The 138,691-nt window shown below is 33.6% G+C and overlaps 10 protein-coding genes, 1 long non-coding RNA gene and 7 pseudogenes across 16 annotated transcripts; 14 read left to right on the top strand and 4 right to left on the bottom strand.

Moving 5' to 3' along the window:
* The first annotated feature begins 5,637 nt into the window (after window positions 1–5,637).
* Window positions 5,638–7,870, top strand: LOC129884501 (protein DMR6-LIKE OXYGENASE 2-like). The gene is made up of 3 exons (XM_055958797.1): window positions 5,638–6,282; window positions 6,722–7,049; window positions 7,134–7,870. The coding sequence occupies exons 1-3, from the start codon at window positions 5,804–5,806 to the stop codon at window positions 7,386–7,388; spliced, it is 1,062 nt and encodes a 353-aa protein (XP_055814772.1). The 5' UTR covers window positions 5,638–5,803; the 3' UTR covers window positions 7,389–7,870.
* Window positions 7,871–8,851: 981 nt separating this feature from the next.
* LOC129884502 (methyl jasmonate esterase 1-like) lies at window positions 8,852–10,087 on the top strand (annotated as a pseudogene).
* Window positions 10,088–11,262: 1,175 nt separating this feature from the next.
* On the top strand, window positions 11,263–12,119 carry LOC129885506 (methyl jasmonate esterase 1-like; annotated as a pseudogene).
* A 1,373-nt stretch (window positions 12,120–13,492) lies between these two features.
* Window positions 13,493–20,126, top strand: LOC129885505 (protein DMR6-LIKE OXYGENASE 2-like). The gene is made up of 3 exons (XM_055959801.1): window positions 13,493–14,248; window positions 14,655–14,982; window positions 19,654–20,126. Exons 1-3 carry the CDS (start codon window positions 13,635–13,637, stop codon window positions 19,906–19,908), a joined length of 1,197 nt encoding a protein of 398 aa, XP_055815776.1. The 5' UTR covers window positions 13,493–13,634; the 3' UTR covers window positions 19,909–20,126.
* Window positions 20,127–22,697: 2,571 nt separating this feature from the next.
* LOC129887603 (receptor protein kinase TMK1-like) lies at window positions 22,698–24,074 on the top strand. The gene has a single exon (XM_055962767.1). The coding sequence runs from the start codon at window positions 22,698–22,700 to the stop codon at window positions 24,072–24,074; it is 1,377 nt and encodes a 458-aa protein (XP_055818742.1).
* A 13,273-nt stretch (window positions 24,075–37,347) lies between these two features.
* On the top strand, window positions 37,348–41,855 carry LOC129885507 (receptor protein kinase TMK1-like). The gene is made up of 2 exons (XM_055959802.1): window positions 37,348–39,878; window positions 41,041–41,855. Exons 1-2 carry the CDS (start codon window positions 37,568–37,570, stop codon window positions 41,565–41,567), a joined length of 2,838 nt encoding a protein of 945 aa, XP_055815777.1. The 5' UTR covers window positions 37,348–37,567; the 3' UTR covers window positions 41,568–41,855.
* A 5,281-nt stretch (window positions 41,856–47,136) lies between these two features.
* Window positions 47,137–48,564, top strand: LOC129884503 (methyl jasmonate esterase 1-like; annotated as a pseudogene).
* A 926-nt stretch (window positions 48,565–49,490) lies between these two features.
* LOC129885510 (uncharacterized) lies at window positions 49,491–56,520 on the bottom strand. 2 transcript variants are annotated; one of them, XR_008766085.1, is made up of 3 exons: window positions 56,319–56,520; window positions 50,492–50,718; window positions 49,491–50,313 (listed from the first exon to the last, which is right to left on the bottom strand). It is a non-coding gene; the product is annotated as an uncharacterized LOC129885510 (long non-coding RNA). The 2 variants fall into 2 exon arrangements; XR_008766084.1 differs by lacking the exon at window positions 50,492–50,718.
* Window positions 50,717–52,053, top strand: LOC129885508 (methyl jasmonate esterase 1-like). The gene is made up of 2 exons (XM_055959803.1): window positions 50,717–51,215; window positions 51,664–52,053. Exons 1-2 carry the CDS (start codon window positions 50,775–50,777, stop codon window positions 51,937–51,939), a joined length of 717 nt encoding a protein of 238 aa, XP_055815778.1. The 5' UTR covers window positions 50,717–50,774; the 3' UTR covers window positions 51,940–52,053.
* Window positions 56,521–62,338: 5,818 nt separating the features above from the next.
* Window positions 62,339–63,975, top strand: LOC129885511 (methyl jasmonate esterase 1-like). The gene is made up of 3 exons (XM_055959804.1): window positions 62,339–62,973; window positions 63,074–63,205; window positions 63,414–63,975. The coding sequence occupies exons 1-3, from the start codon at window positions 62,566–62,568 to the stop codon at window positions 63,696–63,698; spliced, it is 825 nt and encodes a 274-aa protein (XP_055815779.1). The 5' UTR covers window positions 62,339–62,565; the 3' UTR covers window positions 63,699–63,975.
* A 526-nt stretch (window positions 63,976–64,501) lies between these two features.
* Window positions 64,502–74,866, bottom strand: LOC129885513 (3-hydroxyisobutyryl-CoA hydrolase 1-like; annotated as a pseudogene).
* Window positions 74,867–77,735: 2,869 nt separating this feature from the next.
* On the bottom strand, window positions 77,736–95,424 carry LOC129885512 (3-hydroxyisobutyryl-CoA hydrolase 1-like). Of its 5 annotated transcripts, none has more exons than XM_055959805.1 (14): window positions 95,345–95,424; window positions 94,945–95,025; window positions 90,393–90,461; window positions 89,493–89,550; window positions 85,040–85,119; window positions 84,870–84,953; window positions 81,921–82,005; window positions 80,935–81,020; window positions 79,963–80,084; window positions 79,520–79,580; window positions 79,296–79,394; window positions 78,351–78,452; window positions 78,245–78,286; window positions 77,736–78,153 (listed from the first exon to the last, which is right to left on the bottom strand). In XM_055959805.1, exons 1-14 carry the CDS (start codon window positions 95,381–95,383, stop codon window positions 78,016–78,018), a joined length of 1,146 nt encoding a protein of 381 aa, XP_055815780.1. In that variant the 5' UTR covers window positions 95,384–95,424; the 3' UTR covers window positions 77,736–78,015. The 5 variants fall into 5 exon arrangements, 4 of the variants coding, with proteins under 4 accessions (XP_055815780.1, XP_055815782.1, XP_055815783.1 ...); XR_008766086.1 differs by having other exon boundaries at window positions 78,059–78,153; window positions 79,277–79,394; XM_055959807.1 differs by lacking the exon at window positions 79,296–79,394.
* Window positions 95,425–102,502: 7,078 nt separating this feature from the next.
* LOC129887654 (methyl jasmonate esterase 1-like) lies at window positions 102,503–103,705 on the top strand (annotated as a pseudogene).
* Window positions 103,706–104,582: 877 nt separating this feature from the next.
* Window positions 104,583–105,812, top strand: LOC129884505 (methyl jasmonate esterase 1-like). The gene is made up of 3 exons (XM_055958798.1): window positions 104,583–105,029; window positions 105,110–105,247; window positions 105,373–105,812. Exons 1-3 carry the CDS (start codon window positions 104,586–104,588, stop codon window positions 105,649–105,651), a joined length of 861 nt encoding a protein of 286 aa, XP_055814773.1. The 5' UTR covers window positions 104,583–104,585; the 3' UTR covers window positions 105,652–105,812.
* A 691-nt stretch (window positions 105,813–106,503) lies between these two features.
* LOC129885515 (methyl jasmonate esterase 1-like) lies at window positions 106,504–107,600 on the top strand (annotated as a pseudogene).
* Window positions 107,601–108,116: 516 nt separating this feature from the next.
* Window positions 108,117–109,530, top strand: LOC129885514 (methyl jasmonate esterase 1-like). The gene is made up of 3 exons (XM_055959810.1): window positions 108,117–108,563; window positions 108,646–108,777; window positions 109,160–109,530. The coding sequence occupies exons 1-3, from the start codon at window positions 108,117–108,119 to the stop codon at window positions 109,436–109,438; spliced, it is 858 nt and encodes a 285-aa protein (XP_055815785.1). The 3' UTR covers window positions 109,439–109,530.
* Window positions 109,531–111,825: 2,295 nt separating this feature from the next.
* LOC129885516 (methyl jasmonate esterase 1-like) lies at window positions 111,826–117,486 on the top strand (annotated as a pseudogene).
* A 10,481-nt stretch (window positions 117,487–127,967) lies between these two features.
* LOC129887686 (uncharacterized) lies at window positions 127,968–128,594 on the bottom strand. The gene has a single exon (XM_055962866.1). It carries the CDS (start codon window positions 128,592–128,594, stop codon window positions 127,968–127,970), a length of 627 nt encoding a protein of 208 aa, XP_055818841.1.
* Between the last annotated feature and the right edge of the window lie 10,097 nt (window positions 128,595–138,691).

Below are 138,691 nucleotides of genomic sequence, written 5' to 3' on the forward strand. Positions count from 1 at the left end.
TAGCATGATATGATATAATATTTAGTATTTAGTTAACATAGTTTGATATGATTATTATTTAATATTTAATTAATTATATATAATTTAGTTTTTAGAGTTTATGAAGGGACAATTTATTTCTTTTTTTAATGGTATTATTGAAGTAATTCAACTTTATAGGGTTATTTTGGTATTTCAACTTTCAACTTCTTTTGTTCCCATTTTTAGTAATACTAGTTTAGTAAACGTGCGTATCGTGATTAATAAACTTATATATAAGAAAATAAATTATTATGCATGTGTTATATTATTATAGTACAAAGCTTAAAAAAATATAATTACCTATAACAAATTAATACTAACATGAAGGATTATAGTAAAGAAAGATGACTAACTGAAAGTAGCTATAAAATTGCAATAATAGTATATTGTGATTCAACTTCGATCCACGTTTTTCTAAGCTAACTCTGGACTGACCATCCTCAATAATCTTAAGACAATAAGTTGTCAATAGTATTTGCATTACAATAAGCAACTTGCCAAGTTACAAATAATATATATTTTTATGTTGTAATTCCAAAAATATAATCTCAATTACACATAATTAATTAATTAATCGCATCTACATATGTATAATTCATATATAATCTTGAAAGCTATTAACTAAAATAAATAAAGAAACACATAAAACAGGAATGATGATAATGAATGAAAGAAGACGACTTGAATGTTGATTATCTAATCTTTAAAACGGTTAACTAAAACAAATAAAGAAAGATAGAAAGAATAGTGATAATGAATGCGATGACTTGAATCAAAATCGAAATAAGAGAAGAAAAAGAAGAAGTAGCATATGTTCTTGTAAATTTTGATCCAAAATATAATTAAATAGAATTACAAAATTTATTTTTATACAAGGTAAATTTAGAAGTGTCCCATAAACTTAAGAATTCAAGTGTTAGTAGAAAAAAATTGCCTATTTTTTGTAATTCCCCCCCCCCCCCCCCTTTTTTGGACGTATATTTTGGTCCCTTTTTACTTATTTTTTGGAAGATTTTTTAAAATTGTTTTTGCCTACTATTTTGAAAATTTGGACAATTTTTTGGGATCAAATCTATTTTAGTTGAAAAAATATTCTCCTTTAAAATTTAATCATAATAAGAAAATATTTTCTATTTAATTTTTATTATGTTTATTATACTCAATATCTAATATTATTAAAATAATGGTATAATAATTAAACTAAAATGGTAAAAATATGATTTTGTCTAAAGTGGAGCCTTTTAATGAAGAGCAAAAAGTTCACTCAAAATTTCTAAGGACAGTCATGCTTCTAATATAGAATATATTATATTATTAAAAAAATATTTTTAACATTTAATATTTATAAAGGCTAATTTGACCATAATTTTTTTTTGTTTTTAGTATTTGGTTCGTATTAGGTCTCAACTAATTTGACTTCTGACAATATTAAATTCATTAAAGAAGAAATCATTGTCTACTAATATATTGTTCACACTTAACATTCAAACTCAAAATGTCTTGACTCTTGATTAAGGATAAAAACATTTTATTCACCTAATTTTATATGTGTACTCATGAATCGTTTCATACGCTAGATGAAATAAGTAAGAACAATTTTCCATGAGATTATTAATCTATATCCTAACTTCTATATGAATATTCTGTTATTTTAGTATAAATAATAAAGGGCAGCCCGGTGCACTTAAGCTCCCGCTATGCGCAGGGTCCAGGGAAGGGCCCGACCACAAGGGTCTGTTGTACGCAGCCTTACCTTGCATTTCTGCCAGAGGCTGTTTCCAAGGCTTGAACCCGTGACCTCCTGGTCACATGGCAGCAACTTTACCAGTTACTCCAAGGCTCCCCTTCAGTATAATTAATGAGATAAAATAATTTTTAAATATGAGACTAAAGTTAATCCCAAATTTTAGAGAGAAATATTAAAAATATCTTTAAATTCGATGTGAATTATTAATTTTATCTTTGAATTATTGATAATCTTAAAATAAATAAGTAAAATAAATATCTATTTTTGATATATAAATCAAGTAAAATAAAATAAACAAAGCAAGTAATTAAAATAACAAAACCAATAAAGAAGTTAAAAAAAAATGGTTAAGTATTATGTGGGAAAAAGTGACAAATACACAAAAAGCGTCCAAAGTTAGCCTTTTCACTTCTATTCCTTTTTGGGAAATATCAGCAAGTGTTAAGAGAAAATTTTATATTTTAAATGTGTATTGTTTACTACAAACTGCTAGAATGTGTGTAATGAAAATATAGAATACAAGTAAAACGCATTTTATGAATGCACGTTTAAAAGTTAACTGAGCCATTAAGAGGGTTGGTAGAAGCATTGGGCTTCGTTTTGGAGCTAGATAAAATCAAAGGGTTCGAAAAAAATCCTTTTTAATTATTTATATATTGTTAAATTTTTTTAATATAATAGATGTTAAACTTCTTCCGTTTCTTTGTATGTTTATTTCTTCATATTTTGAATTTTTTAGTACAAATTCTGGCTCCGCTATTAAGATTGACTCAAAAAATTTGCAAATCTCATTTTGGGATGATTTATAATTTTTATCCCTTAAATGAGCGACCTTTAGATTTTTGTGCATTGCTCGTTTAAATATGATTCAATTGAAAGTTGAAAATACTCCTCCCTCCGTTACATATTAATTCACCCATGTCAATCTAACACACTCCTTAATTTTTTTTTTAACTTTGGGAACTTAAATTTTAACTTGAGTTGTATTTTACTAAATTGTCCTTATTAAAATATTTTAGAACTCTAAATTTGACTACTACTGATTTATATAATTATTTAATATAAATTTTTTAGAAATAATAATAATCTCTTTTAATTTGTTAAGATGAATAAGTAGAATAAAAATATCTATTTTTAATAAATAGGTATCAAGTAAAATAAAATGGAGAAAATAAGTAATTAATAGAAATGTCTCAATAAAGTAAAAAAATCCAATTAAAAAAATTATATCCTATGATATAGAGAGAACGGGACGGGATTAGGAATGAATCGATGGACTCCGGGAAGCTTCGTTCCTACATTCTGCTCTCACTCAAAGCCCAAAGGCATTCCTTTTTTTCTTCATTTTACGGGAAAACAATAAAGATAAAATGAAAGCATTTTGCAATTAATTTCACGTTCACCTTATTTGCCAAATGAATTCTAATTAATAATAGACTTCATGATTTCATCTCCTTTTGTTTTTAATTGGAAAAATTACTTGATTGAGTGCTTTTTAAAAATTAATTACTGATTTTAGCTATATTTTTTATTTATTATCATTTATAGCAATACATAGCAATACTATAATAAATCTACACTTATATTAAAAGTGAATTATGTATACAATATAAATGTATTATAAGTGTTTTAAAATATATATTATGTTTGTGTAGTAAGAAACTAACATAATGTATTATAAGTCGATTAAAGTATGTGATAAATGTATTATCCATCTATAAAACTTGTATTATATAAAAAATAAAGGGCAGTCCGGTGCACTAAAGCTCCCGCTATGCGCAGGGTCCGGGGAAAGGCCCGACCACAAGGGTCTATTGTACGCAGCCTTACCTTGCATTTCTGCCAGAGGCTGTTTCCAGGCTTGAACCCGTGATCTCCTGATCACATGGCAGCAACTTTATCAGTTACTCCAAGGCTCCCCTTCTAAAAAACTTGTATTATATATGTTTTATAAATAGTTCTCTGCAATATGTATTATAAATATATTATAAGTGTTTAGTGAATTTTTCTTTTATTGCCATAGATGATAAATATTTTCTTAATATTATATATTTATGTAAGTTTCCCTTTTTAATTTATGCCAATGTCCAACACATATTTCTATATTTTCATTACTTAAAACTACACTCTTCATTCACCATACAATAGATTTTGACTAAAAAAATCAAAGTATTTATTGACTATTTTTAACTGTATTGGACGTATGTATACATGAACTTTTTAAAAATAATTAAATTCACTTCCATTCTCCTTTTGGATATATTATTGAGTGTTCAATAAAAAAATTATATTTTAAAATGTGTATTTTGTTTACTACAAAATTTAAAGAATATGTAATTTTTTCGAAGATACAAAAGCAAGTAAAACATATTCTTTGGATATACGTTTGAAAGTTAACTAAGTTATTAAGAGGGTTGGTAGGGGCATTGGGCTCCGGATCGGAGCTAGGTAGAAGCAAAGGGATTTGGAAAAAAAATATTCTTCTTTTGCTGTTTATATATGATTATAATTTTTTTTATGTGTATATAATAGACACTAAACTTTTTCTGTTTCTTTGTATGTTTACTTTTTTCTATTTTGAATTTCTTAGTGCAAATCATGGCTCTACCACTGAGATTGGTTCAAATTGTTTTATGAGTTCTCACTTTGGGATGATTTTTAATTTTTGTCCCTTAAATTGGTGACCTTTAAATTTTTGTGCACTGCTCGTTAAATATTATGATTTGGTTGAAAGTTAAAAAATACTCCCTACTTTATATATTTTCACCTATGTCAATCTAATATACTCCTTAAGAAAATTTTAACTTGAGTTGTATTTTATAAAACTAATCTTATTAAAATATTTTGAAACATTAAATTTGACTACTATTATTTTATATAGTTATTTAATATAAAAGCTAATAGAAAATGGTAATATTTTTTTAATTTGTTAAAATTAATAAATAAAATTAAAATATCTATTTTTAATAGACAAAGATCAAGTAAAATAAAATGAAAGAATATAAATAATTAATATAATAAAACAAATAAAAAAAGTAAAAGAAATGGTTAAGTACAATGTGGGAAAAGGCGGGAAATACACAAAAAGCCTCCAAAGTTAGGTTTTCACTTCTATTTCCTCTGGAATATATCATTGAGTGTTAAAAGAAATTTTTATATTTTAAATGTGTATTGTTTACTACAGATTGCTAGAATGTGTGTAATATTTTTAGAAAATACAGAATACAAAGTAAAACGCAACCTTCAAATGCGATTTACGTGTAATATTTTTAAGTCTCATTTTTTGGAAGATTTTTTAAAATCTTTTTTGCTTATTATTTTGGAATTTTTTGACAATTTCTTTTGGATCAAGTTTATTTTAGTTGAAAAAAGATTCTCCTTATGGATTAAATTTAATCATAATAAGAAAATATTTTTCATTTAATTTTTATTATATTATTATAGTCAATATGTAATATTATTAAAATAATCATATAATAATTGAGTTAAAATGGTGAAAAGACAATTTTGCTTAAAGCGAAGTTGAAGGATAAAAAGTTTAATCAACATTTTGAAGGATCTTCATGCTTTTAATATGGTATAGCTAGTATACTCTCTCCGTTTTTATTTACTTGTCAAATATTTTCTAATTTACTCGTCAATTTTGACAAATCAAGAAAAGACAATATTTGTTTTTCTATTATATCCTCAATTTATTAATATTGAGTTAATGTCTTTGAAAAATGTATTAAATAAATATGTGGATTAATTATCTTTCTAACCCAAGTCATTATTCAGAATTACAAGTTAATGATGTGTGGATATAACAAGATACACCAGTGAAAGGTGCTAATTACCTACTATCGCATCAATAAATGTAGTAGGTAAGATATTCTATATATCAAGTTTTAGGCTTCAGTCGTCGTTACAACTATAAAACCTCAGCAACCTCAATCAATTGTATGACAAAGCATTTCCACTTTCCAAAACCTTTACACCTCTGTGAATTGTGATTGTGATCCTCTAAGAAGAACGTACCTACCAAATAATTCAGCAATGGGAGAAGTCGATTCAGCTTTCATCCAAGATGTCGAACACAGGCCAAAACTCACCATAACTGAAGCAGAGGGCATTCCAGTGATTGATCTTTCAACACTGAATTCTCCAGATACATCTACTGAGAAAAATTGCAAGGAGTTGGCAAGTCTAGTTGCTGAAGTAAAAAATGCATGCAAGAAATGGGGATTCTTCCAAGTGATCAATCATGGAGTGTCCTTAGAGTGCAGAGAAAAGATTGATTTGGCATCAAGAAAATTCTTTGCTCTATCTAAAGAGGAAAAGAGAAAAGTGAAGAGAGATGAGCTGAACTCAATGGGATATTATGATACTGAGCTCACCAAAAATGTTAGGGACTGGAAAGAAGTCTTTGATTTTACTGTGGAGAATCCAACTATGATCCCACTTACTCATGAACCTGATGACAAGGAGCTCAAGGAGTTGCACAATCAATGGCCTGAGTACCCTCCAGAATTAAGGTAATATTCTATTTTACACCCACAGATTAATATAGGAAAAAAAGTACAAAATCCTCCTCTATTATACAGAATATCTTATACTTTTGGGTCATTCATACTCTTGTCGTTAGTAGATCATGTCGCCTTTGCCCTTGACTTGAAGGAGTTCCAACCGAAGTATAATGGAGTGAAATTTTAAACTATAGTCCGTAGTAGAGAGGTAAAGTTGGACCTTTTTTCCAAAGTATTTTGACACGTCGAATCCACTTAGTCCATGTAGGAGCTTCATTAAAGCCATAGCCAAACACCAAATGATTTGTTAATGTCAAGGGTATGAATGATCTCAAAATATGACGGAAGGTAAAATTAAAATATTTTGCACGGTAGGTGAGTAAAATGGGACCATTCCCCTTTAATAAAACATGAAGTGACCAAGATTTATTTATAATTTTATTTTCAGGGAGGTGTGTGAAGAGTATGTTCAAGAAGTGCAAAAGTTGTCTTACAAGTTACTAGAACTGATCTCCCTCAGTTTAGGCTTGCCAGAAAAAAGGATGAATGGGTTCTTTAAAGACCAAACTAGTTTCGTAAGGCTGAATCATTATCCTCCTTGTCCTATCCCTCATCTGGCTTTAGGAGTTGGTAGACACAAAGATGCAGGTGGACTCACCATTTTGGCTCAAGATGATATCGGAGGGCTTGAAGTAAAGAGGAAAACTGATGGAGAATGGATTAGAGTTAAACCTACTCCCAATGCTTACATTGTAAATGTTGGTGACACTATCCAGGTACGCTTATCAAATAAATAGGTTGAAGAACAGAGAAATTTGTGTTGTTGATATAATTGGTAAATGATCACAATGCTTATTCAGGTTTGGAGCAATGACGAATATGATAGTGTGGAACATCGGGTGGTGGTGAACTCTGTAAGGGAAAGATTTTCAACTCCATTCTTCTTCAATCCATCGCACTATACTTGGATAGAACCCTTGGAGGAGCTGGTGAATGAGAAGAACACTGCAAAATATAAGGCCTATAACTGGGGAATGCTTTTCACTCATCGCAAAAACAGCAATTTCAAGAAGCGTGATGATGAAAACCTTCAAATTAATCATTTCAAGGCTTGAAACAGATCAATTTTATGTTATGTCTTCTTCAAGTACACATGTCATGTGATATAAATAAAAAACAAATGTATTTAATATCTATGATTGGGATAAATAATAAATTTCTGTCTAGTTGTAATGAAAACACTGAAGCTCCTGTAAGAGTAATCCCAGCAGAAAGTGATACTAGAACAAATGTTAGAAAGAGAGGATTGGAGTAAAGACAATGTAATTATTTTCATCTCATCTTATATTCCAATGGTTGTGTGTATATCATGTGCAGATGCACTTCTGCAGCCCCATCTTACCTTTGGCTTACCGAGATGCCACGCGAGAGAGAAGAATTGAACCAAAACACATTGTAGTCATTTTAATCACATTCTAGTCAATGACTCAATATCATCACATTACTTAAGCTGACACTTAGCTGCTTTAGCTCAATATTTTCCTTGGATTGTAAATCAACTGAAGACATTTATCAGTGAAAGAGGTTAACAATACCCTTTTCTAGTTCCCTTTTTTTTTCGCTGACATACTTATTTTCAATGTTATGAAGAAAGAATACCATATTGATGTTTTGTTCCCCTCCAGTTAACAATTTCCTTTTGTCGTTTGCAGGGGACAATGTCCTCTGCAGATAATTCTTACACTTCTTTTGATGGACCTAATAATCCTCCAAAATATTCATGTTTGGCCCTATTATTGTGGCATTTTAACATTTTATTAAATTGCAATTTTAGCAATTGTCCATTGATGGCATCTAATGTCATATTTATTCTATTTTGCATTAGTGCATATATTACTCAATCCATTATGTTTTTTAAACATAATTATCTCTAGTAAGTGGTGCACTAAATGATAAATTCTTTTAACATAATCATCACTAGTAAGTGGTGCACTAAATGATAATTTCTTTTAACCTAATTATCACTAGTAAGTGATGCACTAAATGATAATTGTGCACTAAATGTTAATGATGGCATTCCATTATTTTTTCATCTTTTGAATGCTTTCCTCTCCTATAAATAGAGAGGTCTTCTTTGCTTTGAAATGGAAGAAAACATTGAGTGTATTAAGTTTGTCAAAAAAAAAGTTCTTATTAGTTGAAGGGAGATGTTCTTTTTTGTGGAGCTTTAAACTCAACTCTAGTGCAGAGTTTGTTGAGTTACACTTTGTGATAAGACTGTTGTATCCTGGAGGGGACAAGTTAAGAGGATTACTACTGGACCGGTGAAAAGATTTGCTGCAGTGGACTTGAATCTCCTTAAAAAGAGGGAGATATCTGTGCCTCAGCCAAAAAGTGAATTTATTTTCTTCATTTTATTTTTCAATTGTAATTTGTAATCTTGTAATTTCACCAACAGGCCCAAAGTTCAAGTAGCCTATGTCTTCCACAAAATACATTTACAAAAATTACATGCCTCAAATAATAGTTAACGTGGCTTGCTTCTGCATGGACTGATTGAAGTAAATTAACAAAAGTCAAACTCCTCCAAAAATTGAATGTCTCAAAATAGCCAATGTGGAGTTGCTTCTGTATGGAAGTAAAATTCCCAAGTAAGTTAGTAGAAACCAAACTCCTCTTTTCATAAAGTTGCCATGTAATGGTTAATGTTATGTGCTCATTCTTCACAAGAAGGAAAAACGATATGGAGAAAATCAAGTTTCTAACGAGTCTAGTTTCTAACACTTTTGTTGCCATATGCAAATGCAATCCTGTCAGGTCATAAAGCTAAGAAGCACTTTGTGCTAGTTCATACGGCATGCCATGGAGCTTCCTGGTACAAGATTGTGGCATTGATGAGATCTTCAGGGTATAATGTCACAGCTATTGACTTGGCTGATTTAGAGATCAGCCCCAAGCAAGTCCGCAAAGTTCGAAATTTGTTTGATTACTTTAGTCCGCTAATGAACTTCATGGCTTCTTTCCTGCTCATGAAAATGTAGTTCTTGTAGGCCATGATCTTGGTGGCTTCGCCGTTTCTAAAGCCATGGAAAGCTTTGCAAAAATGATTTTAGTTGCTGTATTTGTCACTGCTCTAATGCCTGGTCCAACTCTCAATGCAACCACTGTATACACCGAGGTAACAATTTTCCATATTCCCAACATTAGTCATTATATTTGCTTACACTTTTACATAATTGGAACTAAATATACTTCGTTACAGGCATTTGCATCGACAGAAGCAGTATCTGCACTTAATAATCGTGTTACATACGTTAATGGACCTACCAATCTTCCAACCACCTTAATTTATGGTCCAAAGTACTTAGCAACTAATGTTTACCAGCTGAGCCCAATGCAGTAAGCAAAGCATGAGACAAATATATCTTTGATTATACTAATTTATCCCAATTATAGGTCCATTCGACTGCTTAACCTAATATTGACATGGAAATGACTTAACTCAGGTATTTTTCCTTCTTGGTGTTAGGATTTGGCACTGGCCACTACGCTAGTAAGGCTGATATACTTATACAATGTGGAATATGTTTAGAAAGAGACAGTTGTTTCAAGCAAAAGGTTTGGATCAGTCAGGTGAGTATTCATTGTTGCTGCTGAAGATAAACATATAAAGAAGGAATTACAAAAGTGGATGATTGAAAAGACTCCACCAGATGAAGTGGTAGAGATCAACGGCTCTGATCACATGACCATGATGTCTAAGCCCCTTCTACTTTTTACTAATCTTTTGAGCATTGTCAACAAATATAGCTAATAGCTATTAATTAAGAAGAATAAGTGGGACAACTGTAAGGCTGAGAACCAAACTTCAGGCAATTCACACATCTGATGCATTTACATGACAATCTCAGTTCTTTCATGGAAGTCCTATTACCGATCTAGTTAATTTGATGTTTTAACTATTGTCTTTCAGCTGCTGTTTCCTTTCATTGTTTAGAATTGACATTAATAAACGACCTTTATTTCCTGTAATGAATTAATTTTAGTTCAAGACCAAACAGTTGAATCTCATCAATGGGGAGGATGACATAAAGGTTGATACTGAAAAATTAGAACAATATGAATGAGGCACTTTCCACTTTCCACTTTCCAAAATCTATTTACATCTCTGTGATTGTGACCCTCAAAGAAGATTCAGTACCTACCAAGTAATTCAGCCACGGGAGAAGTCAATCCATTGGTGATATATAGTCTTGGTAGACTCACTTTTTTTTTTTTTGGGGTGGGGGGTGGGGGGGCGTCTTTTCTTGCTCTCATTTTATTTATTGAACCTACTTAGTTTCAATGTGACTATCAAAATATTTGTTCCCATCCAGTTAACATTTTCCTTTGGCAGTTTGGAGATAATTCCTACACTTCTTAGGATGGACCTAATAATCCTAACATCTTTGTTTGGTCCAAAGTTCAAGTAGACTATGTCCACCAGCTAAGCCCAGTCCAGGTAAGAGGACTCCATGTGGTTTTACCAAAATAGCCAAGCACAAAAACCATAGATTGGAGCAGAATAAAGAATCAGAAATTCAAGTTTAACTGTATGCCTTATTTGATCTTAGGACTTGAAGAAGCAATGATTAATAGAAATTGAAGGATCAGATTGCATGGTCATGATGTTAAGTCAGTTGAACTTTTTAATCATTTATTTTCTCCTCCTTTAGTTGATTGGTGAATTGATTAAACTTTCATAAAATACATTTATAAAAATCAAATGCCTCAAATTTTAGTCAATGTTCAGTTGCTTCTGCATGGAAGTTATGTTACCAGAAGTCAATCTCCATTAAAAATCAAATGCCTCAAAATAGTAGCCAACGTGGGGTTGCTTCTGCATGGAAGTAAGTTAGCAGAAACCAAACTCCTCAAATTATAGTATAAAGTTTCCCTGTATGGTTTCATACTATATATGTGCTCATTCTTCAAAAAGAAGGAAAAAAAGATATGGAGAAAAGCAAGTTCTTAGAAAGTCTCGTAGTTCTAATACTTTTGTTGCCATATGTAAATGCAACCTTGTCAGGGCCCAAACAGCCTAAAGCTAGCAAACACTTCGTGCTAGTTCATGGGGCTTACCATGGATCCTGGTTTTGTACAAGCTTGTGGCGTCATTAAAAACTTCAGGGCATAATGTAACAGCTCTTGACTTAGGTGCTTCAGGGATCAACCCAAAGCAGGTCCTCGAAGTCCCACATTTATTGGGTTACTTTAGTCCGCTAATGGAGTTCATGAATTCTCTTCCAGAGGGTGAGAAAGTGGTTCTTGCTTCCCAGAAAAGATTTCAATTGCTGTATTTGTCACTGCTCTAATGCCTGGTCCAACTCTCAATGCAACCGTCCTCTATACTGAGGTACTAATTGTCCATATTCCCAACTTTAGCCATGAGATATGATTTATTATGTTTGCTTATACTTTTTTACATGTTTGATACTAAATACACTTCGTTATAGTCATTCAGTGGAGTAGTATCTCAACTTCATAATCGTGTTACGTACGATAATGGTCCTAACAATCCTCCAACCACCTCCATCCTAGGTCCAAAGTACTTGGCAACTCATGTTTACCAGTTGTGCCCAATTCAGGTAAACACTGTTGGGTTTAATTGATAGGTTGAATGAGAAATTGAGGGAAAAAGAAGTGGAGAAGAAATTATATGTTCTTTCTTGCTTTATTAAATAAGCTTTGGTCCCACATAGGTGGTGGAAATGAAAAGTCTCCTATTTAAAAGTAGAAGCACTCCTTCATGTTGCTAAAGGGTCAAGAAGAGGGTCTCCCCTCGCGCCGTCGTCGTCGCTCGCTCTACTTTGGTGAGTAAATCGTTCTAGCCTCAGTGGGCTCGATTTTGTTCTTATAATAATTGTTCATATACTGTTATTATTTTTTGATTAATTCCAGATTCCGTCTTTATTATTTTCTGAAGAGTACGATACATCAGTGTATCTATGACTCAGTGTATCTATGACCTTGGTTTACTTGACCGAAAGGTGCAGTAGGACTTGAAGGAGAGGAATAAATACCCGTGAATCTCGGTATCTATTGAAAAGATAAAATTAATGAAGGAAAAGTAATAAATTTAATCATATTCAAAAAGAAAGAATCAAATCAATGAAGGAAAAAGGCATATTCAAAAAATCATGTACCAATATGTTTTTTTTCAACATTCCCAAAAAGTAATTGAGTAAACCATTGACAGTAATTCCACAAGTATTGAAATGGAAAAGTAAACCTCATGGATTTTTAAGTTTAACACTTGAACTATGATATGAAATAAGTCGATGAAACATAAATCTAGTTTCCAAAATTAAAAAGTCCTAGTGACTAATATTTAATAGCATATTAAATTCCGAACTTTTTATTAATGAATGTATATCATGCGTGGATACACTTTCGTTCTGAATCCGGAATTAGAACAACCTCTCCTTCCTAATATCCAAAGAAGGGCAGAGCGACTTAAACTTACGTTTAGAGCTTCCTGGGCTCTAGGCTTAAAAATAACATCTTTGACTTAGTGACATGTTGTCTGAAGATAAAAGGATTGAACCAACACAAGTTGTTACTATTTTCAACATCACAACTTACCTTTGACTTGCTGAAATGTCAAAATCTTCTTGGAGGAGATTCCAGTTGATTGTATTTTTACTGCAATGATGCTTCTGTCCATCTCTCGGTCGTTTGGTGGGTGAGGTGAGGGATACCAATTTTGGATACGATGCGGGATTATCTTATTCCCCGTTTGATTATGGGTATATATTAGTTAGTCGGGATTTTAATTTTGTACTAAAATGAAATGAGCTTATCCCATATAGGTGGACTAACGCAAGGTTGATTTGGGATCCAATCCCAGTTAGCAACTATTCAAATGGACCAACAGGCCTTACAAAAGCTCTCCCAGCAAAATACAAGGCTTACAACTGGGGAAAATTTAATACTACAAGAAACCTTAGTAATTTCAAGAAACTTAGTGTTGAGAACATTCAAATAATGACAAATGTAGTCTATAAGATGTCTTGTATTATTAAGCTGGAGGGAATAAAGTGGGGTAGTCTTTTCTTGTAAATGATTTGTGTATCTTTCTAACCTTAAATCATTATTGAGAAACTACAAAGTAAATGATCTAAGGATCAAACAAGATACATAGCTGTGAAAGGTACTAATTACCTAATTTCATTATTTATTCATCTGAAGTTATGGTCCTCATTTCTCCATCACTACAAAAGTACTAAAATTTGCATCAATAATGCAACAACATGAAAACAAAACCTCTCCAATGATTGTAATAACGAAATGTAGTAGGTATATAATATCTTGGCACGGGTATGCGCTTGAGTCATCTTTATGATTATAAAACTCCAGTAACCTCAATCAATTGTATGACAAATCACTTTCCAGTGTCCAAAATCTGTGATTGTGATCCTCTAAGAAGAACGTATACCAGTACGTACCTACCAAATAATTCAGCAATGGTAGAAGTCCATCCAGCTATCATCCAAGATGTTGAACACAGGCCAAAACTCACCAAAATTAAAGGAGAGGGCATTCCAGTGATTGATCTCTCAACACTGAATTCTGCAGATACATCCACTGATGCGGAGTTAGCAAGTCTAGTTGCTGAAATAAGAAATGCATGCAAGAAGTGGGGATTCTTCCAAGTGATCAATCATGGGGTGTCCTTAGAGTGCAGGGAAAAGATGGAGTTGGCATCAAGAAAGTTCTTTGCTTTACCTAAAGAGGAAAAGATAAAAGTGAAGAGAAATGAGCTGAACTTCATGGGATATTATGATACTGAGCTCACCAAAAAGATTAGGGACTGGAAAGAAGTCTTTGATTTTACTGTGGAGAAAACAACTACGGTCCCACTTTCTCAAGATCCTAATGACAAAGAGGTTAGGGAGTTTCACAATCAATGGCCTGAGTACCCTCCAGAATTAAGGTAATATTCTATTTTACATCCACAGATTGATTTAGGGAAAAAGGTCCCTTTACTTTTGGTCATTCATACTCTTGTCTTTAGTAAATCATGTCTCCTTTTCCCTTGACATGAAGGAGAGATCCAACTGAAGTATAATGGAGTGTAATTTTTTAAACCATAGTCAAAAGTAAAGAGGTAAAGTTAGACGTTTTTTCCAAAGAATTTTGACACGTTGAATTCATCCGGTCCATGATGGAGCTCAAGGGCAAAAACCAAAATGATTTTCTAACGTCAAGGGTACGATTGATCCCAAAGTATAACAAAAGATAAAATTAAGATATTGCGCATAGTATAGGGGGTAAATTAGAACTATTCCCCTTCAATAAAACATGAAGTGACCAAGATTTATTTATAATCATATTTTCAGGGAGGTGTGTGAAGAGTATATTCAAGAAGTGCACAAGTTGGCCTACAAGTTAGCAGAGCTGATCTCCCTCAGCTTAGGCTTGCCAGCAAAAAGGCTGAATGGGTTCTTTGAAGACCAAGTTATTTTTGCAAGGCTGAATCATTATCCTCCTTGTCCTATCCCTCATCTGGCTTTAGGAGTTGGTGGACACAAAGATGCAGGTTTATTCACCATTTTGGTTCAAGATGATACCGGAGGGCTTGAAATAAAGAGGAAAACTGATGGAGAATGGATAGGAGTTAAACCTACTCCCAATGCTTACATTGTAAATCTTGGTGATGCTACACAGGTACGTACGCTTATCAAAGAAATAGGTAGAAGAACAGAAAAAAAATGTATTGTTGATATATAATTGACCACTATGCTTATTCGGGTTGCAAGGTAGTCAAAAAAGGAACAAAACATGTTTTGAATGCGTAGTAAAAAAGGGAACAAAATGCGTTTTGAACGCGTAGTCAAAAAGGAAACAAAATGCGTTTTGAATGCATAGTAAAAAAGGGAGGTGCAATACACAGATTTTACGCGGATTTTACGTGTTTCTAGTTTTCTATAAATAGATGATCTCTTGCCCTCATTTAGATTATCCCACAAAATACAATCCAAAAGAGTAAGAACACAAAGAGAGCTATACACTAAAATAAATATTGTAGTCTTGAGTGTCTTCTTTAGTGAATTGTTCCTTTTACAAGATAGAAATATTAATCTAGAAGGGTGTGAAGCAAATAACAATGTCGAGTACAACAAAGTTTGACGTTGAAAAATTCAATGAGACTAATTTCTTATTGTGAAAAATGAAAATAAGAGCGATATTGAGAAAAGACAATTGCTTAGCTACAATTGAAGGCAGGCCCACAGACTTTACTGATGACAGCAAGTGGAACGACATAGACAGCAACGCAGTTGCTGATTTAAACTTGGCACTAGCTGATCAAGTGTTGTCTAGTGTGGCTGAAAAACGGACGGTGAAGAAAATATAGAATACTCTTATGGAATTGTATGAGGCCAAGTCTTTGCATAATAAAATCTTCTTAAAAAGAAGATTGTATACTCTTCGAATGACAGAGTTCATGTCAGTTACTGAACACATCAATACTTTGAATACTCTGTTTTCGCAACTTACAACAATGGGTTGCAAAATAGAGGGGACTGAGAGTGCAGAGCTTCTAGTTCAAAGTCTGCCTAACTCGTATGATCAACTAATCATCAACCTGACAAACAATATGGATAGTCTAGTTTTAGATGAAATTGCAGCCGCTGTCTTAGAAGAAGAAAATCGGCACAAAAATAAAAAAGACAGACAAGCAAATTCGCAGCAAGCTGAAGCTTTGATGATGGTGAGAGGAAGACCAACGAAACATGGCCCCAGTGGGAGTCACAATCATGGTAGATCTCAATCAAGAAGTAAGAAGAATATCAAGTGTTACAATTGTGGCAAGAAAGGGCACTTCAAGAAAGATTGTCGATTCAAAAAAAGTGAACACCCTAAGTCATCAAATGCTTAAGGAAATACTGCAAGTACATCCGATGATGGCGATATTTTATGTAGTAAAGCAATATCAAATAATGAAGGCAGAAAAAGTTTTACTGATGTCTGGATCATGGACACAGGAGCAACATGACATATGACTTCTCGGAGAGAATGGTTCCATCAATATAATCCTATCTCAGGAGGGTCTGTGTTCTTGAGAGATGATCATGCTTTGGATGTTATTGGTATTGGGTCCATCAAAATAAAGATGTATGATGGCACGGTACGCACCATCCAGGAGGTACGACATATAAACTTGAGGAAGAATATATTATCTTTGGGACGATTAGATAATAATGGATGTTCATATAATACTCATGGTGGAATCATGAAAGCGGAAAAACTTGTTACAAATCTATATGTACTTAAAGGTGAAACACAGCAAGAAGGAGAAGCATCAACCGCGTCAGCAAGTTCATTTGAAGAATCAACGATGAAGTGACATTATAAACTTGGCCATATGTCGAAATGAGGTTTGAAGATTCTTGCTGAGCAAAAGCTTCTTCCGGGGCTCAAAAAGGTTTCACTACCCTTTTGTTAGTATTGTGTTACCAGTAAGCAACATAGACTGAAGTTTAGCAGTTCCTCTGTTAAAAGCAAGGAAATATTAGATTTGGTCCACTTTGATGTCTGGCAAGCACCGGTGGAGTCCTTAGGAGGAGTAAAATATTTCGTGTCATTTATTGACAATTACTCTAGAAGAAGTTGGGTGTATCCAATCATAAGAAAGGAAGATGTTTTTTTGATTTTCAAAGATTTCAAAGTGCGGGTGGAACTTGAATTTGAGAAAAAGATCAAGTGTTTGAGGATAGATAATGGAGGATAATACACTGGTGATGAATTTGATAACTTCTGTAAATAAGAAGGTATTAAAAGACAGTTCACGGTGGCATATACTCCACAACAAAATGGAGTAGCAGAGCGGTTGAACATAACTTTGTTAGAACAGACAAGAGCTATGTTGGCAACTGCAGGGTTGGAAAAACCATCTGGGCAGAAGTAGTCAAAGCCGCTTGTTATGTGATCAATCGGTCACTCTCAATCGCAATTAATCTGAAAACGCCAATGGAGATATGGACAGGAAAACTAGTTGATAATTCTCGAAGTCCTACTTATGTTATGTACAATACCCAAGAAAAAATAAAGTTGGATCCGAAATCCAGGGAATGTATTTTCTTATGGTATGCTGATGGAGTCAAGAGGTATCGCTTGTGGGATTCCACTACCCGCAAGGTGGTAATCAGCAGGGATATTATGTTTGTTGAAAACAAGATACATGCAAAAGAAGGTAACACTTCAAAAGAAAAACCAGAGACTACAACAGTTGAAGTTGAAGAAATACAAGAAACTCCAGTTTCTTCTATGAAGGGTAATGTTGCATACTGTCTATTAATAAATGATGAAGAGCCTTCAACTTTTCACGAGGCTATGAAAGGCCATGAATCATCTCTGTGGATGACAGCAATGCAAGAAGAAATTGAAGCTCTTCATAAAAATAAAATATGGGATCTTGTTCAATTTCCATAAGAAAGGAAGACCATTAGAAATAAATGGTTCTACAAGATCAAACGCAATGGTAATGATCAAGTGGAGAAGTATCATGCAAGATTGATGGTGAAAGAATTCGCTTAGAAAGAAGGTATAGACTTCAATGAGATATTTTTTCCGGTGGTTTGACTCATAATAATTCGAGTGGTCCTGGTGATGTGTGCTTCATTTGACTTGTACTTGGAGTAGTTAGATGTCAAAACTGCATTTCTTCATGGAGAGCTTGAAGAAGAAATTTATATGCTCCAACCAGAAGGTTTTGAAGAACAGGGAAAAAAATCTTGGTTTGCAGGTTGAACAAATCTCTATAAGGTCTCAAACAGGCGCCGAGATATTGGTATAAGAGATTTGATTCCTTCATTATAAGCCTTGGATACAACAGATATAGTTCAGATCTTTGTATTTATTATAAGAGATTTGGTGATGATGATTTTGTTATTTTGCTGTTGTATGTTGATGACATGTTGGTAGCAGGCCCCAAAAAAGATCGTTTCACAAATTTAAAAGTCAGTCGGCTAGGGAGTTTGAAATGAAGGACTTGGGACCAACAAATAAGATTATAGGGATGCAAATTCACCGAGACAGAAATAATAAGAAGATTTGGCTTTCTCAAAAGAACTACTTAAAGAAAATCTTGCGAAGCTTCAAGATGCAAGACTGTAAGTCAATTTCTACCCCACTTCTTAGCAATGAAGCATAGAGGATGGAGATGTCTCGAGTATCGTATACATCAGCAGTAGGAAATTTAATGTTCGTTATGGTATTTATAAGACCTGATATTGCACAAGCAGTAGGAGTGGTTAGTCAATACATGGCTAATCCTGGTAAAGAGCATTGAAATACTGTTTAGAGGGTCCTGAGATATGTCAAGGGTACCTCAAATATTGCAATGTGTTATGAAGGATCAGACTTTACTGTTAAATGTTATGTTGATTCAGATTATGCAGGTGATCTTGATAAAAGCAAGTCCATCACAGGTTATGTGTTTACTCTTGTTGGAGGAGCTGTAAGCTGAGTTTCAAAACTGCAATTTATCGTGGCTATATCTATGACGGAAGCAGAATATGTAGCAGCTACACAAGGTAGCAAAGAGGCAATATGGATGTAGATATTACTGGAGGAGCTCAGGCACAAACAAGAGAAGGTTGCTCTGTTTTGTGACAGTCAGCACTTTGCATCTTGTAAAGAATCCGACATTTCATTCAAGGACAAAGCACATACGAGTTCAGTATCACTTTGTTCGTGAGAAGGTGGAAGAAGGTAGTATGGATATTCAGAAAATTCACACTAATGATAACCTAACAGATATGTCTACGAAGCCGATCAATAGTAACAAGTTTATATGGTGTTGATATTCTGTTGGCCTAGCAGAAACGTAATATTGCAGTAATTAGGTAGAAAGGATAGTGTGAAGATTTAATTGATTCATGTGGGAGAATGCAAGGTAGTCAAAAAGAGAGCAAAACGCATTTTGAACGCGTAGTCAAAAAGGGAACAAAATGCGTTTTGAATGCGTAGTCAAAAAAGGAGGTGCAATACGCGGATTTTACGCGTTTCTAGTTTCCTATAAATAGAGGAACTATTGCCCTCATTTAGATTATCCCACAAAATACAATCCAAAAGAGTAAGAACACAAAAAAAGTTATACACCAAGATAAATATTGTAGTCTTAAGTGTCCTCTTTAGTGAGTTATTCCTTTTACAAGAGAGAAATGTTAATTGTTGTTTTCTCCTTGTATTTGAGAGCAGTGTACTCCCATATTATCATTGTAAGATCCTTCTACCCCGTGGTTTTTATCCTCTATCTGTTTGAGGGATTTCCATGTAAAATTCTCGTGTCCAATTTATTTTCATTATTTATTATCATATCCTCCCCCAACCCAGGTCTATAGCAATGGTGAATATGAGAGTGTGGAACATCGGGTGGTGCTGAACACTGAAAGGGCTAGATTTTCAATTCCATTCTTCGTCAATCCATCACACTGTACTTGGATAGAACCTTTGGAGGAGATGGTCAATGAGAAGAACCCTGCAAAATATAAGGCCTATAACTGGGGAATGCTTTTCACTCATCGCAGAAGAAGCGATCCCAAGACACGTGATGAGGAAAACCTTCAACTTGATCATTTCAAGGTTTGAAACAAATCTATTTTATGTTATGTCTTCTTCAAGTAAAGGTGTCATGTGATATAAATAAAAAGATCTTTTTTTAGTGTCTATGATTGGGATAACTAATAAATTTCTGTCTAGTTGTAATGAAAACACTGAATCTCCTATGTGTGTAATCCCAGCAAAAAGTGATACTAGAATAAATGTGTCACTTCTGCAGTAAAGTCAATGTAATTGTTTTCTCCTCATCTTATATTCCAATGGTTGATGTGTATATCATCATGTGCAGATGCCCCATCTTATCTTTGGCTTAACATGAACCTCATGTAAATATGAAGATCAAATTATAACGAGCTTAATTGTCACAAAATGAAGATTCAGATATATTAAAATATCAGAACTGTTATTAGTTATATACTTTACCAACAGTAAATATGGATGAAAACTGAATCAACATGTGTAACACTTTAGAGAAATTTAACCTATGGTACAATTGGAGACGAGTTCAATAGTTGAAACCATCGATCACTGCGCATGATAAAGGTGAATACTGATGGAAGCTTTGACGAAGTAACATGAAAATCAGACATGGATGGTATTGTTAGAAATCACAATGAAAACATGCTAATGACATAATATCAATCCAGTGAGCAAGCAACAATCAGGCAGAAATATTAATAACTAACTATGGAGTAAGATGGCGCATTCGTAATGGTTTTACTAACTTTCAGGCATCTTTTTTTTGATGTACTGTATCTGAATTTGACAGCGTTTGCGAGGATTACCCGGAATCTCTAATTAAGCGGGGAAGAATCTCAATTATCCAGCTAAACTCATGTTGGTGCTGATACCCAGCCCCGCATTATTGTCATCTCTGAGAATTAATAGAAATCTATTTTACTAAATTAGTCTTATTAATTATGTTTTGAAAATTTAAGTTTGACTATTAATGCTTTATGTAGTTACTCAATGATAAGGATACTATTAAAAGAAAAATAATAAATCTTTTTTGATTTGCTAAAATTAGGGCCGGACATAAATATCGAAAAACCGAAATATCGGACCAAATAATTTTTTTTCGGTTTTCCGTTTTTCAGTTTCGGTATTTCAATTTTTGATTCGATTTTCAGTCCATATTTTTGTAACTTCGATTTTTCGGTAATACAATTATTGTATTTCGGTATTTTGGATTTAACCGAAATTTACGCGCTATTGTACATTGTAAAATATACTATACTACGCACTACTATACATTGTATAATATACATACTATATTAAGTCTAGACTATTAGTTATTAGATATTTTAATTATTAAATATCAGCATGGAAGATCACTTAATTAACTTGTGGGGACCAACTAATTAATACTGCATAATAAAATATAGTCAAAGTTAAATAATTTTAATTTTTAAGAGTTCTTTTTCATGATACGAACTACCTATATATATATATAATGTAGTAGCCATTGTACTTGTAAAAAAATATATAATATAAAATCTAAAAACGCCCATTAAGCAGGCCCATAATACAAAAAAACAAATTTAATAAACCGAATTACAAAAAATCGAACCAAACTGAGTTCAGTTCGATACAACAGATACATCAATCGAAAATCGAAAAAATTAAAATAAAAAAATCGAAGCCAAACTGAATTTCGAAAGCCCAGCCCTGGCTAAAATGAATAAGTAAAATTTTACGGTTAAAACAATGTCATTAAGGCTGGGAAAAACGCACCTCTAGTGTACCAGTTGTCTTGCCCACTATAAATGTTGGGTAGCCAAGTGCGGAACGGATAACTGCTGAAAGTATCCAAATAGTAAACACATCCCAAGACGAGTACTTTCATATTCCGACTTACCCACAAGCCGATAGCATAGTCAAGACTGCGACTGGCTCCTTGCTCCTGTGATGATGGAGCGACATAAGTTCTTTTGAGAATTCAAGAGAAAGTCACTGAGATGATCTGTTTATACTTACACTACGTGTACGTGGAAGTGCAATGATGTTAAAGTTAAATTTCAGGAAACACAATTTTGTAAAAATAAAATAAATTGTAAGCACGCGCGGTAGTGGAAAAAGGTTGTATATGAACTATGATGTTTAATATAGCCAATTTTTTAGTTTGAATTCATAAAGTTATAGAGCCCGTTTGGATGGGCTTTAAGTTGGTCAAAATCAACTTAAAGTCCTTTTTTAGCTTTTGGACGTATTTGTCTAATGTTAACTTTAAGCCATAAAGTTCTTAAAGTCAGTCAAAAATGAAAAGTTATGATTCCTAACTGTTTTTTTCTAAGTGCTTAAAGTCATTTTCTTTGACTATGAAAATTACTTTTATATCCCTTATATTTTAACTAAATTCCCAAACTATCATTTTTATTCTTTTAACCCTAAATTCACATCATTTTCCTCATTTAAGCACTTTTATCCAAACACTCAATTGCTTATTTATAAAAATAATTTTCAGCACTTCAAAGTTCTAAAAGCATTTCATATATAAAAGTTACTTTTTTTAAGCTCATCCAAACGGGCTCATAGTTTGTCAAAAGGTTTCTTGGCAACAATATCTTGCATAATTAATTTCTTCCTTAAAATTTTTAATATTTAATTTGACCAGATCCAATTATTAAATTATAGTCCAAAAATTGGGACAAAATAAGCACATTGTTTCTTCATGGGTTAAACTTACCATTTGGAACTCTCATCATTTTTCTATAAATTCATAGAAGAATTCATCCTGAAAGCAAACACAAATTCCACATTCCCCATCTGAGCCATTCTGCAGAATTTTCTTGAACTTGTTCCTTATTTTATTGAACACAATGAATTTGAAGAAACCCCATTTGGGTTTTGTGTGTATCTTGATACTCTTGTCCCATGTTGTTTCTGTATACTCTCAGGGTAGTGCTGCTACAGACGCTGCAGTGATGCAAGAATTGAAGAAGCTAATCAATCCACCGAGCTCACTGAGCTGGAATGACCCAGACCCCTGTATGTGGGGTAAAGTTCAGTGTACTAAGGATGGTCGCGTAACTAGAATTCAAGTAGGGGATCAAGGGCTAAAAGGTTCTCTCCCACCAAACATGAATAAACTCACAGAATTGCTAGTGTTTGAAGTTCAAAGAAATGCACTTACTGGGGCGCTCCCGAGTTTTGCTGGGTTGAACTCATTGCAGAGCATTCTTCTTAACGGTAATAAGTTCACTTCAATTCCTAGCGACTTTTTTGATGGTATGACTAATTTGCAATCTGTTTACTTAGATGCCAATCCCTTTTCGCTGTGGTCTGTACCAGAAAGTCTGAAAAGTGCTTCTTCTCTTCAAACATTCTCTGCTTATTCTGCTAATATTACTGGTAAAATACCTGATTTCTTTGGTGGAGATACCTTTTCTAGTTTAACAAATTTGCATTTGTCCTTTAATAATTTGGAGGGTCCTCTGCCCTCGAGCTTTTCGGGTTCTTCTATCCAATCGTTGTGGTTAAATGGTCTTAAAGGTAAGTTGAATGGCTCAATAGCTGTGGTACAGAACATGACCAGCTTAACCCAGCTCTGGTTGCATGGCAATGAGTTTACAGGCCCTTTGCCTGATTTTTCGGGATTGACTCAGTTGCAAGATTGTAGTTTGAGAGATAATAGTTTCACTGGTCCAGTGCCATACTCTTTGGTTAATCTTCCTTCGTTAAAGGTGGTTAATTTGACAAACAACTTTTTGCAAGGCCCTACGCCGAAATTTCCATCTTCAGTGCTAGTGGATATGTTGGATGATACAAATAGTTTTTGTTTGTCACAGCCTGGTCCTTGTGACTCACGGGTTAATACACTGTTGGCTGTGGCTAAGGATGTGGGGTACCCCAGGGAGTTTGCTGAGAATTGGAAGGGGAATGATCCTTGTTCGTCTTGGATGAGCATAACTTGTGATGGTGGAAACATTACAGTGCTGAATTTTCAGAAAAGAGGACTTACTGGGACAATCTCTCCCAACTACTCGTCCATTACATCAATACAGAAGTTGATCCTAGCAAACAATTTTCTTACAGGAACTATTCCAAGTGAGCTTGCATTGCTGCCAAACTTAAGGGAATTGGATGTTTCTAACAATCAACTTTATGGAAAAATCCCACCATTTAAGAGCACTGTAGTGGTTAAAACTGAAGGCAATGTCAATATTGGGAAAGATAAGCCACCTAGACCAATGTAATGTTCCATTATTATTTTTGCTTTGGATAACTATTCGATTATCTTTAGTTCCTTCTGTTTGTATTGATCCCCTTGAGTCCTAAGGGTCGGAAAAAAGTGAGAGGAATTGGAAAGAAACAGATTCGTTTTCCAAATGGCTGTTATGTTCCTTGTAGTGCGCCTTTTCTCCTTCTCTTTCTAGCATTTTCTTATAATGACTTGGTTCAAAGTGTACGATACATCAATATATCCGTAAGCTTGGTTTAATTGATCGAAAGGTGCAATAGAACTTGAAGGAGAGGAATAAATACCTCTTAATCTTGGTATCTATTGAAAAAATAACATCAATGAAGAAAAAGTGATAAATATACTCGTTCAAAAAAAAAAGAATCAAATCAATGAAGGAAACATATTAGACATAGGTATATTAAAAAAATCACGAACCAGTATGTTTTTTTTCAACATTCTCAAGAAGTAATTGAGTAAATCATTGACAGTAATTCCACAAGTATTGAAAAAGAAAAGTAAACCTCATTGATTTTTAACACCTAGACTATGATACTATGACATAAGTCGATAAAACATAAATCTAAATTCCAAAATTCAAAAGTCGTAATACGCAATATGTGATCATTATTTAATCACATATTAAATTCCAAAGTTTATATATATATTGTGCGTGGATACACTGGCCGTTCTGGTTCTAGAACTAGAACAACCTCTCCTTCCCGATATCCAAAGGAGGGCAGAGCGACTTGAACTTACCTTTAGAACTTTATGGACTCTAGGCTAAAAAAACCATCTTTGACTTAGCGAAATGTGGCCTGAGAGAGAAGGATTATTGAACAAATACAAGTTGTAAGTATTTTGATCAGATCATAGACTCTAAAGGTTAATGCATATGTATCATGTTTGGGCACATTTTAGCATCACAACTTACCTTTGACTTGCTGAAATGTCGAAAGCTTTTTGGAGGAGGTTCCAGTTGTTTGTATTTTTACTGCAATGGTGCCTTTGTAAAAATTTGGGATAAGATGCAGGACAACAATTAATACCTCTTTAATTTTATTTTTATTTTTTTGAGAAAACCGACGCAGTCTCTCGGTTTTTTTTGTTTTTTACAAAATCAATCGACAAGGTTGATTTTTGAAGTGAATATCACAATTGAAGGGTATAAATAAAAATTATGAAAATATTTCATTAAAAAGTATGTGTGGTGATTGGTAGAATTCTCCAAAGTCATAAAAAATACATGTGTTAGATTCCAAGTAGCTACATTTATAATATATATTTTTGAATAATCGATCCTGTCTGTTGGTTAAAAAACGACGAAACGGATCGACTGTCTCTCGATTTCAACTGACCCAGTCTGTCAGTTTCACGAAAGTGGTGAAGGCAAAACCAACGATGCAGATAGTCCGTCGGTTTTGACGTCAATTTTTCGACCTAGTTCGTCGATTTTGCCCCTTGATTTTGACTATTTTTTAGTAATGTGTATTTGTACTAAAATGATGGGATTAGCTATCTCATATAGGGGTGTACAAGTCAAACCGACAAAAAAAATGACTTGTGGTTTGGTTTGATTGGTTTGGCGTTGAAAAAAATAAATGGTTGATCATTGTGGGTTTGATTCGGTATTAATAGAAAAAAATTCAAATCAAATTCAAACCAAACCGACATAATAAATATATAATTTTATTTTTTATACACAAAAAATATTTATTATAATATGTTTTGTAGGTATTTTTTAAATTAGTTTAATTATAACTTTTAATATAACATAAATTATTTCATATTTGGGCTTGTAATATGACTAAAAAAATTGACATGTGTTGAGTCTTTTTGTGATGCCGTTGTACATCTTATTTTTTCAATTTCATTTATTCAAGTGTCTTTGAGATGTCATTAAACAATATAATTATACGATCAAGGGAACGACTTTTATTTGAGAACTTCAAGTGCGACATTAAATCACACGATCAATAAAACAACCTCTTTAATTTGATCTCTTTTTCGATCATAGTGTAATTGTAAAAAAAATAATCAAAAAACCAAAAAATTGAAAGAATCGACTAAAACTAAAACCAAAAAAATGAACGTTAGATTGATTTAATTTGGTTTATAAGTTTAACAAATGAATATAATTGATTTGGTTATTTTTTAATAAAAAGCCAAATCAGATCAATCTACGTACACCCCTAATCCCATATAGAAGATAAAATAGCTAATCCATGGGATATTTATGTCTGTCCCATCCTACTAACCGAACGATGCCTTAAAGGTTTTTGCTTGATTTCCAAAAGAGGTCAAAATTCCCTTTTTTTGTTTTTGTTCTATTTGTTGAACAAACTTGGTTTCTATTTTATGTAGAAAAGGACACGGAAATTGCAGTGATTAAATTTTATGTTTAGGTAACAGTTGACTTTGATAGTAATTGGTATCCATTCTTTTCAGTGAAACAGACAAATCCATTCTCTTCCTCTAGTTGAAATGATGAATCATCAAACGTCCAAATAAAATAAGTACCCATCACTAATGTACAAGGAAAACACACACATATATCCAATAAATAATGCCCAACAAATAATACTTGGCAGCAGGGAATTAAGTCAGAAGGCCAAACACCTCCAGTAACTATCAACTTGACGTTATAATGGACCTTACTATGTGCCCAAAATTAAATAGGAGTGCAGTTGGGACTTGGGTTGAGCTTAACATGCACAATATTTTTCAATATTTTAAACATATTTCACGTAAAAAAAATTGTGTTTATTATTTTTTTATTTTATTCTTTATCTAAAACATGCAAGTTTAACATGGTACAAATTTTAGTGTCTCCATTTATTTATTTTTCTTTCAAGCTTTAAAAACTTCTTCTCCAATTCCTTTAAATAAGTGAAATAATCACCACACAAAGCCACTTTTTCTTATTAAACAAAAAAAAATAAAAATTACTTTGCTCCGATTATCACAGATATCAATCTTACTGAATTTTGTTTAAAATGTGACGTGGCAGCCTCTAAATATTCTAAGATAATTTTTGAAATAATCAATCAAAATTAATGAACGTATTAGAATTAAATTGAAATTAAACCAATGGAAAAACAGGACAGCATATATATTTCACTTTGAATGAGGGTGGCACGTGATTTGTTTCCAGGAATATTTTTTTTAATCCAGTTAATTCATTTTCTATTTTTGATGTTAAAAAGATAATAGAATGACTGAATTATATCCTAATTACTTTGATCAATTTAGTATGAGCGTCCTTACAAATCAATTTTGTCAATTACATTATTGATGTATGTGATATTGATAGAAGATTCTCCAATTTAGGTGGATTTGGTGAACCTTCAAGAAAACTAGTTGAGATAAAGAAGAATTTTACTTATCTTTTTATATTCCATTTAGTGAGACTTGTTTTGCTTTTGTATGTTGCTATAGCAACCGTTGAGAAGCTTTCTCGACAATAAAGTATATCATCGAATAGATGATGAATTTTTAGACGATTGTATAATGCCTTAAGTAGAAAAAAAAAGTATTTCATACTATTTTTAATGAGTCTATTATAAAATAATTTAGGAAATGAAATCTGAGTACAATTATAATAATATATTTAAATTATGCTTTTAATAGTAGTTATTTCTTGTCTTCTTATGTTAGTTTTAAATTAACAATTGTTACTTCTATTTTTTTATATATATAATTTAGTTAAATATTGCTTAGTTTGATTTAATTGTTTTTGATACACTCAATTAGGGAGAAAATTCTTCTATATTTAAATACCCTTCGTGAAAATTTTAAATACGCTATTATATTCCAGTCTGTATATGATTGATATTTCTATGTTAAACAAATCAAAACAATTTTATCTCTCTGTCGTTACTTTAAGGGTCGTTTGATTTGAATATAAGTTATGTTACCCTTCATTTTTTTTAAAAAAAATATTTTCTTTACAAGCTTTAGTTATTCAATATTCATTCTTAAAATAAAACTTTCATCTTCTTTACCTTAAATATTTTTATGTGTGCATTTTCATGATGTCTGCGTGTATTTAAAAATAAAACTTTCTTCTTATTTAATTTTAAAATAGAATTTTCATTTTAAGTTTGTTATAGTAAAAAATAATTTATGAGAAATTAAAATATAAATAAATATAAAAAATAGTCAAATAAATTTATAAATAAAAAATATATTATATAGTGTAATTTTTTAATAGAAAAAATATAAAGAATTATCATAAAAATAAGGAGTGAATGTTGTTATATATGGTATTAAAAATAATATAAATGTGAAAAGTGAGGCATAAAAAATATTTAAAGAGATATATTTGTCATTTTCCTATTTTATTCCGGAATTAATATACCACCAAGAGGAGGGATAACTTATCCCGGTACTATTTATTAATTTTCTAAATAAATTATCTCAGACTTATCAACTAAATACCAATTTAAATGCTACTATAATTTAGTCCCAAAATTATTTGTATTATCCTTCACATTAAACGACCCCTTAATTTTGTTTTAATCCGTATTTTTCTGTCCCTTTTTTTTGGCTTGTCATTTTGGTGTTGTGTTCAAATTTTGTCCCCACACATTGAAAATGAGACTCAACAATTAGGACTGTACAAGGCAAATCGATAAACCGCATCAAATCAAATCAAATCGAAAAAAAAACCTGACTAGTGGTTTGGTGTTTGGAAAAAAAATCCGACCATTATAGGATTGATTTGGTTTTAACTAAAAAAGTCAAACCGAACCCAAACTGATCCGATTATAGATATACTACTTTTAAATTATGTTATAAACAAAATTATTTATTAAAATGTAATTTATAAATATTTTTTTAAAAAAATCATAATTTTTCTCTTTTTTTTTACATTTAGATTTGGACTTGAGAAGCTCATTTAAATAATATATAAAAAAGCTCATCTTATAAAGTTATATTATAAAGTTAAAACTTAAACAATGTTCTACCTCCATTTTATATTTTGATATTTTGTACTAGAACTCTTTTTTAAGAAGCACTGCTCTGTGCTTTTTATTAGATATTATGAAAATTTGAGAAACCCGAAAAAACCCAAAAAACTCGAAAAAAAAACGAAAAACCGAAAAACCCGAGAAAAATTGATATCGAAAAACCTGATTTTTATTGGTTTATATATTTAATAACCCGACACAAATGGTTTGATTTGGTTTGTAAAAAATTTGAACCAATCCGGTGCATGTACACCCCTACCAGCAATAATACACCCCCAGAAATAATTAGCAACTTCATCTTCAGTTGAAATTTCAAAACTTAGTCTTTTAATATTTTAAATCGTTAATTATTATAATTTATTAGAAAGCTTGGTCCTTGTGCCGTTCAAGTACCGATTTTCTGCTGAAGTTCTTTATTTTTCCGACGACTTATCGGTTTTGAGGATTTCTGGCATTCTTTGAAATTCGAAAACAGAGATTTTCGAAGCCTCTAGACAATTAGAGCTTGCACCAGCTTCTGTTCATTTCCAGTCTCCGTGACCGACCTGCTTGGTTTGAAGAGCTAAGAAAGAGACGAGTTGATGAACTGAAGCGAGAATTGGAGAAATCTCGAAGCACAATTGGTCTAAAGGAAGAAGAGTTCGCAGGAGATTGCACTTAAGATCCTCAAGATCTGTATAGATCTAGATCTAAATATCAAATTCCGGCGAAACTCCAACTTTTCCGGCGAAGATTTTTTTTTTTTTTCAGGTGTACAAATTTGTATTCCCTGTGACGAACACCCGCTGCAACGCAACTCCTAACACCGACGTGAACAGTATTTCGGCAGCAGTATTTTCCGGCGGCAATCAGGTTCATTTTTACCGGAGTTGGTACCTCCGGTTTCTATATCTTTATATATCTATCCTTTGTTCATACACTTGTAGTTATATTTTGTCGACTTTAGACCTCCGAATAATCTATTAGTTCATACGCGTTTCCGTGGCTTTGGATAGTAATGGTAGACTAAGGTCATGTTCTCGCTCTTGGACGGGGACGAGGGTAAGGAGGGGTAAGTGGGTTAAAGGAGCGTCTAGACTGAGAATAGGTTCTTGGAACATTGGAACGTTAACGGGTAAATCCATAGAACTGGTTAAGATTCTAAAGAAGAGGAAGATTAATATAGCCTGTGTCCAGGAGACAAAATGGGTAGGCTCTAAAACTAAGGAGGTAGACGGGTATAAACTTTGATTCTCTGGTAAATCGAAGTATAGGAATGGGGTAGGAATTTTAATAGACAGTGATTTAAGGGATCAGGTGGTGGAGGTTAGAAGAGTCAATGATAGGATGATGTCGATTAAAATGGTCGTTCAAGGGATCACGTTGAACATTATTAGTGCTTATGCGCCGCAAGTGGGCTTACGCGAGGAGGATAAGAGGCACTTTTGGGAGGATTTGGACGAGTTAGTGGGAGGCATACCACCTACTGAGAAGCTTTTCGTGGGAGGGGATTTCAATGGGCACATCGGATCTATTCCAGGAGGGTATGATGATGTGCATGGGGGCTTTGACTTCGGGGACAGAAATGGAGGAGGAATCTCACTTTTGGATTTCGCAAGAGCTTTCGGGTTGGTGATAGCTAACTCGAGTTTCCCAAAGAAGGAGGACCACTTGATAACCTTCCGTAGTTCAGTGGCTAAAACTCAGATAGACTTTTTACTCCTTAGGAAGGATGATAAAAGTTTGTGCAAAGACTGTAAGGTCATCCCGATCGACAACCTTACAACCCGACATAAGCTCTTAGTGATGGATTTAGGGATCAAGATGACGAGGACGAGGAGGGTCGAGGAAGAACGATCTAGGATCAGATGGGGGAGTTTGACAACGATTAGTGCCTTAGAGATGGGAGAGAAATTGAAGGATATGGGGTCCTGGGATAGTAGTGGGGATGCGAACGGTATGTGGGATAAGACAGCTAGTTGTATTAGGGCTGTAACAAGGAAAGTGTTAGGAGTCTCGACAGGTAGTCGTAGTCGACATCGCGGGGATTGGTGGTGGAATGGAGAAGTACAAGGGAAAGTGGAAGCAAAGAAGGTAGCGTATGCTAAGTTGATGGAGAGCAAGAATGAGGTGGAGAAGTGGACGAATGGGGAACTGTATAAGATAGCGAGGAAGGAGGCGAAGTCGGCAGTTGCAACGGCAAAAACGGCAGCTTTTGAACGCCTTTATGCTGAACTGGAAGAGAAAGGCGGGGATAGGAAATTATTCAAGTTAGCCAGGGCCCGGGAGAGAAGGGCACGAGATGTGGATCAAGTGAAGTGCATTAAAGACGAACACGGAAAAGTGTTGGTAGAGGAGACCCTTATCAGACAAAGATGGCAGTCATACTTCCATAAACTTTTGAATGACAAAGGGGACAGAGAAATTGTGTTGGGAGATCTGGAACATACAGGAAGTAGTCACGATATTGGAGGTTGTAGGAGTATTACGGGCGATGAGGTTAAAGAGGCCGTTCGTAGGATGCGCTGGGGAAGAGCGACCGGACCTGACGAGATCCCTAGAGAATTTTGGAAGAGTACGGGCTCGGTAGGTTTGGAATGGCTGACTAGGTTATTTAATGTCATCTTTACGACGGCAACGATGCCCATAGAATGGAGGTCGAGCATCATGATCCCTCTATACAAAAACAAGGGGGATAGCCAGAGTTGCGACAACTATAGAGGTATCAAGCTTCTAAGCCATACTATGAAAGTGTGGGAAAGAGTGGTGGAGATGAGGGTGAGGAGAGGCGTGTCTATTTCAGAGAATCAGTTTGGATTTATGCCGGGACGCTCAACTACGGAAGCCATCCATCTTATGAGGAGACTAATGGAGCAATATAGGGAGAGAAAGAGAGACTTACATATGGTATTCATCGACTTAGAAAAGGCCTACGATAAAGTCCCACGAGAGATACTATGGAGATGTTTGGAGGCTAAAGGTGCACCTGTAGCGTACATAAGGGTGATCAAGGACATGTACGAGGGTGCCAAAACCAGGGTAAGGACAGTAGGAGGGGATTCAGAACACTTTCCAGTTGTGATGGGGTTGCATCAAGGATCAGCTCTTAGTCCGTTTCTATTTGCCTTGGTGATGGATGTATTGACGCGACAAATTCAAGGTGAGGTGCCATGGTGTATGCTTTTTGCGGACGACATAGTCCTCATCGATGAGACTCATAGCGGAGTTAACGCTAGGCTGGAAGATTGGAGACGCACCTTAGAATCTAAAGGGTTTAAGTTGAGTAGGACCAAGACAGAGTACCTAAAGTGCCATTTCAGTGAGACTCCTCAAGAGGTTGGCGCGGAAGTTAGGCTCGGGGACCAAGCCATCCAAAAGAGAAGTAGTTTTAAGTACCTTGGTTCTATCATGCAAGGTAGCGGGGAGATCGACGAGGATGTCACACATCGTATTGGGGAAGGATGGATGAAATGGAGGCTCGCCTCCGGTGTGTTATGTGACAAGAAGGTGCCACCACGACTTAAGGGCAAGTTCTACAAAGTGGTGGTTAGACCAGCTATGTTATATGGGGCAGAGTGTTGGCCAGTTAAGGTCTCACACGTGCAAAAGATGAAAGTTTCCGAGATGAGAATGTTGAGATGGATGTGTGGGCATACCAGGAGCGACAGAATTAGAAATGAGGCTATTCGAGACAAGGTAGGAGTGCCCCCGGTGGAAGACAAGATGCGTGAAACGCGACTGAGATGGTTTGGGCATGTGAAGAGGAGAGTCCCAGAGGCACCAGTGCGAAGATGTGAGAGGTTGGCCATGGATGGTTTCAGAAGAGGTAGGGGTAGACCGAAGAAATATTGGGGAGAGGTGATCAGACAGGACATGGCGCATTTACGACTTACCGAGGACATGACCTTAGATAGGAGGGTGTGGAGGACACATATTAGGGTAGAAGGCTAGTACATAGGCGTATTAACGCACTGTGATTTCTTGTACTCTGATTTATGTTATTTATTTATGTATGCTGTGTTATCTTATGTTATTTATGGTATTTATGCTATTATTTGACGATATATACTGTTTTTTGGTGCTTTGATTATACTATTGTTTGGAACGCTTCCGTTATCTACTTTTCTACTTTTAATATTCTTGTCTGACCTTTTTTCTTATGTTTCTATTGAGCCGAGGGTCTTTCGGAAACAGCCGTCCTACATTGGTAGATTGGAGACGCACCTTGGAATCTAAAGGGTTTAAGTTGAGTAGGACCAAGACAGAGTACCTAAAGTGCCAGTTCAGTGAGACTCCTCAAGAGGTTGGCGCGGAAGTTAGGCTCGGGGACCAAGCCATCCAAAAGAGAAGTAGTTTTAAGTACCTTGGTTCTATCATGCAAGGTAGCGGGGAGATCGACGAGGATGTCACACATCGTATTGGGGCAGGATGGATGAAATGGAGGCTCGCCTCCGGTGTGTTATGTGACAAGAAGGTGCCACCACGACTTAAGGGCAAGTTCTACAAAGTGGTGGTTAGACCAGCTATGTTAAATGGGGCAGAGTGTTGGCCAGTTAAGGTCTCACACGTGCAAAAGATGAAAGTTTCCGAGATGAGAATGTTGAGATGGATGTGTGGGCATACCAGGAGCGACAGAATTAGAAATGAGGCTATTCGAGACAAGGTAGGAGTGCCCCCGGTGGAAGACAAGATGCGTGAAACGCGACTGAGATGGTTTGGGCATGTGAAGAGGAGAGTCCCAGAGGCACCAGTGCGAAGATGTGAGAGGTTGGCCATGGATGATTTCAGAAGAGGTAGGGGTAGACCGAAGAAATATTGGGGAGAGGTGATCAGACAGGACATGGCGCATTTACGACTTACCGAGGACATGACCTTAGATAGGAGGGTGTGGAGGACACATATTAGGGTAGAAGGCTAGTACATAGGCGTATTAACGCACTGTGATTTCTTGTACTCTGATTTATGTTATTTATTTATGTATGCTGTGTTATCTTATGTTATTTATGGTATTTATGCTATTATTTGACGATATATACTATTTTTTGGTGCTTTGATTATACTATTGTTTGGAACGCTTCCGTTATCTACTTTTCTACTTTTAATATTCTTGTCTGACCTTTTTTCTTATGTTTCTATTGAGCCGAGGGTCTTTCGGAAACAGCCGTCCTACATTGGTAGGAGTCAGATCTGCGTACACTTTACCCTCCCCAGACCCCACGATGTGGGATTACACTGGGTTGTTATTGTTGTTGTATTGTTGTTGTAATTATTATAATTTATAATATTTTTTATTTTTAATTATAATAAGATTTATTTTTAAAAATTTAATTTTTTTATAAATGAATTTACAATTAAAATTTAAAAATTTGAATCTTCAAATTTTAACCGTGCAACGTATATTGAAACGGAGGAAATACTATATAAATGTCTGATGACTTACGTATCCCAGTTCATTAGGGGTGAATATAATAAAGACATTACTATGTGATAATATTATACTTATATAAAATGTAAGAAATGATAGGTCAAATCAATTTAATGACAACGTTGGCTTCACTAAATATGAAAATCGGCGAGCTTCCTCAATACCAAAACGAAGCATTGAAAGCAAATTATGAAGTAATTAAGATGGGGCATTCATAATGATTTTACTAATTTTCAGATGGAGCTGGACTCCCAAATTATTGTTGATATGTTGAGGAAGAAATTAAGATGCTAGAAATCTTAGACAAAAGTGATTACATTTAGTGAAAACAACACCTTTTACTTCTCTCATCAACAGTTACCAAGAAAAGTGAAGGGATTGTTTCCGCTTGATAACAGTCAATTATTGGATTTTAAAGGTGTGAATGAAAAATGAAAAGTTGTGATATTTTTGAAATGTTGTGACTTTTTAAAGTGTTGTCACCATTATGAAAGGTTGTGACTTTTTCAAAAAAAAATTGTGACTTTTTTAAAGAGTTGAGACTTTTCTGAAAGGTTGTGATTTTTGTGAAGTATTATGACTTTTTCGATAAGCCATATAAGCGTTTGTTCATACTACCCTTTGTTGTCTATAAATAGAGGATTTTTCTCTCATTTTTAAACATTGAATTTCTTCCTCTTCTGCATATATTTTCTTACAAACAAAGTTGAGTTTTTTTGTGTGATTTTGTTGCTGGCTTTTGAGTTTGCTGAAATTATTGAAGTTTTAGGTACCGCTAATTCTTTAATAGTTTGTCCGTTTTATCTTGGGAGGAAATAATTCATAACCTCGGATATAGTGAGGGGATTAAATTCCTTAAGGACACACAATGAATTTTGTGGATTCGAATACTATTTTTTTTTTTTTTTATCTTTATAATTTCTGATTTACTAACCTTAATACAACAAGAATAACATCAATTTCCTAGAATAATATGATAAGCACTTTTTTGTTAGTTAAATATATGTCATATTGGTGTACCACATCATTCTTGTACCTTTGAGGTTAGGTCTTTACCTTCTTATTTCACCTATTTTTAGTATAAAAGAATGGGCAATCTTTTTTGCTCCTTGTGGTTGAAAATGAGAAATGCTTTATCATTGGAGTAATTCTCTTTTGTCTCACCCTTCTTTCATGCCTGAAGAAAGAGCTCATGCCCCACATAAATTGTAACTTGCTTCATATTTGTCCCGCGTTATTTTTATTTTATTTCTCATTTAATATTTGATATTCTTTTTGAGGTATGATTATATGTGAATTTGTGTTATTTTTTTTAAAAAGCTTTCTATCTAATGATCAATATCCGTATTAAATTCTAACTAAATTCATGTTCACGTACTGCATGATCCATTTGATATCAATGCTTTTAATATTTTTTTTTTATTTTCAAATGCTCAAATTCAAGACATTTAATTATGTACGGAGAAATCTTAATTATTCAGCATAACCCATGTTGATGCTAATATCCATCTCACATTATTGTCATCTCCCATTCGATATAAGGAGATTAATATTATATTAATAAGATTGATCTCCTTATAATAATTAGAATAGTTAGACAAGTTATACTTTCTTACGTTGATAAAAATAGGTTAAACATACTATTGAAAAAATAGAAGAAAAGAAAATAAAACATAATATTAAAATATTAATAACGCGGGGAAAGTTAGTGTTAAAACATAATATTAAAATAATAATAAGTAACGGGGGGAAAGTTAGTGTTGAGACGAAAATGTCTTTAAACTTATCCCAAATATTAATCGAGCATGTCCACATTAAGACCACGGTGGGGACCCACGCGCATGTCACAGCTGTGTTCATTTATTTTTTCTCTCACTTCATTACCCAGAACTCAACAGAACAAAACTTCTCCCTTTTATGGAAACCCCAACTCCCATAATTCTCATCCCTTTTACCTTATGCACCCTAATATATCCACTATTTTGCATTTTCTAACCCATTTTTTAAGAAACTTTTTTTTTTTTTTTGTGATATGGCTACATTTCACCTCAATTAAAATAAAAATATAAACATATACCTTCTCTGTCTCAATTACGTGATATTATTTGATTTGATATAAAATTTAAAAATAAATAATTTTTTAATTTATAATAAATTTTAGATATTTATTTGTCTGTAAATTATTAATAAGTATAAGTAAAAAAAAATTAAAATAAAATTATTTTTAATTATCTAAAGATAACGTTCTTTTCGTAATTAATTAAAAAAAATATGTCAAATAAATTGATACTAAAGGAGTGGTATCTAAATGAACCTTTTTCTTCTCTTCTTGTCTCTTGTTGAATTGACACTCTCCTTAATAAATTATGTAATATAAGTCTGTTTTATTTAAATTATTCTCATTAATTATATTTTAAAAATCTAAGTTTGATTATTAATACCTTACACCGTTACTTAATAATACAAATAATATACTTGTTCACTTGACAATTTTCTTGACATATTATTTATTAGGGACCTATTTTATTAAATTTTTATAATTAATCACATTTTGAAAATCTAAGTTTCACTATTAATACTCTATATAGCTACTCAATGATAAAAATAATATTAAAAATAAAATAATTAATCTTTCTTGATTTATTAAAATGAATAAGTAAAATCTTATGGTGTCATTAAGAGAAAACTTTAAATTAAAGTTATCTCATTATTAATATAAAATTGTATTATTTTTTTAGAACAAAAAATGTGACAAAATAGAATCGAGGAAATTGCAAATTTGTAAAATAAAATAAATTAACAGAACGGGGGTAAAGTGGAAAAAAGTTGTATATGTAGGTATCAAAAATGCAAAATATGTGGCTCCCACTCATACTCTCTTGATTTATTTTTTATTTACTCTATAAAGAAAGCAAACAAAAATTCCAAATTCCCAACCTTTTTCCTCCCCTTTCTTCCCACAGTCTCCGCCGTTCAATCTGCACACCTTTTTCATTGTCACAATCTCCGATTCTCCTTTATCCCCAACTTAAAGAAAACCCTAACCCCCTTTTCTTAAGGGTGGGAAAAAAAATCATTTTTGAGCCATTCTGCAGAATTTTCTTGAACTTGTTCTTTGTTTTCTTGAACACAATGAAGTTGAAGAAACCCCATTCGGGTTTTGTGTGTTTCTTGATACTCTTGTCTTATGTTGTCTCTGTATACTCTCAGGGTAGTGCTGCTACAGATGCTGCAGTGATGCAGGAATTGAAGAAGCGAATCAGCCCACCGAGTTCACTCAACTGGGACGGCCCAGACCCCTGTAAGTGGGGTAACGTTCGGTGTACTAAGGATGGTCGTGTAACTAGGATTCAAGTAGGGGATCAAGGGATGAAGGGTTCTCTTCCACCAAATATGAATAACCTGACGGAATTGATAGTGTTTGAAGTTCAAAGAAATGCACTTACTGGGGCGCTTCCGAGTTTTTCTGGGTTGAACTCGTTGCAGAGCATTCTTCTTAACAACAATGGTTTCACTTCAATTCCTAGCGACTTTTTTGATGGTATGACTAATTTGCAAAGTGTTTACTTGGATTACAATCCCTTTTCGCCATGGTCTGTACCAGAAAGTCTGAAAATTGCATCTTCTCTTCGAACTTTCTCTGCTATTTCTGCTAATATTACTGGTAAAATACCTGATTTCTTTGGTGGAGATACCTTTTCTAGTTTAACAGATTTGCATTTGTCCTTCAATAATTTGGAGGGTCCTCTGCCCTCGAGCTTTTCGGGTTCTTATATCCAAACGTTGTGGTTAAATGGTCTCCAAAGTAGGTTGAATGGCTCAATAGATGTGGTACAGAACATGACCGGATTAACCCAGCTCTGGTTGCATGGCAATGAGTTTACAGGCCCTTTGCCTGATTTTTCGGGATTGACTCAGTTGCAAGATTGTAGTTTGAGAGATAATAGTTTCACTGGTCCAGTGCCATACTCTTTGGTTAATCTTCCTTCGTTAAAGGTGGTTAATTTGACAAACAACTTTTTGCAAGGCCCTACGCCGAAATTTCCATCTTCAGTGCGAGTGGATATGTTGGATGATACAAATAGTTTTTGTTTGTCACAGCCTAGTCCTTGTGACTCACGGGTTAATACACTGTTAGCTGTGGCTAAGGACGTGGGGTACCCCAGGGAGTTTGCTGAGAATTGGAAGGGGAATGATCCTTGTTCGCCTTGGATGGGCATAACATGTGATGGTGGGAACATTGCAGTGCTGAATTTTCAGAAAATGGGACTTACTGGGACAATCTCTCCCAACTTCTCGTCCATTACATCATTACAGAGGTTGATCCTAGCAAACAATTTTCTTACAGGAACTATTCCAAATGAGCTTGCATTGCTGCCAAATTTAAGGGAATTGGATGTTTCTAACAATCAACTTTATGGAAAAATCCCACCATTTAAGAGCAATGTACTGGTTAAATTTGATGGCAATGTCAATATTGGGAAAGATAATCCACCTCCATCCGCACCTGGAACACCTTCCGGGAGCACTCCAAGTTCACCGGATGGGGGTGGAGGTGGACAAACTCATGGGAAGGGTGGTAAAAAATCTTCAACTGGAGTTGTTGTCGGCTCAGTGATAGGTGGTGTTTGTGGTGCCGTGGCGGTTGCTGGATTATTTGTGTTTTGTCTTCACAGGACTAAGCCCCAGCGGTCCAGTAGAGTTCAGAGTCCACACACAGTGGTTATTCATCCTCATCATTCAGGATCTGACCAAGATGCTGTTAAGATCACAGTTGCTGGTTCAAGTGTCAATGGAGGGACAACCGATACGTATAGTTGTGGAAGCAGTGCACCCGGGGACTTGCACATTGTTGAGGCTGGTAACATGGTGATTTCCATCCAAGTTTTGAGGAATGTCACTAACAACTTCAGCGAGGAGAATATATTGGGGAGAGGTGGATTTGGAACTGTTTACAAGGGGGAGTTACATGATGGAACTAAAATTGCTGTTAAGAGGATGGAATCTGGAGTTATGAGCGAGAAGGGGTTGGATGAGTTCAAGTCTGAGATTGCTGTGCTTACAAAGGTTCGCCACAGGCATTTGGTTGCACTGTTAGGATATTGCTTGGATGGAAATGAGCGGTTACTTGTATATGAATATATGCCACAAGGGACAGTCAGCAGGTATCTTTTCAACTGGAAGGAAGAAGGGATAAAGCCCCTCGAATGGACAAGGAGGCTAATTATTGCACTGGATGTTGCAAGGGGTGTTGAATATCTTCACGGCTTAGCTCAACAGAGCTTCATTCATAGAGATCTGAAGCCATCAAACATTCTTTTGGGAGATGATATGAGGGCAAAAGTTGCAGATTTTGGACTTGTTCGCCTTGCTCCTGAGGGAAAAACTTCATTGGTTACAAGGTTGGCTGGAACTTTTGGCTATCTTGCACCAGAGTATGCAGGTAAACTTCATCATGTAACCTGTTAATTTTCATTATATTATTGCATCTATTTGCTTACATAAATGGGCGTATGTTAGTGTATATAAGGGCGATAATATTAAGTTAATAGGCTTAAGAGGAGAGTGGAAGTGGGAACTGCTTCCTCTCTTGTTTTGGTCTGCATTAGTCTTCCCAAAGACCATCAGGGAAGCCTCTTCAAGCTGGATCTTTTGGAAAGTTGATATAGCTATCAAGAGGATCTAGAGATTCCAGCAGTATTTTTTGGGTGTGTCTGCAATGAAAGAAATCACAGATGTTTTGAAGGGGTCTCAACTTCGAATCACTCTCTAAAGTCTAGCTACCTAGTTATATGTTTAGCTGGATTTTTGTCTCCTTTAAATAGTGTTGACACTTTCTTTGGATTTTGTTAGCTCTTTGATTTTAGCTTAGGTCCTTGTACTAGAGCTAACTTTTTTGTAAACTTTTGCTATAGCTATTTACTTCATAAATAAAAGGACAGTGGAAGTAAAACCAATAGAGAGTTGGGAACATTACCTTTATCAAAAATAATAATAATTCAAATAGAGAGTTGGAGTTGGAGAAGTTTCTGTGGTGGGATTGCAGCAGATGAACTTAGCTATACCTTATATCTTTGAATGGTGGATTGCAAGTCTGAGAACATAAAAATAAGCAATATGCCTCAAATCAAGGCAAATTTAAATATTCTGAGAAATTAACGCTTGACAGTTTGCTTCACAGTTAAAACTTCAATCTACTTCTTTGATAAGATGTAGGAATTCCTGGTAACCTTTCTCTTATTTCCACAAGTTGGTTATGTTCTATCTGCAATCACTGTTGTACAAAAAGACTGATAACCCCCATTTAGGTGTTGTGCTCTTGTGTTGAATGTTGACTTTTTCGTATTACAGGAGAACACTTGCCTTTCTGATTGTATATTTTCTTCCTCGATGATAAAGGCCGTGTTGCTGCTGTTCATTTCCTTTAGGCTAAGATCAAATGTAGTTTATCTCCATTAGGCGTTGATTGGGTTCTTTCATTTGATTTCTTGTTTACATTTTATTCTCCCTATCCAACTTAAATTCAATTTAATAGCTATCATCTTGAGTTGCATCATTAGTATGAAAGAAACTGTTAAAACTGACTATTTTGTTTAATTGGACAGTTACGGGCCGAGTAACCACAAAGATTGATGTGTTTAGCTTTGGTGTAATTTTGATGGAGCTAATTACTGGAAGAAGAGCTCTGGATGAATCTCAGCCTGAGGAAAGCATGCATCTTGTCCCATGGTTCCGCAGAATGCATATAAATAAGGAGACATTCCGTAAGGCCATTGACCACACAATCGATCTTGATGAAGAAACTCTGGCCAGTGTCAGCACAGTTGCTGAGTTGGCTGGTCACTGCTGTGCTAGGGAACCCCATCAGAGACCAGACATGGGTCATGCTGTCAATGTGCTTTCATCCCTGGCTGAGCTTTGGAAACCAGCAGAAGTGGACGAGGATGAAATATATGGAATCGATTATGACATGACCCTACCTCAAGCAGTTAAGAAGTGGCAGGCTCTCGAGGGAATGAGTGGCATTGACGGCTCTTCTTCATACCTTGGCAGCAGTGAAAATACACAAACAAGTATACCCACTCGGCCATCTGGATTTGCTGATTCATTTACGTCAGTAGATGGACGATAAGTTGATCGTCCAACAATACTGGTGGAGCTTTTGGCCTTAATGTAATTGCCCTTTAGAGGGTTGGTTTGTTCATTCCTTGTACTCATCCCTTATATCTATCTTTCCCTTCTTTTTCTCCGTCTTGGTTCTGCAGGGTTTTGTTAAGATCCTAGTGACAATATGGTGTTGCTTTCATCTGATTCTTCTTGAACTTTGACAACCATGTGCCTTCTTTCTAGGAGTTATCCAATATGCAAATATTGTAAGGCAATTTCTGATTTCATATTAATTGGTTTGGATTCTTTCATATTTTCTGATCTCAATTTGAAAGTCTTTTCTGGGGTGTCTAGATTATAAGCCATCAAGACCCTAATATGGCAATGTCAACACTTGGCCTTGCAGATGTAGATTCTCTTGTAACCTTGTTAACTAGGGAGTTAGTTAGGAAAACAATCATGGTTAGTCAAGCTAACTAAGTTTGTTTGAAATTAGTTAGAGTTAGTTGGAAGAGTAACTTCCACATGTACTCTACAAGTACACATGTATTGAATGAATGAAGATGATCTAACTACTTTCTCTTCTTCCTTTCTTTCTTCAGTTTCTGTTTTTCACAAAGCTCCATCAATGGAGTTTATCATGGAATCAGAGCCATGGTAGTTCTCAGACCAAAAACGTCATTGTGCACTGCAGTGTAGTGTACTAAAGTGCTAAGATTCGAAGCTAAGAAGTAGTTGAATCACGAGTAAACATCTAAGTAGAAAATCAAGTCTCGAAGCTGTGTAACAATGACAATTACAGCAGAGTTTGAAGTTGGATCAATGGAAACCGACAACCTAAACTCAAACACAACAAATACTACCACTGGAGCAGTAAAATTTCAGTGCTCCAATTATAGATCACAATCATCCACTGTATCTTCAACCTAATGACACTCCAGGTAGTTCCTTAATCTTTTTGCAACTCACTGGATCAGAAAATTATGCAATCTGGAGTAGATCCATGCGTATTGGATTACTAAAAAAGAGTAAACTAGGCTTTGTTAATGGTAGATTTCCTAATCTAAATTTGGCCCTGAGTATTTTGATATTTGGGAGAAGTACAATGCTGTTGTTTTGTCCTGGATTATGAATGCTGTGAGGCCAGGTCTGCTTAGCAGTGTAGTGTATGGTGATGATGCTCACAAAGTGTGGTGTGATCTAAAAGAAAGGTTCTACAAGATCAATGGTGCACATGTGTTTCACCTCCATAAAGAGATTCACTGTCTCAGCCAGGAAACTTTGTCAGTAACAAATTACTATACTACACTCAAGAGTCTATGGAATGAGTTCGACTCCATCATGCCTTGTCCAGGGTGCTCCTGTGATGAGTCTAGGAAATTCAAAGAACATTATGAGTATCAAAGACTACTTCAGTTTTTAATGGGATTGAATGAATCCTACTCAGCTGCTAGAGGCCAAATTCTGCTACAGACTCCTACTCCTAATCTAAACAAAGCATTCTCACTCAATTATAGATCATGAAAGTCAGAGAAACCTGATTCATACAAGTTCAAATGTTTCTCTTCATAGAGCTATTGAAAGTACAACTCTATTTAGTTAGAAAACGTATACCCATGGGAATGGTAATTTTGGACATCAACAAGGAGGTGATGATGGTTATCCAAATAGAGGACATTATGACTCTCAATACAAGCCACAACCACAGAAGCCTCAGAAGGTTGTTGTTGTGTGTGAAGTGTGTGGATACAGGGGACACTCTAATGAGCAATGCTTTAAAGTTAAAAGGCTATCCTGTTGGCTGGAGATCAAAGAAGAAAGGTGGAAGCACCAGCTCCTATGCCAATCAAGTTGATACCTCTCAACCTGCTGGCAATGCTGCTACTAGTCTGAATCCTCCAGCTCTAGCAGCCTTCTTCACACAAGATCAGTATCAACAGATCATGCAAATATTGGCAAAAGGAAGTGAAAATGCAGGAGAGCACTCAGCTAAAGAAGCTACTGCAGGTAGTACCTTATCGGCTTTAGTCTCCAAATATGTGCCTATGGATTGGATAGTTGACACTGGAGCCACAAACCATATGACAACTAGACTTGATGTGATTGATACAGTTCAAACAGTGCCTAGTTCTGAGATGAGAGAAGTCCATCTGCTTACTGATAATGTAGTATCAGTCTCACATACTGGGAGAACAAAAGTATTTGGTGGCCAAAGTATTAATAATGTGCTGTTTGTTCCAGATTTTAAGTGTAACTTGCTATCTGTGTCACAACTTACCAAAGAACTTCATTGCATGACATCCTTTTTTCTTGATTTTTGTATTTTTCAGGATCTCTCCAATGGACTGGTTAGGGAGATTGGTAGAGAAGATCAAGGTCTCTACATGCTCAAGGAAGATCTCATCAACTTAGTTCCATATTCTTCTCATTCAGCACATTCAACCAATAGCTCTTCTTCTCCATCAAGTCAATCTGAGTCCATCTCTTTGTGGCATAGAAGATTAGGACATGCCCCCATAGTTATAATAAAGAGGTCTACTGGTCTTGATATTATACATATCACTGTGCATTTACCTTGTACTGTTTGCACCTTAGCTAAAAAAACTAAGTTGACTTTCCTGTTAGCTGTCATGCTTCTAAATCTGTGTTTGAACTAGTCCATTGTGATATATGGGGGCCTTACAGAGTACCAACTCATTCTGGAATGAAGTACTTTGTTACTATAGTATATGGTCACTCCAGATTTACTTGGTTATTTCTTATAACATCTAAAGCTGACACTATAGTGATGCTGAGAAAGTTCTTTTCACCATGTGCTTGAGGGAGAGTGTTAACTAGGGAGTTAGTTAGGCAAGCAATCATGGTTAGTCAAGCTAACTAAGTTTGTTAGAAATTAGTTAGAGTTAGTTGGAAAAGTAACTTCCACATGTACTCTATAAGTACACATGCTATACACATATATTAACACATGCTATACACATATATTGAATGAATGAAGATGATTTAACTACTTTCTCTTCTTCTGTTTTCTCAGTTTCTATTTTTCACAAAGCTCCATCAATGGAGTTTATCAAACCTTTTTTAATCAAATGTGTCGTCTTAATGGCTGAGAGAAATGATGATATTGTCCATTAGTTTGTGGCCACGTGGGGCTACCAAACCAAAATAAAGTGGGGCTGCAGATTTTGTTGTCATGATTTGCAGAGATTTAAGTCAATCATATCCATTAAAAATGCTGTGGAAAAAGACGTGGAGGAATTATTACTTTTTAATTAGTGTCATGTGATATACATAATAAAGTAATGCTAAGATCCATTTTGCCTATTTTCTATGATTGGGGTAACTTATGGATATTATTACCCTTTTTCCATCTGTCTATTTGTAATGGAACACTAAATCTCCTATCAGATCAGCCTTGTCGAGGTGAGAATTCCATATAAATAAGTACAAAACCTTAGAGTTGAGCAGAATAGAGAATTAAAAATTGAAGTTTATCACTGTCAACCACATTGTTATATTTAATCACTGTATTTGTACATGAATAAGACATTGCAAAGAAACTAACTTTGTCACAGCAGAATTGTGGATGGGTTACTCGAGTGTTTATTGTATCTGATGAAGATAAGTAGCCCCAATGGACTAAAAAGAATGTATGGCTGATAGATATTAGCCAGATCAAGTGGAAGAAGTTGATTAGATTACATGGTCAAGATGTTAAGACTGTTGGAACTTTTCAATTATTGTTTTTAAGTTAATATTATTATTTATTATGGTTCCATCAAATATATTTATTATGGTTCCATCGAGCGTAATGATCCCTCTATACAAAAACAAGGGGGATATCCAGAGCTGCAACAACTATAGAGGTATCAAGCTTCTAAGCCATACTATAAAAGTGTGGGAAAGAGTGTGGTGGAGATGAGGGTGAGGAGAGGCGTGTCTATTTCAGAGAACCAGTTTAGATTTATGCCGTGACGCTCAACTACAGAAGCCATCCATCTTATGAGGAGACTGGTGGAGCAGTATAGGGAGAGGAAGAGAGACTTGCATATGGTATTCATCGACCTAGAAAAGGCTTATGATAAAGTTCCACGAGAGATACTATGGAGATGTTTGGAGGCTAAAGGTGTACCTGTGGCGTATATTAGGGTGATCAAGGAAATGTATGAGGGTACCAAAACTAGGGTAAGGACAGTAGGAGGGGACTCAGATTACTTCCCAGTTGTGATGGGGTTGCATCAAGGATCAGTTCTTAGTCTATTTTTATTTGCCTTGGTAATGGATCCATTGACGCGACAAATTCAAGGTGAGGTGCCATGGTGTATGCTTTTCACGGACGACATAGTCCTGATCGATGAGACTCGTAGCGGAGTTAACGCTAGGATGGAAGATTGGAGACATACCTTGGAGTCTAAAGGGCTTAAGCTGAGTAGGACCAAGACAGAGTACTTAGAGTGCAAGTTCAGTGAGACACCTCAGGAGGTTGGTGCGGAAGTTAGGCTTGGTGACTAGGACATCCAAAATAAAAGTAGTTTAAAGTACTTTGGGTCTATCATGCAAGGCAGTGGGGAGATTGATGATGATGTCACACATCATATTGGGGCAGGGTGGATGAAATGAAGGCTCGCTTCTAGTGTGCTATGTGACAAGAAGGTGCCACCACAACTTAAGGGCAAATTCTACAAAGTGGTGGTTAGACCGACTATGTTATATGGGGCGGAGTGTTGGCCAGTTAAGGTCTCTTATGTTCAAAAGATGAAAGTTGCCGAGATGAGAATGTTGAAATGGATGTGTGGGTATACCAGGAGCGACATGATTAGAAATGAGGCTATTCGGGACAAGGTAGGAGTAGCCTCGGTGGAAGACAAGATATGGGAAATGCGACTGAGATGGTTTGGACATGTGAAGAGGAGAGACACAGATGCCCCAGTGCGGAGGTGTAAGAGGTTGGCCATGGATGGTTTCAGAAGAGATAGGGGTAGGCCGAAGAAATATTGCGGAGAGATGATTAGACAGGACATGACACAGTTATAACTTACCGAGGACATGACCTTAGATAGGAGGGTGTGGAGGACCCATATTAGGGTAGAAGACTAGTACATAGTCTCGTTATTTTTTCGTAGTAGTAGGCGCATTAGCGCACTATAATTTCTTGTGCTCTGATTTCTATTATTATCTATTACTTTTTGTACTTTGATTACTCTATTTTATTTATGTCGCTTTCATTATTTGCTTTCCCATATCGCTTTGAACTTCTTAGCCTTATCTGACCTCTTTTTATGCTTCTATTGAGTCGAGGGTCTCTCGGAAACAGCCGTCCTACCTTGGTAGGAGTAAGGTCTGCGTACACTTTATCCTCCCCAGACCCCACGTTGTGAGATTTCACTGGGTTGTTGTTGTTTTTGTTCCATCAAACACATCAAATGCAAAAAGTTTTCAAAATACTTTTTACAGGTTTTCTTATGAATCAATATGGACAACACATTAGCCTAAATCAGCCCAACTTTTAGATGAGTAGAAGTAATAGCCAGTGTGGGGTTGCAGAAACCAAACTACTCTAAAAATCAAATGCCTCAAATAATAGCCAACGTGGAGTTGCTTCTGCATAGAAGTTAGCAGAAACCTAACTCCTTGAATTATAAAGTTGCCTTATTATGGTTCATATTATGTGTTCTTTCTTCAAAAAAAAGGAAAAAAAAGTTATGGAGAAAAACAAGTCTCTAACAAGTCTAGTAGTTCTAATACTTGTGTTGCCATATGCAAATGCAACCTTGCCAGGGCCTAAAGCTAAGAAGCATTTTGTGCTAGTGCATACGGCAGCCCACGGAGCCTGGACCTGGTACAAGATTGTGGCATGGATGAGATCTTCAGGGCATAGTGTCTCAGCTCTGGACTTGCTTCAGGGATTAACCCAAAACAGGCCCTTGAAATCCCATATTTTTCTGATTACTTGACTCCGCTGATGGTGTTCATGGCTTCACTTCCTGCTGACAAAAAAGAAGTTCTTGTAGGCCATAGCTTTGGTGGACTCGCCATTTCTAAAGCCATGGACACCTTTCCAAAAAAGATTTCAGCTGCTGTTTTTCTCAGTTGTCTAATGCCTGGTCCAAATATCAACACAACCACCGTCTACTCTAAGGTGCCAATTTTTTATATTCCCAACTTTTGCAATGAGATGGTCTGTTATGCTTGTTTAAACTTTTACATGTTTGAAATTAAGTGTACTTCATTATAGGCGATCAATGCAGTAATAACACAACTTGATACTCTGTTACATACGATAATGGACCTGCAAATCCTCCAACCATTGTCATCCTAGGTCCGCAGTACTTGGCAGCTAATATTTATCAGCTGAGCCCAATTGAGGTAAGAAAATCATAAAACAAAATAAACTGTAATTGATATATATAGCTAACAAGTTCTGTTATTCTGGTCAGGAGAATGGCCCTAAAGTGACTTCTTTCGCCAAAAATTATTAATCGGCGTCACCTACTGGAGGATTTTAATAGTTGTTTTTCTTCTTGGTGTTAGGATTTGACGCTGGCCACTACACTAATAAGGCCATTTTATTTATACCGCGTGGAAGATGTTTCTAAGGAGATAGTTTTTTAAAGCAAAAGGTATGGATCAGTCAGGCGCGTGTTCATTCTTGCTGCCAAAAATAAAGCTTTTAAGAAGGAATTTTTACAGTTGCTGATTGAAAAGAATCCACCTGATGAAGTGAAAGAGATCGAGGGCTCTGACCATGTGACCATGATGTCTAAGCCCCAACAACTTTATACTACTCTTCTGAGCATTGCCAACAAGTATAACTAATAGCTGTTAGTTAAGAAGAATAAGTGGGACAAGTGTAAGACTGAGAATAAAATTTCAGACAATTCACATATCTGATGCATTTATATGACCCTCTCAGTTCTTCCATAGAAGTCCTAGTTAATTTGATATTTTAACCATTTTCTTTCAGTTGTTATTTCCTTCATTGTAATTTCAGTGATTGGAATTGACATTAATAAACAACCTCTATTTCCTCTAATTACTGAATTTTAGTTCAATTTGGTTAAATCTCATCAACTTGGTGATGCAAGATGGTAGTCCAATGAAGGCAATGATTGAGAAATCTGTTCATGATGTCTTCTGTTCTTGTGATAAACAGATTAAAGTGCAGCTAAATGTAGTTTAAAACTTTGATTTCAGTTCATTATTTCTCTAATAACTTAAACTTTTAGATCAAATGATCACAGAGTTAACACTACTTACCGAAGACGATAATAGCATTTAGTGGAGTGCCTGTAGTAGGATGTAATTTGGCAAACCAAGAAGTCACAAGCCTAGCCCTTCCAAATGGCTACCAATAGAGAGGCCACAGTCCCCAGGCTTGCACCAGCCCCTACTACGATTTCTTGTGCATGGAAGTAAGTTAGCAAAAGTCAAACTCCCCTAAAACTCAAATCCTTTCAATTATGGCTAAGCATGGAAGTAAGTTAGCAGAAACCAAACTCGTCTAATTATACAGCTGCCTCTATTATTCTGGTCATGAGAATGGTAGGCATTCTAAAATATATTTTCCTTTTGCAATTTTTTTCTGGAAGATTTTAATAGTTTATCCAAATTACAGGTCTATTCAAGTACTTAATCACAACATCAACTTGGAACTAATTAAATTGGGGTTTTCAATTCTTTGTGTTAGGATTTGGCGCTGGCCACTACACTAGTAATGTTATTTTGTTTATACCGTGTGGAAGATGTTTCTAAAGAGATAGTTCTTTCAAGCAAAAGATATGGATCAGTTAGGCGAGTGCTCATTGTTGCTCCTGAAAATAAAGCTCTGAAGAAGGAATTTTTACAGTTGATGATTGAAAAGAATCCACTAAATGAAGTGGAAGAGATCGAGGGCTCTGACCACGTGACCATGGTGTCTGTTGTGATTCTCTGATCATTATGAAGAATATTTAGGAGGAAAAACAGCTCTATTACACAAGAATAGAATTACAGAGAATTTACACCAAGAATTTCTCTCTACAAAAACCTCACCAAACACTCTTCTTCTCACAATCTCTTCCTGAATTGTATTTTTGTGTGTTCTACAAGTGAAACATAAGTCTCTAGTTATAGCGTAAAAAATGTGGTTGGTGGTTAAATTTTCCATTCAACAATAGAGGCCTCAACAATGGTGGATGATGGCTTCAACAATGGTGTGCTGCTTCTGGAATTGTGGGCTTCTAGAATGGCTGCTGAACATATCAATTCTCCTCCTTCAGCTGCATTCCAACACAGCTACTATTTGAAAGTTATTCCAACTATGTCTCTGCACAACTCTAGCTTTTCTTGAGTGACCACCTTTGTCAACATGTCTGCTGGATTCTCCTTCATGTGGATCTTCACTAGTTTCAAAAGTTGTTGATCCATCACCTCGCGTATCCAGTGACAGCAAATGTCGATATGCTTTGTCCGAGAATGATATATTGAGTTTTTGCTTAAATCAATAGCACTTTGACTATCACAATGTATTTTATACTATGTTTGATTCATCCCTAGTTCTTGGTGAAACCGCTTTAACCACGACATTTCTTTACCATCTTCCGCTACAGAAATATGCTCTGCTTCGATTGCGGATAGTGCAACACACTTTTGCAATCTTGATTGTCCGACCTCGTTCAGATTGATGAAATTGTTGATTATTGGCTTCAGGAGGTGTACCATCATTGTTCCCTGTGATGGTTCTATAGCTTTTGGAGGGGTTTGTGTCTCCCCCCGCCGAACATCCTCCTATTCTGCACGGGGGAGGATAGGACAAGGTAAATCATTTAAATTGAACAGAGACTCGAGATTAGAACAACTGTAGGACAAGGTAAGCCAAGTTCCTTACACTTTTTATTTATCACTGTTACCCATTTATAGCACACAAGATCATAACATATGAAACCGATTAGTGAACTGGTCAAAACTTACAGAAAAACTGAGTAGCATTTAGTGGAGTGCCTGTAGTAGGATGTAATTTGGCAAACCAAGAAGGCACCTTGCTGGGCCAAGCATGACTACTAATAGTGAGGCCACAATCCCCTAGCTTGCACCAGGTTCTACTACATTGCTTGCCCACTTCCTCAAATAATAGCCAACTTGAGGTTGCTTCTGTGTGGAAGTAAGTTAGAAGAAGCCAAACTCCTCGAACTATAAAGCTGCCATGTAATGTTTCATATTATGTGCTCATTTTTCAAAAGAAGGAAAAGAAGATATGGTGAAAAGCAAGTTTCTGACAAGTCTAGTAGTTCTAATACTCCTGTTGCCATATGCAAATGCAACCTTGCCAGGGCCTAAAGCTAAGAAGCACCTCGTGTTGGTTCATAGGGCATGCCATGGAGCCTGGTCCTGGTATAAGATTGTGGCATTGATGCGATCTTCAGGGTATAATGTCACAGCTATTGACTTGGCTGCTTCAGGTATCAACCCCAAGCAGGCTCTTGAAGTCCCACATTTGTCTGATTACTTTAATCCCCTAATGAAGTTCATGGATTCACTTCCTCAACATGAAAAAGTGGTTCTTGTAGGCCATGAATTTGGTGGCTTCGCCATTTCTAAAGCCATGGAAATCTTTCCGGAAAAGATTTCAGTTGCTGTATTTGTCACAGCTGTAATGCCTGGTCAAACTCTTAATGCAACTAGAATTTACACCGAGGTACCAATTTTCCATATTCCTAACTTTAGCCATGAGATGATCTGTTATATTTCGTTACACTTTCACATATTTGAAACAAAATATACTTTGTTACAGCTCTTGGCATTCACTGTGTATTATTTGCACTTGATAATGGACCTACCAATCCTCCAACATCCTTGAGTTATGGTCCGAAGTACTTGGCCACTATGTTTTACAATAAGAGCCCAATTCAGATAAGCAAAGCATAATAAAAATGTATAATTGAAATAACCAAGTTCTGTTATTCTGGTCAAGTGAATGGCCCTAAAGTGACTAATTAATCACTCGCCTTGCAACAACTATCAGTAAGGCATCACCTACTCGAAGATTTCAACTAGTTTATCCAAATTATTGATTTATTTGAGTACTTACCACAACATTGACACGAAACTGAATTAAGTCCGTTATTTTCCCTTCTTGGTGTTAGGATTTCGTGCTGGCCACTACAGTACTAAGGCCGATATACATATACAGTGTGGAAGATGTTTCCAAGGAGATAGTTGTTTCAAGCAGAAGGTATGGATCAGTTAGGCGAGTATTCATTGTTGCTGCTGAAGATAACCTTCTGAAGAAGGAATTTCAAAAGTGGACGATTGAAAAGAATCCACCCGATGACGTGGAAGAGATCCATGGCTCTAATCACATGACCATGATGTCTAAGCCCCTTCAACTTTCTACTAGCATTGCCAACAAGTATATATAAACACTGTTAACTAAGAACCATAAGAGGTACATTTGTAAAGCTGAGAATAAAACTTTAGTCATCTGATGCATTTATATTGCGATATCAATTCTTCCATGTAAGTCCTAATACTACTGAGCTAGTTAATTTTATTTCCTTTCATTGTAATTTCAGTATTTGGAATTGACATCAATAAACGACCTCTATGTCCTGTAACTACTGAATTTTAGTTCAAGACCAAACAGCTAAATCTCATCAATGGGGAGGAGGACATAAAAGTTGATACTGAAGATTAAACCCTCTTTCTCTTCAAGCTTCTACTTTTTTCAACAATTAAAATGGAACGTAAACTGAAGATTAACACAACTATATATAGGAAAAGGGTAAATCAAATTCCTTACACTTTTTATTTATATACTGTTACAAATTATAGAGCACAGAGATCATAATGTATGAAACCAATAAAGCAAACTGGTCTCTGCTGGTTTGCTCTTTTTTTTTTTACTACTTCTCGAACACATGCAACATTTCAAGTGATTTAGTACAAGATTTCGCAATACATGATTATTGGAACATGTAATCACAACATAAGTAATTATTTGTTTTTTTGGGGGGGAAAAATTATGTGCAACTAAGCAAAAATCGCAACTTATTTATAGAAAATAACCACAGTTTTAAAAAATTATTAAATACCACTATATTTTGATTTTATAGCAAATTTTATGTTTTTAATTATCTCCTAAAATTAATCCTATTTTGACTCCCCTTCATTCCCACTCTCTCTTTCTAAGCAAATTCCATTTCTCTCTCTTCTCAATATTCCCTTTCTCTTTCTCGCATATCTCTTAGTCACATTCTTTCTCTTCTTCTTTTTTTTTTCGCAAAATGGAAAGAGCCATGCAAAGGATTTCTCAGAATCCCACTAAATAAGGCGTCTACATTTATGGATATGTATTTTTTGAGATTTTTTGGGTATTTTATAGGTTTAATTTGTATCTTTTTGGATCTTTTAACTATTTTAATGTCTAGGTATTTGTATATTTCCGTTAATTACGATTTTTGTTTAGTGTTTGTTTTGTATTTCAATAATTTTTTGTATTTTCATAATTCAATTTATATTAAAAAAAATGAGTTGTATGAGAATTCGATTTTATATGTATCCCTCACAGTTTGTATTCAAGCTTATAAAATATATACAATTTGTATCCCTCACAAAAATGATTACATTGTATTCATAACATATTTGCTACCTAATACACAAAATTTGTATTTATAGAAAATTTGTTTTCTAGTCATCATATATTCTTAAGAAAATTGTATTCTAGCCATCATATATACAAACATATTGGTATTCTACTTCTTAACACGTATATATTTTTCAAATAAATTTGTATTCTAAATGGTCATATATAGACATTACCAAATTATTTCTACAATCCCAGAAAACATTCTATTCCATTTTTTTTAATTTCTGAAGTAGAAATTGTATCCTCAGGATTTGTACACACAAACTATCAATTATGTATTTCAAAAAATTAATTAATTCGTATCAACTAATTTGTATCAATATTCCAGTATCAACTAATTTGTATTCAATATACAATTATATTCTATATCCAGTATCATGTATACAGTTAATGACTATAAGTAATATATATATAAATTACCAACATTGTGTATAATATCCAAAATATATTACGGATCATACTAACTTGCATACAGCATACATTAGAGATCATAACAATTTAAAATTTTAAGCTAATTTGTATTCATACAAATTATCAAGTATTTATCCCAATCAATTATCTAATGCAATTAGTCAAACAACACTATCATATTATCAAATTTGTATCAAACAACAAAATTCTAAATTTAATCCATCAATTAATTCTTTGTAAATTCAATGAGTTTTTTGAGAAAATACTTGTTCGAATTCGGGTGGTGAACAATTGAGACTTTTTGATTCCAATAGTCTTCACGGATGCAACACCGTCTTGTATTATTCTTGAATGACGAGGATGAGCTGCTCCAAATCAATTAGCGATTTTAAATTTTCGCTAAAAAACAATTTGATCCGAAGGATTTTTTAGATTTAAGAAGTTTGAATGAAGGTAAATTGAATTTCAGAGTCCTGCGTGTAACTGCAATGATATGGGAGTGATTTCAGCATTTTTTACCACGTTGGATTAGTTTTGTTTCATCATTTACTTAAATTAATTATTTGTATTTGTATTTTTTGTATGTAATTGACGAAAGAATATAGAAATTTAATGGGTAGCAAATTAAAATATTGCTATTTTGCATAAATAGTGAAAGTATAGCTAAGGGGTACTATTTAAGGCTTAATGTTTGCTATTTGTAAAAATTTCCTTTTTTTTCCTACTAGGTGTCTGTGGGCCACATTGGAGCACCAATTAAATCTGGATCGTGCACTGTAGGCCCATTCGTGGGTGACACTCCCAACAAAATTTTCTCCATACTCAGGGCTCAAACTCGAGACCTATGTTTAAAGATAAAACAGTCCTATCACTACACCACAACTCATGTTGATAAAAAAAAATTAATTAGTCGTTTGGTTAAGTGTGTAACCAAAATATTACTTACTTGTGTGGTTACACACTGTGTCAATTTGTCACTCGAAACCTGAAAAACAAATAGACAAGTTTTTTTTCCCTTACATATAATTTTTTTTTTTCTCAAGTGAAATTTATATCCAAAAACCACTTCAACATTTACCTTTTTTCATTTTACCCAACTTTTCTCCAACTAATTAAAATGACAAAACTACATGGAAGATATCACAATACTTCAACATGAATTATAAACTTGAGAAACCATAGTATTGCTTTTAATTCAACATAATGATGAGAATGTAACTATAGTCTCTTTCATTATCTAAAAATTAATTTTATTTATACAAAATGTTTGAACTGAGAGCATTCAAGTACTACTGTATTGCTTCACTTCTAATTCATTCGATTCACTGCTAAATGCTATGTAATAAATAAAATTTATCTAATACCATGAATTCGGTCTTGTAATGAATTAATTTTTGCAACTTGTCAACTTTTTTGCATTTTGACCATAGTGAATTGGTGGTTTCTGACATAATATTTCCCAGAAGGCCCTGAATAGAAATTGTTTGACCTTTGTAAAACCTAACTTTTCATTGAACCCTTGATATATGTCTATGAGTCCGTTTGGATGGGCTTAAAAAAGTAACTTTTATGTATAAAGTGCTTTTAGAACTTTAAAGTACTGAAAATTATTTTTTATAAATAAGCAGTTGAGTGTTTGGATAAAAGTGCTTAAATGAGAAAAATTATGTAAATTTTAGGATTAAAAGAATAAAAAGAGTATTTTGGGAATTTAGTTAAAATATAAGGGATATAAAAGTAATTTCCATGGTCAAAGAAAATGACTTTAAGCACTTAGAAAAAAAAAGTTAGGAATCCTAACTTTTCATTTTTGACTGACTTTAAAAAAATTTCGGGTTAAAATTAGCATTAGACAAACACATCCAAAAGCTGAAAAGAGGTTTTAACCAACTTAAAGCCAATCCAAACGGATTCTATATATGACAACAAAACTGGATCATACCTTTTCCAAAAATGAGTCAATTTTTTTAATGTAGCTAAAGTGAGGTGTCAGCATTCACTTGCCCCAATAATTAAATAATAGGTCCAACTAGTCAACTATTCTTGAAGAAAGACACATTAAAGACAAAAGAAAGAGAAAAGGCCCTATCAGACATGAGCAACATAGCATAACCAAACAAAGGAATCTTTAGGTAAAGGGATAAGCACATTATAGACATAAAAGAAAGAGAAAAACCTCCTATTAGTTAGCAACATAACATAAACAAATGCCACGTATCTTTTGAAATATGGATAGACGTAGTGGGCAAGTAAAGAAACATAAATATCTGTAAGGGGATGTTTGGTTCATGCAATAAAAAAACCTTGAAACTTCGCCAAAAAAAAAAATAACATAAACAAATAACAGAATCTACCAAAGATAAGGGATAGGGAGCACATGCTATCAATATACATAAGAATATGTAATACAGTATCCAAAATTCAAAAACAAGGGGATCATTCAAATAAAATATTCATACCCAAAACCATAAATATATCTATTACACAAGTAGAAAAAAATCATGTAATAAAGAGAAAACGACAACGAATAAAAGCTGAAAGGAACAAAGTTGAGACAACAATATAAAAACCTAACTTGAGACACCAATATAGTACAATGTAATACCAGTATCACAATAAAAAATCACCATAACGAGCATAGAAAAAATGGAACATCAAAATAAGCTTAAATATACATTGAATCGAAAAATAAATAAAGCCCTAAACTCTAACTTAGAATATGAAGTACACAAAAGTACTTACTTGAGTTGAAGTCCAGATTCTGATAGAAAAATTACCCCTGCAATCAAATAGCTTCACCGATGAATGTATTTAGGTAGTATTTTTAGACATTATAGGCAAAGGTTATAAGTTCTTTCTGGAAGTTCTTTCGTTGAAGTGTGAGAATGAAAGTAGGTTTTGGTTTGTTTTGTCGGTTTTGGGTATTAGAATATTGGGGTGGGTTTAATCTATTGGGTCGTATTTTAATTAGTATGGACATGTTTTAATTAGTTATGGGTGGGTTTTAAAAAATTATTTAAGTAAATAAATTGTGACCAATGGTAGCTCGCCACGTAATTAAAAAAATATTTAAATTATTTTAATTTTAGTCCGTCAAATAAGTAGTCATTTTTGGACCCAAAGGTGGATGGTAGGGGTAATAGGAAATCAATAGATGGACGAGAGATATTTTTGTACCATTTTCAATACTTCAAAAGTATTGTAGGTCTTTTTCCAATATTATAAAGACATTTCAATACTATATTATCATTTCAATTTTGAGCTTCGGGCTTCACATACACTTATAAATGTTGGGAGGAGGAAGCACCACAACTAAAGTTTGATATGACAATAAATATGAAAATAAATTGAACACGAGAATTTTATGTGGAAACCCCTCTAACTGATAGAGGGAAAAAACCACGGGGTAGAAGGATCTCACTATTTAATATGGAGTACACAACTCTCAAATACAAGGAGAAAACAACAATTAACACTTATTTCTTGTAAAAGGAACAACTACTAAAGAGGACACTCAAAACTATAATATTTATCTTAGTGTATAACTCTCTTTGTATTTTTAGTTTCTTTTTCTAGGATTTTTGGATGATCTAAATGAGGGCAAGAGACCCTCTATTTATAGGAGAATGAAAACGCGTTTACGCGTTAATTTAAAGGAAGAGTTGGACGATATGCGTTTTCAACAAACGTGTTTCATGTTTCTTCCTTTTGCTTTTTCTACTTTTCCCAATTCTCTTTTTGACTTTTTCTTCCTCCTTTTTTTGACTTCTCTGCTTTCTTTCATTCTCCCACTTGAAGATTTAAATGAGAATCAATTAAGTCTTCACACCATCCTTTCTATTCAATTACTACAATGTTATGTTTCTGCTAGGCCAATAGAAGACCGACATCATATGAACTTGTTATTGTTGATCGGCTTTGTAAACATATTTGCCAGGTTGTCATTAGTGTGAATTTTCTGAATATCCACACTGCCTTCTTCCACTTTCTCACGAACATAGTGATACTGAACTCGTATGTGTTTTGTCCTTGAATGAAATACCGGATTCTTTGCAAGATGCAAAGCGCTCTGACTGTCACAAAATAGAGCAGTCTTCTCTTGTTTGTGCCCGAGCTCCTCCAGTAACATCTGCATCCATATTACCTATTTGCTAGCTTGTGTAGCTGCTACATATTCTACTTTCTTCATAGATGTTGCCACGATAGATTATAGTTTTAAAACCCAACTTACAGCTCCTCCAGCAAGAGTAAACATATAACTTGTGCTGGACTTGCTTTTATCAAAATCACCTGTATAATCTGAATCATCATAACCTTTAACAATAAAGTCTGATCCTCCATAACACATTCTAACATCTGAGGTACCCTTTATGTATCTCAGAATCCTCTTAACAGTATTTCAATGCTCTCTACCAGGATTAGCCATGTATCGACTAACCACTCCCACTGCTTGTGCAATGTCAGGTCTTGTACATACCATGGCGAACATTAAACTTTCCACTGCTGATGCATACGGTACTCGAGACATCTTCATCTTCTCTGCTTCATTGCTAGGACTCATACTTGAGGATAACTTGAAATTAATAGGAAGTGGGGTAGAAATTGACTTACAGTCTTGCATCTTGAAGTATCTCAAGATTTTCTTCAAGTAGTTCTTTTGAGAAAGCCAAATCTTCCTATTATTTCTGTCTCGGTGAATTTGCATCCCTAGAATCTTGTTTGCTGGTCCCAAGTCCTTCATTTCAAACTCCCTAGCCAACTGTGCCTTTAAATTTGTAAGACGATCATTGTTGGGGCCTGCTACCAACATGTCGTCAACATACAACAGCAAAATAACAAAATCTTCATCACCAAATCTCTTGTAATAAACATAAAAATCTGAACTATGTCTGTTGTATCCAAGGCTTATAATGAAGGAATCAAATCTCTTATACCAGCAACTCGGCGCCTGTTTGAGACCGTATAGAGATTTGTTCAACCTGCAAACCAAGTTCTCTTTTCCCTATTCTTCAAAACCTTCTGGTTGGAGCATATAAATTTCTTATTCAAGTTCTCCATGAAGAAATGCAGTTTTGACATCTAACTGCTTCAAGTACAAGTCAAATATAGCACACATCGCCAGGACCACTCGAATTGTTGTGAGTCAAAATACCGGAGAAAATATCTCATTAAAGTCTATACCTTCTTTCTGAGCGAATCCTTTCACCACCAATCTTGCATGATACTTCTCCACTTGATCATTACCATTGCGTTTGATCTTGTAGACCCATTTGTTTCCAATGGCCTTTCTTCCTTGTGGTAATTGAACAAGATCTCATGTTTTATTTTTATGAAGAACTTCAATTTCTTCTTGCATTGCTGCCACCCACAGATATAATTCTTGGCCTCTCATAGCCTCGTGAAAAGTTGAAGGCTCTCCATCTTCTGTTAATAGACAGTATGCAACATTGCTCTCCATAGAATAATCTGAGTGCCAAGATGATTCTCTTCTCTCCCTAGTTGACCTTTGAACTTGTGGAGTTTCGATCTCAGTTTTCTCTTGTTCTTCGTGCTCTGGTGCTGGTTCAGAAAAAACTGGAATTTCTTCTATTTCTTCAACTTCAACTGTAGTAGTCTCTGATTTTTCTTTTGAAGTACTACCTTCTTTTGCTTGTATCTTATTTTCAACAAATACAATATCCCTACTGATTACCACCTTGCGGGTTGTGGGATCCCACAAGCGATACCCCTTGACTCTATCAGCATACCCTAAGAAAATGCATTCCCTGGATTTTGGATCCAATTTCAATTTTTCTTGGGTGTTGTACATAACATAAGCAGGACCTCTGAATATATGTAAGTGAGACTAATCAGTTGGTTTTCCTGTCCACATATCCATTGACGTTTTAGATCAATTGCGGTTGATGGTGACCGATTGATCACATAACAGGCGGTTTTGACTGCTTCTGCCCAGAATGGTTTTTTCAACCCTGCAGTTGCCAACATAGCTCTTGTCTGTTCCAACAAGGTTCTGTTCATCCGCTCTGCTACTCCCTTTTGTTGTAGAGTATATGCCACCGTGAACTTCCGTTTAATACCTTCTTGTTTACAGAAGTTATTAAATTCATCACTAGTGTATTCTCCTCCATTATCTGTCCTCAAACACTTGATCTTTTTCTTAGATTCAAGTTCCACCCGCGATTTGAATTCTTTGAAAACTAGAAAAACATCTGCCTTTCTTTTGATTGGATACACCCAACTTCTGTGGAGTAATTGTTGATGAATGACACGAAATATTTTGCTCCTCTTAGAGACTCCACCGGTGCTTGCCAGACATCAGAATGGACCAGATCTAGTATTCCTTGCTTTTAGCAGAGGAACTGCTAAACTTCAGTCTATTTTGCTTACTAGTAACACAATGCTCACAAAAGGGTAGTGAAACCTTTTTGAGCCCTGGAAGAAGCTTTTGCTCAACAAGAATTTTCATACCTCATTTCGACATATGGCTAAGTTTACGATGCTATATCATCGTTGATTCTTCAAATGAACTTGTTGATGCGGTTGGTGCTTCTCATTCTTGGTGTGTTTTACCTTTAAGCACATATAGATTTGCAGCAAGTTTTTCTGCTTTCATCACTACAAGCGCTCTTTTGGATATTTTCATGACTCTACCATGAGTCTTGTATGAACATCTATTATCATCTAATTATCCCAAAGACAATAGATTCTTCCTCAAGTCTTTTACATGTCGTACCTCTTGAATGGTGCGTATCGTGCCATCATATATTTTTATTTTGATGGACCCAATACCAATAACATCCAAAGCATGATCGTCTCCCATGAACACAGACCCTCCTAAGATAGGATTATATTGATGAAACCATTCTCTTTGGGAAGTCATGTGCCATGTTGCTCCTGCGTCCATGATCCAGACATCAGTAAAACGTTTTCTACCTTCATTATTTGATATTGCTTCACTACATAAAATATCTCCATCATCCGAGGTACATGCAACATTCCCTTGAGCATTTGATGGCTCAGGGTGTTCACTCTTCTTCTTTAATCGACAATCTTTCTTGAAGTGCCTTTTTTTGCCACAATTGTAGCACTTGATAATCTTCTTACTTTTTGATTGAGATCTACCATGATTGTGACTCCCACTGGGGCCACGCTCCGTTGGTCTTCCTCTCACCATCATCAAAGCTTCAGTTTGGTGAGAACTTGTTTGTTTGTCTTTCTTGTTTTTACGCTGATTTTCTTCTTCCAAGACAGCAGCTGCAATTTCGTCAAATTAATGATGAGTTGATCATACGAGTTAGGAAGACTTTGAAGTAGAAGCTCCGCACATTCAGTCCCCTCTATTTTGCAACCCATTATTGTAAGTTGCGAAAATAGAGTATTCAAAGTATTGATGTGTTCAGTAACTGACATGGACTCTGCCATTCGAAGAGTATACAATCTTCTTTTTAAGAAGATTTTATTATGTAAAGACTTGACCTCATACAACCCCGTAAGAGTATCCTATATTTCCTTCGCCGTCCACTTTTCCTCCACACTAGACAACACTTGATCAGCTAGTGTCAAGTGTATATCAGCAACTGCGTTGCTGTCTATGTCATTCCACTTGCTGTCATCAGCAAAGTCTGCGGGGCTGCCTTCAATTGCAGCTAAGCAATTGTCTTTTCTCAATATCGCTTTTATTTTTATTTTCCACAATGAGAAATTAGTCCCATTGATTTTTTTCAACATCAAACTTTGTTGTACTCGACATTGTTATTTGCTTCACACCCTTCTAGACCGTTTCTGAATATTTTTGCGAACAATCGTGACAAACTGTATCGTCACCAAAATTTACTATTCACATGAATAATACTATTCACTGAATTTACTATTCACGAATAGTGCCTTTGCATAAAACAGACAGAATAACCGAGGGCTCTGATACCACTGTTTGGGGGAGGAAGCACCATAACTTAAGTTTGATGTGACAATAAACATGAAAATAAATTGAACACGAGAATTTTATGTGGAAACCCCTCTAACTAATAGAGGGAAAAAAACCACGGGGTAGAAGGATCTCACTATTTAATATGGAGTACACAACTCTCAAATACAAGGAGAAAACAACAATTAATACTTCTCTCTTGTAAAAAGAACAACAACTAAAGATGACACTCAAAACTACAATATTTATCTTGGTGTATAACTCTCTTTGTATTTTTACTCTCTCTTTCTAGGATTTTTGGATGATCTAAATGAGGGCAAGAGGCCCTTTATTTATAGGGAAATGAAAACGTACGCGTTAATTTAAAGAAAGAGTTGGACGGTACGCGTTTTCAACAAAAGTGTTTCCTGTTTCTTCCTTTTGCCTTTTCTACTTTTCCCTTTTCTCTTTTTGATTTTTTCTTTTCTTACTTTTTCTTCCTCCTTTTTTTTGCCTTCTCTGCTTTCTTTCAATAAATAGTATTGTGTGATGACTAACAAATTGACAAGTTTTCAATCAATGTGAACTACACATATTTAGCCCAAATTGACATGCCATGAATATTTTTTTTCCGAGAAAAGTTGCTTTATATGTACACTCCCTACACATAAGATCATAATTTCATAAGCTAATTTTATTATCTGCCCATCCATGTTAAGAAATTCACTAAAAAATATACAAATAATTATTAATATGGAACCCGGGACATACCCCCGATTTGTTCTTTCGTCGATGGGGCCTTAAAACAAAATGAAAAATAGGAAAAATCCTCCCCCTCCTCCCCTTGTGAATTTATAGACAATGCCACAAATAATAGCCAACGCGGGTTGCCTTTGCATGGAAATAAGTTATCCAAAAGTCAAGCTTCTCTAAAAAATTTCAAATGCCTCAAATAATAGCCAACGTGGGTTGCTTCTGCATTGAAGTAAGTTAGCACGCCGACAACTCCTCAAATTATATATAGAGTTCAATTCCTTGTATGGTTTCATACCATGTGCTCTTTTTTAATTAAAAAGGGAAAAAGATATGGAGAAAGGCAAGTCGCAACATGCAGATGCTACTGTGTTAGAGCCTAAAGCTAAGAAGCACTTTGTGCTTATTCATACGATAGGTCATGGAGCCTGGTCCTGGTACAAGATTGTAGCATTGATGAGATCTTCTGGACATAATGTTACAGCTCTTGATTTGGGTGCTTCAGGAATCAACCCGAAACAGGCCCTCCAAATCCCATTTTTTTCTGATTACTTGAGTCCGCTAATGGATTTCATGACTTCACTTCCTGCTGATGAAAAAGTAGTTCTTGTAGGCCATAGCCTAAATGGAATCGTCATTTCTAAAGCCATGGAAACCTTCCCAGAAAAGATTTCAGTTGCTGTATTTCTCAGTGGTGTAATGCCTGGTCCAAATATCAATGCATCCACCCTCTACACTCAGGTACCCATTTTCCATATTCCCAAATTTAGCCGTGAGATGATCTGTTATGTTTGTTTAAACTTTTACATATATATTTGAAACTAAATATACTTCATTATAGACACTCAATGCAGTAATAACTCATCTGGATAATCGCGTTACATACGATCATGGACCTACGAATCCTCCAACCTCCCTCATCCTAGGTCCGAAGTACTTGGCAACTAATATTTACCATTTGAGCCCAATTGAGGTAATTGAAATTAATAAGCAATAAGTTATGTTATATATTTTGGTCATTATCAGAATGGCCCTAATAATGTGACTTCTTTTTGTCTGGAAGATTTAACTTAATAGTTTAATTTATCCAAATTACAGATCTATTCAAGTATCAATTAATCACAAGATCAACTTGAAATTTGGAATTGATATAAATTAGGGTTTTCATTTCTTGGTGTTAGGATTTGGCGTTGGCCACTACACTAGTTAGGCCATTCTATTTATACCATGTGGAAGACGTTGCTAAGGAGATAGTTCTTTCAAGGGAAAGGTATGGATCAGTTAGACGAGTGTTCATTCTGGTTGCTGAAAATAAAGGTCTGAAGAAGGACTTTCAACAGTTGATGATTGAAAAGAATCCACCAGATGAAGTTAAAGAGATCCAGGGCTCTGACCACGTGACCATGATGTCTAAGCCCCAACAACTTTTTTCTACTCTTCTGAGGATTGCCAACAAGTATAGCTAATTAAGAGCTGTTGATTAAGAAGAGTAAGTGTAAGCTGAGGCTGGGAACACAACTTCAGTCAATTCACATAGCTGATGCATTTTATATGGCCATATTAGTTCTTTCAGTCATTTTCTTTCGATTGTTATTTTCTTTCGTTGTAATTTCAGTGTTTGGAATCAGCATCAATAAACAACCTCTATTTCCTGAAATTACTGAATTTTAGTTGAGGTGGGCTGATAAATCTCTTCCTCTATTGAAATGATGAATGATGAAACGTCCAAAACAGTATTCAATATACCAAAAAAAAAAAAGAACATATTCGTTAGGGTGCCCGATCTATCCTGCCATGGCCTGAAAATAGCCAAAGAGGGCAAACTGAGCTCAGAGATGAGAGCGCTTGGGACAGGTTCTATTTAGCATAACGGCTCTTTTAATTGTTTAGATCTCCATGTGTATAATACATAATGTATTCAAATGTTGTTCAAATATTTTATTTCAATTTATTATTTCACCGATAACTTAAACTTTTAGATCATATAATTTAACACTACTTACCTAAAACGATAAATAATAGCCAACGTGAGGTTGCTTCGAGCATTGCAAACAATAAGGGGGATGTGTCAGGCTGAGAATGAAACTCCAGTTAATTCATACATCTGATTATTATTTTTATTGACTAGAGAATTAGTTCAACTGCCATCAGTCAAAATCAAGGATAAAAACTCAATTAAGTCATGCTGCTTGTGTTTGAAGACAGGATGTAAGCACATTTGCTTGTAAATCAGATAGTTCAGAGCAATACTAGTACACAGGTTCTCATGTGGCAATAAATTAAGATGGATACATTATCTCTGAATACAGAAATTATTTGGCAAGTATTATTTAGTATTGCACAGTCTACCCTTGTGCTTGAGGTTTGACATCTCAATTCAATGGAATGATGTCCGTATCTGTATACACAACTATCTGGCAAGTATCGTGTAGTAATTTATCTTTCCTTTGACTTGATTTTCGACATTTCATACAAAGGAATGATGTGCATTTATTTGGTGTACCACTTTGCAATAACATTAATACTGTTTTAATAATCATTGACACTTTATAATGAACTAGTGAACAGACGGCACATGTTGTAGAGTATTGCATAATCTTCAGAAGTCAATTTTAAAGCTTGGCAATTGCATATGGAGGCAAGTTTGATCTTGGAGGGAGCTTTAGGTCTTCCAAATCTTCAGCATCTATCTTGGAGAAGTAACGATCAACATCATCACCTCTAATTAGGTCCAGTCTGGAGGGCTCCCACTGAAAATATGCGAAAAGACAAGTACAAGAATGAAAGAAGCTCTCGAAATCTAAGTTCAGGATTATCCATAATCAAATGAATATACTGTACCTTAGGGTTTCTATCCTTGTCGATGAGTATGGATCTGCATCCCTGCAGTAAAAATCAAGTGTCAGTCTTGTAAAGCAGTAAAATGGCTGAAAGATGCATATTCTACCTCAAGAATATCCTTGCTAAATTCCCCCTTCAACACATGACAAATCATCCTATACTCACGGACAAGGCATCTACCAACATCTTGCAGCCTCCCTTCTCTTATCTGGAACAGAAAAAGTTTAGTATGAAAAATCTGCAGATACTCGAGAACTCTTTAAGGATAATGTTGGCCAAATCAAGGCATTAGGACCGTGTAGAAAGAGATTCAAGATGTGGTTGTTTAGCTAGACATCATCATAGTTTTTATTTGAAGAACTTGCGTCACAGCAATACTAGTCTAATATCATATTCAAAAATCCAAAATAAATAATCTTAATCCAAGCATAAAATCCAAATGGTCTTTCTGATGCAGCATTTTAAAAAAAAAAATTGACGCCCAGTGGTCACCATTTTTCACAAGTTAGCGATGTTAGCTTGGTCTAAGAAAGGAAAATATTTGTTCATATTTCAAAGGTTTTTCATTCAACTGAATTCCTCAGGGATAGGCCAAAGCCAACAGAGGTGAATATGAAAAGGTTGAACCAGGAAAAGAGTGGACATATATTGTGGTCCACCAATGTCGTTAATATGGCACCATCTCATAAGACTGCAAATATGTATGGATATGATTATATGAATAAGATATATGATTTGGGTATTCATCTTCCAACTCTTTACATTATGCACAAAAATTCAACAGCAGTGCACATAAGTACCCACAGTTCCCAGGATTATGTTGAATTTTAACATTAAAGAAACCTGTTATCCATATTGGCTTAAGACTGGCATAAAAGAACTGCATTAAAACCTTATCCTTCAGGGTTAATTATATGGATTAATGTCCCCAATATCCAACCAAGCTAAATATCTTTCCTCAATTATCAACCAGAGATATGAAGAAAGAAGGATACAGAAGTTCAGGTAACAAAGTAATGGTCTCACAAGGTAGCGATTGACTTACTGACCTCAAGGAAATTTTAAGACTTGTAGGGGATGCTTTCTTCAGCGTTTGAATGGTTGAAGAGATCCAGTCATCCTTCTTGTCCAAAGCCTCACTTTCCTATTAAAAATTCATGCAAAGCTCTTACACAGTATTTAGCAACTTATATATCAGAATTTTACCAAGTAATTTCAACACAGAAAAAAAGAGAACACATCAAACGACCATCCATCTCCCAAACTTACAAGAGTAGATATGATTTCTTCAATTGTCCTTCGAGAGAAACAGTGATTAATAATCTTCATCCTAATGCATAAAATTGCAGAAAGTAAAACTGGTGCACCGTTGAGAAAGAGGTCATGAAAATCCAAAGACTACAGGTTTGTTTTAACTGAACAATATTTTCCCTAGAGACAACGGAAATTTTGGAATGCTATCCATCATCTTAAGCTTCTAATGGTGATATCAAGTAGAGGGAAAATAGTCTTACAACAACAGGAAGAAAAAATAACACGATAGCAAAATAAAAATAAAGAGCATAGACGATGATTTCTGTGATATGCCATCAAAATTACGTTCTTTAATAAGTTCAAACAATCACCTCAAGGCACTGGGACTGTGTTTAGAAGGTAACTTCCAAAAATCAGTAAGAAAACAAATATCATAATAGAGATACTAAATACACTCACTTGTTATAAGGACTTTCTTCTTTCAACATTGGTATGTGGGAGAAGCGACTTATGATAGCAGATATAGCATCTGGATCACTCGTATTGACTTTAACTAGTGCTTGTTCTAAACATGGCAATTTCTGTCAACAGAACGAAGAGACAAAGGATTCAAATTAGATTAGAGATAGGAGGAACGAACAAATATTATGCAATTTGATGTTAATAGAGATCAATGAACCAAATTTTAGATGTGCCAATACAACTCAGGAAAGGCCTTCTAACACCCCCCAAGTGTAAATTATAGCTCAGAAGTTTAGTAGTGGCTAAATGAAGATTCCACAAATCCATCTAACAACCATTTCAAGCATGGCTGACAAAATCCAAATTCCAACAAGCATGTTTAGCTTGGAACTGCAGGGAAAGGTAATTTAAAAATGGCATAGTGTTGAATTAGATTTTAGTTACTGCAGTAGTTTTTTTTAGGTTGTTTTAAATTTCAAATTATGCAGATTATGTGTGCACATTGATTATTTAAAGCCCTTCAATGCTTAGAAAAATCATTGAAAGTCATTTCAATCCATTGAGAGACATTTTGAATTCATTTTTGCTGCCCCGTCTTTTAAAAAACCAACACATAGATTTTTCTCCAAGTACTTTGAATTCATATTTGTTGGCATCCAATTACTGTAAAAATAATAATCAATGTGCACACTGTACTCTTCATGATACATTTATAAAGCTCTAATAATTAATTAAATTACCATTTAGAAAACAAACACAGAAGATTAATTATTACATGCATGAAACTACTGAACTTGCTGCTGCCACAACCAAACTAAGTAGAACAATTTGCAGCTAACAGCATAGTCAACTGGAGGTTTAGGCACATACCTTATCTAGAAGACATTGGCTAAAGTGCACACTCAAAATTAAGAATCAGGGTCCCAATTAGATGAGATGAAACATCTTAAGAGAACGTAACTAAAAAGATTTATAAGACCTATATGACAAACGGAAGATAAGATTACCGTCTTAGGCACCATAAGCCTGTCATCTTCAGACAGACAGTGGATTGGGAATTTAGTTATCACATGTAAAGGGGGCAACATCAGTGTTGCGACTACGATAAATACTGATCAGTTTACACATATTAGTAACAGAAACCTAATTGATTTCCTATAGAAGCAATTGTAAATGGGAAGAACATGCTGAAAATTGAGGTAGTATACATCTGATGATACAAAGTGGGTTGCAAGACCACAAGCAAGCATTTCAGCTCCATCCAACCTAGAACCAGTAAGACCAGCATATTCCCCTGCCAATGGGTATAAGAAATTAGCTAAGGGAAAACACGACATAATATTTGCACATACAAATTCTCTGGGGATCATTAACAACATAGGAAATGGTCCTCCGTAACAATAGCAACATAATCAGAATAATAAATTCAGGGAAGAAAAGGAAGGATCATATTTCTAAATAAAATTGGGTATAACTGATTAAAACATGTCAACGATTTTACTAAAACACCCAATTTCCAAATATCCTTGTAGAGAAGATTCTATACATGCCTTCAAAGGATATTTTACATTTGTAATGTTCTAAAGAAATTCAGGAATCACCATGAAAATTTGAAAACTAAGGCTGATTTCTATAATAACCAGAACTTAAAAATTCAGCATAACTGTGAAAACTAGGTTCACATCCAGCTAACAGTCCAAAAGTATCTGTAGGGAAAGAGTTTTATAGACACTTCTATGTGAAAAAGATTGATCCTAGTTTCTGTAATAAGTGCAAAATTACTTTTAAATGAGAAAACATGATCAATGAATGGAAAATGGTGAAAAACAGAGAAAAATGTCCAGAAAACTCAGAATATAAGAGAAGATCCACCAAAAAGCACATAGTTGCTGCTGCTTTAATCCATGGGTCATGTGCTGCAAGCTTTTGAACAGCTTCTGCAGGAGCAAAGGACCCATCTTCTGCTTTTGATTTTAAGGATATCGTGGACGAAGCAGCAGCAATAAATGCAAAGTAGCTGAGATAACCATTTCTCTTAAGATATATAGCCTCAACTAGTGGAGCTCGAGGAACAATGTAGTGACTTAAATTTCAAACAATGAAAAACAGCAGATAACTCCACAATGACACTTGCATGAACTACATCAATAGCAGTAATTTTCTTTATAAATATGAACAGTGTGGCTAGTGAAATTACCAAAGAATCCTGGAAGTCTTGGTAAAAAGTAAGAGGCACCTACATCAGGAAAGAGTCCCATAACTGTTTCAGGCATAGCAAATACCTACAAAGAAACATACATAAAAATACATTGGACATGAAGTTTCTGGTATCCAACTACACATAGAAACCAGCACCAAATATGAATAAGGTACATATTACTTACTTAAAAAAAACCTTAATGCAAATCCAAGGTACAAACTAAAGCTCATGAAGATTTAAGTTTGTAAGGTTTTCCTCTAACTTTGCTCTAGTTATGCTAGAGCTTTTTTTATGAAAAAGGTAAATTTTATTTATAAAGGTTCTGAGACAGAGTACAAAAAGTTCTGCTGGATATGAATCCTTCAATTCAGAACTGTAAGATTCCAATCTATTTTGCTACAGCTACTCCACATGAACATTCATATATTGTCTTCCTCCCTAAAGAGAAGATATAAAGAGACTATTTTGAAGCAAACCACAAAGAATGTGGCAAAAAAGGGTAATAACTCATTCACAGTATTCGGAACATTATTCGTGTAGTTTCTGTGGAGGTCGGACATAACTTCAAAGAATAAGAAAAAAGTATGGAGATAAAGTATTTGTTCTCAATCAGATTCGCAAAAAATAAGATAATCATCCGCATAGAGTAGATGTGTCGGATGCAAGTTCCTCTGATTTCTCACACTAGGATTAAAACCTTTAATCTAGTCGTGAATCTTTTGTTGGAACACAGGCATAAGCAGCGGAAACAAATAGCCAAGATCACTTGCATGTAATATAGACAACATATTATCACAGATTTAATCAAAGATAAAATCCATACTTATCTCTTGAAGTGTGACCGTGACCACAACCGCAAACACATGTAGAAATATGTATCCTCCTTAATGGAATAAGACCCTATATATAGCTACAAGTTTTAGGGTTTAAAACCTTTTCTCAAAGAAATTGGATCCATTTATTCCTAATTATTCAGACACAAAAAGGACCACAGAACTTCCTATCATGGAATTAATTCAAAATATCTGAATTAATCTGCAACACCTCCCAAGTTTAGTTCATGTTTGTGTAGCCTTGCATGTCCTTTTGAGCTTAAAAATTGAGTCATTTGGCCTTTAGAATGATTGGAAATCATTCAGGAAGTGCTCCGGTACTTAGATGGGAGAGTTCGACGTAAGAAGTGGCTCGTGCACCACATTTTAGGATCCCCGCATTGAGGTCCGTGCCACAATTGTCACCGAACTTCAGTGGACCCAAAAACCAGAAGACCTGTGCGAATAGGGGTGTGAAGCAGACCGCCCTGTGGGCGATGGGGGTGCGACGCGGAACCCCTTTCCAGGCGTGAAATTTGTTTCCTATGTTATTAAATAAGTTGTTCCTTTCCTTGTACAATATTAAGTCCCTTATGGCGTAATATAATCAGATTACATCGACCATTCCCTCATTCAATCTCTGCAACTTGGCACTGTCCTCCTTGTTGCATATGTTAATGACATTGTCATCACAGGAAGTGATTATGCGATGATCTCCTCCCTTAACTCTTTCCTGCATACTAGGTTTCATATGAAGGACTTAGGCCAGTTGAAATACTTGTTGGGAGTTGAAGTAAATAGAAGCAAGAAGGAAATTTTACTGTCTCAGAGAAAGTTTAAGAAACTAGAAAGTTGTCAGCTAAACCTTGTAGTACTCCAATGGTTCTCAATGTGTATTTTATGAAAGATGCTGGAAATCCTTTTGATGATCCAGAGAGATATAAGAGGATGGTTGGGAAGTTAAACTACATTGTTGTGACTCGTCCAGATTTTGCTTTTGCGGTAAGTGTTGTTAGTCAGTTCATGTCCATGCCAACAGTCAAACATTGGGCAGCCTTGGAACAGATTTTATGTTACTTGAAAGGTGTTCCTCGACTTGGCATATTGTATAACAATCACAACCATACTCGTATTAAGTGTTTTGCATATGCTTACTGGGTTGGATCCAAGTTTGATAGAAGATCTATTACAGGCTATTGTGTCTTTGTTGGAGGGAACCTGGTAGCATGGAGGAAGAAGTAGCAATGTAGGGTCCTAGTCAAAGCTATGTCACAGTCTACGTGTGATATTATGTGGATACACCATGTTTTAACTGAAATTGGGTTAAAGCATCATACACCAAAAAAACTTTGGTGTGAATTGTGAAAATCAAGTTGCTCATTGAATCGCCTCAAATCCAATATATCATGAAAGAACGAAACACAATGAAGGTGACTGCCCTTTTATTCATGAGAATATTCAGGAAGGATCTGATTTCTATTGGTTATGTGAAGACAGGAGAGCAATTGACTGATTTGTTCACAAAAGTGTTGAGTGGAATTCGAGTTGATTATCTTTGCAACAAGCTGGACATGATCAATACTTGTGCTCCAGCTTGAGGGGGAGTGCTAAAGAATGAATGTAGTCATGCTCTTTGTAATATAGACAGCATAATTATATGGATTATAACAGATTTATAGGATTTCCTTTCTTGATTCTTTCCATAGGATTCTATGTACATGTATGTATACCATTTCATAGAATAAGATACCAAATCATTTTGGCTTACCTCTGTTACAGTTATGATAGCTGTCATTGAGATGCAGTAGTACGCATCCTTCAATGTATCAACAGTAGTTCGGGTCATGAATTTTTATACAATACAAATGTAGGTAGTTTTGGGTTTCCAACCGATATAGTCTATATCCAGTGCACGCACCTTGAAGTGCACCTCGACTATTTCATTAGGTACCTGCTATCTTCCACCAACACAGGTACATACTCGATAACTCTGCCCACCAAGGTTTAGACAGATGGGAGTGCCAAGGCTTAGACAAATGGAAACAAATCACCTACTATTTTTTGCCTCTGCTTGGACTTGAATCCAAGACCTCATTATTCTCCTCTCACTTTATTGACCACTAGGTCACAGCCTTGAGTGCACATTTACTAGTACTATGTGTTGATTGCTAAAAACCTAATATCTCAGGAAAGTGGGAAACAAGATGGACTTGCCAAGTTAAGAGAAAAACTAGTACAAAGATATGGACTTGGATAACATCTGAGCTAATGTGATTGAAAGAAATTACTTGAGTTAAACTTCAGGTTATGGATCTAATTTAAACACCATCAATAGATTGTATTTGACAAGATATTACCAACTTAGCAAATACGTACCCTGGCGAATGTCACGATACAAAAACAAGACATCACCACCAGCACAAAAAGCCCTTCCGTGTCCCTGGAAAATATTGATACAAAAGAAGTAACATTTCTTGACTGCCATTGAAATATCTCTGCATTTACATTTGTACTACATTCAGGGGAATTAATACAACTTCGCAGCATACAACCAGAGCTTGTGACTAAAACTACAAAACATAAAACTACATAAAGGAAAGTAAGCCGATACTTTCCCTTTCATACGAACTACTTATTTGATGAAGGTATCCAGATAAGCTTCTTTATACTTATTTTGGATCTTACTTCACTCCAGTAAGTTACAGAGTCTTACAGGCAAGAATAACTGCTTAATACTTTCTAACAGACTCTCTTGATTATATTTCAACAATAACATTTTGGTGAACAGTTTTTTGATAATAGGGGTTGGTCTGATTGCCAAGAGACATAAGCCTAATGTATGCCGAGGAGAGAGATAGGTGGGATCAAACACTAGATTTGTCAGAACCAGTGAGATACCAAAGAGAGGTAGCTGATTGGCCAACTTTATCCTTACAGGGAAAATGTAGCCAACGCTATGAAGAGAAGAACTTTCTTCCCAGTGTCAAAAGATGAGACAGGGAACAAACTGAAGTTCTTCAATAAAGAAACAAAATAAAGAAATAAGATTTGAATAAAGCAACTCAAAATCAATGCAACTCGGCCTGCATGTATTTTAATTTCTAAATATTTTTGTAGGCAAAATCCAGCATCAAGTTCCCCTCATGTTAAGCTATGACAGGAAATTTAATTATCACAGATCCTCCTACTACTGAAAATACCTTTAATATTATGATCTTCACATTAGAATCTTCTTCATTGGCATAGAAAAGTTCCATAAGTCGAGATATCTGGACAAACAAATAAGTTTGAGGGAATAGTTATCACTTGTAACATGTCATCATACATCAAATCAATTTCATTAGGAAACAAGAAATTTACTCAAATATAACGGGGATTGTATGACTAAAAAGCTCACATGTTCACCAAGTAAATATAATAAGATTAACCTATGCCAAATAATTGTTGGGCATATAAGTAAGTAGGTCTTTCATACCAGCGACGCGTTTTAAAAACCGTGCGGGTCTAAGCGTAGAGAGGACAATATCACTAGCGAGTTGGGCCGTTACAACAACAAATTTATGTTAATCTAGCTTAGGAACTTTTGTTATACAAGCAAATCAAATACACTCATAGCTCAATACCTGCAAGCATCCTCAATTATGTTATGTTTTATACAAAACATAAACCCAGACACACCCTGAGCTTAACCGAGAAGCACTAGTTTTGAGAAGAAATATTTGTCGGAAGAGCTTTACAGTCACGTGAGTCCCACATGGAGTGTGAGATCTGTAGTTTTTTAACAGAGTTTAGCAGATGAATGAAACTTGCCAAGTTTTGGAATTTTTTAAGGAAGTTTTTTACTCAGTATACCTCAAAGAGAGGTGTAAGCTTTGACACGTGAGGCATAAGTCCTTGGAACTTTGTTTTTATATGTATTATCAACGACGACGTGATATTTTTAGATTGAACGGGTGGTGAAAACTAAAATGACATCATTTAAGAAACTTCAATTTTTTTAATCTGTGAAGTAGTAATAAGACATTTTAAAGAAGATACAGTTCGTTTCAGGGAACAAATTGTATCTATCTTAAAAAATTCTACCGTAGCAATGGCAAAATTCTCAAGCTAAAAACGAGTATGACCATCTGTCTGCACTTCCTTTTTCTTTTTCAAGACAGAGGACCTTTATTTCACGACAAAAAAGACTGCAATCTCTAGTAACGAAATTTTGAGTAAAGTCGACTTCTTTTATGGGTGTGTTTGGTACGGAGAAAAACATCAATATTTCCATGTTAAGTTGGCCAAAACTTTAGGACATTTTTCCTTGGAAAACAAATTCCTTAAAATGAGAAAAACTTGCTTCCCTATTGGAAATAGAAAAACCAAGTTCCAGAAGTGGCATTTCACATTCACATTGATGGTGTCCTCTCCACCTTCGAACACACCTTCAAATAAATAAAAAATCTACTTATTTTCCTAGAAAATATTTTTTTAATATCTTCTTCATACCGAAGAGCGAACACACACGGTATCTCTGCTTTGATGAGAAACTGGAAAATAATGATCACGTAAGAAACCAACTCAAATCTTAATTTTGTGATCCCTAAGAAAATGAAAGAGCAGCTTTTAGCTTTTAGTGATTTCCTTAAGTCATTACAAAAAAATATTAGGTGATTTCTTTTTATTTGTCCAAGTTTTTGTATACAGATTTTACACGGTATTTGAGGTGCGTGCTAGACAGTTGTAACGACATTGATAGGAATAGGCAATAGCCAGGCGGAGTAATTTTAGGTAGGAATTAGGATTGCTTACATAAAAATCGCCGCCGTCGTGATGCCATTGATCGGAACCCTAGATCCGAATTACGACCCGGATGATGAAGACAGCAACATATTTGAATCCTTACCCGAACCCATATACAGGTTCATTTTCGGATTCGGATTCGGATTCTACTAGTGGTCAAAAGGGTCTCTCTTTGGTACTTGCTCAGTTACCCGACTACCAAAGTTTTTACTGTTTAGTCTTCCATTTTAATTTCGGAAAAAAGAAAAGTCCTTTCATTTTAATTTGTTTTTGGATGGAAAATGGGGAACACAATGTTAGAGAAAAGATTCCGACTTTTATAAAAGGGCATCAAGCAAAAAAGTAGGAACAAAGAAAGCAGTAAAAAATACTATATAAGTTACCTTTTTGAAGTTGTGACTTTTAAAATTTAAATTACGTCATTTATTATTATTGTAATATTTTGGACTTTAAAATTAATTAAAGATATAATTATCAAATATTTATTTATTTATAATAAGTAAGATATTTAATACTTTAAAATTTATTAAAATTTTGCTTCTTAAATATTTTCTTGTTTGAACTATATTAAAAACCATAAAATTCAAGACTCTAACATCAATATTTTTACCCTATGTAAATTTTATAGTAAACAAAATAAATAAATAAATAAAAGAATTTAAAAAAATTAAAGAAAGAGTTTACATTTTTAAAATAACTTTTTAACCTTCCTATATGAAATTTTTATCATTTAGATAGATATAAAATTTATTTTAACATCAATTACTATTTTTTGATAATTTCATTTTTCTTGTTTTTTTTATTGAGACACATGTGCAAAATATGTACACTAACTAGTTACTTCTAAACCATGAAAATCCATTAAAATGTTGATTGAATTATTTTTTCTTAATTAAAAGACTTTACAATTGATAAAATTGTCATTTGTTATTTTCCTTAAATTATTAATTATCTTTATAAGGAAAAGGTAAGGATTTTTAAATCTATATTATGGTTATATTATACCTAATGTGTTTTCTTTTACCGTTATTTAATTTTTAACCCGCATGAATTAATTACCGTTACCGTATGAAACTTTCAAACCCAAAATATATGGTAAGAAATTAGATGTATATTTTTGTTATTAGGAGAATAATTAATTTTTCTTTTAAGTAAATAATTCTTTTTCGGGTAGAATTCGTTTCTCCCAATTATTTCTTTTAACAGTCGCTTAGAATGTTGTTGTTTTTTTTTTGACAATTGGTGTTCTAATATTCTCACATTTGCAAGTGTTTTTTGGTTTTAAAAAGTGAAAATACTATTTATTTTAAAACAGAAAAGTATCATATTTGTCGTACCATTTGTAAAGAAAGTGCATTCAACTGCTTTGGCCTATTTAATATGAATATTCTAACACTTCCAATCTCTTCCACCAAAACCTGACAACCCAAAATAACAGTTTAAAAGGGTTTTTGTAATGTATTTGGTTGTTTCGACTAAAATAATTTCATTCACCAGCTAATATACACTAATAACCAGGGGCGGAACTACAGGGGTGCGAGGGGTGGCGACCGAACCCCCTTCGTCGGAAAATTGCACTATATATATACTGCGAATTTTTTTATTCATGTACAAATATTATTTTTGCATCCCTTTAACAAATGGAAATTGTGGATTAGTGGATAAGGCGCCTGTGATTGAGCCTGTGGTCGTGGGTTCGATTCTCGGCAATGACACATTTGTTTACATTTTTCATCCAGTCCCTTATTTTTTAATTTTCTTGAACCCCCTTATCAAATATTCTGGTTCCGCCCCTGCTAATAACTATATATGTTTATCGACTAGTATTTTAACAATTTGGTGGGTGATACAAGGTAAAAAATCCTAATATAAAAGCAGAAAAGTTGCATAGAAGATATCCACGAAGAAACAGAGATCATCTAAACAAAATATTATTTACTTCCTACTGAAAAGGTTGCAATTTGAGTAATGAATAATAACGAGTGGAAGACTAAAAGTTGAGTGATGAGAGCACAATAAGATTGCACCTGATCGGTTCCGCCATTGTTAGAAGAGGTTTGAGCCATGATGGTTTTCAGCTGGAGGAAAATGAATGAGAAGACAATTCAAGTGTTGAATTTAAGAAAAAAGGGATAAGTGGTAGAATATTGAATTTGAACACAGAGAGTTCAAAATGTGGATCCACCTACAAATATAAAATTCAAATACCAAAAAATAATAGCCAGTGTGGGGTTGCTTCTGCATGGAAGTAAGTTAGCACAAACCAAACTCCTTGAAGGCTTGGATTATATATAAAGTTTTCTTGTATGGTTTCGTATATTCCCTTATCAATAGGTACACACTTTCTAAAATCATATAAATATGCATTTTTGTGAGGCTTAAAAATACACACTTTCTAAAATCATATAAATATGCATTTTTGTGAGGCTTAAAAAAATTATGTAGTTTAAAAAGTGAAAATCTCAGTCAGCATAATATGAACTAAAGATTAAAATACTGTGTCATCACAGTTTGTAAAAATATATGTACTATTTCGATTACATTTTACAATTGAGATTAATGATTACATTTTAAAACAATGTGATGATTTGGTGATGAAATGATTTTCCTTTTAAAGAAAACTATCCATCCTATATGGAAATAAGTACATATCATTTTAAATAACAGCTACAGATTTGCATCAAATTGCATTAATAGATTAATATATCTCATATTCTGGTAACATTATATTCCATTATTCTTCAAGTCCATGTATAATGTAATATATCAAGCTCATAAAACGAGGGAAGAAATAAACAATGCTCTATTAGTTTGGTGCAACCAAAGACAAAGGCAATGTGAGATGAGTTCCTGTTCTGTGAAATGAAAAACAAATCAGTTGACCATAACAATATGAGTATCCAAAAAGTTTGATACAAGGAAAAAAAATGAAAACAAGATCAACTATCTTGAGATTATGTTCAGTATCAATCTTGCCTGAGCTTCATTACTGCTGGAACTCCAAAGACATAACGTGCCAAAATATTTGGTGATTCCCCACCTTATTTTTTATTTTATTTTAAAAATAAAAAATCTCCCAAGTCATAATAACCTCAGAAAATTTTCACTAGCTGATGTTGATCACAACATCTATGCTGGTAGATTTCAGAAAAGGCAAGACTGAATATTTTTATTGCTATAGAGAATTAGCTCAACTGCCATCAGTCAAGATCAAGGATAAACTCCCACAAGTTCAAACATAATTAAGTCATGCTGCTTGTGTTTCAAGACAGGATGCACATTTGCTTGTATACAAAGGAGTGATGTGCGTTTATTTGGTGTACCACTTTGCAATAATATTAATAATGTTTTAATAATCATTGACTCCCTCATAATGATCTAGTGAACCCAACATGCTGTAGAGTATTGAATGATCTTCAGAAGTCAATTTTAAAGCTTCGCAATTGCATATGGATGCATGTTTGATCTTGGAGGCAACTTTAGGTCTTCCCAATCTTCAGCATCTATCTTGGAGAAGTAACGATCAACATCATCATCACTTATTAGTTCCAGTCTGGAGGGCTCCCACTGAAAATATGTGAAAAGATGAGCACAAGAATGAAAGAAGCTCTCAATATCTAAGTTAAGGATTATCCATGATCAAATGAATATAACGCACCTTAGGATTTCTATCCTTGTCAATGAATATGGCTCTATATCCCTGCAATAAAAGTGTCAGTCTTGTAATGCAGTAAAAGGGATGGCTGAAAGATGGCATATTCTACCTCAACAACATCCTTGCTAAATTCTCCCCTCAACAAATGGCAAGCCATCCTATACTCACGGACAAGGCAACAACTAATATCTTGCAGCCTCCCTTCTCTTATCTGGAACAGAAAAAGGAAACTAATGTGAACAATCTGCAGATACTCAAGAACTCTCCAAAGAAAATGTTGGCCAAATCAAGGGATTAGGACTTTGTAGAAAGAGATTCAAGATGTGGTTGTTGAGCCAGACATCATCATATTTTTATTTGAAGAACTTGCATCACAGCAATACTAGTCTAGTATCAAATTTAAAAATCCAAAATAAATATTCATAATCCAAGCACAAAATCCAAATGATCTTTCTGAAGCAGCTGTTAAAAAAAATAATTGAGTCCCAGGGGTCACCAATTTTCACATGTTAGCCAAGTTAGCTTCAATTTTCACCAGTTAGCCAGCTGTTAAGAAAGGAAACTTTTTTTTGTTCATAATTCAAAGGTTTTAATTCAACTGAATTCCTCAGGGATAGCCACAAAGCCAACAGAGGTGAATATGAAAAGGTTGAGTCAGGAAAAGAGTGGACATATATTGTGGTCTACCAATGTCATTATTATGGTACCATCTCATAAGACTGCAAAATCTTTCCATTATGCACAAAAATTCAACAGCAGTGCACATAAGTACCCACAGTTCCCAGGATTATGTTGAAAAGAAGCCTGCTATCCTTATTGGCTTAATGATAGCATAAAAGAACTGCATTAAAACCTTATCCTTCAGGGTCAATAATATGCATTAGCCTCCCCAATATCCAACCAAGCTAAGAATCTTTCCTTAATTATCAACCAGAGATATGACGTTTACCGTCTTTCTTCCTACATGACCAATTTCTGATCAACCTGAAGAAAGAATGGTACAGAAGTTCAGGTAACAAAGTATAATTGTATCACAAGGTAGCGATTGACTTACTGATCTCAAGGAAATTTTAAGACTTGTAGGGGATGCTTTCTTCAGCGTTTGAATGGTTGAAGAGATCCAGTCATCCTTCTTGTCCAAAGCCTCACTTTCCTATTAAAAATTCATGCAAAGTTCTTACACAGTATTTAGCAACTTATATATCAGAATTTTACCAAGTAATTTCAACACAGAAAAAAAGAGAACACATCAAACGACCATCCATCTCCCAAACTTACAAGAGTAGATATGATTTCTTCAATTGTCCTTCGAGAGAAACAGTGATTAATAATCTTCATCCTACATGCATAAAATTGCAGAAAGTAAAACTGGTGCACCGTTGAGAAAGAGGTCATGAAAATCCAAAGACTACAGGTTTGTTTTAATTGAACAATATTTTCCTAGAGACAATGGAAACTTTCGAATGCTATCATCAGCTTAAGCTTCTAATGGTGATATAAAGTAGAGGAAAAATAGTCTAACAACAACAGGAAGAAAAATAAAATGAGAGCAAAAGAAAAATAAAGAGCATAGACGATGACTTCTGTGATATGCCATCAAAATTATGCTATTAATAAGTTCAAACAATCACCTCTAGGCACTGGAACTGTGTTTAGAAGGTAAGCTTCCAATAAATCCGCAAGAAAACAAACGTCATAATAGCGATACTAAATGAACTCACTTGTGATAAGGACTTTCTTCTTTCAATTTTGGCATGTTGGAGAAGCAACTTATGATAGCAGATATAGCATCTGGATTACTCGTATTGACTTTAACTAGTGCTTGTTCTAAAAGTGGCAATTTCTGTGAACAGAAGGAAGAGACAAAGGATTCAAATTAGACCAGAGACAGGAGGAAATACAACTCAGGAAAGGCCTTCTACTCCACCAAATGTAAATTATAGCTCAAAAGTCTACTAGTGGCTAAATGAAGATTCCACAAATCCATCTAACAACCATTTCAAGCATGGCTGACAAAATCCATATTCCAACAAGCATGTTTAGCTTGGAACTGCAGGGAAAGGTAATTTAGAAATCACAGATAATTTTTCTCCAAGTACTTTGAATTCTAAAATTTGTTGGTACCCAATTACCATTAAAAAAAAAAGGTCAATGTGCACATTGTATTCTTCATGATACATCTATAAAGATCTATTAATTAATTTAATTACTATTTAGGAAAAGAAACAGCAGAAGATAAATTATTACAGGCATGGAACTACTGAACTTGCTGCTGCCGCAACCAAATTAAGTAGAACATTTTGCAGATAACAGCATAGTCAACTGGAAGTTTAACATCGAGCACATAGGCACATACCTTATCTAGAATACATTGGCTAAAGTGCAACTCAAAATTAAGAATCATGGTCTCAATTAGATCAGATGAAATATCTTAAGAGAACATAACTAAAAAGATTTATAAGACCCGTATAGCAGATGGCAGATAAGATTACCGTCTCAAAACCATAAGCCTGACATCTTCAGATAGACAACAGATTGGCAAATTAGTTCTTACATGTAAAGGGGGCAACATCAGTGTTGACGTTATGGTAACATACTGACCAGTTTACACATAATAGTAACAGAAACCTAATTGATTTCCTACAGATGCAATTGTAAATGGGCATAACATGCTGAAGATTGAGGTAGTATACATCCGATGATACAAAGTGGGTTGCAAGACCACAAGCAAGCATTTCAGCTCCATCCAACCTAGAACCAGTAAGACCAGCATATTCCCCTATCAAAGAGTATAAGAAATTAGCAAATGGAAAACAAGACATAATATTTGTATGTACAAATTCTCTAGGTATCATTGACAACGTTGGAAATGGTCTTCCGCAATAATAGCAACATAATCAGAATAAATAAATTCAGGGAAGAAAAGGAAGGATCATATTTCTATATAAAATCAGTATAATTCATTCAAACATGTCAGCAGTTTTATTAAAAACCCCAATTTTCAAATATCCTTGTAGAGAAGATTCTATACAAGTTTTCAAAGGATATTTTACATTTGTAATGATTTAGAGAAATCACCCTGAAAAGTGGAAAACTAAGGATGATTTCTATAATAACTATAACTTCAAAATTCAACATAACTGTGAAAACTAAGGCTCACATCCTGCTAACAGTCCAAATGTATCTGTAAGGAAAAAGTTTTATAGACACTTCAATGTGAAAAGGATTGACCTTGGTTTGTGTAATGAGTGCAAAATTAATTTTAAATGGGGAAACATGATCAATGAATGGAAAATGGTGAAAAGTAGATAAAAATGTCCAAAGCTCGAATATAAGAGAAAATGCATCAGAAGGCACATAATTGCTGCTGCTTTAATCCATGGGGCATGTGCAGCAAGCTTTTGAACACCTTCAATAGGAACAAAGGACCTATCTTCTGCTTTTAAATCTTTTTACTAATTTTGATTTTAATGATATCGTGGACGAAGCAGCAGTAATATGCAAAGTAGCTGAGCTAACATTTCTCTTAAGATATCCTCAACTAGTGGAGCTCGAGGAACCAGGTAGTGACTTAAATTTCAAACAATAGATAACTCCACAGTGAAACATGAGTGTATTACAGCAATAGCAGTAATTTTCTTTATAAATATGAACAATATAATATGGCTAGTAAAATTACCAAAGAAACCTGGGAGTCTTGATAAAAAATAAGAGGCACCTACATCAGGAAAGTGTCCCAAATCTGTTTCAGGCATGGCAAATACCTACAGAGAAACATACATAAAAAATACATTGGACATGAAGTTTCTGGCATCCGATTACACATAGCAACCGCCAACCAGTATGAATAAGGTACATTTTGCAAGAAAGTCAAAAGGGGAGGTGCACATGCACCGTTCAAGAAGAAAACGCGTATTTTACACGTTTCAAAAGTTGTTGCCTCCTTTAGCAACTTTTGACAAAAAAACACGTATTATACACGAAAACGCGTATTTTACGCATTTCCATGCCTCTTTGCCCTCATTTAGATCATCCCACAAATCCAAAAGAGTAAGAACACAAAGAGAGTTATACACCAAGATAAATATTGTAGTCTTGAGTGTCCTCTTTAGTGAGTTATTCCTTTTACAAGAGAGAAGTGTTTATTGTTGTTTTCTCCCTGTATTTGAGAGCAGTGTACTCTCATATTATCATAGTAAAATCCTTCTACCCTGTGGTTTTTCCCCTCTATCTATTTGAAGGGTTTTCACATAAAATTCTCATGTCCAATTTATTTTCATTATTTGTTATCATATCAAACTTTAGTTGTGGTGCTTCCTCCCCCTAACACATATTACTGCCTAAGAAAAATAAACCCTCATTGCAAATCCAAGGTACAAACTAAAGTTCATGAAGATTTACAGTTTGTACGGTTTTCCTCTAACTTTGCTCTAGTTACGCTAGAGCCTTTTTTAATGAAGAAAGCTAAAAAAATAACTATAAAGGCTCTGAGACATAGTGTAACAACCCAAAAAGAATCCTAACGTAGACCAAATCAGGAAGTCCAAGAAGAAAGATAGAAAAAATCCTTAGAATTGTGAACCACGAGCATCATCGACGAACCGCAGAAGGAGCTACAGATAGTAGGTGGTGCTCGTAGTTCACTACCAGACTTAGGAAAATTTGGCTAATCTCTCAACTTTCCTACAGATGGCTTCTACCGCCGTAGGAGTTCTTAGGGACCATAGGTGGGGCCCATAGGAGAAGTTCAGAGACTCGAAACTGCAAGTGTGCAAAATGAAGGGCTTCTACAGCCCATAGAAAGGTCTACAGACCGTGTCCCATAGACCAAAGTCCTGATACCCACCCTTAGATCCTTTTTTCACGAGGAGGGCCTATGACCCGTAGAAGGGTCTGTAGACCTAACACCTCAGTGACCCCTGTACTTCAGTGACCTTCCTATGGTCAGTCTTCTACGGTCCGTAGAAGGTTCTATAGTTCGTAGGTCGACCCGTAACTAGTCTAGTCAGCTTTTAATGAAGGGTATTTCTATCCCTTCCCACCCTTTTCTCAGTTCAAGCCTTGACGTTTTGGGACCAAGAACCTTAATAGTACCATTCGACACTTTCCTCCTCATAATCACTCTCAAGACTTAGAGCAAGATTTCAAGAGGAGAAAATCTAGGGTTTCAAGTGTTGGGAAAACGTGGACTAGCACAAAAAATATATATGGTCAAAATAGTAGAAATAAAATGGAAAAAATAACGACACTAAGAATTTTACGTGGAATCCAAATAAGGGAAAAAATCACGGGCCAAAAGGAGCAACTGATATCACTATAGTAAAGAATTTTACATTGGATAGTACTGAGTACAATACTCAAAAAATGACTACCACACACTCAAAAGGAATAACACTTTGTTGATCTTCCACCTTACTAAAAATATCGCTCACACTATTTTTCTTCACATACCATTTTCTTATAGTCTATAGAATCCTCACAACTCTCTAAATATTTTTCTCTTTGTGAATTGGTGTGTTAAATGAGGAGCTGAAGAGCTCCTTTTTATAGGAGAAAAATTGCTCAAACTTCAACATTGGCTGCGTTTATTTTTTGACAATTGTTGGCTGCACTTGAAAAAGTGTAGCAACCATTGTTGACTACAATTTGCTGCAATTGAAAAAATTGTAGCAACCAATGTTGACAATTGCATGGGGTGGACCCCACAAATCTGGCTATGAGGGCAAGACGTTTTATCATCACGAGAAACTCCCCAATAAAGTAAAGTTATCTTATTGTAAATGTTTTACTTCTATTGCATATTTTATTGTACAACTTTAATGGTTTTATTTCATGTTTATGTCTACTTCAGTTGAGTTTTGACCAGATCAGTTATCTATTTTATTCAGCCAAATTACATACCGTACATTCCATTTACTGACATTATTCGGCGCTGCATCTTTTCATGATGCAGATACAAGTGTCCAGAATCATCAACAGGCGTTTCGTTGAGATCACTCACCCATCAGCTTTAGTGAAACCTCCTTGCTTTCGGAGGACTCTTTTCATTTATTATGCTCATGTCAGTATTAGTACACATTAGCATTTTGAGGTAGCCGGAGGACTTGTTCCGACACTGACCACCAATTTAGTAGAGGTTTCACGGACACAATTAGAGTGTCAATTTAACATTTCCTTTTAGATGTTTTGAAAACACTTTCAGTACTTATATGGATTATTTTCAGACATTAATTGTTGCAAATTTTCTTTAGATGCTTTACATGCTCATCTATTTAAGCTTCCGCAAGTCGTATTGAATTATTTGTTCTATAGTTAGCCAAGTCAAGGGTTCGCTTGGGACCATCAATGATCTTCGAGTGCCGATCACGTCTAGGGTATAGGCTCGGGGTGTGACACACAGTACAAAAAGTTCTTCTGGATAGGAATCCTTCAATTCCAAACTGCAAGATTTCCAAGAGCTATTTTGCTATAGCTAATCCACAAGAACATTTGTTTATTGGTTTACTCCCTAAAAGAGAAGATATAAATAGACAAATTTGAAGAAAATCACAAAGAATGTGGCAAAGATCAAATACAAAAGGGTAAACAAGACAACGAGATTAATCTACTACTCAAGTAGAGGCAATACCGATTTTTCTGTTGCAACTCGAAATCTACCGTGTATAGAAGCACCAGCTCCGCCTCCCATGACAATTCCATTAAGGATGGAAACCTTCAATGGGCAGTCCAAACAAGATTAAGGAAAATCTCAAAGAAAGTTACATCACAGAACTAAAATTAGACATAATTTAATTTAACCTGTGTTTTGCTATACGTTGCCATCACATAGTTCAAGGTGTACTGCTTTTGGAGAAAATTAGCACCGATTTTCCAGTTACCTGATAAGCATGAGTAAATAAATATGTCCAAGAAGATATCAAAACTTGTGTGGATAATGGCTACCTCTCTAGCCTTCCCTATTTGAATACCAAAGGCTTTTGTTTGAAGCAAAGGTTTGAATCTGTGACATGCGCTTAACCCACACGACATGTGTTGTGCACTTAGCACTAGACTGAAGTCTTGGGAGCCATTTGTAGTGATATTTTAAAGTTCTCTTTGATTTTGGGATACTTGTTAAAGAAAGGGCACTTCATGTCATGTGATGGCTTCTTGCTGAAGTCTTGTGTCCAAGTCTCCATGACACATTGAAACTTGTCTTATGATTAGCCTTCTTATTGGCCTATAAATAGGCATTTCATCCTTGATGAAAATCACCAGAAAAATACAGCCAATTCGCTCTCCTTTCTCTCTTTCTCCTCATGTTCTTCTTCTTGTCTTTTGCCTTATATTTATTTAATGGTTTATTTTATCTTTTATTTCACTAATTTAACTTGTTGGTATTAATTAGTTTTGTTGATTCATGTATCTCTAATTTATTAGAGAAGGTTGGTTTAATCCTGAAAAAATATTTCTTTTGCCAAAATTTTTGCATATCTAATTTCCTGCTCAAATATATTCTTCTATGTTGAGTGTATTTATACTGGGTTGTGAAGATGAGAGTATGGATATGCCATTTATTGCAACATTACAATACTATTGAAACGTCTCATTATAGAGGAGTTAGGAAGACTCAAAAGTATTCCATTAGCACATAAGATGGAAAACGTATTTTAATTAACTATGCATTTATTTTTTAGTTTAATTAGCTACTAAATATAGTAGTAGCCTTTCTCAATTCCTTGATCAAGTAGTAAAAGAGTACACAATTAAGAAAATGAAGAGACTCCACACCATTATGATAGTGATTAACTTTTAGAGTACTATTTATTATAAATACCTTCATTTTTTAATTTATTTATTAAAATGGAAGCTTACATTTTGTACACAAACATTATATAGGAATAGTCTTTCACTTAAGGGTTAGAAGGTCCATCAACTTTTGACGGACGTTTTAGTAATTCAACTTTTGATTTGGAGTCTTCCCACTATATATATATACGGAAAAAGGCCTAAAATATCTTCGAACTATTGAAAATGGTACAAAAATGTCTCTCATCCATCTATTGGACCTAAAATGCCCTTGACATCGACCTTTAGGTCCAAAATGACCTTTTTTGTACCATTTTCAATAGTTTGAAGGCATTTTAGGCCCTTTTAACAGAATTTTAATTAAATAATTTGAATAATTTTTTTAAACACGTGGTGGTCATCTATTGGATACAATTTAATTATTTAAAATTAATTATAAATCAAAATTTATTTAACAAAATTTTAATTAAATAATTTTAAAAAAAATTTAGACATATGGCGGTCATCTATTGGATACAATTTAATTATTTAAAATTAATTATAAATTAAAATTTATTTAACAGAATTATAATTAAATAATTTTTCTAAACACGTGGCGGTCATCTATTGGTTACAGTTTAATTATTTAAAATTAATTATAAATTAAAATTTATGTAACAGAATTTTAATTAAGTAATTTGAATAATTTTTTTAAACGCGTGGTGGCCATCTATTGGTTACAATTTAATTATTTAAAATTAATAATAAATTAAAATTTATTTAACAAAATTTTAATCACGGAAAAGGGCCTAAAATGCCCTCGAACTATTGGAAATAAAAGTGCCCATCATCCATCTATTGGGCCTAAAATACCCTTTTTCGTTAAAGAAAAGGTAATTTTTGGATCTAAAAGTGGATGTAAAGGGCATTGTAGGCCCAATAGATGGATGAAGGGCATTTTTGTACCATTTTCAATAGTTCGAGAGCATTTTGGTTCCTTTTCCGATATATATATATATATTATATAGTATTTCACTTGAGGGTAAGAAGGTGCATCAATTTTTGATGGTCGTTTTAGTAATTCAACTTTTAACTTGGAGTCTTCCCACTTTTAGAATATGTATGATAATGATATGATATGATACGATGATGATGATATGATTTATGGATTGATTTACAGTGGTACATTTTCTCCACTACGATTGCATATGTGAGACACTTCCTATCAGTGCCACCATGAAACATTGGGCTTCTTATTAGTGCCATCATGAAACATTGCCCTCCTTATTAGTTTAACATCAAGAATGTATTTTCTATGACGAGATGAAAGAGGAGGCTTATATATATAGAACAAATTTTTCACCGCTTTCCGATCTAGTGTGTCAATGTTGTCAGTTTCACTATGGTTTAAAACAACCTTTATTTTGTAGTTCATCAGTTTGCATTAGCTTGTTGTGAGTTGCATTATTTTGTTTTCCATCAACACTTTACGTGAAGTCAATCTATCTATCTTGCTATACATGTGGATGACCTTTTTTATCACTGGTGACTGACAATCCAAGAGGAATGAGTGTTCAAGTTGTTATGAATGCAAATGAACTACCAGAGTGTGTTGTTGTGCCCAATAGGTTCATGTTCTAATTCCACAAAAGGGTAAATGATATCCAAACAGAGACGGTGATAGCCACTTTAGGCACCAGTGGGTGACCTTTTATATATACTCGGTTCCAAACTAATTTGGACGATTTTAAATACTTTTTTGTTTATAGGTTGCTCGGTCTGGTTTGGTTGCAGCCATCCAAAAGAAGAAACATGCTCTAGTTCTCCTGGAAGAAGTTAGTATTATTGACATTAGAATCTATAGCTGAGTCGGTTTAGCGGTCAATGGTACTTTTCACCTGCAATATTTACTTTCGGATCTATATATAAGTGAGTCAATTGGTTTGACGATCAGTGTGTCTTATCTAAAACTTGATTGATCATCAAATCAATTAACTCAACAATAGATCCAAACGCCAAATTATTTCCAAGGGGGTTACCATAACAAATCCAAGCCATTATAGCAGATTGTTTGGTGAGTTGAATTATCTGATCATGACTGTTCAAATATTTCATTATTGTTGAGTCTATTAGTTTTGCACAATCGTTATGATAGTCATTCAGATGCAGTAGTGCCCATCCTTCAATATATCAACAGTAATTCAGGTTATGAATTCTTATACAACACAAAATGTACGTTGGTATGGGTTTCCAACCGATATATTGCCTATATCCCCTCGACTATTCCACTGGGTACCTGCTATCTGCCTATTACACTGAGTAATTGCTACCTCCCACCAACATAGGCACGTACTCGGTAACTCTGTCCTCCAATGCTTAGACAGATGAGAAGAAATCATCTACTATTTTTTGCCTCCCCTTTGGACTTGAACCCGAGACCTCATTATTTTCCTCTCACTTCACTAACCACTGCTGTCACATCCTTGAGTGCACGTTAACTGTTACTATATATTGATTGGTAAAAACCTAATCTCCCGGGTAAGTGAGAAACAAGATGGGAGTTGTCAGGTTAAGAGAATAACTAGTACAAAGATATGGACTTGGATAACATCTGAGCTTATGAGGTTGAAAGAAATTACTGTTGGGTTTTGGTCTTTTTCCCTTCCTATGTGGATAAATAAAAGTCAAATTTGGACTAGCCCACTCTTGCCCATAAGCCCAATTCTTATGGTGCATATGTAAGATTTGAAAGTTTTATTTTCAGCACACACACAACACACAAGAGAAAGTGCAGCAGCCAAAAAGAGAAGTGAGAAAATAGGGCAGATTTTCACATCGATTTTTCAGCCTGGGAGTCAATCTTCAAATCGCGATTCCCGCTTCGTTTCTAGTCCGATTGAGCTGAATTTTGGACAGATTATTCCTCTCAACTTAATCTTTGATTGGGAATTGACAGAGGTGGATTTGGAGCCCTTTAGCTCCAGATTTTTGGTCGTGAATAGTAATTGCATTTTTGGTGATTTTACTCCTTTCTTCTCTAGTTCTTTGGTGTTATCTTGTAGTTGTTGTTGCTCATTGTTTGGCACTTTTTTGGTGTCCATTTTGGAGAACATTTGTAACTCTTGTTGATTATAGTGAAGCTTTGGCCTTGTGGTTTTTACTCTTCACACCGAAGAGGTTTTCCACGTAAATTTGGTGTCTCATATTATTGATTTATTCTTGCTTTGACTTGTTTGGTTTGGTTGATATACTTGCTGCCCAAATATTATTTATGCTTGAATTGATTTGCCTCCTCTTGATTCAAATAGAAGGGAAAGTTCAGATTTGGGTTGTCTTCCACTATTGCCCTGTCGTGCACCTTTGTTTGTGCTAGCTTTTCCCAACAATTACTTGAGGAGTTAAACTTCATATCACATGGATCCAATTTTAAATACAATCTATAGATTGTGTTTGACAAGATACTACCAATTTAGCCAATACTTACCAGGATTCTGAAAAAAAATTGAAACATCACCACCAGCACAAAAAGCCCTTCTGTGTCCCTGGAAAATATTGATACAAGAAAACTAGCAACAAGAAAAGCACTATATACAGGGGCATTATTAGAACTTTGAAGCATACAATCAGAGCTTGTGACTAAAACCCTAAACCATAAAACTGTATACACTACTAAAATCACTGTTTTCCCATTGAAGTTCCCCACTGAAAAATGCTCAGTGGTTATTCCAACAAGATATTTGATTAAATCGACGAGAAAAGAAAAAATTGAAGTTTTTTCATGGAAAAATTAGGAAGCTTTCCAATAATTCAGTGAAAATCTGTTTTTCACCATACATTTTCCCAGTGAACTGATTCAGTGCTATAACACATATTTACCATTGATTCATAGTGGGAAAAACCTTTGTTTATAGCTGTGAAAAAAGTAAGATACATAGTCTTATAGGTAATAACAACTATTTAATACAATTTCTAACGGACTCTCTTGATTTTATTTCAACAAAATCGAAAGCGGATTGTTCCAATTGCCAAGAAACATAAGCCTAATGTATGCCGAGGATAAAACCAAAAACTAGATTAGTCAGAACCAGTGATATACCAAAGTGAGGTAGCTGATTGGCCAGCTTTATCCTTACTCGCCAAAGCTATGAGGAGAAGAACTTTCTTCCCAATGTCAAAAGACAAGACGGGGAATTAACAAGCTGAAGTTCTTCAATAAGAAATAAGATTTGAATAAGGCAACTCAAAATCAATGCAACTCTGACTGCATGTAGTGTCAAAATATTTTTGTAGGCAAAATCCACCATCAGGTTACCAAGTTCCCCTCATGTTAAACTATGACAGAAAACTTAATTATCACAGAAGATCCTCCTACTACTGAAAATACCTTTAATATTATCATCTTCACATTCGGATCTTCTTCACTGGCATAGAAAAGTTCCGTAAGCCGGGATATCTGGACAAACAAATAAGTTTGAGGGAACAGTTATCACTTATAACTTATAACATGTCGTCATATGTCAAATCAATTTAATTAGGAAACCAGAAATTTACTCAAATAGCCTGTGACACGAGGATTGTATGACTAAAAAGCTCACATGTTCACCAAGTAAATATAATAAGAGGGGAAAAAGCTCAAATATATCATGGAACTTTGAGAAAAGACTCATTTATGCCATCGGTTAAAAGTTTGGCTCATTTATGCCATTTTCATTTGATAAAAAATTCATTCATGCCATTGTTTGTTAACTGAAATGGCATAGATGAGCCAACTTTTAACGAATGGCATAGATGAGCCTTTTCTCAAAATTCGATGGCATATTTGAACCTTTTTCATTTTAAAAAATAATTTAGTTAATGACGTGGCCAAATCATAATTGACCACGTGTACAAAATATTTTTGCAAAACGGAAAATATTTTTAGTTTACAAATAATGCATGGATGAACCTTTTCTCAAACGGAAATGGCATAAATGAGCCAAACTTTTAACGAATGGCATAGATGGGCCTTTTCTCAAAGTTCGATGACATATTTGAGCATTTTCCATAATAAGAATAATCCATTCCATATAATTGCATGAGAATACAAAACACGAATCCAATATCAAATTAACATTCTAGCTATCATTATCATGAGCAAGCAATAGTTTCATGCTTGCTTTTCAAGTTCCACAATGATTCAATGTCATTAAGTATCCTTTTTCTTTCTTTTAATAATAGAAATATGGTTTATAGGCAAACCAAAAAGCAAAACAACATTAGACCAACTTAATGAAGATTATATAACAAAGTTGCATGTCACTATATCCTTTAAACTTGTACAATGAACAAAAAACATCCTAAGTATTTAAAATTTAGCAAGTTCCATTCTTTTGTCAAACTCTGTTAGAAAACTAACAACCCACATCATGTGCAAGTCTTGTGAGTCCAAAAGCTCCAGTCCCCCAAATTGGTCCACCCATTGTTTTCTTTTTTTTTCTACTCCCTCCATTTTAATTTATGTGTCTTGACTAGAAACAAAATTTTAAAAAGTGAAACTTTTAAATATTATGATCTTAAACTAAAGATATGTATAACATCCCAAAATGCCCTTTAATCTTGTTGTTTTGAACATGTCACGGGATGTTTAAATTAAAGAGTTGTCAAATTAGGGAAGAGGGTTATCTTTTAAACAGATTAAAAATGAAAGTAATGAAAATAAATCTAAACAAAAGGCGTTCTAAGATAAATATTTTTAAAATAATATTTTTTTATTACATTGGGGTGCAACCTAGAACAACTATCAACTAGTAGTTTGAAAAGTTCTTTCATTTAGTAATGGAAGGCATCCGCAGTCGGTTTCTAAGGGAATGATAGAAAGGCTTGAGAAGGTGGATAATCAGTCAGTGAAGACTAACGAGAGGCTGAATTCAAACACACCCAAATTCCACAAGAATTGAGCGTAGCAAGAAACCTTGGCTTCAGCTCTCGTCACCTTACTCAATCCTACCATCGGAAAAAAAAACAAGAAAATATTTTCAAGAGAACATCTTCCTTGTAAAGAACACACACTATATCTCTGCTTTGATGAGAAACTGGAAAAAATGATCATATAAGAAACCAACTCAAATTATGTAATAGCCAGACAGTTGGGCAATTTTTTTAAAAAAATACTCAACTGGCAAATTTTCCTAAATTCACAATTTCAAAAGCAATGGAGAGAGTTACGACGACATCGATAGGAATAGGCAATAGCCAGGCGGATTAATTTTAGGTTAGGAAGTAGGATTGCTTACATAGAAATCGCCGCTCGTGATGCCATTGATCGGAACCCTAGATCCGGATTTACGAGCCGGAAAATTAAACACAACATATTGAATCCTAACCCGAACCCATCTGCAGATACGGATTCGGATTCGGATTCTACTGGTGGTCAAAAGGGTCTCTTTTTGGTACTTGCTCAGTTACCCGACTACGAAACTTTTTTTACCGTTTAAAAAATACTTTTATTTTAAACTTTTTCGAATTATAGGATAAACGTTTTTTAATTTAAAATAAAGTTATCATTAGGAAAAGAATGTATTTAGACGAAAGAAAAAATATTTAAAAAATAGCATTTTTGATCCATTAAATAATAATAAAGGCATATTTGGACCAAACTATTGAAGGTAAGTGCATTTTTGGAGAGTAAATTTCTTAAATAGTCACTCATGGAAATTTGTCTTATAATATCACTTATATTTTTTTGGACCACAATATCATCCAACTATTTCTATTTTCCTCAAAATATATTCCTCTCACCTAATGGGATGTCATGTCACATTATTTTATTTTATTTAACAATATGATTAAAGTTTGTTTAATGTTTCTATAAGCAACTTCTATCACTTACCTCATTCTTGAATTTTATAAAAGGTAATTAAATTTTGAATTAAAATTAAATATATTTATTATTTATCTGTCAATATTTTAAAAAAAATTATAAGAAAATAAAATTCACAGACTAACTAGTCGCAGATAAATTTACTAAGAAAATTATAAAAAATGATAATTCGTATTGAAATTGAACTATAGGTTCTATCCTGTAAGAGTCATAATACGTAGTTTTTATTTAAAAGAGTCCTATTTTTATATATTCTTCCAACTATATCAATCTGCTCTAAGCCTCTAACTTGAATATAAAGATAAACTTTTTTTTTTCTTGGTTTAATTGTGGATGTGCAGGTACATCCCTGATCAGTCGACAACACTGGAACCACCCAACCAGCTGTTCAAGTCAGGGCTGCACCACATACAAAATGCATGTTACACATACTCTGTCCCTCAGCTTCCTTAACTACAACCCCAAGAAAGCTGGCTGCTATGGCTCCATTTATTTCCTATCATTTCACCCCCCTTAGCTGCTATTGTTGTTGCTGCATAACTCCTTGGACCTACTTGGTACGATATGACTAAAAAGGGCAAAGATGAAAAGAATTTCCTCAACTCATGCGAGATAGAAGGTTCGTATACTTGTTCTTCTCAATGTAGCTATGCCTGAGTCGTAGTATAATTGAATAGGACTAGTGTAAGTTACTTTCTTGTATTCTCATGGAAGGGGAGAGTCTCCCTCATTTATGCTTTCTTAGTCGATTTGTATCAGGAGGAGTCCTCTCATAGGTTTACTGCTTTCTAGTTATAGTTAGCCCTTTTTGTATCGGGGATGAGTTAGCCGACCTTAGTAGGTTAGCCGGCTTATGTACCAACATAGGATCGGAGGTAAGGCTTTATGTCCCCCTCCTTGTATTTTTCTGTTTTAATTTTATGTTAAGGCTTGGGGGTGATGCTCAACCCCTGACTGTGCACGAGAGGTGGGAGCCTCGTGTAGGGTCTGTTCCCCAAAAAAAAAAAAAAAAAAAAAAGATAAACTTTTTTGAATTAACATAAAATTTGAATTATTAAATTAAAACGAAAAAACATATCTGATTTATGAATCAATATATTTGTCCTTATGGACTTTTACAATATCCACGCATGCGCGGGTACAAAATGCATAGATTAATCATGCATTAAATTTATATGTCCATGTTTATATTTTATAGTAATTTATTTATTACTTTTTCCATTTTAATTTATTTTTTCTATTTTAATTTGGCACAAAATTTAAGGAAAAAAAATCTTGTGATTTTAAATCAAACATATGTCAAATATACTAAAATATCTTTTTATTTTGTATCTTAAACATGTCATGTAGAAAATTAAAATTAAAAAGTGATTAAAAATTTAAAAAAATGAACTGAAATTTTTGTTAGGACAAATAAGTTGAAACAAATGAAGTATTTGATTTTTGTCCAAGTTGGCACCAACTTTCACAAATGAAGTATATGATATATATATGTCACGTGTCTTTATTTAATTTGCTATTTTTGACAAGTCAGGCGAGTGCATTACACACACTTAATATATTTTGGTGATTATCAAAAAAGTGTCAAAATGACACATCGGAGCCTTACTTGAGGTGTCTAAAATGAACAAAGCCTAATTGAGATATTTAAGTGAAAGTTGGTGTCAACTTTAGGGAATTACCGATGGATTTCGCCTATTTATTATTAAATGATGCGTATACATATGAAAAACACTACATTAAATTTATATTAAGTGAATTTTGGGGATTGACACACCTCTTAAAAAAAACTCAAGGACATAAATTAAAAGTTACATTCCACTATTATCCTTTTGATTATTTCTAAACTATTTTACTAGAAAATGTAAAAAAATTAAGAACCTCATTAAATGAAGGACAAATATAAAAAAAAATTCCAACAATATTCTTGAACTTTGAATAATTCACTTTAATATTTTTGATTATGTGGAACTTTATTTATTTAATTAAAGATTAAATTGAAAGAACATCACTAATATCTTTTTAATCATGTAAAATTCCAATTATTTTAAACAGGAAAGTATCATGTTTGTCATACCATTCGAAAAGAAAGTGCATTCAACTGGTTTGGCCTATTTAATATGAATGTTCTAACACTTCCGGTCTCCTCCACCAAAACCTGAAAATCAAGTTAAAAAGGGGGTTTTAATGCATTTGGCCTTTCGGACTAAAATAATTCCATTTGCTAGTCAATATACACTAATTATAGATAAAATATGTATATTATCTTATCAACTATTATTTTAATAGTTTGGTGCGTGTAAAATTTTCTAATATAAAAGGAAAAAGGTTTGCATAAATGATATCCATGAAGAAATAGAAACCACATAAACCAAATATTATTTACTTCCTATTGGGAAAGCTTGCAATTTTGAGTGATGAATAATAACAAAGTGGAAGACTAAAAGTTGAGTGATGAGAGCACAATAGAATTGCACCTGATCGGTTCCACCATTGTTAGAAGAGCATTGAGCCATAATGGTTTACAGCTTCTTTGAGAATTTGAGAATGATTAACGGGAGGAAAATGAGTGAGAAGGCCATTCAAGTGTTGAATTTAAAAATAAAAAAAAAAGATACATGGTCCTGATTTGATGACTTGTTTGTTTAGCATAATATAATTACAAGTGTCAAGTGTAATTAAAAAATTAAATTAAATTTTAAAATAAAAAAGAATTTTAAAAAAATTAGAAGTTTATATTTTACAAATAAGTGCATTTATAAAGAATGGAGTATTAAATTAGGTATTTAAGATACCTATTATTTCTTGAAAATATTAATAAATAAAAATATATTTGTAATTAATATTGTAAAAGATAAATGACATGCAATATGAAATAACATGTCAATATTAATAAAAAAATAAATTGGAACAAAAAATTATAACATATATTCAAAATTCAAAAAAATAAATTAACATAATACTCATCAAACTCCAACCTAACATAAAATAAGTTTTACCATAACTTAAGTAAATCTTAACCTATAGGCGTGATTTCTACCTAAAGTAACATTCTGAAAATATTCATTACATCCTAATAACATGCTAAAATTTAACAACGTGTTCTTCTCATTATGGATAAGCCAATTGGGAAAGGAATTTGGGCTAGAAAACTTCTGAGTAGTAACTTCAAAATTTTGAGACTAGGCCAGACTTGGATAAAATCTGAGTCAAGAGAGGTGTAGGGTAATCCGGTAATGGATGGATAATTTAATTATGAATTCGATCATTTGAGTTGATAGGCAAGACATTATGGAGCATGTACGGCTTTACGGAATCGAATTCGAACAAATAGAACTTCCGTAATTGATCTTAGCGTGAAGGGTTAATTTTAGAACGTCATAATTTGAGAGTGTGTCGTGAAATGGGATTTGGGATGTGAGTTATGAGTTTCTGTCTTCATGCAACCCACCATGGCGGGATAACTGGCGCCGTGGCAGGACAGTCGCGAATTTAAGTCAAAAAAGTCCCAAAATTATTTTTATTTCTTCGATTTCGTACTTGAGAGACTAGAAGAGACCTAGGACGATTTTCCAATTGTTTCTTTGTGAAAGATAAGTTAATCATTTCTTTAACTGGTAATTTGATTCCTAGACCTTAGAATCTATGGGAATTCTCTTAGGGGAAGGATTTGGCCTGAAATTAATGGTGGAAATGTTCTAGTTAGGGGAGATGATCATGAAAGTGGCCAAGAGTCAGGATTTTGATATAATCCGGATATTGTAGGCCATTGTTCATTGATTCTGTGTATTTTTTGTTTGTTTCTTAGAACAAGAACGAGCCAAGACTTTGGATAAAGAAAAAGCTCTAGTTCTTTAGAGTTTCCAAGGCTTGTTTCGAGTTAGGTGATGATTTATTTCCCGTCTGTGTTATATGTATCTGTTAATTACAATTGATAGTTTTGCGTGCATGTATATGACTAGAAAAAGATGTAATGAACTTAATAAAATGACTATTGTGATCAATTTCATGCAATGAACCAGATACTTGATTATGCAAGTTTGTGAACTATTCATTGTTGATTGTGATTGTGGTTGTTGGATCGAGTACCACACCGGTACATATTGAATTGAGTATCATGCTGGCACATAATTGGATTGGGTACCAAACTAGTACATATTGGATTGGGTGTGAGCCAACACATAATGGATCTAGTACCACACCGGTACAAACTAACAGTCTGATTATGAGTTCCATGAGAGAATTATTGTTGACTATTGCATTTGAAATTGACATTGTGAAACTTTTTATTGGTCCTGGAATGATAATTAGTTATGTTTTCTATAGATGTTTGTCTTTACTATATTGTGGTTACTTGTGTATATTGCACTTACAGGACTGACCGCGTGATTCTACTAGTACACCATTGTTATGTATACTGATACTGCACTTGCTCTTTCTTTGTTGAGTACAGGGCATTTTCTTGCGACTGCTGACAAGCCTCAGTTAGATGACCAATGATTGCAAAATTCAAGAGTGAGTCAGCTCTTTCAGGCTACCGTGAGTTCTTCTCTTTCTTAGTCCTATTCTTTCAGACTTAGGCCTTTCAGACTTTAGTTTATATTATTGTTTTTGAGGTTACACCCCCTTACTCTTAGACTTGTTACTTAGTAGAGTTTTTGTACAATGATTTTCAGGTTCTAAGGGTTAACTTCCACATTTGTTATTGTTTGATTAACTTTCCTGAATTTATGAGAACTCAACTTATAACTTTTATTAAAACTTGTTTCCATATCTGTAAATGCATATTTCTGTGTTAGGATGCCAGTTTGGAGTATAATTTTGATTCTCCCACCAGAAGATTAGTGTGAGTGTCACTCACGGCTCGATTTGGATCGTGACAATTCAATAATGAAGTTCTATTTTAATTCAACACTAGAATAATAATGTAGTCATGCTAAATGAAAAAAATATAAAAATACGAGCAATTAGATTGAATCATTTGGGAAATGAGAAGAAAGGAAATGTAAAATGAAAAAATAAAAGTAAAAAAATTCAAAAAGTAAAAATAAAAAAGAATTTAAAACAATAAAAACAAAAACTATAGCAGTAAAAGAAATTAAAATAAAAACAATAAATAAATAAATTAAAAAGTAACTTTGTAAAATTACATCCAATTCTCTACTGGCTTGAAAATCGGAAGTGTAATTACGCCCTCTCGATTACATCCAATTTCCTTTGACTTAGTAATTACTTGATCAAACAAATATATCAATCTATTTTTAGTTTTAGTTACTTGTGTCCCTCTAAACACGAGTTGACTACTTACTACGAAATCATTTTTCAAACTCATTCGTGACGCAAATAAGATTGTGTGCAAAGCGCTCCAGTTGTAATAGTGCCAAGGGAGCCCTGAGGTGCATGGGTGATACAAGGATCATAATTTTGTGAAAGATGTGCTTTGAATTGTAGTGTCCAATTTTGACAGTGTCCTTCAATGGAAACATTGCTCTTCGAAACAAGTTATTTCAGGATTAATTATCTTGAATTAGTTATCTTGGGATAAAGTGGAATAATTTATCTCACCATGTATATGTGATAACCCATCACTACAGTATAAATGGTGGGATAAGTTATCTCAAACTTGTCAACCAAACAAGATACCAAAAGTTTAGCCCTTGACACCCCTCAAGTGTATTGGGCTCCGCCACTGATTTATCCCTTACACCAAACGATATATTCTTCATTCTCCTGTGGGGTAGAAAAGAAGGCCGATTTACCTTTGAAATAAGTATTTTCTGATTACAAGATTTTTTATTTTATTTTCTTTCTCCTTTTAGGGTGCATTATATTTGACATGATGATAAATATTTTCATGTTTTTTTAGAAAATATTTTTTAGGAAAATGAATGGTCCTGAGTTGAAGTTGGGAGGTCACAATTTGAGTTTTGGTTCAAGATCGAGGTTGAAAGTTGGATCACAAGTCTAGACCTGTTTCAGGTGGTGAGGTTTAAGGAAAATTTTGATTCTTTTTCTTACTTTATGTCTGAAAGCCGTTTATTCTTAAATTAGAGAAAAATAAGTTTATTTGAAAAATATTTTTAAAAAATATTTAATCCAACCAAACATTAAAAAATTAAAAAATATTTATTTATCTTTTAAAAAAAATTCTTTATACCAAATATAGTCTTAATAAGTCTCCATTTAGAGGTTCTTATACCTTTACATACTTTAAGAGAACTGCAATTGATGTATACTCCTGATTTATCCATGTTTTATGAAGAATAATATGAGTTGATTTATATTTAATCCGCTTTTAAATGATTGATAATCAACCCATTTAAAATGAATTGAATGAAACAAATAACCATAAATTTTACCACCCCTAATCACATAATTTAACACTACGTACTCACCCAAAATGTGTCTCTATCTCCATGAGATAGCGATAAGGTCTGCGTACATCCTACTCCCCTCATATACCACTTGTGGGATTTCACTGGGTATGTTATTGTTACTCACCCAAGATGATAATATCATTTGGTGGAGTGCCTATAGTAGGATATGCTTTGCCAAACCTGGAAGGCACCATACTGGGTTAAGCGTGGCTATTAATAGTGAGGCCACAATCCCCAGGCTTGCACCAGCCTCTACTACATTGCTTCCTCACTTATTTAAATATTAGCCAACGTGGGATTGCTTCTTCATGGAGGTAAGTTAGCAGAATTCAAACTCCTTTAGAAATCAAATGCCTCAAATAATAGCTGTTAATTAAGAAGAACAAGGCAGACATGTGTAAGGCTGGGTAATAAAACTTCACATATTTGATGCAATTATATTGCGATCTCTCTACTTTCATGGAAGTCCTTATTATCGAGCTAGTCAATTTGATATATTCATTTTTTCCGTTCTTATTTCCTTTCATTATAATTTTAGTGTTTGGAATTAACATCAATAAACAACCTCTATGTCATGTAATTACGTAATTTAGGTTCAAGACCAAACAGTTAAATCTCATCAATGTGATATAAATAACAAACGGGTAAAAATCAATTACAGCCCCCAATTTTGCTTTAAAAATTAAAAACTAGCAAAATAGTATTCCTTTCTATTCTGGGAGAAATTAATTCAAACCTTGGCTAATTGTGAAAAAATCAAATTCCTTAAGGAGACACAATTTTCTATTGGGCTTGGAATCTAGTTAATCTAACCTTTTTTTTTTCTCATTCCAGATGCTATTTTGAAGTTTGAACCCAGTAATACCAATCTTAGGAACGTAACGGAATTATTCTATTATAATGGTGGATAGAGTGAAAAGACAGTGTTGAAAGCGATCAGAATATCATTAACTTGACAAATGAGAACCATTTTGGACTCAATGTCTGCTTTGGTTCCTAAGAATTCTGTCTACATGATAAAATTCTAATCAGAACCACATATATTGTGCATGAAATCCCAATAAAAAACACCAATTCCAAAAGAACGAAATACTAAATTCATTCAAATCTAATAATTAAATTAAATGAGTTCTGATAGAATATTGAACTTGCACATATAAATTCAAAACTTGGATCCGCCTACAAATATAAAAGTCAAATGCCTCAAATAATAGCCCGAGATGGTGTTGCTTCTACATGGAAGTATGTTAGCACGAACCAAACTCCTAGAATAATAAAGCTGCCTAGTAATGGTTCACTTTATGTTACCGTAGCATTTGTTAGCAATAAATTCTGTCATTTTGGTCATGCGAATGACCTTAAAGTGATTGACTTCTTTTGCCAAAAGTTATTAGTTAGCATCACCTATTGGATGATTTAATAGTTTATCCACAGATGTATTCAAGTACTTAACTGCAACATCAACTAGGAACTGATTTTAATTTATTTATTTTTCTTCTTCGTGTTAGGATTTGGCGCTGGCCACTACACTAGTAACGCCATTTTATTTATACATTGCGGAAGATGTTGCTAAGGAGATAGTTCTTTCTAGCAAAAGGTATGGATCTGTTAGGCGAGTGTTCATTGTTGCTGTTGAAAATAATGTCGTGACGAAGGAATTTTCACAGTTGATGATTGAAAAGAATCCACCTGATGAAGTGGAAGAGATCGAGGGCTCTGACCACGTGACCATGATGTCTAAGCCCCAACAACTATTTACTACTCTTTTGAGTATTGCCAACAAGTATACCTAAGAGCTGTTAGTTAAGAAGAATAAGGGGGACAGGCTTAAGGCTGAGAATAAAACTTCAGTCAATTCACATATTTGACGCATTTATATGACGATCTCATGAGTTTTTCCATAGAAGTCATGGTTAATTTGATAATTTCAATCATTTTCTTTCTGTTATTATTTCCTTTATTGTAATTTCATCCCTCTTCTCCCTTCTATCCTTTATTACCATTTCTCTGTTATCTTTAGGCTTCCCCTTGTATAGTTAGTTTGAACATTCAATCAGAGGAATTAGTTCTCTGTTGTTGTTGAGCATTTAAGTGTTCACTACATATTCAATATAATATACGTACCGAAAAATAAAACATATTCGTTATAAAATGGCCAATATATAACACTTGGCCGTCCTAAATGACATAAAGCTAGCGCGAGCACGTCCTGCTAGTTTATGGTTCGTGTCCTAGAGCCTAGTCTTGGTGGCAATAAGATCGTGCTATTTCTATGCTATGATCAATAGAATGATCATGCTTGAGATAATCCAGACAAGTGCCATAAGTTACATATATGACATTTCAATCTTCCTTCAGGGGAATTTCAAACTTTAGAAGAGCAAACATCAATGTTTAATTGGTAAGAACAATGCATTTTAGAGAGCAACCCATGGGCTAGCCAATGGCCCGCGTAGGATTGGGTTGAGATAACATTTTGAAGACGAGTTGGTCTGAATCGGGCAAGAGCAGCCCTTTTTAAAAGCTTTTCAGTGAAGACATTTTCAGTGAAGACATTTTTAAATATCATTTCGTCTTGTATCTAATTATTTCGTGTACTAATTTACTTCCCCTGTTCCATTTTTAACTATTGCACCAGGTATTTCCATGTTCATTAAAAAGTTTGGTTTAATAATTTATTACTATAACATAAAAGTAGATTGTTTGAATAATCATTTAAATTGTGTGCCTTCTTCATAGTGAAAAATAATTATAATTTTAAATTACATATTTATAATGATGGAAATTAAACAAAATTAATAAAAATATTAATTTAGGACAAAAGTAGTATACTTGTCAATAATATATTTTAGATGTTATATTACGTTAGAATAATTACAAAGTTGAAAGGCTGTGCTCCTTATCCTAAAATAAATTAAACGGTGTCCATTTGGGAATTTGTTAGGAAGGGAATAAAAGCTGCTACGTCCTTTTGGTTATATTGCATAGGAATGGCATCACTCGAGTGACAGTTAAAAGGAAGGAAGTTGAGATCATACTCGTTGTTTTGGGAATTGGGGCCCGCATTTTGTTAACGGAATTTGTGAAGATAACAGGAAGATGAATTTTGTAAGGGAAAAGAGTCCGGCCACTCACCTTTGTGACTTAGAGATAATATAAGAAATTTTAATTATTATTCTTTCTTGGTGAATAATTGAACTTCCAGAAACGTAGCACATTCAAGATAAATATAAATGGCCCATATATGTAGTACCTAACATGGGGTTACTTCCGCATGAAAGTACGTAATTAATTAACAAATGTCAAACTCCTGGAATTATATAATTGCCTTGTAATGGTTCATACAATGTGCTCATTATTCAAAAGAAGAAGAAAAAGATACAGAGAAAAGCAAGTTTCTAACAAGTCTAGTAGTTGTAATACTTCTGTTGTCATATGTAAATGCAACCATGTCAGAGTCCAAAGCTCTCAAGCACTTCGTGCTAGTTCATGGGGCTTGCCATGGAGCCTGGTCTTGGTACAAGATTATGGCGTCGATTAAAACTTCAGGGCGTAATGTAACAGCTCTGGACTTGGGTGGTTCAGGGGTCAACCCGAAACAGGTCCTTGAAATCTCACATTATTCTGATTCCTTGAGTCCGCTAATGGAGTTCATGGTTTCTCTTCCACCAGATGAAAAAGTGATTCTTGTTGGACATAGCCTTGGCGGATTCGCCATATCTAAAGCCATGGAAAGTTTTCCTGAGAAGATTTCAGTTGCTATATTTGTCGCTGCTCTATATTTTCAAATTTAGCCATGAGATGATATTCTTTATGATAGCGCTTACACTTCTTCATGTTTGAAATTTTATACTTTACAACAGTCATCCAAGGAAGCAATATGCAAACTTGATAATCGTCTTACATTCGATAATGGACTTGCCAATCCTCCAACAACCGAAGTACTTGTCGAGTTATCTTTATCCATTGAGCCGAATTCAAGTAAGCAAAGCATAGTAAATATATAAATTGAAATAGCTGAGTACTCTTACTCTTGATAATGAGAATCACGGTGATAAACTCTTTTTTTCCTTCTTAATGTAATTAGGACTGGGCACTGGCTACTACCGTAGTAAGGCCAATTTATTTCTACAGTTTGGATGAAATATCAAAGGAGATTGTTCTTTCAAACAAAAAGTATGGATCAGTTAGGCGAGCGTACATTGTGGCAGCTGAAGATAAGGCTCTAAAGAAGGAATTTCAACAGTTAATGATTGAAAAGAATCCTCCAGATCAAGTGGAAGAGATTTCAGGATCTGATCACATGCCCATGATGTCTAAGCCCCTTCAACTTTTTACTCTTCTTATGCGTATTGCCAACAAATGACAAGCTATCTTATTAGCTTAAATAAGTTTGTGATTACATATTCATGAATAATGTATAATTGAAATAAAATTAGATTACTCTTCTTCCCACACATGAAAATGTTGAATCGATCTTTTGTTCATTGTATAAAGATTCCCTGTTGCAGTTCCCCATGGGAATCATCTAGGCAATGTTCTACATAAGCAAGTTGTTAATTTTTGGGCTTATCACTTGGCGTCGGGGATTTTGTGAAATGGTACCTTTCTAATTACATCTCCAGTACATGAGGATTGACAAAAAAATATATCTTCCAAGAAATTCCATCATATCATGTGATAGAGAAGGATCTAAGTAATACATGTTGTAATACGTTCATCAGAAAAGTCAATGTACATGTTATGTTTGGGCGTACAACTCTAGCCCCAACTTACCTTTGACTTACTGAAATGTCGAAGGAACAACATCAACCTAAATAATCATGCACTCAAGATTTTCACTCTACTCGATTTTTCAGTGAAGCTTTTTAGAAAAGATTTCAGTTGCTGTTTTTGTTACTGCAATGATGCCTGGTCCAACTCTGAATGTTTCTACCCTCACGAAAGAGTTCAAATTTCCCTTTCTTATTTTCATTCTATTTATTTTATGCAAAGAAGGATACTAAAATTGCAGTGATTTCTTGAGATTCAAGCACTGTACGTGTGCTTATTTTGAGATTCCGGTGTCAGCAGTTGACTTTGATATTTGTTATCCATTTTTATGTCAGTGAAATTGACAATCAAACTGTTTTATGCAACTTTAGCCTGAATAATCTAATAATCTATTCTCTTCCTCTAGTTGACTTGGTGAATGATAAAATTCCCAACAAATAATACTTGACGTGGGGTTGCTTCAGCAGGGAAGTAAGTTACAAGGTCAAACACCTTGAGTCTCTATGATGATTGCCTTATAATGGTTTTATACTATGTGCTCGTAGTTCAAACGAAGAGAAAAAAAATTATGAAGAAAATCAAGTTTCTGATAAGTTTACTGATAATTTTGTTGCCATATGTAAATTCAACAACATCAGGACCTAAATGGCCTAAAACTATCAAGCACTTTGTCCTAGTTCATGGGGCAGGTCACGGAGCCTGGTCTTGGTACAAGATTGTGGCACTGATAAGATCTTCAGGGCATAATGTCACATCTCTTGACTTAGGTGCTTCAGGGATCAACAAGAAACAGGTCCTCGAAATCCCACATTTATCTGATTACTTTAGTCCGCTAATGGAGTTCATGGCTTCTCTTCCTGCACATGAGAAAGTGATTCTTGTAGGCCATAGCTATGGTGGATTGGCCATATCTAAAGCCATGGAAAGCTTTCCGGAAAAGATTTCAGTTGCTGTATTTGTTACTGCTCATATGCCTGGTCCAACTCTAAATGTGACATCTCTCTTTAACAAGGTATATATATAATTCACCAACTTTGCCTTTGCTATGATCTCTTCAGTCAGCTAACATTTTTTCATAGTTGAAACTACTAGTTAAATTATTTCAGTAGAAGGGTATCTCAACTTGATAATCGTGTAACGTACGATAATGGACCAACCAATCCTCCAACAACCTTCATCTTTGGTACAAAGTACTTGGCAAGAAAAACTTATCAGCTGAGCCCAATTCAGGTAAGCAAAGCATAATGTTCATGAGGATGGCTCTAATGTTGCATGTTTTCGCCTGTTGATTCGAGTAGAACACTAACATCATGGAACTAATTAAGTTTCCTCTTATTTTCCCCTTCTGTTGTTAGGATTGGGCGCTGGCTACAACATTAACAAGGCCGTTATATATATACAGTGAGGAAGACATGTCAAAGGAGATGGTACTTTCAAGCAAAAGGAACGGAGCAGTTAAGCGAGTATTCATTGTGGCGGTTGAAGATAAAACTCTACCAAAGGAATTTCAACGTTGGATGATTGAAAAAAATCCACCTGATGAAGTGAAAGAGATCTCAGGCTCTGATCACATGACCATGATGTCCAAGCCCCAACAACTTTTTACTCTTCTTCTACGTATTGCTCACAAGTGACAAGCTTATTGATCTGTGATTTCATGTTCAGTAATAAAGTATATTGAAATAAATATTAAAAATCGCACTTCAACTTTCCCCTATATTTTGATACTACTAGTTTTTGGCGCACGTGCACCCTAGAATATAGATCAATTGAGTATACAGTCTTTCAATCCCGATTTATGGCACTGTTGGAATTTCGAGAGTTCAATTTTATGTGGCACAGTTAAAATTTCGATGGTAGATTATTTTTATTTTTTACCGGGATTTTTTATATGTCTTTTTAAATATTTTTAAGTTGTTAATTATTATGATTTATAGTATTGTTTACATAGTTTCCAAATATATAGATTTTATTTTAAAAAATCAAAACTTTTATATCCGAATTCATGATCAAAATTTATAAAGTTGAATCTCGAAATTTCAAATTATATCAAGGGCCAGGAGAGTATTAATTAATGGAGAGGAGCTGCTTCCGCTTTGTAGGGGGGGGGGGGGCGATAGGGTTACAGGGTGTGGGGTGAACATGAAGTGTGTTGGAAGGCAGGAAGACACAATCAATATAGAATGTTACTTGTGAAAGGAAAGTCATTTTTTTTTCATTTTTAAGGTACTTGATTTCTTCGAGAAAATATTTTTCAATTTTTTGACCAACCGAAGATGGAAGAATTGGAAAACATTCCTACCAAACACACCCTTAATCTTGACGGTAGCCATACACATAATACTGATAGGGTTGTCAAGATGTCTTTGTTATCTGTTTATTTTCTGAGAAACAGACAAATCTATTTCCTAAAAATTTATTCAATTTGATAGTTAGGTGGGGGTTGATTCTGCAGGCAAGTAAATAAATAGCAAAGGTCAAACCTTATGTATGTTCTCATTGTTCAAAGAAGGGAAAAAGATATGGAGGAAAGCAAGTTCATGCCATATGTAAATGCAACATCATCAGGGCCAAAAGCTAGCAAACACTTTGTGCTAGTTCATGGGGCATCCCATGGAGCCTGGACCTGGTACAAGATTGTAGCATTGATGAGATCTTCAGGGCATAACGTCACAGCTCTTGACTTGGGTGCTTCAGGGATCAACCCAAAGCAGGTCCTCGAAATCCCACATTTATCTGATTACTTCAGTCCGCTAATGGATTTCATGGCTTCTCTTCCTGCAAATGACAAAGTGGTTCTTGTAGGTCACAGCCTTGGTGGATTCGCGATATCTAGAGCCATGGATGCTTTCCAGAAAAGATTTCAGTTGCTGTATTTGTCACAGCTGGAATGCCTGGTCCAACTCTTAATGCAACCACTATCTCTAGCAAGGTAACTTTTTGCTAACTTCAGCCATGAGATCGATATATGGTGATGATCTCTTATGTTAGCTAACATTTTCTTTTCACTTATTAAGACTCTGATTCTTTGAATTCATCCAGGGTAATGCACTAGTAGCATCTCAACTTGATAATCGTGTTACATATGACAACGGACCTAACAATCCTCCAACAACCTTCAACCTTGGTCCAAAGTACTTGGAAAGTAATATCTATCAGTTGAGCCCAATTCAGGTAAGCAAACATCACCAAGATCTAAGAGTGAAATAGTTGAGTTCTGAATTATTCAAATTAGACACAATCAAAATAGAACTCGCTAAATTATGTGTGTGGATGTGTTCTTTTTTCCTTTTTTGTGGTGTTAGGATTTGGAGTTGGCTACTATGCTAGTTAGGCCAGGATATTTATAGAGTCTGGAGGAGATATCAGAAGAGATGGTTCTTTCAAGCAAAAGGTATAATCAGTAAGACGAGTGTTTATTGTAGCTGCTGAAGATAAACAACTAAAGAAGGAATTCCAACAATGGATGATTGAAAGGAACCCCCCTGATGAAGTGGAAGAGATACCGGGTGCTGGTCACATGGTCATGATGTCTAGGCCCTTTCAACTTTTCACTCTTCTTCTGCACATTGTTCACGAGTGACAAGCTATGATTAGCTTATACACCTTGTCATTCTATATGCAAGAATAAAACAGAATCGATAATAACTTGTAAAAAATTCTTTCCTCATTCACATGATAGTGCTGGATGATCTTTCACCTATTGTTTAATTTTGAGAGTTAAAAGTGTGCTGTCAAAGTCCTCTGCTAGATAACCGCTACACTTATTATAAAATTCTCATGTCTTTGGTTTATTCTGTATAGGATATGTTACATTCTCTAAAATACTATAGCAGCAATCAGCAGAAATCCATCTGGCTACAATCTCTAGCCTCAATAATTCAGTTAATTATATGATCTTCCTCTAGTTGACTTTGTGGATGCTTGATCTGCCAAGAAACAACTTTCAATTAAAAAAATAAAACCCAATACCTGATTACCATGTGGGGTTTCTTCATCGAGGAATTTAATAAAAGTCAACTCCTCTAAATAAATGATCCTTTAGAATGTTTATCCCATGTACACAACTCTCATAGTTCAAAAGAAATTTGAAAAAACTATGGAGAAAAGCAAAAACCTGATAAGTTTCCTTCTGATACTTCTTTTGCCATATGGAAATGCAACGCTGTCCAAGCCTAAATGGCCTAAAGCTAGCAAACACTTTGTGCTAGTTCACGGGGCATGCCATGGAGCCTGGTCTTGGTACAAGATTGTAGCATTGATGAGATCTTCAGGGCATAATGTCACAGCTCTTGACTTGGGTGCTTCAGGGATCAACCCGAAGCAGGCCATTGAAATCCCTCATTTATCTGATTACTTCAGTCCGCTAACAAAATTCATGGCTTCTCTTCCTGCAAATGAAAAAGTGGTTCTTGTAGGCCATAGCTTAGGTGGATTGGCCATATCTAAAGCCATGGAAAGCTTTCCTGAAAAGATTCCAGTTGCTGTATTTGTCACTGCTCTAATGCCTGGTCCAAATCTCAATGCAACCACACTATTCACTGAGGTATCATTTCATGACCAGCTTTAGCATTAAGACAATTTCTTCTGATAATATAACACTTTTCATGTTTTATATTTCATTACAGTCTTCCAGTGGAATACTATCTCAACTCGATAATATTCTTACATATGACAATGGACCTAACAGTCCTCCAACAACCCTCAACTTGGGTCCGAAATACTTGGCAAGTTATCTTTATCAATTGAGCCCCATTCAGGTAAGCAAAGCATAATCAAGCTCCAAATGTGAAATAGCTATGATTTATTGATTGTGCGAATGTCCCAGATGTGAATTGTTTTCACAAATATTGTCCGTCATTATTTCAATCAATCAATCATCTATGCCTCAATCCCAAATGATGGGAGTTAGTTATAAGAATCATCACATCAATTAGTCAATCAACTACATCTCAATCCCTGAGTCAGCTATATGAATCACATCAAATAATCAACCAATTATGTCTCTATCATGCATTTCTCTTTACTCTAGATGAACCTACTCGAAAATTTCACTAGCTTATTTAAGTACAAATCCATTTAAGGCACAACATCATAAGGAACTTACCAGATTGTGTTCTCTTTTCCCCTGTTTGGTGATAGGATTTGGCACTGGCAACTACATTAGTAAGGCCAATATACTTGTACAGTCCGGAAGACATATCAAAGGAGATGGTTCTTTCAAGCAAAAGGTATGGATCAGTTAGGCGAGTGTTCGTCGTGGCTCCTGAAGATAAAGGTCTGACTAAGAAATTCCAGCTGAGTATGATTGAAAAGAATGCACCAGATGAAGTGAAAGAGATCTCAGGCTCTGATCACATGATCATGATGTCTAAGCCCCTTCAACTTTTTACTACTCTTCTGCACATCGCCAACCAGTGAGAAGCTATCTTGATAGCATAACCGAACTTGTGATCACATGATATCAAGAATAAAAGCATACTTGAAATAATAAAACCATTATACCTCTATATACAAACAAATTGGCTTTCTTCTTTTTTGAAAAAAAATTAAATTTTGCGAGTTTTGTGCAGCAAAGTTTTAAAATTTGCTCTTGCCCATATTGTTATTTTGTTGTTGTAGATTGTTATCAATTATGTTATAAGATTTTTTTCAACGAAACATGTTCATTATAAAATGATAATACAAACTTATAGATATTTTCAATAATTTTTAGAACTTACAGGTACAAAATAATATTTTTTGAATCTATCAAATATTCTTGAGAAAATTTGTGGCTAAACACGTGGTGAAACTTCACCAAAACTTTATCCAAGAATAACTTGCCAAAAATATTTGAAAATTTAGGACCAAACGCTTGCTTACAGATGTGGAGTTGGCGATTATCAATCCTAAGTTCATACCTAAATGTCTTGAAATCGAACACTTGGCTCGGCAAGTCCCCAATTTCAAACTCTATATTAATTTTCAACTTCAGTCCAATAAATCTGAATAGTTGATCCTGAAACGGCTAAAATATAAATATTTTGTAATTTTTGACTTGAATAACGGTCTCCAATCGGCTAATTGCGTACTTGCCCTGCTCAAAGACAATTTGAAAGCATAACGCAACTTTGCCTCAAGATAACTAAATGCACAAGCAAAAGACTTAAATCATTTTCATTTCATCTTATTGATGTGTACATGTGAGACCAAAAATAGGCGTTTTTCGTTATTATTTACCTTATATTTAGTATTTTTATTTATTTTTTAAGCATAAATTTTATGAATTGTACTAAATTGTGTATTTTATTTGTAGGATTAAATTAACGCGAAAATGAAAAAATTTGGAGTCAAAACAAATTAAATATGAAGGATTAAAGAAGGAAATCAAGCAGACAACTTAATGGAAGGATTAAAATAGAAAATTAATATTTATATGGTAAAATTACGCTGATTGACAAACATTACTACTGTATTTATGCAATAAGGATATAGTTTCAATTAATTATACAAATTGGCTATAGTTTAAATTTGTTATTATACAAATCGGGGGGTTAATATATAAATCTGTAAGCAAATATACAAATCTCTAAAGTAAATCTGGAAGTAATTGTATACAATCTCTTTAAAAGTCCAATTTGTATAATGCAGCGAAATATACAAACGGGAAAACTCAATTTATATAATGCATCAAGATATACAAACGTTAATGACTATATCAAACATAAATATAGCTATGAAGGATAATTACAAAAATTATACTCATAAAAAATTATTAAACTTAATATATTTGTCATTTCTAAAAATTTTCCTATTTATATATATATGTTCAAATTAAAGCAACAAAGGATGAATTTGAATAGAAACAGGCAATGTCAAAAATTGAAGACCCTCATAATTATTGAAGCGGCGCAGCACTGTGCAATTCACGCGAATTCCATTTCATTCGGGGGTTTGAGTTTTTCAATTAATTTTGAAATCAGTTATTTTATTTAGAGTTTTTAAATTTTCTATAACTAAAAATATTTCATAAAATTAATTTTCAGAATTAATTTTTGACCTAGTGTTCTTTTTTTTTTCCTTCTTTTCTTAGACATTAATAGTTAAAGACCATTGTTCTAGGGCTGCGGCTACGAATGATTGTTGAACATTAATTTTATGAATGAAGTTATTTATCGTGTAAATTACTCTTGCATTCTAATTTTACTTTTTTAATGTCTGACCAACATTAGGATATATCTATTGTCCGCCTTGAATTCAGAAGACGAATAACGGGATAGAACAAGAAATGTGGGGAACGTATTCGTTCTAGGGCAAGAAACTTATAATGATTCGTATATAGGATACTTGTGACATATACCTATATGTCGTGTTTGGTTAATAAACAAGAAGATAGCTTAGTGCACCTTTGTTGATTAGAGGTCGGAAGATCATGATCATATAATTAACCTTGCAAATCAGTAATTTGATAACCTTCTGAAATCCATGAAAGAGATGTGAAGCATGAATTCTTAGTACGCTACAGCCTTGGAATTTTCCTAATCATTATAAGCTAATATTTTTATTCATATTTGATTCTTGCAATTCTTAGTATAAAAATATTACTAATATTTTTTTAGCTTGCTTAAATAAATAATTAAACCTAATATAATTTAGTAAAATATTAATCGACAAATTCCTATATCCAACTCTTAAAAAGAGTCACTTTATTATTTGCACAACAACACACACTTGCGTGTGCGTTTGGACAAAACATATGTCATCCCTAGACAAACTTCTGCAACCCCACGTAAACCTTGACCTAGTGAAATGTTCAATTCAAAGGGAGAAAAATAAAAAAAAATCACTCAAATAATCACGTGGCCAAGGTTAGTTATCACTTTATAAGATTCCTTATACTATGTGTTCATAATTCAACACTAAAAAAGAGGGGAATTATGAAGAAAATCAAGTTTCTAATAAGTTTGGTGCTGCTAATTTTGCTGCCATATGTAAATTCAACAACATCAGGGCCTAAATCTAACAAGCACTTTGTGCTAGTCCATGGCGCGTGTCACGGAGCCTGGTCTTGGTACAAGATTGTAGCACTGATGAGATCTTCAGGGCATAATGTCACGGCTATTGATTTGGGTGCTTCAGGGATCAACCCGAAGCGGGTCCTCGAAATCCCAAGTTTATCTGATTACTTGAGCCCGCTAATGGAGTTCATGGCTTCTCTTCCTGCACATGAAAAAGTGGTTCTTGTTGGCCATAGCCTTGGTGGACTCGCGATATCTTAAGCCATGGAAAGCTTTCCGGAAAAGATTTCAGTTGCTGTTTTTTTGGCTGCTCAAATGCCTGGTCCAATTCTCAACGCCACTACACTATACTTCAAGGTATTACTATTATTTTGCCACAGCTATTTCTTGTTACAAACTACCATCAGTATTTTTGTTACAGGTTAGAAGCGGAGTAGTATTTCAAATTGACAATCGTGTTACATACGACAATGGACACAACAATCCTCCAACAACCCTCAACTTTGGTCCAAACTACTTGGCAAGTTATCTTTATCAGCTCAGCCTGATTCTGGTAAGCTAAACCCCAAGTGGTTTTTGGGCAATTCTCATCTCTAGTTTTTGCGATTGAGTTAGGTTCAAACACAAATATTCCTCTGCACAAATATACAAATCTTCAACTACACTATAGAAGACTCCTGAAATTACCTAGCTTCACGAAAATTTTAATAGCTTATCTTAGAACAAATCCATTTTTAGACACCAACAACATAAGGAACATATCAAATTGTGTTTAATTATCCCCTGTTTGGTGATAGGATTTGGCGCTGGCTACGATGTTAGTAAGGCCATTATACTTGCACAGTCCGGAAGTCATATCAAAAGAGATGGTTCTTTCGAGCAAAAAGTATGGATCAGTTAGGCGAGTGTTCATCTGGGCTGCTGAAGATAAAATTCTAACCAAGGAATTAAAACAGTATATGATTGAAAAAAAACCACCAGACGAAGTGGAAGAGATTTCAGGCTCTGATCACATGGTCATGATGTCTAACCCTCAACAACTTTTTACTCTTCTCCTGCGCATTGCCAAAAAGTATTAATTATATCATATATCACATCATATATAATAATAATAATCTATATTATTATAAAAGCACGAATATAAATGTTGATTGACCAAAATATTCATTAAAAGTCAATTTACTTATTTTTCTTATTAAGTTAAAATTTCCTCTATCTAAAAAATTACTCATGGTATAAATGTAATTTTGTACTAGAACTAAACAAAACATATTTCTATTAAGACTAAATTTATTGTAGGATACATATTATCCTATTAATATTAGGAGCTTAACATTAAATTTATTTCAAGCAAATTATGAGTAGAGAATTTCTACACGTTTAATAATATTGGTTGATCAAAATATTCATTAAATATTAAACGACTTTTATATTCTTAACGAGTAAATATTAATGGTTATCACTTTGATTAATTTCAAAGTCCTACATATTTACATAATAATTAAATAACAATTATTTAAAGAAAATAGTAAATGACAATTTTGTTTATGGTAGAAAAATAGTAAATGATAATTTTATCTATTGTAGAGTCTTTCAATAAAGGCAATATTCAATCTACAATTCAATGACATACAACCTTTCATCATTAACCTTTTTTTCCTAAATTCAAGATGATTCGCGACCCAACTCCTGAATTTTGGGTCGGATCTCAATTTAAGTGTCAAATCTTGAGCCAGAAATCTAGAAAAGATTTCGGGGAGTCAGGGTTGGGTCCCGAGTTAGGTGTTAGGGTGGGATTTCGTGTTGGGTGTCAGAGTCAGGTTTCAGATGGAGAGTCGAGGTCGGGCCCCAAATCAAGTATCGAAATGGGTCCTTAATCGATCGTTGGGATCAAGTATCGGGATCAAATCCCAATTCAAAAGTCGAATCTCGTGGTCGAGTTCCGAATCAAAAGTTGAAGTCAAGTCTTATGTCGGAAGTCGAAATTGGGTCCTAGGTTAGATTCGGGGTCAAATTTTGTCTCGCAAGTCAAATTCATGGTCTGAAGTCGGAGTCGGATCTCGAGTCAGAGGACTAGGTCAGGAATTGGAAGTCGAGCTTGTCTCATGTCGGATGTTAGGGTCGGTTGGGGTCAAATCCCGATTTAAAAATAGAGTGTACGGTTGAATCTCAGGTCGGAAGTCGGATCCCAATTTAAAATTTAGATCGGATCCTAGGTCGGGAGTTGGTGTCGAAAGTGCGATTCTAAAGTGTCGGGTGTTAGGTGTCTAGGTCGAATGTCGGAATCGAGTTTTGAGTCGGGTCTAGAGTCGAATATCGAGATCGGATCTCGAATCAGAAGTCGCATCTCGGGCCGAGTCCTGGAATAAGTGTTGGATCGGAAAATGGGTTAGGAGTCAAGGTCGAGTCTTGGTGCGAAAGTAGAGTGTCGATTTAGGTGTCGTGTGTTAGGTGTCGAGGTAGGATGTCGAAGTCGAGTCCAGAGTCGGCTATCGGGATGAGACTACGAATTAGTCATCAGAGTTCTTTTTTGTATGATAATTAATAGAAAATAATGTGCAAAGCACGTTCATAGACACTAGTATATTATTAAAAGTGGGAAGATCCAAAGTACAAAGTTGGATTACCATTTTTCCCCTGTACTAAATTACATAAAATAGAAGTCATAATTAAACAGACTTTAGAGCAATTCTTCAAAAATCAAGGACAAGATAAACACATTATTAGCAAAGACAGTCCAAGTCCAAGTAATGATAGATTAGCTCCAAATTCAGACGAAGAAGTTAATAGTCCAGTTAAAACTCCAAGTTCATAAGAAGGTAAATATGGAAGCAATAATTATCAAGATGCTCAATACCCATATGAGGATGATGGCTCAGGAATGAGTTTTGATTCTATCGCCTTACATAATTTAGACACTTACACCAGAAGATAATACCGAAGGAGAAGAGGATGATGATAGAAAGATAAGATGCTGATAAGAGGATAAGAAATATGTGGAAGAAGCAATCCCGCCAGATTTGATGTAAAAGAGTAATGTATATTAGTGTGCCATGTGGGTATGCCCACAATGTAAAGAGTGCTTTCACTTTATCACTACTCTCCAAAAGAGGAAAAAATTGTTGAAAAGTACGCGTCTGTCAAAAGATATTAATAATGCATGTAACGATGGGGCCCACAGAGCACCCGACGCGCATTATTAAGAATCTTATCTTAAGTTTGTCGGTCATCAATATTTTAGGCCACGTAGTTTGTTTTAAAACCTTTCGTTTCTTATCTCTTATTTCATTAGAATGTTATGCTTGTGAGAACATTTAGCAAATATATGTCCCAAACGAAATAACAGTAGAACTAGAAATTCTCAATTAGTAGAAGAATTTCAAGAAACCTTACTAAATGTAGATGAATACATGTCAGACACTGAAAGCATATACTCTATTATAAGTATTGATGTAGAAGAAAAGACCTAATCAGAATCATCTGATTCAGAAGAAGATAATCTAATTAATTAAATAGGATTAGAAACAAATGAATTAAACCTAGAAAATTTACAAATAAGTACAATGATGAATATTATTCAAGAATGTAATCATAAATTTGAAAGACAAAAAGGAATAGATAGTAATCAATGTAGCATATGTAAATGGTACTCTAGTAAAACAAATCGAGTTAAATATCAAAAATGCTATATGGAAGTCTGTATTAGCTGCATAGAAAATAAATTAAAAATAAAAATCATTAAACAACAAGAATAGACCCAAGTAAAAGACACAGCCACGAATCTATGATTAATAACATTAGAAACACGGGTAAACGAATTAGAACAGAGACTAATTTCTCTAGAAAAGGGAAAAGAAAAAAAAAATAGCTGACACACCCACTCAAGGGACAATACACCTAGACTAAAGTCTCAACAAGTAAAAGTAGATAGAAATATTCAATATCTAAATACAAAGTTCAATCTAGAAAAAATACCTACAAAAAAGAAAATAGAAAAGTTAGTAAGAACAATAATAGAAAATCCTAAAGAACTAGAAATCAAAAATACTCAAGTAGTAACAAAAATTATAGAACAAGTAGAAATAATAACTACTGAGATAAGCGACTTAAAAGAAATAATTAAAACACTGAAAAAGATTCCGCTTTCATGAGCGAAGAAGACATAAATTATAAAAAAACCTTAGAAAATATAACGAAGTATCAACCAGAGCCAGTAGGTGTCTTTGCATATATCCCGTCAAGCCAGTCAGATAAGGTAATACTAAAACAAAATAACACAATAATCTCATTATTAATAGAATTAAACTTAAAGAAGACAAATTAATAAAAGAAAAACAACTTGAAGTCCAACCATCCAAAAATATGGAAATAGACGAATTAATTACTCAATTAAAAAAAGTTGAGAGAACCCCACAACACGATAAATAAAAAATAATTAAAAAACCGCAAAAATGAACTTCTTTCAAATAGAACAAAAAGGACCATCGAAGAAGACTGACCAAGAGTAAGTTTCTCAGACAACAGTATTGGAAATAATTTTATCTCTAGAATATTAGCAAGAAGACCCGCTACTGAAGAACAAGAGCATGAATTAAATGAAATAACAAATGTAGACAGAGACTTACAAATTTGCCAACAGAATCAATTAAAATTATTAAGATTTTGGGAACCTCTAATGTCCAGATTCGGTAAATTATTTGTTTTTTCTTTAATACTTCATTACTTTAAATTATTTTCACGTCTTTTTTTCTCTTTGGCTTTCCATTTTCTAGTATGCTTTTAAATATGTAATGTAATTTTTCACTTATAAATAGAGTGCATTTTAAAGTCGCGTCCTCCGGTGATAATAATCTTTTATATTTATTTTTCTAGAAAGAAAATGCATCATATATACATTATTTCTAAAAAGAAAGCAATTTAGATGATAGAACGGAAAGGAATGTGGTCGATAATTAAGACCAAATTCAATATTAATGTTTGGGGGGAAAAAAAGACGAAGGGAAATAAAATATTAAAAATTATTTTTGCGTGAGGATTATATATTTTATATTTAGAAATGCGGCAATTTCTGATAGGCTGGCAATGCAGAAAATAGATTATCATGATATGAAATGGAAAAAGTCAGAAAACATGCTGATCGCATGTTTAAGAAATAAAAAAAAAAGTGCTAATCATGTCAATTTATCTATAATTTTGTGTTGCAACTACTAGTTGCACTATATAATTAATTAATATTGAAAAATCTGAAAATGTAATCAGAATTATCTCCTCCTTGAATAAGGGAAAGACGAATCCAGATGATGTTTGCCATTTGCATTTTTTATTTTTCCAATATCTTTTGAACATTATTGAGCAACATTATATTACCATTTTCCTCCAAAGACTTGTTCAATTCGTAGAAATTAAGGGCTAATGTATCATGTTTAGTCCCTTAATTACTGTTATAATCTGAATTTAGTTTTTATGATATTTCACTAAGCGTATTTAATCTTCAATTGCTTGAAATGTATACTTTTTATCTCTTTCCTGATGAATAATCACAAATTTCCTAAAATATAAACTAATTGTTTTATCATTTAATCACCATGCATTATGTTAAACTTGTGTATCTTTGCTCCATATTTGAGGGTGATGTAGTTTAAAAAGTAATATAAATAGAGCATACTCCCTACATAAAATGGACCAAGAGAATACATTTTAATTAATTGAAGATTAAATGTGTTGGATCATATAACACAAAGACTAAAATTGAAATTTATCCACTATTGAACGACCAAAAATGTTATTATTCCTTGATTTTATTATTTTCGTTTCAAGGGAATTTCGAAAAAATAAAATAATTTTACTATCTCTATTATTTTAGACACATGTAATATGTATGGGTTCCTGTAGTTGCTCTTTCACCAACTATCTATATACAGATAACAGACATTAGGTTTCATAGAGGACCCGATAAATTATTTTATTTAGAATATCCAAAAATTAGTTAACCAAATTAAATGCTTCAAATGCCAACTCATTATGTTTGCTACACCATATATAATTTTGACAATATGTAACATTACAGTAAATCTTTTCATCTGTTTGTCTTTTCATTCATAAATGTGATCGATTAGATATTAAAAATTTAGACGATTATCTTGCCTAGATATGTATCCACCAACCCTCCCAAAATATATTTTACAAACTTTTTTCTTGTTTGAACTATTGAATAAATTTTAAAAATATTTTCAAACACATGTTATATTAAGTCCCCAAAAATAAAAATAAGTCCAAGTCATAAATTAAAAATCCTATCGTATGAACTTTGATTATAAGCTAGAAGTCCATATATCAAAACAGACTTATTAGTTATTACTAAGTTTTTTTGTTTTTGTTTTTTGCTGAGTTCCTTCACTTTCATGAAAGGAAAACTTTTTGTACAATTGTCAATTTCTTATTTGTTTATGCAGGGGATAAGAATGGCTAGACATATATCCACCAACAATCTTTAATCATCAATTGGTCGACTAGTTAACTATTTAAATGATAGGAATATTATCAAAGAATATAACAATAATTAGATTCGACAAAACATTTTATCCAGATATTTTGAGAACGTTAAAACACATTGCAATTTTTCTTTGAATTCTAATTTTAGGAAGTTATTTGCTATTACAACTCATGCTATACCGTAAATATATTCTTTACCCCACTCTACTTTTTCTCATCATACTCCCCCTCCCCCCTCCCCCTTTTCCAATTTTTTTGTTATATTTTTATTTTTTAAATTTCTTTTATAAAAAATTTTTAAAAAAATTCTTACTTCATCTTCCTACCTACCCACCCCCTCAAATAATAATTTATATATTATTTTTATATTTTTTTAGAAAAAAATTTTACCCCCTCCCCCAACCCTTTGCTTCCAATTTTTTTTTCTCATTTTGTGTTAGTTACGTACACATGATTTTAGTAAAGTATTTTTTACTTGTCGCATGAATTTTTTTAAAATAAGATTTTTTTCTATTATATTTGGTACGCAAATAGAAAAAATATTTTCCTATGAACATATCTAACACAGAATGAAAAAAATGAAAACAAAATAATAAATAAATTAAGAGTGAAGGATTAGATGGATGGATATAATTTTATTTTTAAAAAAATTAAAAATAATAACTTTTTTAGGAAGGAGTTGGGGAGGGGTGAAGTGTGATTTTTTTTTTAAAATATTTTATATAAGAAATTTAAAATAAAAAATAAAAGGATGGGTATTGTCGGGGGTGGACGTGGGGGAGTGAGTGAGAAAAATATTTTAACTTTTTTTTAAAAAAAACTTTTTTGAGATAGAAATACTTTAGTTTTAACTTTCAACTAATATTAATATTTTATTTAATTTTTTGTCAATATAGAATATTTTATCCATGTGGAATGTAATGTAGTAAGATTTTTTCAAAAATTAGAGAGAGTGTATTACACACACCACTGAGGTGTGTTTCTCAAATTAATAAGTGATAGTTTAGATATGAAACTCACACTTTCAATAGGTTAGGTATGAAACTCAGAAAAAGAAATAGTTTAGGCGTGTTTTTGACATTTATTTTTTTTATCTTTCTCATTTAATTTTTCTTCTAGTGAATTAATTGGATAAATCCATCAAGCTTCTTTAAAGTTGCTTAAGGAATTCTAAAACAAGAAATTAAGCTTGTGAGGATTATATATAAAAATCTCAAAGCTCGTACTAATATAAATATATAAGCTCACAACAAACTATTACATTGAATAATAGTAATTAACCAAAAAAAAAAAGCAATGAATTGAAACTATAAACTCTAACACCTAATCTCTCCCAAGGAAGCTCTTCTGAATCTGATTTTACAATTTACAAAGGCTTCTTCTCTGAGTGAGAGAAAAAATAAAGTAAAAGTGTAGTAAATCTTGACTTTTATGGAAGAAGGGCGATGTAGGGCACTGCAGTGACATAATTCCTATCGGCCGGAGATGAATCATTTTGTGAGATAACAGTACCAATTGCTTCTACAATCACAACAAAGAACTCAAACATCAATTTCACCATTCCTATGCACATTTCCAACCTTTGAATCACCATAAATATAATTATTGTCGTCGAATGTATGTTTTCTTCTCTCCTCTTTCAATTTTCCGCGTTTTCTCTTTCTCTTTGGTTCAATAATATAAGTACCTGTTCTATTTATAGTTTCCAAGATACACTCATGATTATATTTGTAGAAGATATTAGAAAAATATGGCTTTTGGAAAAACCCAAGAGTCGGGAATATAAAATTAATTAAATAGTAATACATGTAGCAATTATGATGACATGGAACAACAATCGATTTTGTTTCTCTCTTCTCTCACACACAAATTTTTCACTTTTAGTTCCTCAAATAATTAAGAAATTTTGTTTTTGGTCCTTATAGTTTTTGGTTAAGCGTATGTGTACTTTTCATTCATGTCTACTGCATCTTCACAAATTTAATTAACTTTTAAGCGCTAAACCATGGAATTACTGATGTATTATGCTAATTTTGTACTGTTACTCAGATTTGAAGATAATATAAAATTCTAAAAATAGTTTAAATACACATTCTTCAATCATGGGACCAAAAATTATACATTTTAGTAAGTTAGGGGGGTTAAATCTGCTTTGTCCAATTAATATTATAAAGATCAATATCATAATATATTCAATAGTTAAGCCATAAAAGGTGCTATTCTTATATATTATTTGGATTCGTTTGGTACAAAGGATAAGGAATAATTAATCTTGAAATGAATTTTAGAATGAGTTTATCTCCATATTTAGTTGAGATAAAATCGCGAGATAACTTATCCTGGATTTTATTAGTTATATATCCTAGGATTGTAATATTATTTTTACCCCATATTAAAGATGGAATAACAATTCTAAAATAAATAATTCAAAAATAATTAATCTCGAAATAACTTGTTCTCCCACTGCCAAACGAGCAAGGGATCAAAGTGCAATTATTCTAATACATATACATAGATTGAGTGATGAGGTGTGAATGGTTTCAACTTGCAGATGTGAATGAGATTGAGACCCTTTTCTATTATTATTTTTATACATTGACAACTTTATCCATGTATCATGTTGGCATTGAAATAACGATATATAATTATAAATCAACTATTTGTATTAAACTTTTTTATATTAGAAGAAAAAAAACAGTCGTATATAGTTGTCTACGTTAAGTAATGAAATTGATTGTTGGTTTTAAGTTTGGACAATGAAATGTTGTCACAGATGCTTGTCCGTAGGGCCGTCTCCCACTCCCATCTCGGGGCACTAAAAAGCTTATATAAAAATTAATTCAAGAATTAAATTTGAAAACTTAAATATTTTTATCCTTATTGGTGAACTAGTTGAAGTTGCACAATTATATATGTACATGAATTTACAATTTGCTATTATTAATTTATTTAGTGATTGTTCACGTGTATATATTTATGATTTGTATATAAATATTGTATTCAATTGAATCGTTTGAAACAAAAGTAACATTTACCTCTGAACCATTGGATTAGTAGAAGATTCTGAATGATTGAGTTAGGTAGTTGACAAGCATATTAATTAATTTTCAGCCAATCTGAGCTTTTAGAATTAAGTAGCTACATGTTGGCATTAGTTCAAGTTACTTTTTTTGTGAAGAGGCATTTCGTTCTGGAAATACTATGTCTCTTCAAAGGTTGCAAGTGCTTTGAAGCTATTTTTAAGAACATTTTATTTGTTCCTTAGAATCTTTTTAGATTAGTACTGCTTATTGATTAAGATTAATGAAAGGGAAAAAGGAGATTAATATAATACTTTATGTCCTTGCACACCAAGCTTGGATGTTCAAGAGAAATCCAAATTAATTGCGCCTCAGGACTCTCCATTAATTAAATTTAGAGAAGCCAACCGATAATTGGTTAGCTTACTTGTATCTTTTTACTATAATACGGAATTAATAAGAACACAATATTTTTTATGTGGGTTATACCCCGCTTACTAGGGTGAATAACTATGACCTATATCTCTACGGAATTTTTCTCAAATCACTAAAATAAGTGAAGCTCGAATTTAGATTACAAAAATTGCAACCTAGAAACTAATCTAGACCCTCAAATAATAACCTAACAGATTATTATGTCCCTTTCAAATTACCCTTAACTTGAAATTAAATTTCTACGCTATTTATTCCTAAGAATCGCTTCTAAGAAAGCTGAAATAGTTACAACTAGGTCAATCTCCTAGTACAAAATTCTAGACCTGAGACCGTAAAACATCTAAGCATGAAACAAATTCTTCAATCTGGTTCTTTGTCTTTTATTTGCTCACAGTGTGTGTGTGTGTGTAAACTATAACCTTCTTCTATAAAATTTGCACATTTATACTTGGACATGATGAAAGGTCAATTGATCACATACACCTTACAAGGTAGAACTTAACTTATTTTAAGCAGTTTATAAGCTCTTTTAGATAAACTAAGCCAAACAAACTCAATTATTTTTTTGGATTTATTTTAAGCACAAAATAACTTTAAATAGGACAGTTAAACACTAAAAAAAACTGAAAACAACTTATCAGCAACTTATAAGTCAATCAAAAAGCACTCTTATAATAGTATTTGAGATAAAGACAACTTGGGATTATATTATTTTTCCGACACAATGTGCATTCTGAGGTACGTTCCTTATTCCTAAGCTAGGGCCACTGTCTTTTGCTTTGCAGCACATGAGTACTTCGTTTGTGAATTCACCATAAACAATTTAAATATATATATATAATTTATTATTTCATCGCTAAATTATCGTATCTAACAAGATTTTATGATAATTTATCGTGAATTCATCACTAAATATCATTAGTAATGAATTTATTCTTTAGCCATGAAATTTATTCATCGTTAATTTCTATTTTTTTTAAATAGTGATTATTGGTAAATGAATATGATTTTTGTGGCAGTAAGTGTTTTGTGTGACAAAAGATAATTATGGAAAAAGGACATACTCTCATAAGAAGCGAGAAAGAAAAAAAGAAAATAAGCGGGCGTAAGTTGGATAAAGTCTACAAGGTTTTTTTAAAACACTATTAAAATTAGGGAAATTTTTGCATAGCTACTCAAAAATATCTTAATTATGCTTCATAACTATAGTTTGTTAATTACAATTCATAGCTATAGTTATAGCAGCGTTTGTATAATTCGCGCAGCATTTGTATACGTTTGTATAATTCGCTATACAATTCACAGTTTTTATATAACATTTATATTTCATGCACAACGTTTGTATAATTCGCTATACAATTTGTAGTGTTTGTATATTTCGCTATACAATTTAATTCGCGCACAACGTTTGTATAAATCACGTGAATTATACAAAATTCAACTGTATAATCACGCGAATTATACAAAATTCAAACTGTAATTACAGCTAGATGTTTGTCGCGAGCCATAATTAATTCAAACTATAGTTATGCTAGCTAATTAACTAGTATATATTTGCTTATTCGTGTAATTTCCCCAAAAAATTATTTGTACGTCTTAATTATATGTAATTTCTAAGTTTTTTCATATCAACTTTAATTTCAATGAGAAATTATACTTGAACACTCAAAAAAATAAAGAAATTTAACGGTAGAACATTGAACATTTGAATGTGGTCGAAAGTTTAGACCATGTTCAATGTTATGGGGGGTGGGGGGCAGAAATAAAGATATTAAAAATTATTTGGAGAGCGACTTATTGAAAAATATCACCAATATCTAAGGGAAATACAGAAATGAGTCAACTGCACTATGCAGAAAATAGATATGTAATGGAAAAAAGTAATAAAAATTAATAAATAAATAAATAAACATAGCAACATGCAGATTACATGTTCAAAGTTTTTTGTGAATAGAAGCTAATTATAAGAAATAGAAGAAATGTTAATCAAGCCTAGTAAAAACTAAATACTAAAATAAAATTAGTATCACAATAGAAAATCAAGAAAGAGGAGAAATAGTAAAGAGAAAAGAGAAAGGAAACTTTGTATTCCTTAATTTTTGTGTCTTTATTTCCATCACATTACAATGCCTTTTATAGGCATAAAAAGGGTATTATGGGCATTCATAAATTGTTTACAACACTCCCCTTGGATGCCCATGTAAAATAAAAGTTCTAGTGAAAGAACAAATATATATAGTTATTCTAATACGTATTGATTGTTGTCTCATTAAAAACCTTACAAGAAAAACTCAGTGGGATAAAACCTCATAAGGAAAAAAGAGTACAGCGCGTATTAACTCCCCTTGATGAGAATATCAATCCAAAAACTTGAATCTTCGCATTCCAAGCTTGTGCACCATCTTCTTGAAAATTGCAGTTGGTAGAGACTTGGTGAATAATCATCCACATTTTCACTCGAACGAATCTGTTACACGTTGATATCACCATTTTCTGGAGCTCATGTGTGTAAAAAAGTTTTGGCAAAATGTGTTTCGTTCTATCTCCTTTTATGAATCCTCCCTTTAGTTGTGCTATGCATGCTGCATTATCTTCATATATAATTGTGGCTGCTTTGTCACATTTCAAACCACATTTTTCTCGAATGAGATGTGTCATGGACTTCAATCACACACATTCTCGGCTTGCTTCATGAATAGCTATTATCTCAGGATGATTTGATGAAGTGGCCACGATAGACTGTTTTGTAGATCTCCAATATATGAAAGCACCCCCACATATGAACATGTAGCCTGTTTGAGATCGAGCTTTGTGTGGGTCAGATAAATATCCTGCATCCGCATAATCAAAAAGATTGGGACTGCAATTGTAAGTATAAAATAATTCCATATCGATAGTCCCTTTCAGATATCACAATATGTGTTTGATCCCATTCCAATGCTAGGAGAAGAACTATATCTTGCTAACAAATTAACTGAAAAGGTTATATCAGGCCTTATAGTGTTAGCAACGTATATTAGTGCACCAATTGCATTAAGATATGGTACTTCAGGACCAAGAATTTCCTTATTCTTTTCTTGAGGTCAGAATGGATCTTTATTCACATCAAGTGATCGAACAACCATCGGAGTGCTTAATGGATGTGTTTCATTTATATAAAATCTTTTCAACACTTTTTCTATGTAGGCAGATTGATGGACAAAAATACATTTTGTGAAATGCTCAATTTGCAAACCAAGAAATAATTTTGTCTTTCTAAGATCTTTCATCTCAAATTCATTATTTAAATAATCAATTGCCTTTTGAAGCTCTTTTGGAGTTCCAATGAGATTTATGTCATCAACATAAACAACAAGTATAATAAACTCTGATGTTATTTTCTTAATAAAACACATGGGCAAATCTCATTATTTATATAACCTTCCTTAGATAATACTTACTAAGACGGTTATACCACATGCGTCCAAACTGCTTCAAACCATACAATGATCTTTGCAATCTAATTGAATACATTTTCCGAGACTTTGAACTATATACTTTAGGCATCTTAAATCTTTCGGGGAATTTTCATGTATATCTCATTATAAAGTGATCCATAAAGATAGGCTGTAATCATATCCATCAGATGGATATCAAGTCTCTCGTAGATCATGAAACTAATGAGATAACGCAATGTTATTGCATCCATAACGGGTGAGTATGTCTCGTCATAATCTACACCAGGCCTTTGTGAAAATTCTTGTGCAACAAGACGTGTTTTCTACCTTTGTATTTTATTTTTCTCATTTCTTTTTCGAACAAAGACCCATTTATAACCAATAAGTTTAACGCCATCAGGTGTTTGAACTATAGGTCCAAAAACTTCACGCTTGACAAATGAATTCAATTCTGATTGAATTGCTTCTTGCCATTTTGGCCAATCATTTCTTTGTTGACATTCTACAACAGATTGAGGTTCAAGATCCTCACTATCTTGCATGATTTTTGTCGCAACAATCATTGTATGCAAAAACATAATTGACTATTATTTCTGATTGATTCAGATTTGCTTCAGTATCAATTGAATTTATGAATAGTTCCTTATTTCTTTTAGTCTCAAGCTCATTGATCCCTTCAAGGATATCAGAATTACTCACATCTTGAATTTCCATAATAGATTCTTTCATAATGTCATCTTGATCTTTTCTTTTTCTTTTTCTAGGATTTTGATCCTTAGAACCTAATGGTCTACCACGCTTCAAACGTGCTTTTGACTCATTAGCTAGTAGATGGTCCTATAGGAACATCAATCCGAATTGGGACATTCTCTGCAGGAATATGTGATTTAGTAATCCTTTTCAAATCTTTAAATATGTCTGGCATTTGATTTGCAATTTTCTACAAGTGAATAATCTTTTGAACTTCTTTCTCACAAATAGAAGTATGTGGATTAAGATGAGACAATGATGGATTTTTTCACAAAATTTCTCTTTTGTTTTCACTATTTTCTCTCCCTAATTTTGAAAAAAGTGTCACATCAAACCGATAATCTGCAAATCGAGCAGTAAACATATCTTCATTTAATGGTTTAAGATAGTGAATAATGGAGGGCGATTCAAACCCAATATATATTCCTAGCCTTTTTTGGGTCCCCATTTTAGTGCAATGTGATGGTACTACAAGCACATATCCAGTGCAACTAAAAATTCTTAAATAGAATATATTAGATTTTTGACCCAAAATCAATTGCAATGGAGAAAAAATATGATAATTAGTTGGCCTGAAACGAATAAGTGTTGCAGCATGCAAAATTGGATGACCCCACACAGAAGTGGGCAACCTAGTTTTCATAAGCAATGGTCTTGCTATCAACTGTAGCCGTTTAATTAATGCCTCAGCAAGACCATATTGAGTGTGAACATGAGCTACAGGATATTCTACCCTTATCCCAATCGATAAGCTATAATCATTAAATGCTTGGGATGAAAACTCTACAGCGTTATCAAGGCGAATTGTTCTAATCTGATTATCGAGAAAATGTGTCCATAATGGTATAATTTGTGCCAATAATTTTGTAAATGCTAAGTTACGAGATGAAAATAGGCACACATGAGACTATCTAGAAGAAGCATCTATTAGGATCATAAAGTATCTAAACGACCCATTAGGTGGTGAATAAGTCCACAAATATCCCCATTTATATGTTCCAAGAACGCAGGGGACTCAATCCCAACTTTTGTTGGTGATGGTCTCACAATTAACTTGCCTTGATAACAAGTAGTACAAGAAAATTCACCATTTGAAAGAATCTTTAGGTTCTTTAATGGGTGCCCATTTGAATTTTCTATAATTCGTCTCATCATTATAGATCTAGGATGTCCCAAACGATCGTGCCAAAGTACAGAAACATTGAAATTAGTAAACTTCTTATTTACTATAGAATATGCATCAATTGCACTAATCTTTGTCCAATACAATCCAAAACATAAGGTTGGGAACTTTTCTATAACACATGTCTGTCATCGATCAACAATTCACTTCTTTAGGAAGGAGCTGAGAGGGTTCTATCCCGAGCCTCGTTTGCTAAGCGGGCTCAGCGTCCCGGAGATATTTTTGATTATACCCAGATATTCAAGATCCATTTCATCAATTGTCTTGATATGATAACTATTTTCACGGATATCTTTAAAACTCAATAAGTTTCTCCGAAATTGAGGAGAAAATATAGCATTATTTAATGATCTATTTTTCCTTTAGGGTGGGCAAAGAAATCTGCCACATCTAATTGTGTGAAAACATCATGATTTTCGACCATAAAATTAGCTTCATAATATTTATCCTTCTTTCTTAGTGATGCCTGATAAAGTTCAACCAAATGTTTGGGAATGCGACAATCACGTTCATAGTGACTCCTTCTGCCACATCGAAAGCAATTTGTTCTAACTGTTTCATATTTCTCATCTTTTTCTTTTCCCTTTTTATATTGATTTTTCTTTGGTACATGAATAACACCGGGAAAAAAATTCATTCTTGGTCATAATTATGGTCACGTCCACGTCCACGATCAGAACCACGACCTCTTCCACGTCTAGCTTGATGGGAGTACACCTCATTTACTTCAGGAAGTGGTGTAGATCCAGTAGGTCGATTCTCGTGATTTTTCATTAACAAATCATTATTTTGTTCAGCCACGAGAAGATGAGAAATCAGTGCAGAATACTTTTTGAAACCTTTGTCTCGATATTGCTTCTCTAGAAGCACATTCGAGGCATGAAATGTGGAGAACATTTTTTCCAACATATCAATATCACTAATCGTATCTCCACATAGTTTCAATTGAGAAGTAATTCTGAACATAGCAGAATTGTATTCATGAATAGACTTAAAGTCTTGTATCCTTAAATGCATCCATTCATATTGTGCCTTTGGATGTATGACTGTGAGATATTCAATTTTTAAATTTTCGTTAATATGATGACGCAAGAATATCATTGTTTTAGCACAATCTTGTTTTGATGCTTTATTTTCAAGTTTAATAGTGTCTCCGAGACCCATTGCATCCAAATGGATTTCAGCATCTAGTACCCATGAAAAATAGCTCTTGCCCGAGCTTTGAAGGGCAACGAACTCAAGTTTAGTCAGACTAGCCATAATAAATAGAATGAAAATTATAATATCTTAGCCTTCAAATTTAGCCTTCAAACTTTGAGACGGTAGAGTTTCGTGTTGATAACGTGTTATAAAGTACAGACTAAATACTAAAATCGAATTAGTATCACAAGAAAAAATCAAGAAAGAGGAGAAATAGTAGAGAGAAAAGAGAGAGAAAACTTTGTATTCCGTAATTTTTGTGTCTTTATTTCCATCAAATTACAATGCCTTTTATAGGCATAAAAAGGATATTATGAGCATTCATAAATTGTTTACAACACCTATCTATTTATAATATGATGTTGTAACTATTTTCTTCGTCTCAATTATCTATTGTAATTTTTAAAAATGGATAACTAAAATTATTTTTCATTTTAAAAGTTTCCGACAAAATTATTTTTCTTTCTATTTTATCTTTTGCGGTAATTGTTCTTGAACTAGACTACAAACACGTCAATAGATTAAATATATATTTAATGACAAAAATTATATCTTAAGATATAAATAAGGGTGAAATATTAAAAAAAACACTAGTTAATATTTCTTACATGTATATATAAAAGAGAAATACAAAAAATATTATAATTAGTTCACGACAAATTACATTAAATATAAATAATTTACCCAAAATAAAAGGAACTAAAATGCAGTTGTCACTGGTCATGCTCCTTTCATGCATTAACAATTAGTCGGATTAGTAAATCTCAAATATATACAGTACCAACTGCTTCCACAAACACAATCTCACCCTTCCAATGTACATTTCCAACCTTTGAATCTCCATGAATTGAAGAGCAAAAAAAATCTTCAGCTAATTAAATTTGGCTTTTGGAAACTCCCAAGAGACAGGGGAATCTATAGTACAACAGTGACATGGAACAACTTTCTAGTTCTCTCAAATAATACATTATACATAGGAAAATTTTCACTTTTTGTCCCTTGAATATTAGTAATAAATTTTAATTTTGGTCCTCATAATTTTTGATTAAGTGCATTAAATGTGTAGCTTTTGTTTTATCTACTTGTTCTAAATTGTTAAGTGTGTTAAACTATTGAATTACCAACGTGTTATGTTAAAGTTGTCTAGTTACTCTATATTTGAAGGTGATTGATCACTACCAAAAAAATTAGGATTTAGTGACAGATACATATTGTAGCTAAATAACATAATTCATTGTTAATCCTACCGATGAATTTATGTTAAAGCGAAATAACAACGAAGTTCTTAGCTAATTTCAATTGTTTTTAGTAGTGAATATAGTTCAAATATCATATAGTTTCTATGAAAAGACCAAATATGCATATCGTAGTTAAATGTTGGATGTGCTTAATATGATAGAGATCAAAATCAGTAAGGGATCAAAGTGCAATTATTCTAATATGTTAAGGGTCAAAAGTGCAATTATTTTAATAGACATATCAAGGACAATTTTGGAATGTAGATTGAAGAGAGATGAGATGTGAATGGTTTAACTTGTCGATGAATGTGATGGAGACCCTTTACTATTATTATTTCACAACCATATCCATCTATCAAGCATGTTGGCAATAAAATTAATAAAGATATATAATAAACCAACGTAGCATTACAGGGATAAAATTCAAAAAAGAAGAAAAAATAGCCGTACGCATATTAATGTTGGTATATATATGTTTTAGGACAATGAAATACATATACCATATGTCGAGGCAGTTCAAAATTTTAATTTGATAAGTTGAAGATTTATGTTCTTACTTGTATCGTTGTACACCTTGTACTCTTGTAATCACTTGTCCAAAATTTGATACTTGTTGAAATTTTAGTGATTTTTCACACACATAATTATTTATTACTTATCTTTAACTAAGGTGTGGGGATTAATATAATGCTTCATTCATAGCACCTAGAAAGAAGAATTTAAGAAGATGACTAAAAAATGGAGAAGGAAAGATACACAACACTCTACTAAAATATTTATATTTTTTAGCCTATATATATATATATATAGTTTGTTGGCTATTTTTTCAGGCACACTTCAAAAAAAATATAAAAGTCAATCAAATGTGAATTTTTCATTTCAATCGCATACGTCTGAAATTTTTCCTGAAACAAGTAAATTTACAAAAAAAAAATGTTAAACTTCAAATATAATTTATTGACTATTTCAAAAGCGGATATTTATGATCACTCTTCAGTTAAATCGTTGGATGTGTATCATCACCAAACACCACACCAGAAACCATCTCGCTCCAAAAATCGCACCACCGTCTCTCTCAGCTACTATGCCACTAACATTAGAGTGTGCTCCGTCAAACAAATTGTTTTTAGTATAAATGTAAATATTTTTTTATGAATAAGGGAGTAGTATTTATTTATTTAATTCAATATTTACTAATTTTGGCGTTGATTATAGTATTATAGTGCTTGATAATCTCCATACGTATGTTTCCATAAAAAAATTAGCAAATTGAGAATATTTATCATAGAGCTTAAACATTGAAAATCTAACTATATTTGACCACTTTCATTATTTTACATAATTAAAAAAAAAGAAGCAAGAAACAAAAAAAAAGGACAAAGACAAAGAAGGAATTGAGGATACAAACTTTCAAGTATATATGGAACGATACACATACACTAGAGAAGAAGATACACCGAGTCACTACGCTAAATCATCAACTCAATCAGGAATTTATCTTCCAAGATTTTATATACAGAGAGAGATATTTCTAATCTATATTTACAGTATAATAGTTTTCCATAAAAAGTTATCGATCAATATTTACATGAAATTAATTAATAGTGCATAATATATATATATATATATATATATATATATATACACGTAGAACCGGTTATATATACTAATTACTATCTAGCTATGTTGCAATCGATCTTATGACAAGAAGCTTGAAGGAATCATGAATATAACTCAAACTCAAATATTCCACATTAAATTAAAATAACCAAACAAAAATTACAACACAGAAAAGGAAAATGAACTAATTAACTCTTGACACCTCTCTCTCCCAAAGAAAGCTCTTTTTTCACATTTTACATGTAGCCTCATGATGGAGAAAAAAAATATGAAATTTGAATAAGTCAATTAAATTTTTAAAAAAGGGACAAAATTTATGGAAGAAGGCCGATGTATGGCGTTTGAGCAACATAGTTCCTATCGTGTTCGGCCGAGATGACAGTACCAACTGCTTTAACAAACACCGCGACAAACTCAAATGCCAATTTCACCATTCCTACGTACATTTCCAATCTTTGAATCGCCATTATTATTGTCAAATCAACGTATTCTTCTCCTCTTTCTATTTTCCGCGTCTTTATGCTTCAATTCCAGTACCTGTTCTGTTTAGAGTTTTCAACATACATTCATGATTTGTACAACATATATAGAAAAAGCTTTAGCTAAATATGGCTTTTGAAAACCCCCCAAGAGGCGGGGATTACATATTTTTATTAGGGTCCATTCGGTTTTAAGTATTATCGGTTCCGTTAATCGAATTTTGGTTTCTAAATACGTTAAATCGATAACTAATTTTGTCATCGGTTTATCGATTTTTAGTTTTTAACGGTTCAATTTTTGTTAGAATATGTTAAAATATATTATGCCTTTAATAATATATTTTGAATATATTCTAATTAATATTGTATTTTTGTATTTATAGTAAGTATATATTTAGGTTCCTTAGTTTTAACTATTAGTATCAATCTTTGTATTTAGCATATCTTGTAATTTGTATATATTGACCAAGTTCAATGAAATTAAGCAAGCAATTCACTTCCTTCATGAATATGCTAAAATATATTATGCCTTTAATAATATATTTTGAATATATTCTAATCAATATTAATTAGAATATATTCAAAATATATTATTAAAGGCATTATATATTTTAACATATTCTAACAATTTTCGGTTTAACCAATAAAAAAATACTTTTAAAATAAAATATACGATTTCTGGAGCCAACGTAGTAGCAACTTGGAAACCCTTGTCGCTGAACCTAAAGCGGCAAAGCCTAAAGGGTAAATACTAAATAGTATGATATACTGATTAACTGGTTATATATTTATATTAATATTTTTTATTTCATATTTGTGTATGAGTAAAAAATTAAAAATTAAATTAGTAAACTATTATGGTGTTACTGGGTTATCGGTTTACCCAATAATCCAATATTATAAAACCAGTACCGAATTGATAACCCAATAATTATTTTTTATAAAATCTTTAAATAACCATTAACCCACTAATCTAATAGCAATAAATCAATAATACTTTTTTCGATTTGATTTTTGCACTGATTTTTATAATAATCATAATTGAAATAATGGCATGGAACAACGTAACATAATGTTGTGAATGGTTTCAACTTGTGGGTGATGTTGGCAATAATAATAATTTATTGACGAAAATTGTGAATGGTATCAACTTGTGGGTGATGTTGGCAATAATTATAATTTGTTGACGAACTTATCCTATCTAATCAAAAGCTCTTTTAATTAGAAAAATAAATTAGCCGTACAACACATCAAAGTTGGTCTACGTTAAAACAATGGAATTGCGTTATTATGTATTTCAGGATAAATAAATATTGTTAGAGTCGGATTCAAGAATTAAATCTATTGAGTTCAATATTTTTGCAGTACTTTTGCAGTCGTGAAATTTAAGTTTTGTATATTTTTTATTATAATTTAATGATATATCTACGATTCATGTATAAAGTGTTTGATTGAGTTGAACTATTTGAAATTAAAGTGCATCCTGAATCTGATAATTGGATACGCAGAAGATTCTCATTGATTGAGTTAGATAGATGACAAATTTAGTGATTAATCTTCACCTAATCTGAACTTTTTAAATTTTAAAAGTGAATATAGATACAAGTTGATATTGTTTAAGTTACTTTTTTGTACCAAAAAACATTGTTTAAGTTACTTTTTGGTGAAGAGGCACTTTGTACGTCTCTTCCGAGGTTGCAAGAGTTTTAATTTAACTCAATTTTTAAGAACACTTTAATTGATCTCTAGAAATCTTTTTAGATTAATATTTTTCATTAACTTAGATGAAAGGGAAAAGCTGGAAATTAATTTAATGCTTCATCCTTTGCACCTAGCTAGGAACAAACAAGCTCAAGAAATTGGCATCTACCAACTTAAAAGGCTACAAATATATATATATATATATATATATCATTCTTGATTTAATCATCCGATATATTTTAAACCGACTAATTCAGATTCGAATATGATCCAAATAGGTTGAGACTTACTACCTAACCGATACGCATGCATCCTTTATCTCATTTTTCTTTAGGTTGAGACTTATGACCTAACCGATACGCATGCAAAAAGACCTATTCACGCTATAAATTAGTTCTTTTTTGGACATTTTTACCCTTCCTTCCCAAAAATTAAATTATGCTTATCAATTAATTTATTAACTATTGCCCAATATATGAGGAACCTTCCTAATACATGGGGAATGAACTAATTTTCAAATTCCCATAAACCCATAAATACATGCTTATTCCATGTTTCTTTAAAGGCTAAATCCATAGGTGGCCTCTTCAAATTAACATCAACTTTCACTTAGACACTTCAACTAGATTTTGTTCAATTTATATACCTTATGTTAGGTCCCGCTGTGTCATTTTGATACTTTTATGACAATCAACTAAAATTATAAAGTGTGTGTATTATACTTGTTGATGACGTGGCATGATGACTAATTAAAAGATGACATGTGGCATTTGGGTATAAAATAATAATTAAAAATAAATTATTAAAAAAAGTAAAGAAAAAACTATTTTTCATTAAAAAAAGAAAAAAATGATTTTCTAAACCCCCACCCCACCAACCTGCCCAACCTCTCCTTCCCCAAGAATTCTCCCGCCATTGCCATTAGAGCTCCATCAACAGTGACAATCATCCACTCCACCTTTTTACCTTTTTTTAAATTTTTTTTTATTCATTTAAGGTTCATGGATAGAATTCAAGAACAAGAAGCTACACAGTAATTATACACCAAAATGCTAATAGTTGTTAGCCAAAAGAATTGCAATGAAAAAAAAATACAAAATGAATGGATAAAATCTGAAATTAATGGACTAAAACGATAGTTTTTTACTTTTGCAAATGAATGCACCGAGCATTAGATTAACAAATTTGTATAATCGTTGACCAAAAAAATGAAGTATTAGTAAAAAAATTCTTGAAACCCAAATTTTATTTCTTCTCTTGATGAACTTTTTCTTCTTTCTTTTGTTTTTGTCAACTTTGATTAATATGTCAGATCTATAATTACATTGATATAGTAACATGTTGGGATAAAATCTTAGAAAAAAAATAAATTTTCATGAATATATTTTTTGGGCTGATTTTTTCAGAATTTAAAATTAGTTTTTGATTTTATACAAAAAGAAAATGCCACATATTCTTAGAGAATGGTGATGGTCTTCATTTTTTTGATGAACAAGATAATAATTATGAAAGATTTTTAATGGTAGAATATTAACTAAAGAAGATAGAAAAAAAGAATGAAGAAGAAGAAAGAAGATGAAGAAGAAGAAAGAAGATGAAGAAGAAGAAGGAGGAAATAATAAAAAATAAAAAGAAAACAAAAAAAAATATGACTTTTTAGGCTCTTCACGCGCCTATTTGGAATGAAAATCACACAAGTTGCCAAGTCAGCAAAAAGTATTAAAATGACACAGTTCAACCTTACCTTAGGTGTTCAAAATATACAGGACCTAAGTGAAAAATCGTGTCAACTTTAGAAGATTGTCGATGGGTTTCGTCTTTTTAAGTATGCCTCAAAATTACCAAATGTGTATAGCATTACTTTTCCCCCTTCTTTTATATATAAAAAAATCTATAAAGAATATAACAATTTGAATTCCTAACTAGAAGATGAAATTTGAAAGATTGAATTGAAAGACAAATACACTAACAATATTAAATTTAAAATAAATTTAACTCACACTCAATTCAAATTTATAAAATAACTTAATAAGTATTAATATTAATAGTACTTGCTTTGTTATTCTCTCCCCCCCTCCCTCCATCGACAAATACCACCAACACACAATAATTATTAATTATGCAAATTATTAATTAGTGCTTACTTTATGTAGAAATTATAATATATACTAATATTTTTCATTCAGACACACCATATCGTAATACTAGTAAGACATGACCTTAGATAGGAGTGTGTGGAGGACCCGCATTCGGGTAGAAGGCTAGTACATAGTCGCGTTATCCTACCCTATTAGTAGGCGCATTAGCGCACTATAATTTCCTTTGTGGAGGACTTAGATTAGGATAAAAGGCTAGGTGATTCATCCTTTGCACCATAGTAGGAGCCTGTTTGGATGGGCTTTAAGTTGGTCAAAACCAACTTAAAGCCCCTTTTTAGCTTTTGAACGTGTTTGCCTAATGCTGACTTTAAGCCATAAAGTTCTTCAAGTCAATCAAAAATGAAAAGTTAGGATTCCTAACCTTTTTTTTTCCAAAGTGCTTAAAGTCATTTTCTTTGACCATGAAAATTACTTTTATATCCCTTATATTTTAACTAAATTCCCAAACTACCTTTTTTTTATTCTTTTAACCCTAAAATTCACATCATAAGCACTTTTATCCAAACACTCAAATGCTTATTTATAAAAATAACTTTCAGCACTTCAAAGTTCTAAAAGCACTTCATACATAAAAGTTACTTTTTTTAAGCTCATCCAAACGGGCTCTAGTTGTAGTTCTGCTCATTGTTTATTGCCTTTTGATTTCTGCATTGTATTGCTATTTATAGTTGTGGCGCCGTTGTACTTTGACTGTCTTATCTATCTTATCTTATCTTATTTATTTATTGTAGTTAATGCCTCTTTCTTCCCGTACCACTCTACCACGACTTTCCCTTTTGCTATTCCTATTTTCATCTTGTTTTCTATATGCTTGCCCCTATCTGACCTTTTATCTTGTCCTCTCTTAAAGCCGAGGGTCTTTCGGAAACAACCGCCCTACCTTTCAAGGTGGGGTTAGGTCTGCGTACACTCTACCCTCCTCAGACCCCACATTATGGGATTATACTGGGTTTGTTGTTGTTGTTGTTGTTATTCACATTCAATACACATATACAACCTCTACACACTACACCATAATAATAATAATAATAATAATAATAATAACAACAACAACAACAACAACAACAACAATAATAATAATAATAATAATTACTATTATTATTATTTTTTTAAAAAAAGGAAAAAACAATTTGATATAATTTTTGCAATTTAGAGTTGATACACATTTTGTTGAAAAAATTGGCTTACATATACCCCTATACAAACAGCCTCGATATACCTTTTTCGACTGACAAAAATGAAACTTGCATTTAAATTTATTTTCTTGATTATTATTAAAATACAATTCATATATATGAATACATTTGACCCTTCTCGCAAAATTGGGGGGGGGGGGGGTAAAATTGAAATGTAACAAAACAAAATTATAATTTAATCTGAAAAATATATTATAAATTATTGATCAACGATCACCATAATATAACTCTCAATAAGAGAAATGTGAAAAATAAATTTGAGATTGGTGGAGTAATAATATATGATCGTAAATCTCTTTTATACTCATTTAAAAAAAATATTTTAATATTTTTAAAATATGTAGTTTAAAATTTATTTAAACACAATAATTAATAAAACTACTTAACTAGAAGTCATATTAATAACAAATACAATTATCGATTCGCAAATTACCATATCGGCATAACATAGAGGCATAAGACTACAACATAAATATGTGACTCTCTTGGGTTGTTTTAAGTAAGGCTAACACATATGAACTATATGATTTTTATATGATTTCTAAAATATTTTCAAATTATATTTAAAAAATTATTTAAATATATATTTAATATTTATTTAAATATAATAATTAATAAAATTACTCAATTAGAGGTAATATTAATAACAAATATAAGAAATGATTCGTAAGTTACCAAATTGACGTAATATAGGGGTGTAAGACTACAATGTTGTAACTATCTCGGGTTGTTGTTAACTAGGGTCGGTGCATATTAACTATATGGTTTTATAATTCATACAATGTGTTGATGTCTAAAGTATTTTGAGTTTTGACTGTCGATATCGATATATTTTCAAATCGTGTTTAAAAAATTATTTAAATATATAATTTAAATATATTTAAATATAATAATTCATAAAAATTACTTAATTAGAGATCATATTAATAATAAATATAAGTAATATTAAGTTATCAAATCAAGATAACATAGGTGCACAAAAGCACAATATTGTGACTCTCTTGGATTGTTGTTACCTAGGATCGACACTTATGAATTATGTGAATTTTATAATGTGCCAATATAATAATAGTAGTAGTAGTAGTAGTGGTGTAATAGTAGTAGTAGTAGTAATAAATAATAATGATAATAATAATAATAATAATAATAATAATAATAATAATAATAATAAGGTTTGGTATATTTTTTAACTTTACGGTTTGGAGGTTTTATATATCTTTTGTTTAAAAACCAGAAAAAAAACTCATATATATCCCTACTGTTATACAAATGACCCAATCTATATATTTCAGCTGAAAAAGTGCTTGATTTAAATTAATCTTTTTTATTTTTATTAAAATAAAAATGCCTCACACATGTCCTTATCATTATATAAATGACTCATATATGCCCTTTTTTTGTATAAGAAAATGTACAAAAATTTCCAAATTGTCATGTTTAACCCACTTATCACAACAAATTAATTATTCTTAGTTGAATTTTTTTTTATTTTGATTCAGTTCATTTTTATGTTTAAAGGAACACAATATAGTTAATTAAAAATATTTAAGAGTTTTATATCTAAAATTTTGTATATTGATATTTAAAGGAATATTTAATAATTAAAATTAAAATATTTAAGAGGCTTAAATTTAAATTTTTATATATTTAAGTATTTTTTAAAAATATAATTTAAAAATATTTCAATAATGATAGTCGAGATCAAAATACTTTAGACATTATAGACATCAACACATTATAGAAATCATAAAAATCATATAGTTC

This window comes from Solanum dulcamara, chromosome 4 (genome assembly GCF_947179165.1).
Source record: "Solanum dulcamara chromosome 4, daSolDulc1.2, whole genome shotgun sequence".
Taxonomy (NCBI): Eukaryota; Viridiplantae; Streptophyta; class Magnoliopsida; order Solanales; family Solanaceae; genus Solanum; species Solanum dulcamara.

Excerpts from the sequence above, each read along its gene's own strand:
- LOC129885505 (XM_055959801.1), top strand. The coding sequence starts at position 13,635 with ATGCGCTTGAGTCATCTTTATGATTATAAAACTCCAGTAACCTCAATC. Across the intron at positions 14,249-14,654 it reads GAGTACCCTCCAGAATTAAG|GGAGGTGTGTGAAGAGTATA; the intron begins GTAATATTCTAT and ends TCATATTTTCAG. Across the intron at positions 14,983-19,653 it reads ATCTTGGTGATGCTACACAG|GTCTATAGCAATGGTGAATA; the intron begins GTACGTACGCTT and ends CCCCCAACCCAG.
- LOC129885512 (XM_055959805.1), bottom strand. The coding sequence starts at position 95,383 with ATGGCTCAATGCTCTTCTAACAATGGTGGAACCGATCAG. Across the intron at positions 95,026-95,344 it reads ACAATGGTGGAACCGATCAG|GTTTTGGTGGAGGAGACCGG; the intron begins GTGCAATTCTAT and ends CTTGATTTTCAG. Across the intron at positions 78,154-78,244 it reads ACAAGGATAGAAATCCTAAG|TGGGAGCCCTCCAGACTGGA; the intron begins GTGCGTTATATT and ends ACATATTTTCAG.
- LOC129887686 (XM_055962866.1), bottom strand. The coding sequence starts at position 128,594 with ATGGCTAGTCTGACTAAACTTGAGTTCGTTGCCCTTCAAAGCTCGGGC.
- LOC129887603 (XM_055962767.1), top strand. The coding sequence starts at position 22,698 with ATGAATTTGAAGAAACCCCATTTGGGTTTTGTGTGTATCTTGATACTC.
- LOC129885508 (XM_055959803.1), top strand. The coding sequence starts at position 50,775 with ATGGTGAAAAGCAAGTTTCTGACAAGTCTAGTAGTTCTAATACTCCTG. Across the intron at positions 51,216-51,663 it reads CAACTAGAATTTACACCGAG|GATTTCGTGCTGGCCACTAC; the intron begins GTACCAATTTTC and ends TCTTGGTGTTAG.
- LOC129885507 (XM_055959802.1), top strand. The coding sequence starts at position 37,568 with ATGAAGTTGAAGAAACCCCATTCGGGTTTTGTGTGTTTCTTGATACTC. Across the intron at positions 39,879-41,040 it reads TCTTGCACCAGAGTATGCAG|TTACGGGCCGAGTAACCACA; the intron begins GTAAACTTCATC and ends TTAATTGGACAG.
- LOC129884505 (XM_055958798.1), top strand. The coding sequence starts at position 104,586 with ATGAAGAAAATCAAGTTTCTGATAAGTTTACTGATAATTTTGTTGCCA. Across the intron at positions 105,030-105,109 it reads TGACATCTCTCTTTAACAAG|TTAAATTATTTCAGTAGAAG; the intron begins GTATATATATAA and ends TGAAACTACTAG. Across the intron at positions 105,248-105,372 it reads ATCAGCTGAGCCCAATTCAG|GATTGGGCGCTGGCTACAAC; the intron begins GTAAGCAAAGCA and ends TTCTGTTGTTAG.
- LOC129885511 (XM_055959804.1), top strand. The coding sequence starts at position 62,566 with ATGGAGAAAGGCAAGTCGCAACATGCAGATGCTACTGTGTTAGAGCCT. Across the intron at positions 62,974-63,073 it reads CATCCACCCTCTACACTCAG|ACACTCAATGCAGTAATAAC; the intron begins GTACCCATTTTC and ends ACTTCATTATAG. Across the intron at positions 63,206-63,413 it reads ACCATTTGAGCCCAATTGAG|GATTTGGCGTTGGCCACTAC; the intron begins GTAATTGAAATT and ends TCTTGGTGTTAG.
- LOC129884501 (XM_055958797.1), top strand. The coding sequence starts at position 5,804 with ATGGGAGAAGTCGATTCAGCTTTCATCCAAGATGTCGAACACAGGCCA. Across the intron at positions 6,283-6,721 it reads GAGTACCCTCCAGAATTAAG|GGAGGTGTGTGAAGAGTATG; the intron begins GTAATATTCTAT and ends TTTTATTTTCAG. Across the intron at positions 7,050-7,133 it reads ATGTTGGTGACACTATCCAG|GTTTGGAGCAATGACGAATA; the intron begins GTACGCTTATCA and ends ATGCTTATTCAG.
- LOC129885514 (XM_055959810.1), top strand. The coding sequence starts at position 108,117 with ATGGAGAAAAGCAAAAACCTGATAAGTTTCCTTCTGATACTTCTTTTG. Across the intron at positions 108,564-108,645 it reads CAACCACACTATTCACTGAG|TCTTCCAGTGGAATACTATC; the intron begins GTATCATTTCAT and ends ATTTCATTACAG. Across the intron at positions 108,778-109,159 it reads ATCAATTGAGCCCCATTCAG|GATTTGGCACTGGCAACTAC; the intron begins GTAAGCAAAGCA and ends GTTTGGTGATAG.